The sequence below is a fragment of the Perognathus longimembris genome, chromosome 13 (assembly GCF_023159225.1).
Source record: "Perognathus longimembris pacificus isolate PPM17 chromosome 13, ASM2315922v1, whole genome shotgun sequence".
Taxonomy (NCBI): domain Eukaryota; kingdom Metazoa; phylum Chordata; class Mammalia; order Rodentia; family Heteromyidae; genus Perognathus; species Perognathus longimembris.
The window spans coordinates 4,754,838-4,899,016 of NC_063173.1; positions in this window are offsets into that span (position 1 = coordinate 4,754,838).

The following is a 144,179-nucleotide window of genomic DNA, read 5'->3' on the forward strand; positions in this document are numbered from 1 at the left end:
TATGAATTGAGCCACAAGAAAAGGAAACCTGATAATCTTTAGTTCCCATTGTTGCTGTTTTTGTTTTCTTTTCCTTTGTTCTTATTTGTTAGTTCACTTATATTTGGGAGCATACATAAAAGATGGAACAAGGATGAACAATACAACAGTGATACTCACTAGACACTATGTGGAAAATGAACTAGATATCTTGAAGAGTGGGGACAGGAAGGAAAGACTGGAATATAGCTACAGAAGGGGGGATGTGGTTCAACAGATAAGGTACTGATGGCACGTGATTCCATAACTGTGTATCTGTATATCTACTATACAAAAGCAATTCTAATAAAGATCTGATTGGAAGAAAGTTTTTGACCTTCATTACTTCTGGCTGGCACTCATGAGAGTTTCTTCTTCTGTTAGCCAAGTCAATCTTTCTAAGGAAGCAACACAGAAAATAATGATGTTTGCATTTGTATGAAAGCACTAAAGGAAAGAGAAAATGATTTAGAGAAGTAAAATAGAGGCAGAAAGGGAGATAGACACATTAGCAGACAATACAGTCTGAAAGTTGCTTTGGGGTTTTCATTCTTTATTTAGTGCCAATCCTGGGGCTTGAACTCAGCGTCTGGGAGCTGCTGTCTGCAAGCACAAGCATAGTGGTCTACCACTTCTGTGTTTTTTTTTTATGGTATTAAAAAGAATGATATGGACTTTCTTGACTGAGCTGGCTTCATGCCACAATTCTCAGATGTCAGCATCCAGAGTATCTAGGATTATAGGTGTGAGCCACCAGCAACTAGCCTGAAGTTTTTGACTATTATGTCCAAATGCACAGTGGTCAAGCTGACTTTAATAATCTGGAAGGAGGGCTGGGAATATGGCCTAGTGGTAGAGTGCTTGCCTCCCACACATGAAGCTCTGGATTTGATTCCTCAGCACCAAATATATAGTGGGGGAAAAAAATGTCAAAAGTAGCACTGTGGACCAAGTGATAGAGTGCTAGCCTTGAGCAAAAAGAAGACAGAGACAGTGCTCAGGCCCTGAGTTCAAGCCCCAGAAATGACAAGAATAAATAAATAATCTAGAAGGAATTCCGGTATAGTAGCAAGAACCCTTTGTTCAGGATTGAGTTAAATTATATACTTTCTCTGATGGTTTAGTTGATCACTGAGTTTTTCCAGGATCTTTCTTCCTATAGCTAATGAATTTCCTCCCTACCCTGGGCCTCATCCTAAGGTCAACTCTTTCTTTCCAGAGACTGGAAGCCTCATCTGATTACTTCTCCAGATCAGGTTGAAGAATTCTCTGATATTTAAAATTTGCTATGATAATGATGAACTCACACAAGTTTACTCCCTAAAATCAAAAGCAAGTTATTCAGAAATCTTTGTTAAGAGTTACTACTCAAATCTCGCCTTGAGATTCCTCTTATGAACTTTACTGTGTTTGATAATTAATCTACATACACATAAACTGCATGGGTTATCAAGGTTTGAAGAACCAGAAAGAAAAGATGAATTTGACCACACAGAAATTCTCCACAAAGATACTTCCCAAGATTTTCTTCATGGAAATGGCAATTCTTTATTATCATCTTTAAGGAGTTGTACAAAGGGGTTTCCATTCAGAATATCACTTCATGAGTACAATACATCATTGTCTTCCTTTCCATTGTTCTACTTCATCCATGATTAATATTTTGCTGGAATTTTTGGGGGGGCTATTGAAAGTATTTTTTAGAATGAGTAGCAATAAGTAAAAGGAAAATAGACAAGCTGCTTTTTCACAACATTTTCATACTTGGGATATGTAGTTTGGGGAGGAATTCATGAAAGAAAATACAAAAGAAAAGTGCAATCCTTGTGATTGTGAGCCTCATCAACTAAAGAAATGAAGAAAGAGAAGACATACTAATAAAAGAAATATTGATCTTCTGTGTTCACTAATCAATCTCATACACAGAACAGTGACTCACCACTGTAGGAGTTTCCAAAATATTGTTTGAAGAAATGAGGTATGAAAAAAAATAGAATGAATTCAACAAAACTACTTAACCAGTCTTCCATGAGCAAGTAGAAAAACAATGCCGACAACTGTTGAACTTAAATAAAAGGTCTGTCAAGGAGGGTTTCAAGGTTTTTTTGTATAATTTATAGTCTATCGTTGTAAATTTCATGTTATTTTATGATTATTTCATTAATTAGCCATATCCCTATATCCTATCAACTCCATGAAGAAAGGACTCATGGATTTCACAGCACAGGCCCAATACCTGCTAGCTGACATGATAAAAAAAATAAAAAACTTTCATTTTCTTATTATACTTACATTTCTTATTATCCTTATTGCAGTCATATCCTTATCTTATTCCCATTCCTATTCTTTTTCTCTTATTCTTATTCCTATTAATGGCTTTGCAATGTGAGATTCAGATGAGATAAATGAGTTGAATAATTTCAGAGCCACCAAGTTATTAAGTGGAGCCAATTCTCATAGCAGATATTCTGATCTTAAGCCATATTTTTCCATATCTTGTGGTGCTTCAGAAAAAAAGTAACACATTTTAATGCTATTATTGTGAATCTTTAGATCCTTATTCTTGCAGTTAGATTAGCATCACCGCAATGAATTTTTCTTCCATTGTAAAATCACAATGCTAATGCATCTATGCAGAGGAATTTCAATCAATATGATGCACAGGAAAAAAAATGTTAGGCTGTTCGATCTTCTAACTAAAGACCAATCAAGTGATCATCAGAAATATCACTATTATCATAAAAACAAAGCCGATTGTATTATATACCCTGAGTCAGCATTCTTTCTCTAGTTCATCCAACTTACTAACATCAAAAGGAGATAGCTACTGTCACATAGTAGTTACAGTTAAGAAAAATAGAGTTTCAAGCATTAAAACTACTTGCTTAAGATTCTAGACTGATGAGATTGGGGTGAGGCCAGACTCCCATCTTGATCTGTTGGACTTTAAATTCAAGTGCTTTGTGTTGATTGATATTTCCTGAAGGTGTTCACTCATCACCCACTGGAAGAACAGATTAGAATTTAATAGTGTATTCTCATAGTTTACAATTTTCATCAAATTACAGTAGTTTCATTGAACTAAGTTTGCAGATCTAAGACAAAAAGCATCCCTTTTCTGGTGGTAAAACACTGCACGTCATTATTTATTTATTTTAACCAAAAAGCCCTTGGAGTTTCACTATTTCTTTCTGTGAAAATATATTTTCATATCCTGTAGCTGAAAAAAAGGCAATTAGTAATTCATGAGGAATTCAAGAAACACTGGCTATAAAGTTATAGATATTTACATAGTTTCCATAAATTATAATCAAAACTGTAATTTATTCCATTGGAATTCTGCTAAAAGCTCACATTTACATAGAATATCCAAATGCCAAATGTTGACACATGTTTCTAAAACCAACATATTGGGGCTATTTCCTCACATAATTTAAATTAAATTCTGATTGCATACCAGAAGCAATAAGGTTTGTTTGCTTCTATCAAGGGGAAAAAGACAAATGCATTTATGCACAGTTAGAGGCAAGAATATGGAAATTACTGCCAACTTACCAAACATGGCAGAAGCAAAGGAGGCTCAGCAAACACAGTGTCTGACTAACATATATGATACCAATATTTATTACAAAAATGGAAATGTCTCTGAGAGAATTATCTGTTAGAACAAAATTATAAGCCGAAATGTAGAGTTAAAGAAAATGTGGGACAGTCAGAAAGCCAGTGCTCAAGGGTAAGAGTTAGATTTTTACTACAGAAATTGTAAGTATTTAAACTGAAATATGTAAAATTGATTATTAAAAGGACATCCTCGTAGCCTATTTCACTTCCCTGAACTAGCAGCCTTCAAACACATTCATTCATACATTTGCCCACTCAATGAAATTAGTAAGCCCGTGCATGTGAGACTATCCTGCTAAGTAATAGAGAAATAATAGCTTGTCATCAGTAAGTTCCATGATGGCAAGCAAGTCTGCCTACTTGCTTGCTTTTCCACCTCCCTTCTCTTCCTCTCCATTCATTCCCTCTCTTTCCTCCCTCCTCCCTCTTTTCCTTCCTCTCTTCATTCCTTCCTCCTTAGCCTCCTTCCTTTCCTATTTTGTTCAACAGTTCTTTCACTCTTTTGACAGTTACCTATGTGCAAAGCCATGGTCATGGCTGTGAAGGAAGACTTTCCCAAACAGACCAATTACTGCTCTTATGGAACTATTGGAATGCAGAGATAATTAAATAAGCAAATATTGGTTTGATCTAGGTAAAATGATCTTTGATTACAAAAGTGTACATCAACAAGTACATTTACTTAACCTAATTTGTCTCATAATTACCTCTGGGAACACAGAAAAGCAATGATAGCAATGATTTGCTTTAGAAGAAAGGAATGTTTACTTTAAAAAGGGACTTTTTTTTTTTTTTTTGCCAGTCCTGGGCCTTGGACTCAGGGCCTGAGCACTGTCCCTGGCTTCTTTTTGCTCAAGGCTAGCTCTCTTCCACTTGAGCCACAGCGCCACTTCTGGCCATTTTCTATATTTGTGGTGCTGAGGAATCGAACCCAGGGCTTCATGTATACGAGGCGAGCACTCTTGCCACTAGGCCATATTCCCAGCACCTAAAGAGGGACTCTTGAGGACCCCGAATATCCCATTAAATATCAGTGAGTAGAGAATTATCATGATGTAACTTTTTGTTTTCTAAAAGATGATTCTCTTTTTGCCATGTTGAGAATAGATCCTTCCATAGCTTAGAGGTGGAAATGGCCTGGGGAAGGAAATAGATAAACTTTATATTGCAGTAATTGCTTAGGTCAATGTTACTAGAAAAGTTTGTGAACAGTGTCAAATTTCAAATATATATATATATATTTATGGTAGCACTAATAAGCCAACATATCATAGAAAACAAATTAAGAAATGTGTGTAAGGCTTTTGTTAAGAGCAATAGAAGCCATTTCCAGAGTGGTAAACACAGCAGAAGAACGTTTGTGTTTAAAAAGTGAAGAATGATCTTTGAGAAATTTCAGCTGCATAAAGTGCCCCAAAATATATTCAATATGCCAACAGATAGAGGGTTTTGAAGATAGAAGGATGCTGAGATGTATTAATTACCATCTGATACAATTAACTCTCACCATTTTAAAGTATTGAAACCATTTAAAATGAGTGGGACAAGACCCACTGGGAATGATGTATTTAGAGATAATGATATGACTAATGATTAAGCCCTAGGTTTTCCCCAACATTTACATGCTGAATTAATAAAGAAAATAACAGCAAAACACAATGGAAAGGAATACCAAGTAAGGCAAGAAGTGAGACTGGTAAATGGTGTCCGGGTGTGGTGCGCTCCCAGTGTGTGTGTGTGTGTGTGTGTGTGTGTGTGTGTGTGTGTGTATGCGTGTGTGTGCGTGTGCGTGTGCGTGTGTGTGTCAGAGAGAGAGAGAGGAGGGGGCTATCTATCTAGAGAGTGGTGTCGTTCCATTATGCGAGAGCCTCATACAAGACAAGTAAGGGAGTCCAGTGCACTTAGCAGAAGTCATTGATGACCCTGAAAACAGCTGCATTGGGAGACACTGACACGAAAGCTTCCTAGGGATGGGTCCAAGGGGAACTCAGAATGCCAGCAAAGGGAAGGCTAAGGAGCTAAGCAACTTGGGATATAGGAGGTGAGGTCACAGCCAAAGTGACATGGGTTGGAGGAGTTTTTCGTTTTCCTGTTATTTTAAGCTATACAACAGAGTAACATTTTTCAGAGGAAATGTAATCAGATGAAGGAGGGAATGCTAACAATGCTGAAAAGAGGGGACTTTTGCTGAAAAGGAGTCTGAGAATCATCATTGGCTAGTTACAAGTCCTTATCCACTAGACTGGACACAAAACGCATGGCCTGATGTAATGAACAACTGTGATTATAAAGAGCTGTATTTGTTTTCAGTAGCTGATGGATCAAATTTTTGTAGACATCATGGCTTCTGGTCTCAAACTTACCCTCCTATGGTTCCAGAGATCAGAAATCCAAAGCCAATCATATCGAGGTATAATCCAGGCTGTTTACCTCTGGAAGTTCTCAGCTACCACAGGAGTTCATATTTACTAAAAATCAACCATAGGCTCACATCACTTCTAAGAATACTATGGGTAATAAACCACTCATTCTGCAATATGGTGATACATTTTCATTTATGTATGTATGGACGAATTGTGGTCCTTCAGAATAAACCCACTTTCTCTCATCCACAGCCTTTTTTATTGTTTGGTTATATAGCTATTAGTAAAAATAATTGTGTATTTACTTACTACATAATGTTAGTACAAACGTTAGCAAAGTAGAGATAAAAGTATGACCCTGAATAGAGTTGCATTGGGATACACTGGTATAAAAGCTTCCTGGGGATGAGTCCAAGAGAAACTCAGCATGCCAGCAAAGGGAAGGCTAAGGAGCCTGTGATTCAAGAAAAAAAAATACCAATGTGAATTTACTATGCTGTCTTGGTTTATTGCATTTCTGTAACTATATTCTCTCATAAAGCCTGTGTTCCCGGGGCTGGAGATATGGCCTAGTGGCAAGAGAGCCTGCCTCGTATACATGAGGCCCTGGGTTCGATTCCCCAGCACCACATATATAGAAAACGGCCAGAAGTGGCGCTGTGGCTCAAGTGGCAGAGTGCTAGCCTTGAGCAAAAGGAAGCCAGGGACAGTGCTCAGGCCCTGAGTCCAAGGCCCAGGACTGGCCAAAAAAAAAACAAACAAACACACACATAAAGCCTGTGTTCCCCATAAGGAAAACATGGGAAAATTCTCTTGGAGGAATTATGAAAAGTTAACAATAGGGATGGGCAAAATAGGTGATTTTATTGTTCTGTGTATGAGTGTGTGATAATACACACACGCACACCCATATATATCAAACAGTAGTGACATGCATGTATATATACATACATGTATACATAGTATCCCAGGTATCTTTGGCATATATACACATACATATCCATCTATACATCTATGCCATTGACACACTCAAACAAGAACTAATTTTCAATAAATCATTTGTATAATTGCTGTTTTCTGAGCCTAATCTCAACTATTTATAACCTTTCACACTAAGACCATTTTAGCCTGAGTCATAATTATTCTTTGTCTGATTTCTTAGAAACTCATAAAAATAATAATTTTAATAACCTAATATCCCATCCAATAAGATGAGCCAAATATGTAAGGTATATATGATGGCTGTAGAAACCAGACCCATAAATAATAAGGAACATGTTCTCATAATAAACTTTGATATGTATGGCTTTTATTCACAAGCGATATTCAACGGTTTTGAACCTGACTTAAATAAACTGAATTCAGAACCATCTAAATGTTACTTTCTTAATTTACATGATAAAGTTTTATTGGCAGCATGTAAAGTTGGATAATATATGCTCATAATATATGAATAGGTAATTGAGCAATTATACTATGGTGTGTTTAATATGATGACTAAAAAATTCCCATGCAGCAATGAGAACCAAGAGAAGTGTCCGATATTTTGTAAGAGAGAGCAGGATGCACAAAGACCTCTCTGCAGATGCTTTGTCAGGAGCTTACGAATATGATTTTATATCACGGTGAATTATGAAGAGGAGTAGTAGAAATGTTGTCCAGATGAAAAAGGAAAATGCAAAGAGAAGAGAAGCCTCAAGGGCACCAGATCAGAGGGTCTGAGGTTGCTGTAGGCCACAGAGCCAACTCCAAACCTCTGCTCATGTGCTAGGGCACTGCATAATCAATAACACAGAGTTAACACCATCTGTACCATGCTTGAAAATCCATGTGCAAGCCACGAATTAGCATTCATACTCCACCAACTTAGCATTGCATTACAAACCAGAAAATATGCTTACTAGTGAACCATAAAACCTGTTAGAAAAAAATTTCCCTTTTAATTGCGAAATAAATCTTATATCTCTATCAGTAGGTCTCTTTCAGACACACACAAAAAAATAATTTTGGTGGCTTCAGACATAATCTATTCTGTTTGACACACATTTTAACTGTTAAATGTTGTTTTTCTATTAAAATTCATAAAGTCAAGGAAAACTTTAATTCAATGCAAGTTAAATGCTTTACCTCCCACCTGTCATCTGCACAAAGCATATAATTTCCCTAAAATTATGCAAAAATTAGCTAATTAAGACTTAATTTGCTAATCTTTGCTCAGTTAAACTAGTGACATGTTCAAATTGGCTGCTGAGCCCTGTACATTTTTTGAAGCAAATGATAAACAAAATTTCTTTTGCATTAAAAAATGTAAAGAATATAATAATTGACTCAGCAGTGGTATATGGTTGGATAAATACTCACTAATAGACTTGCTAGAAGGAAAAAAATCAGTGTATTCAGAAGATGTGGTTAAAATGAATACACAGTCTTGTTAATCATAAATGTCAAGGCCCCTAACAACAGCAGTACAAGAGAAAATTAACAGTGGACCTTGAAAAGATAATGTATTCCAAACCTTATTTATAAAATTATCAGAAATTCTATAGCTTTTCTAAAGCACTCATTTAGTGCTTTTTTACCTGGGGCATACAATTCTATTCAATGAGACATGAAATATCTATACTTTTCAGGGAAATTACTTGGAATTACTTAGCATTGAATTTATTTAAGACAGGGTCAGCAAATGTCAACACAATTCCTTAAATCAATGTGGTTTGTGAATGCTTTTTTAACCTAAATTACTGTAGTTGTTTTATAGAATTATTGAGTATTAGGGGCTGTGCTAATATAGAAATGTATTCACCCAGAGGAAAGCTGTATTTTATATGTATGTACATGTACGGGTAAGCGCATATGTATGTGTGGGTAAAGAGATCGCATGTATGATAGCTGATTTTTCAAATTAACTTACAGTAAAATAAAAGAAACTACAAAAACTACATCCCAAAATGTTTTTTAGAAGATTTGTCGGGGCTGGGAATATGGCCTAGTGGTAGAGTGCTCGCCTTGTATACATGAAGCCCTGGGCTCAATTCCTCAGCACCACATTTGTAGAAAAGGCCAGAAGTAGCCCTGTGGCTCAAGTGGCAGAGGGCTAGCCTTGAGCAAAAAGAAGCCAGGGACAGTGCTCAGGCCCTGAGTTCAAGCTCCAGGACTGGCTAAAAAAAAATGATCAACCAACACTATTCTTATGGATTATAAATCTCAGCATTGTTTTACATAGCTGAATATTATATTTGGATGATCCCAAAATGGTACAAAACGTCTCACTTGTTTCATGTATTTGTAGGACACTCAGCTAGACCTTTTACATACATTGTTTAGAAATGCCTTTAGATTTCTAGTTTCTGGATACACAAAGTAATAAACTTATGTGATTTTTTTTTTAGAGCAGCATTGACAAGCCAATACAGCTATTTATTATTATCACCACTGTTACTATTTGTAGAGAACACAGTTATTTTATGGCTGTACTTTTTAAGTCCTATGCTTGTCTCTGAGGTTGACTTGATGTCAGATTTTGACTACTGGCCAAAACAACAGTGAATATGACTCATATTCTTACAAAAATCCAAATTCTGCTAGTGACAGTTTTCTAACCGTTGGCTTCATTTGGTACAATTGTTAGACAGCCCTACTTGACTACTAGTAAGTGGGGGTAAAGATCATCTAAACTTTCTACCTTGATGTCTCCTAAAACCAAGGTCCATGGGACTGTTCTCTGTGTCTGCAGACAAGGAGTTTGCATGACTAAACAAGGGACTTAGGGATTCGAAGCCTGGAGATCTAGTCATGGTGATTCCTGTCTGAATTTTCCCATTATGATGACCATCATTTGCCTTTAAATAAAAACCTTACATTTGCAAGTTTGGTAGAATATTACAAGTTATTTCAAATATCCAAATTAGATTAAAATAATTTAAACTATTATATCTCTGACTATTTCAACTAGAGATTATAGTAGTTGTATTACATGATCTCTCATTACAGGCGTTCTTGGATAGCTTGAGGAAACTTGTTATTCAAAATCCTTTCATTTATACCAATATAACACTCTTCACAAATCCTCCTCTTAAATGTTTACAACCCCCAAAAGATTTATCTGAAAGAACGGAGTGCTATCCTTCCTGTTGAGAAATTTACAAGAGAATTGATTGAATTAATCCTGTTATATGCACATAAATACATGTGTAATCTCACAAAACAAAGCTTTTCAACCACAATTGAGCCATTGGCGCATAGTTCACGTGGACATTATTTTTCTATTGAACACATTAGCATTCTTCAGAGGACTCACAAAACAAATGCCAATGTGGCAGATAAACAAGCATGCAAAGAGCCCACTTGCTATGAAGTACATTTCATGTTATAGCAGCCCAGGGTAATCAACCCGAAATTAATCCTTTTCATGTTGAGACCCATATAGCTGTGAAGTGAAATGCGATCTTGACATTGGGAATTAGACTTGCTTGCAATCAGCCAGGAGTAATGCGCTTCAAGTGATACCATTTTGTGAGGTTTCAATTAGTTGGCACAATAGGGGGCTTTAAGATGACAGGAGCAGAAGTCAAATCACTATCCAAGGGTGATCAAAACACAGTGGTTGCAAGGAATCAATCAACTGCACCCTCTGATAATCTTTCAGTTTGATGCTGCTCACAGAGTTGATTAATGTAGAGTCTGGTGGGGGCTTGGCTTGCGCATAGAGCACACAGGTGATCTTTCACTTTTTTAATGGTTCTTTCTGTAACCCAGGCTGTCCTTATTACACAATAATAATCAAGGTATAAAAGATCTCAGCAGGATTAATATCAGAAAGAAAATCGTTAGATATGAGTGTTCATGAACAATCCGTTCTTGAGAAATATGTCACAAGTCTTTTTACTTTTTTGAATTGAACGGATGTTAACATATACAAAAAAAAATCTCAAACTGAAATTTCCAATGTGTTTGACTATCAGTACATTGAGTTTATGGGTAAAAAAAAACACCTCTACTAGCATGTGAATCTATTTTTTCCTTTATTCAACATAAAAAAATTATGAATATTGTATGTCTGGCATTGTTTCAGACGGTGGTATTCCAAAACAAATAATTGTTTTAGCAATTATAAAGCTTTCATAAATGTTGAAGCTCAAGTATAGGATTTAGATTTTTTCTGGAAATCTAGAAGAACAATTTTATTTCATTTTCTTAACTGAAACAAAATCTATAATTATTTATTTTATATAGCATACTTGGAAACATACATTTGTAAAAGAGACAAATGTAGGCATAAGCTTTCAGTGGCCAGAAGAACAATAGAATCCTTTCTTAGACCAGAAATCTCAATAAAATTCAGTCAATATTATGGGGATGGAGGCAGGCATAAGTGAATATCCTTACCAGAGACAAACAAAGGCTGAACAAAGATTGGCAGCCTCAATAGGTTGAAAAAATCTCCCTGTGCTGATTAGAACCCTGACGTTCATGATTACTTGAAAGTAAGCCCTTCCTTAGCATGAATATAAGTATATGTCAGAATATCTATCTATCTATCTATATATGTGTGTATACATATTTACTGTATATATATATATATATGTATACACACAGAATGAGGCTTAGTAAAGGTCTTGACATGAAATCAAGCAGAATAGGGGAAAAATTCACTACTCAATATCCAAATTCTATTTGCTGAGAAAATTCTTAGTCATTCAAAATAAATATAAAATTATTTTTTCTCAGTGCACAAGATTAATATTTTGGTAGCAATTTCTTGAATAGAGTTTCAGAGTTTCAAAAACAGAAGAGACAACTGAAAAATATTACATCAAGTGAAAAGCTTCTGACCAGTAAAAGACAAAGAAAAGTGAAAAGGGAAAGCTACAAAGAAAGTTTTTCTAAGGTGAGACCTTTGTAAACATACCAAGGCATTAAAACATTTAAATCTAGTATTCAAACTGAAAATATAGATATACACTTAGATACTCATTATTATATGAATATTATATTTAAGTATTATATTAAGTATTGTATCCAAATATATTGGAACTGTATGTAGTAAAATGTTCTGCAGTAATAGTATCACACACAACTACAAGTATATTATACAATAAAGTGTGTGCATTAATAAATCCACACATTGAACACATATAAGGCAACATAACTATAGTGTAGCAACTTATACGAATTCCTTATAAGATATATCACATGTATTTCATAGTACAGATATCGCATGTAACAAGTATTGACTACGTTATTCAATCACTATTAAACATGCTGCAAATCAAGCCTGGATTCTGGGGTACTTTGAAGGAAATGATCATGGGACCACAGCTCATCCAATTCTTGGCCATAGTGCCCCACCTTAGATATACCCAATGGGAAACCCGAGGGCAGCTCAGGTCAGCCTGGGGAATAAAGCAATATCCTAACTCAAAAATAATCAAGAGAGCAGGGTGCCAGTAGCTTCTGTCTGTAATTGCAGCTACTCAGGAGTCTGAGATCTGAGGACTGTAGCTTGAAGCCAGCCCAGGCAGGAAAATCATGACACATGTGTAAATTAATCACCCAAAATCCAGAGATGAAGCTGTGGCACAAGTGCTATCCAGGAGCACAAGGATGTACACACATATCCCCCCCTCACACACACACATCAATAATAAGACACCAAGGGGCTGGAGATGGGGTTCAAGTAACAAAGGGCTTGCAGGAAAAAGACTTGAGTTCACTCTCCAGAACTGACACAACATGGACTTCATTAACAAAAGAATAAGTAAATAATTTATGAAAAAAGCTGACTAATATTTATAAGAATAAGAAAATTAAACTGATATGTTAACTATTTGGAGGGTAAGAAGGAATTAATAGGTATTTTACGTTGTAAAGATTAGAATTGTCGCCTAATTAAGAAATCATTTCTCTTTCTGAAGCCAAGTTATTCTGTATAATTGAATAACTTCCTTACTTTTGATTTTCATTGCAAATACTATGAAGTTTGCATGTCATTTTGGAACAAATAAGAAAATATAACATTCTTCATATTTTTAAATTTCACATGTTAGATTTAAGTAGTTCAGAATTTTTATGAGTTCAAAAAATAAACTATTTTTAAAGAAATCAAGAGCATTAATTTTAAACCAAATGCATTTAGATTTTGAAATGTAGTGAAAATAATTGGAAGAATTCAATTAACATTGAAAGTAAGACCAACACAAAATGGAACTGGATTTTTATGATATACTGCATTATAAATTTGTTAAATTTTGCCCAAAACAATTTCAAGCTTAATGAAAATTTTGTTTTCTAATTTACTACAAAAATTGCTAATAATATAGAAATTAACCTCTGAATGTTTATCTTCATTGGTCCCAAAATTAGTGTTAAAGTTATTAAACAGTTTATATTATCCACATATCAGGGGAGCAAGTAATAAATCTGAAACATATTACAATATTATAGTATAATTCTTCACTTCATCTAATTACATACTTCTATATTTTACCAATTTCTAATATCAACATGTATTTATTTATAAGTTAAATTATCAAAGATGCTTCTTTTCATGAGACTATAATTTGCTTTATCCCTACAACATTATAATTTCAAATATAAATTGTTTAATATAACCATAAACTAGATAATTTTTAATTAAATTATATTAAATATGTTTCTATTAAAATAATAGAATTGTGTGTTTGACTAAAATCCATAAAAGTAGGTCCTGATTGAAATATATGTGCATGTATTCATATAAAATATCAATCTATCATCCATCAATCTACTATCTACTTATCTCTCTATCTACTTATCTATGTGTCTACCTGATCTATCATGTATAAGAACATTTGTTCACAAAAGTAAGAATCTGAATGGATGTAGAAAGCCTAATTGATTTGAAGTGCATTTTTTTTTTCCTCACAGTATATTCCAGGTTGGCATTAACTGTGATTCTCCTAACTTCATCCTTCTGAGTAGCTCCCAAGCCACAAGATTCTTGTAAACATTTCCAATAAAGTTAAATATAGTATTTCAACTAAATTGCAAGCATATTGGATTTCCTTATACATTCCTCATGAAATGAACATATATCTTATCTACATGAAACTTAAAATTTAGAGAAACAGTGAAGTATACACATTAAGAAAATGAAGAAGATGCAAAGGAAAAGAACATGCATAAAATCAGCAGGATAAGAAAATGTGTAAAATTGGTTTACTTCTTTGTTATAATACCGTAGGACAAGAACTGTGGTAAATATTTGAAATCTAGCACTAGCTGAGACATATTGTGTGGCATGAAAACTCACTCTATAAATGATTGTGAACTGATCTGAAGTGTTATCTGCTGACACCTCAGAAGGTTTACAGAAAACTTCATGATGATGAGATTTCATAATTCTGAAGAGTGAGCCAAAGATTACTAAGCAGAAAGAGAAAACCTGCTAAGCCCAAAGTTAAAGAAAATTACAAAGGTGGAGATGTCAATTATCTGATCTATTTGGCTAGTACTATTTTGCAAAGGTTGATTTCAAGGAATTTGGCAATGCTTCAAAGTGAAAAATTCTAAGGAATAGAAAATCAATGTTGGATTAATTCTGTATACCTCAGTATCCTGATTTTCCATTACATGTTTGTTTATATATACATCACTGTGCTATTTATCCAATGATTAACTAAGCATCAGTATATTTAAAAGAGATACTGTGAAATTTGGATTGGCTTTCAGGCAAGTATTTTGCACTTTACATACTATCAACTGAAAAAAAATACGGAATTAAGACAGCTATTTTTTTTTTCGTCTGTCCTGGAGCTTGAACTCTGGGCCTGGGTACTGTCCCTGGGAAATTCAGCTCAAGGCTAGCACTCTACCACTTGATCCACAGGGCCACTTCTGGTTTTCTGGTGGTTTATTGAAGATAAGAGTCTCATGGACTTTCCTTCCTTGGCTGGCTTTGAACTTAGATCCTAAGATATCAGCCTCCTGAGTACATAGGATTACAGGCATGAGCCACCAGCACCTGGCTAAGACAACTGTTCTTCATAAACCACTATGACAACAATCAGAGATGACTGAACTATAGTCCTACACAACAAATTCACAGATAATAGTTTTCTTTCATAGTCCTTTCCTGATTGTTATCAGCAGCTTACAGTATAAGTAGAACAGTCTGAAAGTGTTTAGGACACACTGGATATCAATTAGAAGAAACTGAGCCATTGTTTTAGCAGGCGTATACTAGTTTTGATACTAAAACTTACTCATCTATTTATGTGAAGAAGAAAATTTCCTAAACTAACCTTTGGATAAAAGTCAAGCAACATTAGCTATTTTAAACTCTACTGCCAATAGCAGCAAGTTTAATTACTTTTGCATAATGAAATAATTATTTGTTAATATACAGACATACATTTCCCTTGGGAATATTTACAGAAGGGAAAAAAGCACACATTGTTTAAATAGTATTTAAAAGTGTGTTAGGAAGATTAAGCAGTGTCAAATAATAACTTCCCTTTAACGAAAATGATAGTTCTGAAGAAAAATCAGGATACAGAGTCTCAATACCATACGTATTAGCTTTGACAGGATATCTTTATTTGTTGTGGTTATATTCTTGTTTTCTATTTTCTTCAGATGTATAGTATGTAAACATTTATAATTTATACAGATTTCTAAGAAACTCCAAAAAATGCACCTGCTATCTGATTTATTGACTGTAACAGTTGGTAATACTGTTCCTTTCAACATAATTTTGTTTAGTAGAGAGTGAGTTTCTTATTTCCTTTCCAACTTTAGTAATTTGAGAGTTCTCTCATTTTGTCTTGGTCAGTCAAGGGAAAATATTTGAGATTTTCTTGATAAAGAAACAAATTCTTAGTTTGTTCTTATCTCTTCTCCAAGTCATTTGTCACCATGTGAACCTTTGTTCTTTGTTTCATTCTGCTTGCTGCCATTTTTGTTTCTATTTTGAGTATCTGAAGGCAAAAGACTTAAGTTATTGATTTTTCTACACCCACGCAAGTTAATTTACATCTAATTCTTAGCTTCAGCTGCATTTCCTATGTTTTGTTAGTTTGTGTATTAATATTCATTCATTTAAAAATATTTTCAAATTTCTCTGATTTTTTTGATTTTTGTTTTTCTTAAAGGGGGTACTTGCTTAACTCTTATGCAAGTTTTAAAAATACCAAGTGTTCTCCCTAAAGTGGAACAAAATAGATTGTTCATGGCTGCCTACATCTAAGATAAGATTCTAAAACAATTGAACAGATTGGGCATATTATTAAAGGTGTTCAAATCCTACTTGATTTGTATATCTACTTAAATCTCTTCATCGGTCTTTATTCAGCAGTACATATGCACCAAATTTCATTGTAGAAGTTTCCATATCATTTTCATAGAAAACAAAGTTTGAAAACAAGTTAACATTTAAACACAGCATGGTATTCTATCACAACTGAAACTTCCTTCTTCTTTTCACAGGACATAACAAAATCTAAAAATGAACTATGCTATAGATTTACCTCATGCAAAGATCTTCATGTTTCTGAAAATGAAAAAGATGGCCTTTTAAGCACATTTTTAGTGTTGTATACTATTATGGCAACTTGTGTGCTGCAACACAGTCTATTTTGAGGGAAATTTATGATTCTTTTCATGCAAAAATCTACACAAATTAGTTTTGATGATATATAAAGCTTTTCATAGCATGCAACATCCATCTGGTGCAAATAATAAATGTGACATAAATTAGTTTGTACAAAAAGAACTCTTTATAAGGTGGCTCATTGTAGGAAATCCTGTCCCTTCCCCTTTAGCACAAGTGTTGCATGAACAACAGTATGCTATGAGTAACATGCCAGGTTAGCCACCATTAGCATCTATATCTACTTTGTTTTTAAATATTAACTGGTAATTCTGAAACACTGTAGAGTAGATAAAACTTATTTGTGAGCATAACTCTTTGTTGAACTAGAGCATTTCTGCAGCATTCCTTGTCATCAGAAACTCGGTTCAAGTTTAAAATAGAAACAGCAGAAAACTAGCTTGTAAAATTTATCCAAGTAGATTACAGGCTAGGCTGTCTTGGGGAAATAAACATTAAAACGTAAAGCAAAAAAATAAATAAATAAAAGGGGGCACTTGCTATTAAACTTTTATCTCGTGATTGATTTTATTAATTTCTCTGTTATTGTTTCTCCTTTAATAAATTTTGCCCATAGAAGATATCTGGAATATTCTTCTTTATATTTTTATTAAGTTGTTGTTTTTCTTTAAGTTGTACAAGGAGTTGCCATTCACCAAGTAAGTTCATGAATACAGTGCCTCTTGATCAAGGTCAGCTCTTTCAACATTCTCAACTACCCATCCCAACCTACTCCTTCCCATACTTTTTAGGTTACGCACTTATTAATTTTTGGCCTTTTAACAAACCACTTATTGTGTACAGTGCATTTATATCTGGGTCATCACTTCAAAATTTTCACCCAATATTATACCCACCCTTTCCGTTATTATATTTCTCAGTACTATAGTGTATACAATGAATTCTTCCCTGTTTCATTCTTTCTCTTTCCTGGCCCCATTCTAAACTCCTTTAAAAAATATTGTAAAGGTGGTATACAGAGGAATTACAGTTACATAAGTCTGGTAATGAGTGCATTTCTTTTTGGACAGTGTCATCCCCTTCCTCATCTTCTCCCAGGTTTCCCCCTCCCCACCTCCTCCTCCTCCTAAGTTGTATAGGTCATTTCTAACACAGTGTCTACTGAGTATCACTGTTGAAATGGCTCGCCATCTGTCCCACTATTTCTGTGCTTCACCTGCCTCTCCCCAAATCAGAAAACCTTATATAAAAGACAAAGGGTACAGAAATGAAAAATAGTGACAAAAAGAATAAACCAAAGGGGGGAAAAAGAAAGAAAAAAGAAATAACTGTGAACAATACAATAAAAATCCTCTTGGCTCCATTTCTTGGAGTTCATTTCTATTAGCATTATTTTATATGATCATGTGTACATAGCTATTGAGCCCTTATGATACTCTTCTAAGAATATCCGGCATTGTTCTCACTGTGTGAATGTTTAGAGTGCGATTTAATTGTTTATCTTTTACTATCCATTGTGTTTACTTGTAGATTTATAAGCGTTTTCTAATTATTACAAATGAGGGAAACCATGCAGCCTCTGTTTTTTGTTGGTCTGGTTTATTTCACTTAATATAATTTTTCCAAGACTTTTCATTTCCTTACAAATGAGGCATTGTCATTCTTTCTGAGGGAAGCATAGAATTCCATTGTGTATACGTACCACCTTTGCTTGATCCATTCATCTACTGATAGACATCTGATTTGATTCCATATTTTAGCTAATGTAAACAATGCTACAATGAACATGGTTGTTCTGGTGGCTTTAGTGTGGGGTTTTTTGTGGTCATTTGGGTAAATACCCAGAAGTGAGATTGCCTAGTCATAGGAGAGTTCTATGTTTAGTCTTTTGAGGGACCTCCATATTGCTTTCCAGAGGGTTTCAACAAGTTTACATTCCCACCAAGAGTGTAGTATAGTTCCTCTTGGCCACATCCCTTCCCTCGTCTGTTATTACTAGTCTTCTTGATAATGGCCATACTAACTGTGGTGAGATGGAATCTCAGTGTTGTTTTGATTTGCATTTCTTTTATGGCCAAAGATGTTAAAAAATCTCTTCATGTTTTGATTGGCCATTCTTATTTCTTCTTCAGAGAAGTTTCTCTTTAAGTCATTATTAGCCCACTTATTAATGGGGTGGTGTTTCTGAGAGGATTTGTTTCACCCTACACTCTTGAGAGCAACTATTTCCTGGTACTTATTTTGTAACAATGGTAAACAACTTGGAAAAAAAATGTATGAAGTGAAGTAAGTTAAACCCAGAGAAATACAGGTTTCGTGATTTCCCTCACTTATGGAAGCTAGAAAGTACCTATAAAAATATAAACAAATCACAGGGGTTTAAACATGTTGCTACAAGTGAATTAATTGAAGTATCATAGACTATGTGGAGAAGCAAATAGTATAATTCTAAAACCAAACAAATGAACAGAAAAGTAATTCAATGCTCCACAAAACAAGAAATAAGTACTGCAATGGTTTTAATCCTTTTGCATGCATTAAGAATTTTATGACATCTTAATGGCCACTCTAACCTAGAAAGCATTCAGTGTGAACTTAAAACTAATGTATACCCGGCTATTCTTCAGTGATGAGCTCTATAGTTATCTAATAGGACTAGATCCTTTATCATATTTTTTCCAATTTCTGTAGCATTGTGTCTCTTATATCTCCTGAACACCTCTGTATTGCTTCTTAATGCATTATATGTTCTCATTGCTTGGAATATTCCCTTCCAGCTTCCATGCAGAAATAAACCTCTCCAATGCAATAAGGAACATAATGCCTTTTATTAACTCACTATAACTCTTTTATTTTTTCTTGTTACAAATACTAATTAATAATATATTTCTTTACAATATAAGGATTTCAATTAAAAAAAGAAACTAAATTTTTCTCTGATGAACTCTAGGTCTGCTGCTTGCAAATACTGAACATATTTCTACATTGTAAATGTATTCAACCAAGAGTTACAGAAAAACATTCAGAGCAAAGATTAAATAAAGTTTCTCTTTTTTGAATAATTACTTATTTACTGTCAAAGTGATGACAGAGAGGTTACAGTTTCATATGTAAGGCAATGGATACATTTCTTTTACAATTTGTTACCTGCTCCCTCATCCCCCCCCCTCCCCCCATGAGTTGTTCAGTTGGTTTACACCAAATCATTTTGCAAGTATTGATTTTGGAGTCCTTTGTCTTTTTACCCTTTGTCTTTCGATTTTGATGTTCCCTTTCCCTCCCCTAGTTTCTTTTCTTAATGATTACATAGCAAGACTGCAAAGGGAAACACAGGTCTAGGTTGGTAAATCAGAATGGGTGAGTCTTTTCCAGGTAACTGAATTAGAATGTTAAAGAGCATACAGAATTTGGTAAATAAGGGGGTGCAGTTATAAAGTTCAGTGCGTATCCTACAAAATTAAGAAAATTGAGGAAAGAGGAGGGTTGGTAGGGAGTATGATAAACGGGGTGACACTGGTCAAGATACATTGCATTAAGAACTGCTTTGTTGAATGGTGAATCCTTTATACAACTGCTTTATGATAATAAGCATACATTTATGTTTCCTAAATTATATATTCTGCAATTTATGCTGATCATGTATTTTAAAGTCAGTGTGATCTGCTCTCTCTGGTGCAGCTAGCTCTGTTGCATGCTCTAGAAACTCTGAGTTCTGTCTCAAAACTTTTCTCCTACAATTGTCAAATCTCTGTATCTTCAGGTGATCTCTATTAGGAATATCTTCCACCTCTTTTCTAAACATACCTCATTTCCCCTTGAAAATGTATACTTTGTTTAGAGCACAGTGGAAGACTACCATGAAAAGGCTCAGATCATAAAATGTCTGTAGGGAGGAGTCTGGGGAGGGAATTTAAATCTTCATTGTTGCCTGTATTTGTGCTTAAATCAGAAACACTCTATTGGTGAAAAAAAAGCTTGTGCAAACACATGTTAGCAAGTGCTTCTCCATAAATCTGCCATACAAATGTCACTGGTGAGATGGGGAAAGGTTGATGGGAAGTAAAATAAGGATAGGTTATTTCCTGGACATAAATTATGAGAGAATTTTCAAATAGTGTTTATGTTATAAAGTATTTAAAACAACCGATTCTAACTCCTAATTAATTTTGCTACTCTAATGGAATAGTAAACTAGTATTAACATGGAAAGTACAGATTCAATATGGTTCACGACACTCTGTGGTTGGATATTTAGGTATTCCAGTTTTTTGAATAAATGTTTCCTATGCTTTATTATTAGTAGTATTCTGAATACCTAAAATGTTAGAAGTTATAGGTAAAAGATGATATCGATGAATACAAAATAAAAAGACATTATCAAAACATATTTGATAAGAATCTTTGGTACAGAATATGTAAAGCACACTTGAAATTTAACAACATAAGTTCAAAAATCTAACTTAAAAATAAGTGCAGGACTTGACTAGACATGCCTTCATATAAAATATAGAAATGATTGCTAAGCTTATTAAAAATCAGTATCATTAGTGTATAGGTAAATTAAATCCTAACTATATGAATTCATTTGACTCCATTAGGATAGAATAGATATAGGTTTTCAAAGATGTTAGATATTATTACATGGATTGTAATAGAAAATTTCAAGCATGAAATGAGTTTGTAAGCAATAGATATTGAAATACTTTGTATTAATTTACAATAAATTTTGTCTAGAAGAAGGGTTGTGATGAACAATTAAAAAATGGCACAGATTTTATGTTTTTCAAACTCTTGTCATGTAAATGGAAAGAGAAAGAGCTTTGGAGTTAGACAGGCTTGAAAATATTTGCTGGCTACATTGTTTTAAAACTAAGACAATAATTTAACTTTCTCTGAATGTTGCTTCCTCCTCTATAAATGAAGTTAATAGCACTGACCTGACAGGACTCCTCCAGGGTCGAAGCCATGCTTGATGGAAAGTGTCTAGAAAACTGTCTGACATCACCATGGCTAACTAAACATTAATTTCTATTATTCAATTATCTCACTAAGATGGACTATTAACTAGGTCTTGGGAGATGGGAGGCCTGCAGTATAGAAACAGAATAATAGTTAAGACAAAAGCAAGAACCAACAAGAAGGTCAAGTTCTAAACCAATTGCAGCCTAACCATGTATCAAAAACCTGTCAGCCACAGCCTAGTTGTTAAAGGAAAGAGACAAGGATATTTCTCTTTGCATAAAGTGACCTTACCCCCCACATTTCTAGAAAAAAATATATATATACATATATATATATATCACACCCTTATGCAACACATAAATCTACATATACATATATATATGTGCATGGAAACAAATTTTAATACTATATTTAAATTAGGGTATTTGTACCTGGCATTAATAGCTAAATAATTTAATTACAACTAATTATAGCTGTCATTTCTACAATGTTAAAGTCCTTTTTTATTGTTTCTTTCACAGAGAAGTAATTACATTATTATTATATTATTATGATACACATTAAGGTATTACCTTTGTTGCTGTGAGAGTTCTGATGAACTACACACACACACACACACACACACAGTTTGAAAAAATCTACAAAAATGCTATTAGACTTTTGAAAACTTACCTATCACACTTCACACATTACACACTATCACATTTCCGCTTCCAACAATAAGCGAGGCATCTTTGACATTGTCTTTAATATTGTCAGCTATCAACTTCTTGATAAAAATAGATGTATACTGCTACTAATGTAAATGCCCAGGTAACCCGGGAGCTGAGGCATGGTGGTCCTCTGCCAAGGGAGTCATTGAGAGCAATCCTTGGTGCACGTTGTAGTGCTCAGCATGTGTGGATTTGACTTTCGCAAAGCCCTTGAAGAGAATGGGATGGGAGACCACAGGCTGTGTCTCCAAACCATTCAGGCTCTTCTGAGGAGGATGGATGGAGGAGTTCTTACAAGGAGGAGGAACTAACAAGTGTGTCAATTATTTTTTAGCTTTGTGATTAGCCTTTCTTTTTTGATCTGTGAAAACACACAACCTCTTTTAAAATAAAGCTGTATTATTATTATTAATATTATTATTATTACTATTAGTGTGTTATACGAAGGGTACTGTTTTGTAAGTCAGGTAATGAGTGTATTTGTTGTTTAACTTCGCTTTCCCCTAGTGTCCACCCTCCCATCCCTGCCCTCTAGTTACATCGTTCATTTTCCACATAATGTCTATTGAGTACCATGACTGCATTTGTTTGTGGATCTGCGAGGATGGTTCTTGCATTGCTTTAAGGGATGTCTGTACTGTTTGAATTGCAATATTTAGGAGAACTTAAATTTTAATGTCCATTAAGAGAGCACAAGTAAAAAGCACATACATTTCCCCTGGGCCAAACCTGGAATTAAAGTCACATGAAGGAGAAAGTTCCTAGATTGCATTTCTGAACCCCTTGAGCACAGGAGGAGAACAAAAGCATAACCCTCTCTGGAGGCATCTGAGGTATCTGAGATCTCTGTTTGTGAGTTTATCAGGTGGAGACTATTGTAGCTCCTTTGTCTACTAGTGATCATAGCCTGGTCAACCTGTCTTTCATTCCAACGCACCTTGGTAAGCCAAACATGATGGGACAGTGGGAAATCCTGTAAATAAGTAGTATATTTCTCCATGTAGTTTCCAAATTTGTTACTTAGAGACTGCACAAATTTTAAATTGTGCAATAGATTGAATTTCAGTTTCCTTTCCCTCCCTCCGTCTTTTCCTTCCTCCCTCCCTCTCTCCCTCCTTTCCTCCCTCCCTCTCTTCCTCTCTTCCTCCCCCTCCTTCCCCCCCTCCCTCCCTCCCTCCCTCCCTTCCTCCCTCCCTCCCTCCCTCCCTTCCTTCTTCCTTCCTTCCTTCCTTCCTTCCTTCCTTCCTTCCTTCCTTCCTTCCTTCCTTCCTTCTTTCCTTCCTTCCTTGTTGTTTTATGGCCATTTGGAAGTTTGAACTCAAATCTTCGCAATTTTTAGGCAGAGCTCTACCAATTGAGCCACACCACCAGCCCTTTTTGTTTTACTTTTCATATAAGGTCTTTCACTTTTTGCCCCAGTTGTCTTTGTCCTATGATTCTCCAATCTACAACCCTTATGTAATTGGAATTATGGGCTTTCAGCACCTTTATACCAGGATTGTTTTTTGAGATGATGTCTCTCTTACTTTGTCCCTAGGTTGGCCTTGAATGGTCTCTCCATCTTAAGCAGCCAAGATTACAGGTGAAAGCCACCACATCTGTCTGTTTATTCCTCCTTAAAATTATAACTATTGCCATATTGTCCACTAACTATTAGTAATAGATTAGACTCTTCATTCACAAATCAGTTTCCAAAAGACATACATCTATAATTTTGCATATATTACTTTTCTCCCTACTGAAGAAAAACATTACAAAAAGAAACTTAAGTTCTTTCTTAAAAAATAAAACAAAACTCGAAAAATCTAAGTACATGTAACCTCCACCTCAGGTTTAAGTTGTGCTAATAATTAAATTCTTAGTATAAAAGAATTAAGACTAAGAAGGGGAATTTCGGTAAAGAAATACCAGAATTGTATTCACCCATTGTAAAGAATTATATTTTACCATTTTTCAGGAAATGCAAAGACTTGGAAAATTTGTGGTAAATGAAGTAAGTTGGGTTCTGAGAGACAAAGGATGTATGTTTTCCCCTGGATAGGAAGCTAGATTTAACTTACAAAATTATAAAAAAAATACATTGTGTGGCATGCAAGTATATACAAATATATAAAAGTATATACAAATATATGCAAGTATATACAAATGTATTAACTGAAATACAGGAAATCCAAGAAAGATCTTAAACAATGCAATTCCTTAGGAAGCCTAAATCAAAGTTCAGCAAAATAAAATACAAAGAAGTAGTTATTGGCAGGGTTATTGGTCAAAGGGCAAAGAGCAGAGGAAGGAAGAGGAGAAGAAAGGGAGAATGCAGTCAAGAATCCAACGTGTAGCCTATAAAATTAAGAAGAGGAAGCCATGAGTAGGGGAAAGTGGGTGAGAAGTTTGAAGGGGTTGACATTGATCAAGATATATTGTATTCATCAGGTGCTTTGGCAACTCCTTTGTACAACTACTTAAAAATAATATAGTATTCCAATGAAAGTTGAATTATGGGCAAAGGCTGAAGAGGAAAAGAGGAGATCAAAGCTGAAACTGGGTTGAATGAAAGTCGTGACATTCAGTGTGCCTCTTATTTAAGCAGACAGAGAACAAGAGTCATGCTCACTCAGTGAACAATTGAACCCTGGCCAGAGCCAGGTCACCATCTGGACTCAGGCGCAAACATTGTGTATTTTTGTATAATACTTTGGAGTATATAGTCAAATCCTGGATTTTTTTTCTATTTGACATTCAAACGGCTTTTGATTTTTTATTTATTTATATGTGTAATGATAAAATGAGAAAAACATCCACAAACTTATATTGAAAAGCTCTTGGGAAATTGGGTGACTGCATCTATAAGGTGTGTCAAAATGGAGAGACGAATCATGAGCAAATAGTAATAATATTCAGTGCTCATATATGAGAATGGAACTGGGCTAAGTGAGAGGGAGGGTGAGTTGGGAGCGATGGGAGAGAATGGCGGAAGGGGTGACACTGATCGAGATGTAGTGTCCTCACAAAGTGACATGTTTAATTGAAGCTCTTTTGTACAACTACTTAAAACTACTACTACCACTACCACTACGAATAATAATAATCTTCTAAAGATCATGGTCAGGCCAGGCACCAAAGTCGGTGAGACTCTTATCTCCAATTAGCCAAGCAAAATGTCAAAAGTAGAGCTGTGAGCAAAAAAGCTCAGAGATGTTGCCCAGCCCCTGTGGTCAATACCCAGGAACTGGCACAAAAATACATACATACATAAAATGGAAAAAAGTAACACCTTTTAAGTGATGTCAATACCTTGCCAAACACCTATCAAGCACTAAAAATAGTGGCTGTGACTGTTTCTAATGTATAATTTGTGATATTCCTATTGAATTTTAAAATCTTTTAATTTGGGCTGGGTTTAGAAGAATCCTGGATTTTTCAGCACCAGTAGGTATGATGAGAAACCATGTTGGTGCACAGAAGAGAGTTTCTATTAGATAAATGTGTGGTGTAACAAGGACTGAACTGGTTACAAAGAGCCCCTCAGTATTCATCTCTGTCACCTCTCTAACCTTCGCACACTCAGCACTGAACTTGTGCTGAGTAGAGAGCATGTCTTTCTCACCTGTCTTCCTGCCTTTCACTGGGAGGTCTGTGAGCCAGTGGTCATGGGTGACCCGGCCTCTTACTTAATCTTCTGTGAAGGGCCTAACCCTGAGCGGCTTTTTAACTGAAGTTAATTTGATATATAATTTAAGTATGTTATGAGTAATTATGCTCTATTTTTAATAACACAATATTAAAAGCATTAAGAAGCATCTGGAATCCACTAATGTTAGTTTTACACACAATATTGTTGCAAGTAAGACATTTGTATAGTAGAACAGAAGCATCTTGGATGTATGTCTGTGTTAGAAAGCCTACTTTCATGTCCCAAGCATATTCTTCTTCACAACATCACCCCAATTCCTCTCATTGTACCAAATCTTCACTGAGAAAAGGAGGAATCAGACTAACATGATTGAACTAACATGATTGATTCTTCTCTTTTTATCATTTTTCAAGAAAATCTTTACAAATTAATTGAAAATCTCAAGATAACTTTCATTAGGTAAAGTACATTCTGGGAATCTTGAAGTTAATTAAATATATGAATATATTCCATTTAAATATTTTATCAGAATAATTATAAAAAGGAATTTTAGAGTGATATATCCATATATGTATATAATACTTGGATCATTGTTCACAGTCTGTATAACTTTTTCTTCTTTAGAATATTTTTCAGCAAACAGGTTGACCAAATATCTGACAACCAATGATTAAAGACAAGGGACAATTATTGTCCTTTTCTTTGTGGTTAGTTGTGTGTGTTGATAAATCTTGTACAAACAACTAGCTTTTTAAAAAATTTTGGACTTATACTATTTTATGGTGAATAGATATTAGAGAGTTTCATTGGTTAGTATAAAAATAATTGCATGGCTAATCTTAAAATATTTATTCAATTGAAGTATTATGATCTCTCAGTGTGCTAGTAGTGGATATAAATCATTATAAATCCAAGTTAATAAACTAGTATCTGACCAATGATAAGCATGACTGATAAATGTTAGCACATTCTTTTAAATTATCCTAAAATAAGTTAATATTATTAGAGCACTGATTAAATTCCATAAACCAAAGCTTGTTTCGTATATGACATTTGTAGGATGCACTTCTAATGTAGTGTTTAAGTTGTAATTTGGGACAATTCAGTGGATTTAAGTAATCATCCTCTTCCTTCTCTGAAAAAGTGAGTGATGATATCCACGAAATAGCTATAGAACATAAAGTGGAAAACGTATTGCTAAGGCATATCTTAAGATCTGGGTATGATTATCATTAGTAGTGTTATCCTAAATATTTAAATGGTTACCTCTAGTCAAAGAAATCTCTTCATGCAGTGTGATTTTATTTTATGTTTCCAGATGTACTTGCAGGCCTCTAAGTTATACTTTAAAAGTATATTGCTTAATTCAGGATGGTCTCTACACATGTTAGCATTTCTCCAAAATACTTGTGAGATTTCCTCAATCTGGAATATTCTCTCCTGGAGTGGACTGAAATATTCCTCAAAATGTTTTCTGCCCTCTAGTTTTCCTAGCTTTGGGCCAGACTCACAGACATGCATGCTCCAATGGGCATAGAGTGCTTCTGCCATTTGCATGACATCTCTAGAAGAAGCACATGGATTTCACTGGCTCTTTCTCCATCTGCCACAAAACTAGAAGTGCTCTAGGTAGAGACTGCTTTATCATATATGATCTCAAAGATACAATGATATAGAATGGAGAGTAGCTTGAACATGTGGGTGGTAGAAGCAATGATTTTGAAATAATCAATTATTTTACACCTGAGGTTGATATCACAGAATAACTTAATCCATGTTCTGCTTAAATATTTTACCCTTATCAGTGTCGATATCATCAAATTTTATAGCTCCAGGTCTTAGGCCTTGATTGCTCTCAAAACTTCACAAATCTCATTGCCTGATACTTCCAGACACACCCTACAACACCCAACTATGTCAGAGGGCTTTTGATTCTCACAAAGGTTCTTCCTGCCACATGCCAGTGGCTATACACCTTCCTCCTTGCCACTTCTGAAGGTTCCTTTTTATCCTGCAAAATCCAGTTCTATTCACAGTTTTCGCAGATCAGGACCAACCTATTGATCTGTAGATATAAAATTACTTATCCCCTGCAGCATTCTCCTCTGAGAGAATAGTTTGCCTAAGACAACACAAGTGTAGATTTTTAAATTCTTGATTTAGGTTCACAGGTACCACTCTGCTCCTGCTAGTGCTGGGCACATGAAGACAATAAATGTATTCTTTTATTTTAAAGGGAGAATCCTTAAAATACAAGCTAATGGTTGAATAGAAGGGATCATAATTTGTGGCCTGGGGAATCTTAATTTCTCCATCCTGAATGAATAGTTGATTTTATGTCTGAAAGGACTTTGGAATCACCAAGTCAAGCATTGAATGTAGGAGTTATTAATCATCTCTGCCATGATTTATAAACATATTTCATTAGCTCTGCTTAAATCCCATTGTGCTAGTATTAATGGGAGTTTTATTGACAGAAATCTTTAAAAGAGAGTTATCTTATTGGAAAGCCAAATCAATGTGTTAGAATGTAGTTGTAAATTTCTAACCTTTTCTATTTTATCTATTACAGTTCAGTAACAGGGTCTCAAACTTATCATAATTCCTGACCCCTGCACTTATAAAACAACTATTTAGAGTAACATGAAGCAAATAATTGGAGAAAACATAAACACTGAGCATGTCAAAGCCTGGTTGGAGCCATGCAAATAGAGTACTTCTCAGAGATCTTTGGGAATTATACCTTGACACAAAAGGACCAAAACACACCACTAAAATTTTCTTGGTAACTTTGGAATTATACTGCATATTTTACCTATGAAAACTAAGATACATTTGTTCTATCTAGATAATCAATAGGGCAGGTAAAAAGCTAGGCATGAGAGACTAAGAGAATGACAAGAACCTAGAATCTCTGCCCTCAGAAATTTTCACTGCAATGGCAAGATTGTCTAATAGAGTAAGAAAAAGTATTTTTGCTCAGTATTAAGTAAATGCTAAACATCAGGTAAGTAGGGAAGGAAGTAGCCAGGAACAGAAGAAGGGAGGGAGGGAGGGAGAGATAGAGAATTGGAAAGAGCAACTCCACAAGTGTTTTTGCTGTAGGAAAACGGATAGGAGCAAATGAGGTTAAGCTAGAAAGAAAAGTGGCACTGAATTGGACTTCTGATGTGAAGGATGACTAGAAATATATGACATGACAGAGGACAGAACATGAGCAAATGCATGAGATATAAAATGTCCAATAAAAACACTTGGGAAGAATGATGACATAGGTCCGAATCAAACAGAAGGATAGACTATACAAAAATGAGCCACAGTAGGAATGATCTCTTGTTCCATGTTGTCATCTGAATCCTTTATAGAATACCTTTGAAAAAAAAGTGTCACTAGAATAGATAGGTTTGAAACTTGAACATAAAGTGTAGGCTTGAAGGAAAGAGCAAACTCAACCTCTACAAAAAAAAAAAAGGAAAAAGGAACGAACACTGTAAAATTTTATAAAACCTCATGTGCATATTCAAATTACTTACCATTGCAACAGAAATGTTTGTTTCCCAGACTTCCTGGCAATACAAAGACCTGCACTCACACATACAAAAAACCTTCACTGTTACCAACTGAAACACCGTTCCGACGATCATATGAACATTCAAATTACATTCACACATACGTTAATATCATGAAAATATTTTCAGCATAACGTATTAATGAAAAGTTTAGAAATGAAAATGTAAAAAGTAAAAATGTAACCTATGAAATAAGACCTAGATATAAAGTCTTAAAAGTCAGAAGGAATTTTATTAAAACTACAATACCGGGGCTGGGGATATAGCCTAGTGGCAAGAGTGCCTGCCTCGGATACACGAGGCCCTAGGTTCGATTCCCCAGCACCACATATACAGAAAACGGCCAGAAGCGGCGCTGTGGCTCAAGTGGCAGAGTGCTAGCCTTGAGCGGGAAGAAGCCAGGGACAGTGCTCAGGCCCTGAGTCCAAGGCCCAGGACTGGCCAAAAAAAAAAAAAAAAAAAACTACAATACCAGTCTTTAAGTGGTGTGCCTCTCTGTGACATAACCTGAAATTTACTTCTTTCATAAACCAAACTCTGAGAGACAAACAGCACATGTTTTCTGTCCTGTGCCAAAGTTAGATCTAAAATACACTGGGACATGATAAATTATACAGGACTCTAGGTATTCACACACAGTAAGACCAAAGGAAGGTACGATTATGGGAGGAACACAAAAGCACGATACCCATGGGCCTCTACCACATAAAACAATATTTATCAAAATGTACTGCAGGAAAAGAAACAAAAGTCATATCTTATAGTCTTCTCTGCTCATCAGATTTTCTTGAATGAGCATGGTATTTTTGAATCACATACATAGCAAATATGCACTGCTTAAAAATAAGTCTACAACATTCTACAGAGAGTATCACAGCTTATCTAGGACAGGATTTCTGTTGCTTACACTGCATAAAAGCAGGCTACTGTGCAGACTTAAATATTGTCTTTGGAAATAATTGAATCTTAGTATCAACCCTGTTTCATAACACATTGCACTTTATGTTGTTCCACTGTTCAAATGTGTGTGATTCCACATTAGGGATTGCCTTAACACTTTCCACAATAGAGATTTGTCTGATCTTTTATATGGGATTAAAACATCTGATCACTTACTCTTACATATGACTGTTCAAAAAGCAATGTACTCTTCATCTAGCTTATGTAACTGTAACCCCAGTGAACATCTCCTTTATAATAACAATAAAAATGCATGGGGAAAAAAAACAACAGTGAAAACCTAAGTTGAAATGCCAACCCTTTGTTGGAAGACTCATTTCTCCTTTTGAATACTTAATGTCCAGGTTCAGTTTGCTTGTTGCTTCTAGAACATTTGATTCTGACTATAACAAGACTCGCTGCCTGGATCCAGGGAGCTTACCAGAGCAAAAACACTGAGGAACCCCAGAGCTGGGTAGCTGAAGGAGGAAGGCATGCTGACTAAGTTTCCTGGTTTGGTAAACTCCTCAGGAGTCTGTCTGTGGGCTCAGATGAATTTAAAATCAAATTTCAGCTCTACACATACTAGACACATAATGGTAGCCCTTTAACTAAGTATCTAAGTATCAGTTTGCCTTCTGTTTAAAAATAAGAATAATAAGAAGTGTGCCTCATAGGTTTATATAGGTTTATATACATATATATGTATATATATATACATATATATACCTTCAATTAATACAGAAAGCGTAAATCATACCAGCTCTAATTTTATTTTTTTTCAAATTTTTATTATCAAACTGATGTACAGAGAGGTTACAGTTTCATACGTTAGGCATTGGATACATTTCTTGTACTGTTTGTTACCTTGTCCCTCATACCCCCTTCCCCCCTCCCCCTTTCCCTTTCCCCCCTGAGGTTTTCAGTTCACTTACACCAAACAGTTTTGCAAGTATTGCTTTTGTAGTTGTTTGTCTTTTTTTTTTACCCTGTGTCTCTCAATTTTGGTATTCCCTTTCAAATTCCTACTTCTAATACCAGTATACATGGTTTCCAATATACTCAGATAAGATTACAGAGATAGTGTAGGTACAACCACAAGAAGGCGATACAAGAACATCATCAATAATAGAAGCTACAGATACACATGGGACGTTGCAAGTAGTCACAACTGTGATATAACAATTGTCTCCTTAACATGGAGCTCATTTTTCTTAGCATCATCTTATGTGTTCATAAGGGTATAGCTATTGGGCCTTGTGATGCTCTTCTATGACTTGCCTAAACCTGTACTAATACCAGCTCTAATTTTAATAGCACAGTTTGTTAATTCAAGGAAGAGTTTATCACATGTGAGTCATCCTTATGCCCCCAAATTTCATGCCACACCCTTGTCCTTGTCCATTCCTTTCTGACACTCCCTGAAGCACAGTCATGTGGAAGTACTCGCCATGTCTTGAACAGCCGACTATTTCATGCTTATAGGCAGAGCTATTGTTTTCCTTCAAACCCCATCTCCTCGTTCTCCAGGGTCATGTGATTTTCCTAGATCACATTGGACTCTCGAACCTGGATTGCTGATGGTTTCCCTGTCAGGAGCTGCATGGCAGTGATGGAGCAAATGAGAGGTCACAGAGTCACAAGAGACTTGCTGCAGCTGTTTTTAAGATGGACCCAGGGCATGCTGTTTTGCTCCTTGTTTTCCTGTTTTTGTTTGCTCTTTGTAAAGTTTCTGCCTATACAGACAGGACAGTTTAAGGAATAAACATCATGAATAGAGAAAACAACAGAGTTACTCAGAAAATAATTCTTGGGCTAGGCACATCACATCACACCTGACATCCAGTTCACAAGGAAGTAGAGACTGGGCAATAAACAAGGATGACAAGTGCAAGTTTGTAATCCTGGCTCATAGGAAGATCACAGCCCAAACAACACAACATAAAACAAAATACCCCGAACACACAAACAATCACCTCAAACACAAACTTTTGAGACTCTATCTGAAAAAAATATCTAACACAAAAAGACCTAAAGGCAATGGCTGTAGTGGTAGAGTGCTTTGACTTGCAAGACCAAGAGCCAGGCCTTTTAAACTCAAACCCTAATGCTAAAGAAGGAAGGTTAAAAAAAAAGGAAGGAATGAAGAAGGTAGGGAATAGAAGGAAAAAAATTCTGAAGGCTCTACTAGCCCTACAATTTTAGATGAGATAGAAATGTCTTTCTTGAGTAAAGTATTGTTGGTTTCTTTCTGATACTTAAAGCCAAACCTAATTCTACCTGAAGCAATGCTCAACTACGCAATGCTAATATCTTTGTCTAGAATGCTTCCTCCCCTATTCTTTTAATCAGAGTATTCTACTATAAAGTTGCAGGGTTTTTTTTGTTTTAGTTTTTGCCAGTCCTGGGCCTTGGACTCAGGGCCTGAGCACTGTCCCTGGCTTCTTTGTGCTCAAGGCTAGCACTCTGCCACTTGAGCCACAGAGCCACTTCTGTTTTATATATATATGTGTGTGTGTGTGTGTGTGTGTGTGTGTGTGTGTGTGTGTGTGTGTGTGCTGAGGAATCAAATCCAGGGCTTCATGAGTACGAGGCAAGCACTCTACCTCTAGGCCATTTTCCCAGCCAAAGATGCAGTTTAAATATTGCTTCCTCCAGGATTCCTTTCTGGGTTCCTCTAGAATATGGGAGGCTTGGCCAGCATATCTCCTTTATCAAGACACCCCGTGTTTTAATAATGGCCTTTAAAGATGATGAGAAGTGGGAAGCTAGGTCTTCTGCCTTGTTTGTTTTTAGTTATGTACATACTTAGAGAAAACAGGCCATGGTAGTTATGCAGTAAACTTTGAATGAGTGAAAAAGTTGCATAAACAAATAGACAAAAGGGGAAAATGCACACATGAGAACGTCCGTTATTATTATTCACCAAGGCATCCCACTTATCCCTATCTCCCTCCCTCCCATCAATGCCTTCTCCCACCCATTGGCAGGAGTTGCTTCAACACTGAGAAACAATCGCCTTTACAGTGCTTTAGTCACACCAGAGCACGCTTTGCCCATGTTTGCTGCGAATTCGTATTGATTTTTCTAACCAGAAATCTCAGCATCACCTATGTGACTGCAAAGAAAAGTAGGAGGAGGGGGTAAAGTGGGAAATCCATTCCTATCTAAATCTTCATTACTTTCTGCTGTTCTCTTTCCAAGACGAGTCAGTTATGGCAGGCTCTCAGATTTTTTTTTAATCTTCGGGTTGTTTTTGAAAATTTAAACTAGCTACATAAAAGAGATTATGTTGCTACTCTTCCAAACCTCAAAAAATAGGAGTCATCTGAAACTAGAACAGACCAATACAAGTTAGTTTGATTTGAACTTCAGATTAGTATATTGGTGGGCTCTTTATGTGCTAGTATAATACCACAACAATTGTTTCCTAAATTATCAATGCAAAAATGTAATTAGTAACATACTATAGAAATGATCCCTGAAAGTTATGGAAACGATTGTTATATCACAGTTGTTAATACTTTCAACGTGCCATATGTAACTGTAGCCTCTATTATTGATGATATTCCTGTATCACCTTCCTGTGGTTGTACCTACACTATCTCTGTATCTTATCTGAGTATATTGGAAACCGTGTATACTGGTATTAGAAGTAGGAATTTGAAAGGGAATACCAAAATCGAGAGACACAGGGTAAAAAAAAGACAAACAACTACAAAAGCAATACTTACAAACTGTTTGATGAAAATGAACTGAACAACTGAACAACTCGTGGTGGGGAGGGGGAAGAGAGAGAGGGAGGGGGAGGAATGAGGGACGAGGTAACAGTACAAGAAATGTATCCAATGCCTAATGTATGAAATTGTAACCTCTCTGTAATTCAGTTTGATAATAAAAATATATTTATAGACCAGGACCCAATCTATGCATATAATGCTTATGTTCTGGGAACACCTTAAGTTCAATTTACATTGTGTGTGTGTGTGTGTGTGTGTGTGTGTGTGTGTGTGTGTCTGTCCGTCTGTCCGTCTGTCTGTCCGTCTGTCTGTCTGTCTGTCTGTATGTATGTATGTATGTATGTACATATGTATGTGTGCTGATACTGAGGCTTAAACTCAGGACCTGCGTGCTATCTCTTCATTTTCCGGCTCAAAGCTTGCTTCAATATATACAGCATCCTCTGGAAGCTTACAAGGGACCCACATAGAAGTACTACAAAGTAGAATGTGATGAAACTTAAAGGATCAGGACAGCTAAGTGACCTACTCCCACTTCCCTTGTGTAGTGTTGGATGCAGGTCAGCTTGGATGTGTGCAGAGACGTGAACAGTCTAACTCTGAGGAAGAATTGATCACCATGTGCAGGCTGTCAGCCACTGGTATGCATTCCAGCTCTACTAGTTTAGTAATGCATTCATTCATTTATTGTTTAATCGGTGTCCATCTAGTAAACATTCCTGATATTATCCAGTTTGTTCAATAAATTGAGATTTGGCAGTAAATGAAAGTGATTACATTTTTTAGTGAACAAGCTTGCAGTCTAATGAAGTCATATAGACAGCACAGATAAGCACATTTTTTTTTTCTATTTTGGAGTAGAATGTGAATGGACTACAGGGGTGGGGAAAGTGTGGTATTATAATTTTGAGGAAAATGGACTTCTATGAGTGAAGATTAGAGGGAAGAAGTGAAAATAATGATACGTAGCTCGTACAGTGAAAATAGACCTGCTCTGGGTCCCGGAATACATTTGTTCTGCTTCTTTTCCTTTTTCTGTCTGATGAGAATGATAAGAATGAATTTTTAGAGCTGTGTGGTAATTACTATGATAAATATGATATAGAAATATACCATGTATATGGTCTAATATACAGTTATAGGATAGGTTGGGCATGGAGGAAGTACTCATATTACCACTTGTTGTTATTGTGACCTTCAGTCATTCAGGAAATCTCAAAACAAACCTCACCTTTCTTTCCTTATTTTACATTTGGAGCTAATACAGCAATAATATTATCATTCAGCTTCCAGTTTGAACATGGAGTTGCCTGGCCCTTTTATGTTGTAGACTGGCTTTAAACAGACTGTTGACAAATAGTTGGGCTTGACAGGGTTGTAAAGACTGGACTTAAACTTCATCTTAGAAAGGAATGGTGTCTTCTCAATTACTTAATTAACAAACAGGTTTGCTTCATCAACATTACAAGTTATCCAAAAGCTAAAATTAAAATATTCTTGAATAAGATGTAGCTTTTCTCTTGACTCTATTTAATATAAAGACATATGAATGTCTTTCAGAATATTTTCTTTTTTTTTCAAATTTTTATTATCAAACTGATGTATAGAGAGGTTACAGTTTCATACGTTAGGCATTGGATACATTACTTGTACTGTTTGTTACCTTGTCCCTCATACCCCCCTTTCCCTTTCCCCCCATGAGGTGTTCCATTCACTTAGGCCATACAGTTTTGCAAGTATTGCTTTTGTAGTTGTTTTTCTTTTTTTACCCTGTGTCTCTCAATTTTGGTATTCCCTTTCAATTTCCTAGTTCTAATATCAGTATACATGGTTTCCAATATACTCAGATAACGTTACAGAGATAGTGTAGGTACAACCACAGGAAGGTGATCAATGGGTCCAAAAAGCTTGATTTCAAACCCAGACGACTTATTTCAAATTTATGACAGATATAGTTTTGAATAAAACCCTCAGGATTTATGAAGATGTTATGAGAAATCATAAAGTCAGTTTGCATATAGCAAAGCCAAGCCTGCACTTTGTCAATATCCTCAAATTTATAATTAACAAGATCAAGTATTAAAACCAGAATTCAAAATAATTAACATAATAACAAAAAAGAAAAAGTACAAATAAATAGAATTAGGAAAATTAGAACTACGGGTTGTATTAAAATATTCATTTTTAGCTCTTTGGAATTATCACTGGAACTAGAAGCTAAAATTAAATTTTGACTTTGTTCCCTGTTAGCTATAACATAGAGTTAATAATGCATAGGGGAGGATTGTGTTGGCTTCACAAAAACAATTTTTTTCAAGATTAATTCTAGCAGATATCTGTCACCAAGAGAATTTGGCATAGTGCAGCTTAAATGAGGTAGTGGGTAATGCTCCTATAATCAGTGGCTAAAGTTCTATGAATGAATGATGATGGCAATGATAAAGACCACAAAAATTCAGATTCTAGTATATTCTTGTGAAATGCTTGATCGGGCCAAGCTGGATACTGTATGGAAAGCTTCTGGCCTTTCTCCAACATTCTCTCAAAGTCTTTCAACATTTTAAAAAACCAATGAATTATTCAAGTCATGCAATTAATAACATATTCAGTATGTTTGTGAGGCTAAAATTCATTCTTCATGATAATATCCATATAATACCTAAAGAATTAGTCATAAGAGTAATGTACAAGATTGAAGCAAAACTCATCAAGTGACTTCCTACTGGTATAAGCTGATAAATGAATAAAACTTAAATACCCTGTGGAGAATGCATACACAAAATTCCTTTGACTGCCCTTCTTATTTGCTCTCCTGAGCAGCTGAACAGACAGATAATTTATACTTAACCCCTGACCAGGGCTGTGCATAGTGTCTTATACCTATAACCCAGCAAGCACTCAGAAGGCCGAAGCGGGGGGGAATCTGGACTTGTTATGTAATCTGGGTCTATAGCAAAACCTTGTCTCAAAAACAGAAGCAAATAAACCAAACTCTGGCAAAAACATGAAATAAAAACATACAGACCCAAATTTAGTAACATGTAACAATCACTGTGCTACTTGCTTATATATACTTTAACATCAATATGAAAAGCCATTATTCTGTATTACCCTCATGCAGCAAATACTGTATTATTAGAATTTGACTAGGTGTGTATGCGCAAGATTATTCTACAAATGAAAGTGGGAGAGTCAATATTCATTACAGAATCAAATGTCTACCCAATCACTTGACCACCTGCACATCTCAATAACACAGGGCCATTAATTTCTATGGCAATCATATAATAGTGTTATTTTCACTTACAAATTCTTCCTTCAAAAGCACAGAAATTAATATATGAATGAATTTACAAAGAATGTACCCAAACCCCCATCACTGATACTTTCCACAGACCACTAAGCACTTTAATTGCCAAACTACAGCCAACAGATTCTATTTATTGTCAGGACAGGATATACAAAATCTACCATTCATTCAGATATGATGACTTGGATAAGATTTAATGCAATAATTAACACGCTTTCTAGAAATAAATGGATATACCGAGAGCATCAATAAATTTCCAGCTTACTCCTTTAGAAGCATCACATACTCATCTAAAACACCACCTCGACATTTTACAACCAGAAAAAAAAATCCCATAGGGCATGGAAACTGAACTTCAAACATCATCTACCCTAGAATATTGAGGTTTGTGGAAAATTGGCTTAGAGTTTTCACACTCTGGGTGTGAGAAAGGAAAATCTCATTATAATCAGTTGTAGAAATGCATTTACAATCATGGAATTCTGAAACTTATACTACAGGAGACTTTGGAACAGGTAAGACAAATCTGCAAATATAATTACCCAGTGTTAACAAGCATAATTATTGATAGTTTATACTTCCACTGACAAACTACAAAGGTAAGATGCACGCTACCTAAATTACACAGTTACTCCTGTGCTCCTGTCTTTTGTGAAGATGAAATATGGCTTTGGGATTTGTCTAATTGTTCTTAGTCGGGAGTAAATCATAAGTTTTTTTCAGGCAGGGAGTAACATTCAAAGATATAAATACCCAGCTTTGCACCGTCTCCACTCCAGTTCCTTCAGGAGAATGGTATGCTTGCTGTATTTTGGAATGGATTATTATTTTCATTTATTTATCCAAAGAGAGCTAGATGGGAATGGGTGGTCATTACACATAGATCATCACAAAGGTTATTTCATAAGAGATTTATTTTACACCATCAAAAACAGAGAATAGTCTAAATAAATTGAAATCAAACTTTATTGGTTTCTCTCTTCTAAGAAGAGGAAATTATTTTGCTGGGGTGGTGTAAGATCATAAAGACAGTGTTATTGCTCCTCTGGATGTTTTGTTTAGTAGTCAGAGAAAGGAATGAAATTAACATTTATTGAGTTTTCGGGATAGATGCTGGGAACTATATATTGCCATCGGTGTGGATGATATTTAATTGCATTTCTATAATAATCCAGAGATGTAGGTGTCATAATTCCTTTTTCCTCTACAATAAAATAAGAACAGCATTTCACATTTATTAAGTGTCTCACATGGGCAGGTCAGTGATGTGAATCAATACACTGGATTTTTCATACATATAACTCCATCTAATTCTAGAAACTACCATGTCTGCAAGGGTTTATGACAACAATGAAATGTCCCTAAAAATAATCTGTTGCTAAATGACATTACTGACCAGCCTAATTAGCAAATTCAATTGCTTTAAAAAAAATAATGAACATTCTATGTCAGGAAACAAGGAAGTGAAATCACATTTAACATCAACTAAAATAGAGTAGGAGTCACATCTAGGACATAGATGCCAATGTTAATTTAACAAACAGAATTGAAATCCAAAGTATTAGCCCATATAGTTAATACTCGTTGAGAGGTGAGAAATGTCCATCCTCCAGGCTACATGAAGCCTGAGAAACCACTTGGTACAGGATGAGCCAGACATCTATGCTCCTTGTGTGATTTTCACCAGCTTCCCACAGATATCGGCCTCTATTGATAACCATGTGATCCAGAATTAATGTGATAAATATCAAAATGGCCCTTGGTGCTTTAAGGAAAAAAAAAAGGCTCCCATACCCCTGAAGCCACCATAAAATGATGAACCTGAAGCAAAGTATATCTAATGTAGAAATGAAATATAAAGGTTTAGTATAATTTTAGTTCAGCAGAATATTCCATGGTGTTAGAAACCTCTGCTATTTACCCCAGTAGATAGTAAGTTTCCAAAAAAATTATAAAAAATAGATGAAATTGATATTTTGGGGGCTGGCTTTTAAAGAAACTTAAAAGAGCCAAAGACTGCCTGTTTGAGGAGTATCCCTGTAAGAATTTTTATTCTGGCTAAGTCTTGTCTTTGAAGGCTTGGTTAACTTCAAACCATAGGGCAAGAAACCAAGAAACCATCTTCATTATATACTGATTCCAAAGCTCTTCTAATTTAGCAAACAACACTCAGATACTAAAGTCAGGGGGTCATAATAATACCCAATTAAGGAAGCATTTTCACAGTCATTCTCTAATTGTGTGTCTCTTGTTCTCTTTCTGTATAAAACACATTATATAACATACATTCTTCATAGGCTTATGTCTGCTAGAGAGATGAACATACTATCAATGTGTCAATTTTCGTTCTTGGTCAACAGTAGCACCATAGCCAGACATCAGATGATGATGGATTCCCTACAAGTAAGCTCTCCCTTGGTTTTCGACCAAATAGACACTTTCATGCTGGCTAAAGGAACATTGAATCTGGTCCTGAGTGTGGACAGGCATTTCTCAAGCAGGGTGATAGGCTCTTCTCGGCCCTTCAGCGAGTATTTTGATTAGTGAAAAACATTTACCCAGATTGCATTTCTTCCCAGTGATTGAAGTATGGAATGGTGATAAAAACCTGGTTAATATCTTTCAACAGGAATGCTAGTAAAGGGGGTTGCTGTATTATTTCTTGAAATGGGGCACACTTAGTTTCTGCACTTGGAAGCCTGAGGGGAGTATGGATAAAATGACATGAAGTGTTTGCACCGAAAGACAGGAGGATAGTCCACGGGCAATCTCCCACTGAAACCTGAAGACAATGCCTTGTTCTACAGGCTAACAAGAATTAGATCAGTTAAGTCACCTTCGCCAAGCTATGGGCCCCCTGATGATGCTTCGGTAGCAAGAAGCTGATAGACCGATGTCACCTTGTCCTTTTCCACACATAGAATGCAGTCCGCATTTGAATTTGAATTTGTTTTTAGTTGGTTACATTGAAGAATAATGTACAAGGATGATGTTAACATTTACTAAGGCATAGAACTAACATTTTAAGGGATATGTCTGACACCAAAGCAGGACTTTTTTTTTCTTTTCTTTTCATTCCTTTTTTTTTTTTTTTCTTTACTAATATAGTAAGTGAAACTGGCTGTGGACTAGTTTTGGAGACTCGATCTAGTGATGTCATGAAATGTGTGAAAGGAATGTATTTTCTAAAATCAAATGACAGGAGCCTCTAGTGAGCAGGGGATTCTTGTGAATGAATCAGGAGTCTAGTGTGCAGGGGATTCTTGTGAATGAATCAGGAGTCTAGTGTGCAGGGGAGTCTTGTGAATGAATCAGGAGTCTAGTGTGCAGGGGAGTCTTGTGAATGAATCAGGAGTCTAGTGTGCAGGGGAGTCTTGTGAATGAGTCAGGAGTCTAGTGTGCAGGGGAGTCTTGTGAATGAGTCAGGAGCCTCTAGTGTGCAGGGGATTCTTGTGAATGAGTCAGAAGCCTCTAGTGTGCAGGGGATTTTTGGGAATGAGTCAGGAGCCTCTAGTGTGCAGGGGAGTCTTGTGAATGAACCAAGCCCTCGGAGACAGTCCTGATCGGGGATAACATCATCTTTCTCCCTTCACCTCCTGCTCTTGGAAAATCCTCAAGTCTTCCCCTTCTATCTCAAATATCATATACGTAAGATGGAAGGAACGTAAACTATTGAAATTTGTGAAAAGGCCAATTGGAGTATTCACCTCCTGGTAGTGACAAAATTCTTTTATACTCAGTCGAAGACAACTGTTTCTTTATAGTAGGGATTATACAATCAGAATATTTAAGATCTCACAACACACAAGGCAAGGATACAAAATGCACATGTGTAGCATTAAAATATGTTTTCCTTGATATTTTATTACCTAGTCTACCATACCAAATTAGCTCTCAAATTTATTTTATTCAAAAAGTATCATATGGATACCTTCATAAAAATTCTGTAGTAATATAATAAGCAGATAAAAAATAAGTAAAATCCAGAACAAACTAGAGAGTATTAGTGTTTAAAGATACTGATTAACGATGGCAAAGGAAACATCAGTTGTAATGACAAACTGGAAAGGACTGTCTGGGAAATCTCCACATTGAAGATAATTTTAGCTAACAAATTCTCCTAAGTGCTCCTTTACACAATCAGGTACACTAATTTTAAGTGTAGCATTCAATACATTTTACAGTCTGTACTCTACTACTTTCAGTACTAAAACGCCAATGGAGAATCTCTCCATGCATCCATGCAGGTAAGAATGGTGTGCAAATTATAAAAAGTTGATGTGTAAGTTGATGTGTTTTTTTCTCTTGGGTAATTATCTGTAAGAACAGTTTTTGAGGCACATAGTAGGTATTTGCTTAAACACACACACAATCCCCAAAATAAAAATAATAAAAAATAAACTACCCCAAATAGTTTCTGAAGTGGTCTCAACAATTAATGCTCCATCTAACAATGCACGTGGCTAGTACTACCTTCGCAGTGTCACCAGCATATGGCATAGTATTTTGTGATGCTATTAATTTTTGCTTCTCTGGAGAGGCAGTTAAACTTGGTTTTTGGTGCTCATTGATTATTTTATTCACACAGATACTGTTTATATACTTTGTGGTATTATCTGTAACTATTTTAATAGATTATCTCATATCTAACAAGTGACATATATGAACTCTTAATATGTCCTAGACATGAGTCCATTCTAATTATTTTGGGGGAGTACTTTCAGTGGGTAGACATACTTTTTATGTTCTTCCTCTTTATCTTTAATAGCATGAGTATCATAGTCTTTTCTAAGATCTTTATGTTTTAAATAATCTCCTATATTTAGTTACAAAGATATTCTTCTATTTTTGATAGACATTGGAGTATATTATCACTATAATTCAGCCTATAGTACTATGAGATTACCTACTTGGACAAATGCTTGTTTCATTTCTATTTGTTGAAAAGACTTTTTTCTCTTCCATTACCTAGTAAAATAACTTGATTTCTATATGGCTTAGTTTTCCACTCTATTTTTTTCTATTGCTTGTCTTATCTATCCTGGCATTAATAGCATATTATTACTACAGACTTAGAACAAATCCTGAAATCCAGCATTATGCACATTCCTATCTTATTTCCCTCCTCTGTATTATTGATTTATCACATATTTCAGGAGAAGTATGTCAACTGTATCAAAACTTAACTTTGAGGTTTGGATAAAATTTTGGTTTCTAATTATGAATTAATTTTATATAGAAATAAATTGAATTCTATTTAGTTTTGCTTTCTGTGGCCCTGCTATATTCATCCATTGATTCTAACAGTTTTTAAAAATAAATGTCCCCGTAGTGTATGCACCTAATTAAATTCTCTACAAATAAATACTAATCTGTCTCTTCATAGTTTCTCTACCTATTTATCTTTTAAAATGTTACATTGTTTTTGATATTAAGGGAAACCATTCATTCATCATTAACTGCAATTCTTGATGTAGAATTTTCCTGTGTATTCTTTATCCAATTCCCTTAGCTTCCATTATGATCAATGAGATGGGACTACTGTTACATTTTCCTCTTGAATGTATTACATGATGATTTTTTTCCTTTGATGTTATGCTGAATTTCAGGATCATGAGATAAATTTCACTTGGTGATTATTTCACCTTTAAAATTATTTATTATTGTACCTTTAATATTGCTGTGTTTGATTTATTGAATCTTTAAAGGAATTGGTCTAGAGATAAGAATTTGACCTTTTAAAATACATATTTATATAAGTATATACTATATATTTATCTATTTAACAAGTTTTTAAAAAATTTATATCTTGGGGCTGGGAATATGGCCTGGTGGCAAGAGTGCTTGCCTCGCATACATGAAGCCCTGGGTTCTATTCCTCAGCACCACATACATAGAAAAGGCCAGAGGTGGCGCTGTGGCTCAAGTGGCAGAGTGCTAGCCTTGAGCAAAAAGAAGCCAGGGACAGTGCTCAGGCCCTGAGTTCAAGCCCAGGACTGCACACACACAAAAAAAAATTATATCAGAGTAATACTACTTTTATCAAATTAATATAAAATGATTTTTTTTCTTTTCTGTTATGAGAGTCAATAGTACTGGTATCCCTTCTTTCTCTTTCCATCCACTTTTCTCTCTCCCCTCTCCTTTCCTTTTATCCTGGACTGGAGATAGGGTTCTGGTAGAATGCATGGTCCCTCTTAAAGTCAGTCTCAGGTCCAGGAACACAATGATTGGCTGCAGAGTTTGTAATATGTATTTATACATGAACAACACATTTACCTTTAAATATCACAATGCATTGTGTATGTGGTAATTCACGTAAAATATTTTACTTCTGTGCCCTATGTTTTGTCTGCCAAGATATTCCTAATTCGTCAGTACTATTTCTGCCGCTTCTGTTTCTACCCCAGGACTAATGTCCACCATTAACTTGAGCCATTCCTGCAGATTAACTTTTGGCCAGTTAATTAGAGAGAACTTGTCAGACTTTTGTCTTTAGGTTATCTGAACCACAAGCACCAGCTCATTAACATTCTTTGTGGTAATCTAACTTTCCTTTTTCTCGCACTATTTTTATTTTGCTCTAGTTTTTAGGATACATTTTTCTATATACATTCTAGGTGGAAATTTTCATTGCTTTAAAGATTCTCACTTACATGGCTTTAGGTGATAAGTTAACAGCAAGTATTTTCTTACATTCTGGGTTCATGAAGACTATTGGTTTTATTTTTTTTTTATTTGCCAGTAATGAAGCATAAAGTCAGGGTTTCTCAGGTAATGGATTTGCTTGGTAGGGAAGCAGTTTACCACTCCAGCCATACCTCTAGCTTGGCTTTATGCTAGTTACTTTGGAAACTCCTTGAATCTTCTGGCCCAATGTGCTTCAAATTTGTTTTGCCCAATCTCATACTTTGGCATAGCTAGGATTATACACATAAGCTACAAGGCCTGGCTCATAATGTCTATTATCTGGATAGTTTCATAACTAATTACTCCTTATTCCTGACATTCAGAAATTTGATTGCAATATGCTTTTTTCCTAACTATTTTTATTATTATTTTGTTTATGTTTCCTTGAGATCTTGTACTGTGCCTTTCTATATATTATGTTTTTTTTGCACCAGTCCTGGGGTTTGAACTCAGGTCCTAGGCTCTGTACTTGAACCTCTTTGTGCTCAAGGCTAGCACTCTGTCACTTGAACCACAGCACTACTACTGGCTTTTTCTCTCTATGTGGTACTGAGGAATCAAACCCAGGGCTTCATGCATGCTAGGCAAGCACTCTACCACGAAGCCATATTCCCAACCCATGGCTTTCTATTTGTGAAGTGTGTGTGTGTCTGTGTGTGTGTGTGCACCTGTGCATGTGTGTGCTCTTCTGTATAAATTTGTGAATTTTTTTATTTCATATGAGAAAATATATGGAGCCTTTGAGTTTATATTTTTTTCTTTTTTTCTTTCTTTTTTTTTTTTTTTGGCCAGTCCTGGGCCTTGGACTCAGGGCCTGAGCACTGTCCCTGGCTTCTTTTTGCTCAAGGCTAGCACTCTGCCACTTGAGCCACAGCGCCCCTTCTGGACGTTTTCCATATATGTGGTGCTGGGGAATCGAACCGAGAGCTTCAGGTGTAGGAGGCAAGCACTCTTGCCACTAGGCCATATTACCAGCCCGAGTTTATATTTTTTTCAAATTTTGAAAATATGTCAGCCACATTTTCTTTCAACATCTATAGAGCCCCAACTTCTAATTTTATTTTACTTGGTTACAATGTTAGAATTTTTTATATTGCCCCTGGGCCAATATATACATTGTTATGTTCATGCTAAAACCTGGAAAGTTTTCATTGTCGTGCCTTTGCAATGTTTAATTTTGTAGTGCTAAATGTGCTTTTTTTCTCCCTTCTGTTTCATGTCCTGTACTGTAGAACAAGGAATTCTATTTAGGTCTGTTATTACCGTTAGTAACCGCTCATTAAATATGTTTTTCTTAACTCACAAGTATGCTTCTAATAATTATTTTAGCATAGTTTTATGTAAAGCATTGTCTTTGCTTTTTATAAAAATTCCTAGGTTTCTTCTATGTTGGTACATATTTTCTCCTTTCTTCCTTCCTTGTTTCCTTGCTTCCTTCCTTCCTTCTTTCCTTCCTTTCTTCCTCCCTCCCTCCCTTTCTCCCTCCCTCTCTCTTTCTCTCTCTTTTTCTTTTTCTTTCTTTCTTTCTTCCTTTCCCTTCCTTCCTTCCTTCCTTCATTTCTTTCTTTTGTTCTTTCTTTCATTCTTTCTTTCGTCTTTTCTTTCGTTCTTTCCTCTTGTTTTGTTGCTAGTCCTGGGGCTTGAACTCACAGCCTGGGAATTATCTCTAAGCTGTTTTTGCTCATGTTCAACATTTTATCACTTGAGCCACAGCTCCACTTCTGGCTTTTTCTGTCTATGTGGTTCTGAGGAATTGAACCCAGGGCTTCATGCATGCTAGGGCAGCACCCTACCACTAAGCCACATTCCAAGTCCCGGTTTTCTCAATCTTTATATATCCAATTTTTGGTGCTTGTTGTTATTTTTTAAGTCTTTCCTTCAAGAATACTGGCATTTGTTAAGTAGGGAGGCAACTTGCTAAGAATAAGCTTAGCTATTTTAATGCGCATTAAATCTAAAGATTGTTTAGCACAAGACAGCACAGGGACCTTCTTGAATCTCTTATCAACCCTTAGGTACTTAATGAGGATGTCCCTTTGTGTTTTGTCAAAGTTGAAAGGCCAGCAAGACATGCTCCATGAATAATTTTTAAGTTTGAGCCTTGCCACAATTAGAGTTACATCTGCTTGTACCTGTTGTAAAACTGACCCAGACTGAGATGCTGTATGGTAGAGATCTGATGAGTCCTGGTATCTATTTCATTAGCTTGTTCAAACCATAGTGGGGTTTTTTTTTTTTTGGGGGGGGGGTTCTCTTTTTAAACTTGAATATAGAAAGCATAGTGGGCACAGAGGTAAGGAAATTACACAGCACACCATTATTTTTGTCCTTTTCTCCCAGGAATTATAGCCTTCTATCCATTGATAATTGATAATGTTGGGAAACCACTTTTAAAATATAGTCCACGTCTGGAAGTGTAGCTCAAATGGTAGTGTACCTGCCTGGCTAGAGTCAAGTTTCCTGTTCCGTCCCCTGTGTTGCCAAAATACACTATGTGTATACCTGCTATAACTTTCTATTTCTCAATTGGAGAAGAGAGTCTAGTCTCCTATATTACATGGTTATCTACACTGGAAGGCTAACAATGCTGACTTTTAAGGACAGACTTGGCGTAAATGAAAGAGTGAACAGTGTAGATGTCTGGAAAAAGAGATTCTTATGACGAGTAATTTCTACGTAAGCACAGAAGGCCTTTGTGTGCCTGAAGTATTTCAGAAACAAAGGAATGTTAGTATGGATGGGGCAAGAAAAGATTGCTGAGAGTTAAGCTTTCAGGTTACTCTATGAATCTCAGAAAAGTTTGGAGGGCTTTGTGCAGAAGAATGCCTCATACGAATTTGAACTGAAAATCATTATGCAGCTGTATAAATGTTAGAGTAAAAGGAAGTCAGAAAGGAGCAGGGATATCAGTCAAAAAACAACTGTAATAATCCAGGAAATCCAGGGGCAAGACCCTCATTGACTAAAGAGACCTCATGTTCGTAAGCACCAGTAGTTGATTCTACAATCATTTAACACTCAATTGAAGCCCCATTTGGTATGATAGGCACCCAAAATATTTCCCTGACCAAGTTCTATTTTGATTTCAAGATGTTCATTGTCAGTGTACCTGATAATTGTTTTTAAAAGCTAAATTTTTCACTTCCCTGTTCCTTTGAATCTATCTAATTAAATCACTATCCAAAGGATTCCTGTTGGAACCGGGGTTGTCAGGGACAGAATCATAACAAGTATTCTACCACAGACAGCAATAACTGCAGAGCAACATGAAGCAAGGCAAAGAGAGGGAGCTTACAGACGATTTCTCCCCGAGGTCCAAAAAGGAGTTGTTAGAAACCACACACAGAAGAGCATAGTTTCAGTGGACTCATGCATACTACTGGGATGTGTGTGTGTGTGTGTGCGTGCATGCGTGCACGCACATGTATTGGTATATCTGTAATTTTCCATAGCTAAATGTACCAGTAGCAAACTCATCTTTCTGTCAATTGATAGCACTGAATGCTTAGCTGTTAATATGTTAATCAGTATTTCAGTAGAATGCCCCACCCCCAAGGTGCAAAATCACAAACCATTTACAGTGTACAATGTGGTTAGTGGTGTTTTCACATTAGAATTACACATACCTAATACAGCACCCAGAATGAAAAACGCTGTAAATGGATAGCTCACTCATGCAGATATATAAAGCCGATTTTTTTGTTTATATAAAGCCAAAGTATGGGTGGGTGTTTGAATCCACCCCCTGCTGTTTTTTTATTCTGATTTCTTCCTAAGCTCATTAGATGCTCAGTACCTCCTCTAGGGGATCTCATCTTCAGACAATGTTAAACTCATTCTCTTGAGCAGAGGTGAAAAGCTATTTCCCCACTGGAGCCTTCAAAGACAAACATTTCCTGCAAGAAATCAAACAACTCTAGGACTTGACAAGGTAGCTAAGTATATTCAGTTCAGCAAATACCTGCCGGTGTAAACCACCCTATGCCTCTACATACAGCCTCGGGCTCCTCCTGGGGATGACAGAGCCATTTATTTTAAAAGGACAAGCACTATCATTGCAAAACATATCACTGCAAACTGGCATTGTCAAAACAAGAATGATGAACCATTTTTTGATGATGGGGATTCAAACACCAAGCTCATATAACGATCACCACGCATATAAACACATGCATTTTACCTTTTTCTGAAACGAACATGTGGTAAAAGAAGACTATAAAAGTTTGATTGTAAACGTTTGTAGGGAGCACATTTTAATGCCAGCTATCTTTTAGACAGTAGCTTAAATCGTAGGGACATCAGACACAGCTCTGGCCAAGCTGCCCTCACATCTTAGTGCTGAGGGTAGGTAATCAGTGAGTAAATGTATCACAACCAATGGTAACAGCCATGAATGAAATGAGGGAGGAGGGAAGGTGCACACAGCTGGTCGGTATACACCGTTTTCAAATATATGACTGTTGAAATGAAACTGCTTTTTATAATTTAATGTGCTCAAGGAAATCTGACTATTTTTTTAAACTAACATTATTTTTGCTTTTTTTTCCCCCCTGATGATGTCATGCCTGAGTTTCGATCTAGATCCTGAGAAGAGGCCAATCATTTGCAAAGTAAGGTAAGATTGCAACCCCTCACCCCCTCTGGATCAAGGGCAAATGTTTGAAGGACAGCAACTGATAGACAGTCCCTATGACAGAGAGCAAAGAAGAGCAAGACTGGACAGGAGGAAGATGCATGAAGCCGGGGCTTTCATTCACTGTGCACAATACCTGCACTTGTTTGGTCCAAGAATGAATATGGCTCTTGTTTCTTGACACATTGACCACACTCTTTTATATCTTCAGCTAAAATAGTCAAACTGCCCCTCAGTGGAGAAGTGGATCTAGCAAATGTGGTATATACACACAATGGAATTTTACTCGTCCATTAGGATGCAAAGAAATTGATAAACCTGGAAAAATCTATGATAAGTGAAGTAAATCTGGTCCTGAGAGGAGGAGGGTAAATGTTTTCTCCCATGTGTGAAAGATAGAACAAATTTATACATGTACAAGGAAACTCATAGGTGGTTGTATGCAACCCAAATGCACCCTCTCCATTCACTCTTCTCCTTTTGATTCCCACCCCCAACAGTGGCTGTTTGCCAGCTCATTCCTTTTTTACTATATGTTAATTATACCAAAGGGTTCACCACACTACTTTCATGTGCACATATATTTTAATCAAAATAACCTTCCCTACTGATCTCTCTTTATCTGTCCTCTTCCTAGTGTTATTTAACAGCGGTCACTGAGATTCTTTATCCCAACTTCACACAATGTCCAGTCTTTGGAAGAATTTTTTGTTAAGACGGTTAAAAATGAAAGTGACTAATTTGTAGTCCTCTATAAACAGCAATGATCTGTTGATAGATGGAATGGAATCATTGGGGGAGAATATCAGTAGGTGAATGTTTGCTGCTGCACTTCCTGTTCCCACTTCCTGCGTTGGCACAGGTGGCCCGCTCTGTGCTGCCTCTGGTCACATCTGCCTTTCACGTGTGTGTGTGTGTGTGCATGTGTGTTGTGTCTGCTGATCCTGAAGCTTTGACTCCGGGTCAGGGTGCTTGCTGTATCCTTGAGCTTTTTTTGCCTAATACCAGCAGTCTACCATTTGAGCCACAACTTTACTTGCATCTCTTCGCTGGTTAATTGGCAATCGCAATCTAGGATTTTCCTGCCAAGGCTAGCTTCAGACAGCATTCCCAGCTTCCTAAATCATTTGGATTATAAGTGTGACCCACTGCAGCCCGACTCTGGAAATCTTACATTTTAAGTCACTCCTTAAGTGAGTATTGACCAGATCTGTTTTTCTCAGGCTCATTTTAGTGTATGTGAATGGGACAGAGCTCAGACATTAAGTAGAATAAAGACTTGCTTCTATATTCTCCATTTATCAGCTATGTGCTATGCTTAAAATACTTAATGTCTCTGTCTTGTATATCAGTTTTTCCACATGTGTGTTCATTCTTACCATTGGGGGGTGATCTATTCAAAATATATATAAGAGTGCTTAGCATGGTGACTGACAAGGAATAGAATTTAATATCTACACATGTTTGTTCTGTAATGATCATCTTGTTTACCTCAATCCTTGATATAATAATACCTATCACTTGACATTAAGATTTGTAATGGTATCTATAGATACACATACATTTCTAACATTATCTGATACAATAAGTTGTTGGGTTAGGGAGGAAATGAATGAGTCCCCTGGTCACAGAAAACTATTTACATTTTGCAGCACAGATGAAGAATGATATGCACAGGACCCTTGAAATCCAGTTGCAAGATTCTCCAATAAAATATAAGCATCCAAATTAAACCTGAAGCCATAGTAAAAGGCAACATTAGCATTAAAAATGTCCTGTGAAATATTTGTGTTATTCATGTCCTAAAACATGGTTTATTTACCTGACATTCAAATATAATTGGAAGCTTTGAATTTTATCCAACAGCCTTTTCTCAAGCTACACTGATCCAAGGCCAGGGCCATTCCCCATGTTGAATGGGGAGTCAAACTCTGTGATATCCAATCAGGGTAATTACAAATATAAATTGGAATTAATATTTACAGTGCTCATGGACTTGGGATATGCTGAAGAAAACTCATTTAGTTTCCAGTGGGTATTGCAATTCAATTAACTCTTACTATGGCATCCCTTTCTTTATATTGAGGTAGTGACAAGGTGTAACAATACAAGTCCAAGAACAGAGGCAGCCCTAACACAGTGATAACTCAGCCCTCCCTTTGGATGTTTTCTTGGTTTTAGTGCAAGAGGATTCTGTGGAAGACTACCAGGCCTCCAAGTCACTGCATTGGGGAAGATGTCTAGCCATGGGGTATGCTTTTCATACTACTGCCGCCACTCAGACCTTCTTTAATATACCTTAGTGCAGGGATGATGTCAATATTAAACATCAAGTTTAGGCTATTGCTACATATAATATATAAGTCCTATATACAAGTTCTTTAGATTTTAGACCCTGAGTTTAAATCCTGTCACTTGTTTTCTATTACACTTCAAGTTAAATATTTTCTGAAGATGATAATTTTCATGTCTCCAAATTGGGGGTAAAATATATTAACAGAGGTACAGTCATGGTGATTAAATTTTACACTTAAGCTGCTTTATAGAGGGGCTGACATTGGCAAATGCTTTAAAGGCTAATTAATTAATTTATTTCGGGAAGCAGTTGTGGGCAGTGTCAACAGAATGTAATCTCTGCTACACAAGAATACAACCTTGAGGTGATTATCTAGCTTTATTCCCCCTGAACATCCTGATAAGGCCAAGCATGCCAATACAGTCGCAGGCCACAGCCAATGATAAAATGTACGTGGTAAATACACAGGCAATGGCAAAAGACAATGAATGAACTAAAATGGGTGGCTTTGTGAACTGCTTCTATCACTTCCGTAGAAAGGAAGGTTTGCACAGACCTGCCATCAGACTGTAGGTTGTTTGTCTCTTCTCGTAAAATTATCAGTATGGAGAATGAGGATCTCACAGCTCTCCTATGGTGGCTGTGAAGATAATTATTGGCACTCTAGTTTTCTCCTCTGAAGAAGGAATTACATTCATATTTTAAAGGCAAAAGTGAGAGTCTATCTCAACTCAGTAAGATTAGGCATCACGGGGAATATGAACAATAACAGATACTGGAGCGATATGGGGAAAAGCTAATCCTAACCCATTGTTTGTGGAAATGCAACCTGGGGCAACCACTGTGGAAGGCTCTTTGGAGATCCATCCACAACGAAACTCAGAGCTGTGAGAGGCACCAGGAATATTACTCAGGTATCTATCAAAAGTTTACAGAGCAGTATACAGAAAGCACACTTGTACTAACAAGTTCAATTTTGAACACCATAACGATGCCATACCAACAGCCCAGATGCCTTTCAATGGACAAAAGGATCAAGAATGTGTAACATGGTATATAATTATATATAAAATAGGATTTATAATAGAATATATTTATAAAATGGAAATCATTTGTATGTTGTGTAGAATTTATACATAATAGAATATATAATTATTTATATAATAAAATTTTACTTATCCATCAGGAAAAATGATATCTTTTGCAGAGACATGAATGGACTTGGAAAAAAAATTACATCATGTGGAATTGTCAGATACAAAGGAAAAAAGGATGGGAGTTAGATTAAATTATAAATACATATGTAAATATGTGTAGGATCATAAGCACATATGCATGAATATGTTAACTAAAGCATGGTATCTGCAGGGGAAGATTCCAATGGTGTAACTCCCTTGAACAATTAATTTATTGATTAATTTTTGTTGGTGATGGGCGGTGGTGGTGGTCGTGGGGCTTGAACTCTGGGCCTTGGCACTGTCCCTGCATTCTTCATCTCAAGGCTACTGCTCTGTTACATTGAGCCACAGTGCCACTTCCAACAATTAATTTATAATCTAGCAAAATGAATACCAGGAAGCTGGATCTTGTGGTATTAGAAAGGTGGGAGTGAAGGGGAGAGGAGTAGACAAATGAAGAAAGGAAGGGTGAGAAAATGCAGTCATAATAGTTCATGTATATTTGGGGGAAATGGAACTAGGTAAATTGGGGGCAATGTGTGGAATTGGGAGAGATGGAGGACAAGGACAAAAGGGGTAACATTGATAAAGATTCATTGTACTTAAAAACTGACATTTTGAATTGAAACCCCTTTGTATAACTGAAGCTATTGATTTGTTTCTTCAATTACCAAGTAAACGTACCATCTTGGTCTAGAAATTATTGCACATGCAGCCACCTTTGAAAACTCTCCCACTGTGGGAACTCCTTCAATATTTGCAAAAGCTAGCTGGCCCCTTTTCAAAAAGAGGAAAACGCTTTCTCCTTTAGGAGGGCAACATATTGCTACTCCATCCTTATCATTATGAAGACTTTATTCTGATCAGAAACGGGCCTACCTGAACCATGAGCTTTTCTCTGTGGTATCTTGAGAGACACAAGAAATTTACATTCTTCCTTTCACTAAGTTTAACATATATAAAAACAATTCCATGTCCCATTATTTGCTTCTCTTTATGAAAACAGTCCATATTGTTCAACAATACTGTACTGTTTTGCCACCTTTCTCCCCCTCTTCCTTAGTAAGACATCGCATTATGGTTTTAGAAGTTTGTAGAGCAGACAACTATAGCTTCACTTTAGAAAAAAAAGTTATTCTCACTTCACTAGGCATGTTTGACATTATAGGAACAATGCATCATTTTTTTCACACTTGAGATAGATGGAAAATATAGTATAGAAAACTAAAGTACTAAAGCATATGACAAAAATGCATGTTACATGATATGAAATGATAATCACATATGCCATCAATCAAATGCTATGCTGAACTATTCTTCACATGAATACCACCTGTGTTCAAATCTTGAACATCCCCAATTATCAGGCACATGACATGGATAATTTTGATTTTCAACTTGGTTAGAGTGAGAGGCAGCTAAGTGATTAGCAAAACACACTTCGGTGGTGTGTCTGTGAGGGTGTTGTCAGAGATGGTTAGATCATTAGGGATCTGGCCTGATGAATGTTTTTTATCAGTTCATGGATTCGGTTTTGAAGAGGCTATGAGGGACTGAGGGAGTTGTGGAAGTGAGAGCCTGGGTAGAGGAAGTCGGTCACCAGGGGCCTAATTTTGAAAGGCTGCTCACAGCCTGGATCTTTCCTGTCTTTCCTTCCTGCCAACCAGGAGTTAGACAGCTCTGACCGCCATGCTGTTCTGCTGGGATCGACTGCAACACTAAGGCTTCTTCCTTCTTGTATTTTGTCACTGCTCCGAAGAAGAGTCCCAACGTAGCCTGAATATCTGTGCATATTATTTATCTAAGTGCATTTTCTTATTTATAAATAATGATAACAAATATTATTGGTCACAATAGACCATTAGAAAATGCAAATGGATAATGCATATAAAATTTGCCATTTTCACCTGAGATTATAGAGTATGACAAATAATAATCAGGTAAAGATGCAACTTCTTATCTTGAATTAGGAAAGCTATTTAGCTACTGTCCAACTCCATTTTCTTAGCTGAAAAGCAGAGGTTTTAGCAGATGATCGCAAAAATATGTTCTGTCAGTCATTTCTTCTCTAGATTTGCCAATTCTGTATGGGAAATATGGAGATATGTCCCATTCTTTTCACCAGGAAGGCTTTTGTCACTCCCTATATAGTAGGACTAGAGAAAATACAGGAACTCCAAGGTGAATCTTAAAGCAGACATGGATCCCATCTCTCCCCTCTCCCTGTCCCTGTCTCTTCTCCTCTTCCCATTTATCTACTACCACTGCATTCATCTTTTAGGTGAATATATAATGATATATAAAAATATAAGGATTTCCAGGATAGCAAGACTATATAGAAATAGAGATATTTACATTAGCTTCCAAAGTTTTAAGGCTTTCTACCCTGGCTACATTTGTTTGTGTAAGCCCTGTAACAATTCTGGCCTTAACTGTCACTGGGTTACATTTCTATGAGAGACTCCAACTAAGAACATACCATAGGTTTACTTAGTCCTTAGAATCATGAACAACAGCGACAAAATGATGGTTGTTGTCTAAAGTCAGTGTGTTTAGGAATGACTAAGGCACATATAAATAACTAATGCAGAGATAGTGTGGAATTGACTCATATGCTTATGTCCATTAAAATTGTGTGTGGGGGGGGGTGTTTGTGTTCAAAATACATAAGAAAAAGGAGTAGTCCTTATAGGTTAATGCCAATGCTCATCATATTTTCAGTGTTTTACAAGGGTATCCTGGAACTGAGGAAGGAATGACATAAAATCCCTATGGAAGGGAGCTTTGCACGAGAAGGCAAAAGCATTATGAAGTATCTTCTGTGCATTCATTCGAGCTTCCAATAAAGTAACATCATAGAGGCTCAATGATAAATACCAACGTATCATAACTAGTTAGTTTCTGCTTCTGCAGAGTTTATTAGAAGGATAAAGATAAAAACCTACATGAATAAATACAAAATTACCACTATATTGTGTTGTAAAAGACTTAGAACTTTGCGATTCCAACATGGGGAAAGCCTGTATGCTTTATGAGTAGAGGCATCTAAGAACAGCTACACTTTGGGAGTTTGTGTCAGTGGAGAGAAGGTTTCAACAACACCACCCCATGCATGAGCAGGAGCCGTTTCATATTTGAGAAATGGAGGATACTCACAATGTATTCCAGAGGCTTTCTCATGGAAGAATAATGCGAAGAAATGAACAATGTCATCCTAAAGGAAAATCTGAGCTATTTCTAGGAAATATGAATTTTGGCTTCCAATGAAACATCAATATGGGCTTCTCCATTGTCTGTTCCTCTCGTGAATTACCGAAATTTGGCTCCATGCTTATGATTATCATTGAAGCTGCACATACTGGAGTCATTGCTCATTAGAAATTTACTTCAAGGTAATCCATAGACTAGCTTATATTAATTTCCTAAATAAAGAAGGGAAGGTTTTTCCCCCCAGAAAACTGGGACTTATAAGGAGGCTAAACATACTAGTGGTAGATTTGAAATCAAAATCCTTCCTTGCGTGCTATATAAGTTTGGGTAGACAACATATTCTGTAAGCTTGCGTTTATCTGTAAACTATTACAAAGGGTAAATAAGGAAATGCATATGAAGTGCTATGCACATATTTAATGCCCTGACCTTGCATTCCCCTTCCATCCATACACAATCCCATTTGTGTGCATTGCTTTCAATCTTCTGACAAAGTACCATCTCACTTTGCCTTTCCAGGATTTTTTGTTTTGAATCTTTCTTGTTTATTCTCAATAATAAATCAGAGAAGACTTGACTTTATTACTTGCATGGTATATCAAATCCCAAAGAGTATTATTCTATTATAAGCCAGTGATAATCTCTTCTAAATTATTATTTTTTTCTTTATATAAATGATACTCTATACTATCTCATAAAATTGCATTGCTTTTTACAATTCAGAAAGAGAACAGGTAGACAATTGACATTATTGTCCAATTTCAAAAACAGAGAATCCCATAATATTATATTGACTCTGTGATGCTCACTAGTGCTATTTGTTTCATTGAGTGCAGTCACTTACAATGACAGTATGGTGAAGAGTACAAGTAATCGGTGTATATACATTTGAGTCTGCCACACAAGTCACATATTTTTAGTAATAATTTCTCAGGGACATGATTTCTCCCTCACATGTAGCCATTGTTTCATCAGTACCATCAATTAGACCTTTTCTTGCCTTCATTTACCCATTATTAGGAGCATAACCATGAAGTCTATCCGACTTAGGCTGCCTGGTTCTTTTAAGGTTCATGTTTGAAGATCGCAGCTAATTTGCAATTTGTCTTGACTTACCTGTAGTATTAGAGCTGAGAATTTCATCTGGTGTTCTTGAAATAAGACTTGTACTTATACTTAACACTGACTTTATATTAACCAAAGCGTACAACTTAGACCCCACTTGAACGTAATTATTTCAGAGAAACATCTATTTCCATTTCATTCTCCTTAAATGTACATACACAGCTCAACTCATTGTTTTCCCATCTAAAATATCTCATAAGTAAGTAAGCCATTTGAATCTTGAGAGTTTATCATATACACAATTCTTTATCTAGTACACAGATGTGGCCCATAAATAGGAGTTTGATTAAAAGAGTATTGTTCCTGACCTCTCCATATCTAGGCTTGATTTGCTGTGAATCTTAAAGACTTTATGGTGAATACCTTCTTCTAGTTTTTATCAAAGGAAAAAGCAGAGAAAGGTTAACACATTTTTGGTTTGTGATAAACTCTAGTGTCTGTGTTTCTTCATACATGATCCTACAATTTTGAAACTTTCTACGTATTTTTTTAGAAAATAAAAGTGTGGCTCACATTTGAGAGATCTTGCCAATGCTAAATGAATGCTTCAAAACAGGTTTTTAAGCCAGGCACTGGTGTATCACACCTGTAGTCACACACCTGTAATCCTAGCTACTCAGGCAACTGATATCTGAGCCCAGGCTGACAAGTCTGTGAGACTCTTATGTTCAATTAGCCAGAAAAAAAGACAAAGGTACATTTAAAGTGGCAGAGCACTAATCCTGAGCAAAATAGGCAAGTGAGAATCCACAGTTTTAAAACCTAGATCTGGCACACACACATAAAGACACGATAAAGATGGGAAAATGGGAGTTGTTTCTGGGAAGAGAAAGACAAAAATCAATCACAAGAATTATCTTACAAAGAAATCATGGTATTGAATTATGTACTTCTTAGATACCAATCTACTAGAAGAATGTCTCCATAGCAATTTGAAATTAAAAATTAAAATCTCTAAGTATGCTTTTGGCTATCATTATATCTACTTTAAAATAGAATGCATTTTTTAACAAGAGCAATCCATAGCAAAACCAATAATAAGAATTCATTTAAGAAATAGGTATTTATCAATAAATTCATTTATTCTACTATTAAATTATACATCTACAATTGCTTTGTCTGATTTTGCAACCCAATTGGCTTAGCACAAAGGGCATGGTCTCCCTCTGGAGGTCATTTTTAGCAGCAGCAATCAGGCAGGGAGACAATTACAACACCTGCAAAGATGACTGTACCCTTCTTTCCCCGCTCTCTACACAGAGCATGAAGTGGACATCATGGTTCAGGGTGTTTACTTGGCTATGCTCTTGGGAGTAACACCTGTGGAAAGAAAAGGTGGAAAGCAGAATTTGGCAGGGGGAGCAAGCACATACAAAACCTGACTACAAAATGAAATGCTCAGGAGCAAGTATGATTGTTGTAAGCGGGTGGGGATCATCAGGCCATTCTAGGGCGCAATGGAGTAGTCCTTGCCATTGGAATAAGTCAAGAAAAGACTTGACCTTGTAGGGGGACAGCTCCTGATTGCAGAAGCAATGCTCATGGGGTTGGACTGCTGAAGGCTATCCCTGACAGCACACTGGACATTTAGGCAGGGAGCTTTTCCTGAAACGCTTACTACATCACACAGCACCCACCACAGTGCAAAGGGCACAGTAGTGCCCATACCCTCTCCTCAGAAGACAGAGACACGGTAGCCAGGCGCCAGTGGCCCACGCCTGTAATCCTAGCTACTCAGGAGGTAGGGATCTGGGTATCACGGTTCAAAGCCAGACCCATGCAGGAAAGTCCTTGAGATTCTTAAATCCAGTTAACCACCAGAAAAGAGGAAGTGGCACAGCAAGGGGGGAGCTGGCCAGAGAGAAGGGCCATGAGGTCTGAAGCTAGAAAGGCCACTAGAGTGGAGATGACCTCATGTGGCCCTGGGCCCTGGAGACTATACATGGTGCTACAGGATTCTGTGCTAGATTTGCTGGCTTTCATTCTTGCTTTGATCTGTTCCTTCCTTACTATTCTCATAGCCCTCCCTCTTGAATTGGAAATGCTTACTCTGTGCCATTTTATCTTGGAAGTACGTGACTTGCTTTAAATCTCCATGGAGCTCACAACTAAATATGTGGTTTAAGACTCAGGAGGCACTGAATTTAGACTCCTTTTTAAAAAACTTTTTATGTTATTGTTGTTGTAAAGGTGATGTACAGAGGGGTTACAGTTACACAATTCAGATAATGAGTACGTTTCTCTTTGAACAGTGGATTCTGGAACAATGCATGATTTCCCTTATTTGTAATAACAAGAATATGTCTATAAATCAACATATAAATCCAATGGATTGTAAAAGACAAATAATTACATTTGGACATGATTAATTAAACAGCACTCTAAGTGTTCACATAGTAAGAACAAGGGGGCATATTCTAAGGAGAGGCCCACAATGGCTCAATAGCTATTCACATACAATCATATAAAATGATGCTTATTGAAATGAACTCCAAGAAATGGAAACAAGAGGGTTTTCATTGCACTGTTTTCAGTTATTCTTCCTTTCTTTTTTTTCCCTTCAGCTTATTCCCTATTGTTATTTTTAAATTTCTGTACAGTTTGTCTTATCTATACATTTCTCTTTCTGAGGGAGGGGAAGGGGAAGCACAGAAATGGTGGAAGAAAGGATGAACCAATTCAGCACTGACATTCACCAGATACCATGTTGGAAATGAACTATACAGCTTGTAGGGCTAGGGAGTCAGGAGGTGAAAACCTGGAAGAAAATTAAAGAGGGGTGGCCCTGCCCCCAAAAGACATGTATATACTCATTACCTGACTTACAGAGCTATCACCCCTCTGTACATCATCTTTACCATAAAATTAGAAAGAAAGATTTTACAGGCTACCGAAAGTGAACTGGATGAACGCCTTGCCCACGATGAGGTGGCCATGACCTACTGGGGACTAAAGGTTGAATGTTGTGTTTAGAATGTGAGTTCCCTCAAAGGGAGCACGGGAAGGGTTTGGGACACGTGCCTATATGGGGGCGGAAAGTCATTGGCCGTATGGCTTTGAAGCGGATCCCTGGTCCCCAGTCCTTTTCTTACTTAGCATCTTGGATGTAATAAGGTAAAGAGCATCCCTGATGGCACAGGTCTCAGCTCCCACCTGTACGATACCAGGGGTCATGAGCGCAGAGACAGAGTCCCCTAAAACCAGAACCCCAAATCAATATTTCAGTTGTTCTCGCACATTTTGCTCTGAGCTACACAAGGGTGACAAGTACGTGCCTCAAAGTAGGAAACGTTTATAATAATGACATAATTACTGGCAGTTTTCTTTATGAAATTGTAGCTCATGTAACTTTGAAGGCAATTTGATAATCTCTTGTAACAACAAGTAGCAATCTTAATATTATTTTTATTCAATCATCTATTATTTTCACAGGATTACAGAGGATGGCAGTCTATTATTATAGCAGTAAATTTTTTCAACAACAAATCATTTTCAGAAATACTGTGCAAGCATAATTTCAGAGACTATTTTAAAACTCCCCTGTGACACAGAAGCCCATCAAATCATGATTAATTCAATTATAATTCTCAGTTGTGTCACTAGCCAAATTAATAAACCTGAATTAGTACTAAAAAATAATAGTTCAATATGTTTTTCAAGAAGGTCTGTTTTTGTGAAGACATATAGATTATTTTCTCAGTAAATAATATATATCCAATCTTTTATACAAGGCAATACACATTTTACATTAACATTTAAAGAAACAGATTTATCTACCCAGTTTTTAAATTTATACAATACATTTTTATATTCTAAGAAGAGATCTCATAAGATTTTTCTCAAAACTACTTCAAGAAAGTGAAATTCTCTCTTTTTTTTTCCTGGATGTGATAGATTCATGAAAGGAGGTGCAATTGATACAAATATTTACAGAAAAGCAGTTTTAGGCTAGGAATCCATCTAAATGCTCAGAAGAAGAAAAAATAGTATGGGTTTAGGTGAATCCTAGAAATATCATTTATAGATGACTTTTTCATCATGAGTGTGATAAATGGATACCTGAAGACTCTGAAGCTGAAGGTGTGCAAACAGCTACCTATTTACTGTTCACAGCGGATGAGTCTTGGCAAAGCACAGCAGAGCAATTACCCATTTTTTTCTTTTGTTTTTGTTTTATGCCAGTCCTGGGGCTTGAACTCGGAGCTTGGGAGTACTCCTTGTGCTTTTATGCTCAAGGCTCATACTCTACCATTTAAACCAAACTCCTATTTCCATCATTTTGGTGCTTAATTGGAGACTTTTCTGCCTGGGTTGACTTCAGACCGGGATCCCCTGCTTTCAGCCTGAGTAACAGGATTACAGGGGTGAACCACTGGTGCCCATTTTTATTAGTGATCTCGTTACAAACGCTCAAGACAGAGCAAAGTTACAACTGTTTGCTACATATGGAAAAATTACACTTGCTTGATTGGCCTTTGACCTCTGCAATTCTGGAAGTCAATTTAGAATCTAAGTGCTCCTAATTGAAATTTGTTCACTCATTATGTAACTGTTCTTGTGCTGAGATATATGGAATTTTAACCTCAAAAATCTTATCAGAAACTAGTAGTGTAGTCAATGGGTAATTCTGTCTCTGAAGACACCAGAATAAATTTACTGGAAATCTGGTATTATGTTGTGATAACCAAAGGAGATTAATTTATTCTGTATCTGACTGTTCTGTAGTCTAATGCTAACATATTCTCTAGTGTACATTGGGTCTTGCTATAAAATGTCCTTATGATGTATATTCACTAATGCAGTTAGGTAGAAATCTTGAAATAGTAAATTTTAAAACATCCTCTCAAATGTGCATACCATATATCCATCTACAATATTTATTTAGTAAACATTTATTATACATTTATTATACAATGTACAAAAAGAAGACTATTTAATATGATACACTTCAACAGATGACATCCCCTAAAAATAAAGTTATATTTCAAAAGAAATTAGGCTACCTATAGGCAGCCAACCATTGGAAACCAGTCCCTGTATTTACACATAAATGACAGATTCAAAGTGTGATTCTCAGAAACTTTAATACTCACTACCCTGACATGTTGAGACTTCTTTTCACCTCAATGACACCATTCAGCATTTTGAATTGTCCCAGTTGTAATAAATAGCATGGTACTCTTTGGTAAAGGGCAATGATGAATTTAAATAAAAAAGGAGTGACAACTGCTATGATCAAGGAAAATTGGGGTCCTGATCTGGAGAATCTCTTTACAAAGGTCTTTCTATTAATAAGTAGAAAGCTTTCATATACTCCTACAAATCTTGCTTCTAAAGAAATTGTCCCAATTTTCAATATCGTTTTTGAAACAGATAATATCCAATCTGGAGAACAAATTTTTTTAATGTTTATTTACATGATAGCATGGAAAGATGAAGTAAACATCTTTTTAATTCTAGAAATAATTAATGAATAAGGGTGAAGAATAGACCCTTTTTTTTTTTTTTTTTTTTTGCCAGTCCTGGATCTTGGACTCAAGCACTGTCCTTGGCTTCTTTTTGCTCAAGTCTAGCACTCTGCACTTGAGCCACAGCTCCACTTCTGGCCATTTTCTGTATATGTGATGCTGGAGAATTGAACCTAAGGCTTCATGTATAGGAGGCAAGCACTTTTGCCACTAGGCCATATTCCTAGACCCTAGACCCTTCATTTTTAAACAAGGTAGTTTTGAAGGAATCTAATTATTTCAAAGCACTCTTCTCGCCAATTATTATATATGCACAAATAAAGCAAACTTATATTTTAATAAAGTAACCAACTAAAAAAAATAACAATAAATAAAAATTACAACAGTAAAATGTATTCACTTATACCATACAAACTGAGCATCTCTGGTGTGTCAGGAATAATAATGAGTGGCCTGGATTATCATTGTACAACGCTGATAGGGCCCACACTTAGAACACATGCCACTTAATTCCATGAAGAAAATAGTACAAAATGAGCTGGAACTTAGATATCCATTTTTAAAAAAAGTGAAAAGAGATCCTGGTGATTGTTTTTTGCTAAACATCCAGAAGGAGAGAATGAAATATGAAGATTTGGGCGAAGAGCATTCTAGGCTTGAGGAAAGGCAAGGGTTAAAGCTTTGAGATAGACAAGGGCATGGTTATCTCTAGGAATAACAAGAGAACTTTGCTGAACACAGTAGGCCGAAAGTGAGAGGAACAAGATGAGATTAACAGAGAGAGCTTGCAACTGAGTCTAGATGTTTAATCCAAGGGTTGAGGGAAAATATTAACCAGCTTGATGCTGGTGAGAGAAATCAGCAAATCGACGTTTTCAAAGCTTTACTTTCAGTTGTATATGGTGACTGAGTGCATTAATGATTTAGGAAGGTCTGGCTGTAGACAAGAAAGAAGTGGATAGCACAGAAGAGAACACCATTGGGGAGACATGGATTAGGCTGCAATATAGCTTGAAAATTTTTGAACCGTAATCCCCCAAGAAGCAATCATGGGGGCTGGGGATATAGCCTAGCGGCAAGAGTGCCTGCCTCGGATACACGAGGCCCTAGGTTCGATTCCCCAGCACCACATATACAGAAAACGGCCAGAAGCGGTGCTGTGGCTCAAGTGGCAGAGTGCTAGCCTTGAGCAAAAGGAAGCCAGGGACAGTGCTCAGGCCCTGAGTCCAAGGCCCAGGACTGGCAAAAAAAAAAAAAAGAAGCAATCATGATTGTCAAAAACCTTAAAGGTTAAAAAATGGAAAATATAATTCTGAGGGAGATACTTGTTTAAATTGTTAGAAGGACATATATTTGAGATATGAAACAACAAAAAATTCATAGAACATTTTACAAAGCAAAGACAAGAGTAACATTTTACAAGTATGAAAACACTCAGGTATGCTAACAAAAGGCATGGGTATAAAGTTTCTTAGTAGACAATCCATTTCCATAATGAAATAGATGAAACAGTGAAATGTCACTATGATTTGTAGTTTTGTGCAATAATCTTTATAATGATGGTCTCCAAAATACCATGACAGACAACCTACGTATTTTGAAGTGATTTATAAGAGCAGGCTACCAATGAATATAGAGTTGCTCAAAGAGCTGAAATCTTGAGAACGTTTACCTTTCACAAAGGCAGATGTTAGCAAGAATATCTCCTTCATTTATTGAAGAACTTTCACCACTTTTACATATAAATACAATTCGTATTCTCCAGTCAACATTGTATTAACGTACATTTTTGAAACAAAAATGCTAGAACACCTTAACTTTGTAACCATTTTTTTTATTTTTACATTGAGCGTGGGAAATGACTTGAAGACAAACACACAGCATAAGGAACTGCAAAATAAGTTTTGATCATTTAAATTAGTGGAGAAGTCTTGGAAACACCCTTGAAGACATGCTTCACAAGGTTTCTAGAAGTTCTTTCTGCCTAACAGAATGCTTCCCCCTCCCTTTTACCCAATGAATTGTAACATTCCTGGATTTTAGAACCTTCAGATTTTTTAATTTTATAGCTTTGGACCTCAGACACTTGAGACACCCAGAATTTTGATCTCTGGGATTTCAGTGTTCGAGATTATGGCCTAGGGCATGGCGACTGAAGCGTACGGTATGGTGTCACTGTGAAATTACAAGATAAAAGCATTTGCTAGTGGATTCAGGTAGGTGGTTTGGAAAACAAAGGTGCCACGATGCCATCTAAATTCGTAGCCTAAGCAGCGAGGTAAACCACCAAGCCACCTAGAGAAGCGGTGCATGCAAGTAAAGCGGGCTGTGGATCGCACGGCGGGAAGCTGAGTTTATCTGTGCCCTTGTTAAATTAAAGATGCCTCTTCTATAAATATGGCAACCCTTGACAGCCAGATGAAATTCAGAACCTCAAAACCAGGGACGAGCATAACAACAGAAGTTAGAGGAAGCAAAGCCCCAGTCAGACATTGACTTTAGGATTCCAATGTCTAGAAGGCCCTGAAAGGCTTTGTGGAGATCTGAATCAAGTGTCTGCTGCTTTGGAGGGCAGGGTGAGGGCTCACGGGGGAGGAACTATGGCCCAGGGGACTGTGGGAAGAGTTCCTCTAAGGCAGCAATACAGGATCTATGAGAAGGAGGCCAGGATTGACCTTCTAAAGGGAAATACAATTGCAGAAGAAAGCTGTATCAATGAAAACAAGCACTCCTGGGGCTCTGCTTCAACATGGTGGCAGCAGCAATGCAAGACAATGAGAAGCAGAGAAGTCTGCCTCTGGTAAGAGCACCAAATTGAATAATGGCTTATTTTGGTAGTAAAGAGAGTTGAGTCAAAGAGGAAGCTTGGATCTTACCTTGATTAATGAGTTATTATCCATCCTACCATATTGCCTTTAGAGCATTCTAGAGAAACAATTACTTATAACACCAATTAGCTTAACAGAAATACACTCTTTTCACAGTGACACATCAGATTTGCCTAAATTTGCAGTGTAGCATTGTCAATACATACATATCTTTGATCATGTGTTCCTGTGTCTCCACAAATCATGAACATTTCTAGCTGCTTAATGAATCTATAATGATCATTTAAATAGAAACATATTATTTAATAGGCCAGAAGTAATAATGCAATTTACTACCCTATTCTTGAGTCTTCTTATTACTTCCAGATTCAAACCATTGAACCTAACCACAAATGTTCATGAACACAAACAGTTCCTATATTTTTGCATTACCGTCATAGAATATATTTGAAGATGCACAGATTACTGATTTCCAAGGTATTTTACCAACAGAAGAATTTCTCGAGAGTATAACAAGGCCTCAGTTTCATAACAATCTCAAGAGCATTGAACATTTCTTGTAAATTTGTCTTGATATGTGTCCATTTCAATTTTATGGTCTTTTGAATTAGTAAAAAATTCATTTACTCCAGCCAATTACATTGATGGTTTATGTAATAAAGTTGTTAATCATAAAGAACTTCTTTGAAAAGTTCTCATGACATTTAAAATAAAATGTATATTATATTTTTAAAAAATAGAAAACTAAGATCTAGGGATCACTGTGCTCCAGAGGTCTGTGCTTGTTTTTAAGTTGGCAATGCTGCTATTATTACTGTAGTTTTGTTACATGATTTGAAATGAGTTATAATATTGTTAGCGTGTCTGTCTTTGCTCAGATTCACTTTGGCTCTTCTTAGTGCTATGTGTTCCATATACTTATTTTCCCATTCTCGTGAAGAAAATTGTTGGTATTTTAATGGAAATTGCCTTGGATTTGAAGATCATTTTAGGAAGTATGGACATTATAACAATCTGAATTCTTTCATCCATGAACATGGGATATCTTTACATCTGAGGGAGTTTCTGTTGTAATTTATTTAATCATTCTTTCCATAATTTTAATGTTAGAGTTATTTCTAAATATTAGAGCTTTTGTTTGTTTTTATTGTTACTGTAAAGGTGATATATAGAGGGGCTACAAGATATAAGACAGATAATGAGTATATTTCTCTTGGACAGTGTAACCCACTCTTAAGTTTTTCATATTATAATTTTGGAAGGTTTTATGAATGGATTTCTTTCTTAATTTATTTTTTTCTTTATTTTTTTCAAGTTTATTATTGACATATAAAAATGCTACTGGTTTTCCTATAGCCAGCTGCTTTTCTAACATTAAGAACATACTGTGGAGAATTAATAAGCTAAGAGACTAAGAATTAATACAAGTCCCTGGAGGAAGACGATGCTGACATGCAAACAAAATCAACTCAAAGTGGATTAGTGCCTAAATCCAAAGTACTAAAACTATGACATTATTGCAAGAAAAAGTAAGGAAAACATTTTAAGATATCGCTGTGGACCGTAAATTTGTCTTTAGAATTTGTAAGTAGGTTTTATGAATGTAAAAGTGTACATTTAGATATTAGAAAGTGTTTCAATGTCTAGGAAGGCTCTCAAGCTCTGACAGGTTTAGGCCTACTATAAAACCACTGTTTACTAAGGAGGCTAAAATCTGGGGATCCATATTGAAAGTCAGTCTACACAGACAAATCCCAAGACTCTTATCTATAATTAACCAATAAAAAGCAGAACTAGAGGCGTGGCTCAAGTGGATTGACCTTTTATTTATTATTCATAAATAGTATAAGCACTGAGTTAAATAAAACCAAATGAGAACATGACGCCTTGAGTTCAAGCTCAAGTATGTGTTTGTGAACACGTGCACACACACACACACCACACACACACACACACACAGATGTACAGAGCAAGAGAAGCAATTATGAGGGAGGTGACAATTTGGATAAGAAATGTACTCACTGCCTTATGTATAAAATGGTAACCCCTCTGTACATCACTGTAACAATAAAGAAATCAAACAAAGAATCAATTATGAGAACCATGAAAAAACTTATATAAAGAAGAAAATCTTCCTCATCATTTTAATATAGAAAGCATTAATATCCAGAAGACACAAGAGCTAAAATTTCAACAATAAAAAGAACAAAAATATCAATTAATGAGTGGAAAAATGAATGAAAAGAAATACAAATAGCTAATAAGTTCATGAAGAATTTTCCAGCATTCTTATCCATAAAGAAAATCATGTCAGAATGGCAATCATCAAGAAAACAGAAGAGGGGCTGGGGATATAGCCTAGTGGCAAGAGTGCCTGCCTCGGATACACGAGGCCCTAGGTTCGATTCCCCAGCACCACATATACAGAAAACGGCCAGAAGCCGCGCTGTGGCTCAAGTGGCAGAGTGCTAGCCTTGAGAGGGAAGAAGCCAGGGACAGTGCTCAGGCCCTGAGTCCAAGGCCCAGGACTGGCCAAAAAAAAAAAAAAAAAAAGAAAACAGAAGAAAATGCTGGCAAGGATTCAGGGAAAGAGGAACCCTCCTACATTGCTAGTGGGAATATAAACTAGTGCAAACCTTATTGAAATCAACAGGGAGGTGACTGAAAAACTAAAAATTTATCTACCTTTTGATCTTGTCATACACAATGAAGTCTTCTGACAGGATATTATATATTTGCATGAGAATGGATGAAACTGGGATCAACATGATAAGCTAAACAATCCGGATTCACAAAGATGGTGTTTTCTTTCATATGAATGATATAGAATTCAAATAAATAAGAAAAGACATCAATATAAAAAGAAAACCATTGGAAAATGGACTAGAGGACTAGACAGAGTGCTGGAAGGTGAAAGGAGAGAGTGATTGGAATTGAATATGGTTGAAGTACACTATATGCATATATGAAAACAGGATAATAATTCCTACCAACATTATCAAAATGTATAGGGTCACATTCTTATATACACAGATTTATTAAAGTATGTTATCCTCAGAAGAGGTTTCCAATGGTGTTACTCTTCTGAACAACTAATTAATAGTTTACCCAAATGAATACCAGAAAGCAGATACATGTTTTGTCAGTGGATTCCCAGGGGAGAGGGACAGATTATTGGAGAGAGGAGGAGTGGGTGATTATATTCATTATATCAAATATAAATATGGGACAAAAAGTAACTTAAGAGCATTAATGGGGTTAGAAAAGAGAATGGAGAAGGATAAGAGTGACCAAGACGTATTTATAAATGGATTTGTTGAAGCCTCTTCATAGAACTACTTAAGGATAATATGTTTAGAGATGAAATACTTATAAAGACAAATTATGTATATATTCACATCACAGAGACTTGAAAGTGTATATAAAGTCATTGCTTTCTATGGAACCTTCCATAACTCAACCAAATTAAAGCAGAGATCCATCAGCTTAGCCAAAATTACTAACTAATAAGCTAATAGAGACTATATATTCTTGGTTGTAGCATATTCATTGTCAGCCTAGAAATCATTCACTTTTCATATCCAAATCCCATGTAACTACATTCTTTTGTTTGTCTAGTTGGGGTTCTTTTTGGTACTGGGACTCGAACCCAGGACGCTGCACTTGCTAGGCAACTGCTTTGCCACTGAGCTACATCCCAGCCCCCATGTAACTACATTCTTTTATAAATTTTTGTTTTATTTTCTTATGAAAATGATACACAGAGTGGTTGTAGTTATATAAGAAAGGGAAAGCGTATCTTTCTTCTTGAATTTCAAACAAACTATATGTGAGAATATAAAACAGTGTCCTCTTATGTATGCATTCTAGTTTGTTACAAGACATGAAAACAACTTTTTGTAGTTTTAAAACTATGCTAATATTTAATTAGTGAATCACTTTTAAAGGATATTCCTTTGATTTATTTTGAAATATGCCTAAAACTAATGAAATCCCACTGAGCCAAAAGGTGTAGAGTTGAAAATGAATGGTTAAAAACAAACTAGATTTTTAGATTAAGACATAATCTGTGCATATATATGTATCTGTCAGCACAGTTGGAACCATGTTTGTTTTCCCTCCTATACAATTTATGACTGTCAGCTGTAGTTCATCTTTATTAAAGGCCAGAGAAATTGTGAAATATGCATTGAGAATCCTGAAAAGCTACATCTTCCTTAGTCATCCAAATTGGCACAATATTTTCCCATGGATATTCTATCATTGTATCATAAGTAAGGTATGAAGTAGCCTGTTCCTGACAATATAGACAGTGAGTTATCATCAGCACCCAATTCCAGATACTCTTTTCCCACCAAATTCTTCATTTATTGCACCAGAAAAATTACAAATAAGATTACATCATGGCAAGAGGCTTCTGTACAGTCATGGAAATACTGCCGGGATGAAGAGAGAACCTGCAACATGAGACATTATACACTATCGATCCGACAAGGAACTCATACATGTAGAATTTATAAGATCCTTCCTGTCCCACAAACATGACATCAGACACTTGTTTGTTATAAGCACACTTGTATCCTGGATTCCTCCTCTTTCCCCTCTCCCCCTCCCTCTCACACACACACATCATGTAAGGACAGAGTAGGAGATACATATGATTTCAGGAAGCCCGGAAAATGCCCCTTACTAGACTCCAACCATTCTGACCCCCCAAAATCAGCCCTCCAGCTTCCAGGCTTGTGAGAATGTGAAAAAGTTCAGTGGAGTAAGTTCTATATATTATTTTCCCTTGCTTACCTCGTGGTTTAAATGAAGACTACTCTATGGCAAATGTTCAGTAAAAAAAATGCCTCTTACCTATAAAATCAAATGATTTTTTTTGGTGTCCAGTACAGGGGTTGTATAAGTCGCCCTCAGTACATGTATCCATTGGCTTAGGGCATGATTTAAATTGTCACTGTCTTATCCAATGAGGAACAGTGCGCATGCACACAACCCCTCCTCTCCCCCCCCTCCCCCCGTGCCAGGGTGCACCCACGGGGAATGTCTGCAGGGCACATCCCAACCCGCAGAACACACAGGTTTGTGAGCAAGTGCATCACCGGCTTGAGCAGAGACCCCGCCAGACATGTGCTCTGTTTATTCGTGTGGTTTCTACTCATCCCTCCTGTATGAATATTCCATTTTTCCTTGCCAACATTTGGCTGTCGTATTTTAAATGTTTGCAGGCATTATGATTGTGAAATGATTTCGTTCTTTTAATTTGCATTTCCTAATTACCCAGTGCGCTTGATATTTTCATATGCTTTCATTCATTCGGATGGCTGCCTCTGTGTATTTTATGTTCTTATGTTTGACCATTTTCTTTTCTTTTTTACATTTTTTTTTACATTGGCAAAATAGAGACCACAAATATAATTATCTGGCCAGTTAATTTTTGTACTATTTTAGTGTGGCTTTTTTTTTCTATAATTATCTGGCCGGTTCATTTCTGTAATATGTTCAGTGTGGCTTTTTTTTCTATTTTAAGTATTACTCTCCCAACCCCGTTTGTTTTTTGCCAGTCCAGAGGCTTGAACTCAGGCCCTGGGCTACTTCCCTGAGCCTTTTTGTGCCCAAGGCTAGTGTTCTACCACTTGAACCGCAGTGCCATTTTTGTTTTTTTTTCTAAGTAATTCATTGGAGATAAGGATCTCACAGACTTTACTACCTGGGCTGTTTTGGTTCCATGATCCTGAGATCCCAGCATCTCAAGTAGCTAGGGTTACAGGCAAATATTACCCTTTGAGAATACAAAGGCACAAAGTCTCTGTGCTTCTACTCATATAAAATAATATCTATGAGCTACAGGAAATGGAAATCAGAGGGTTTTGTTTTTTCTTTTTTTGTTGTTTTGTTTTTCCTTTTTGTCTTGTTTGTTCATTGATCTGTTTTGGGGCGGGCAAAGGGGGCACAGAAATGGAGGGAAACTGTGAATAAATGTTGCAGTGGTGCTCCCTACATACTATGCTGAAAATGAACGATTCAGCTGATGTGTGCAAACTGGAGGGAAAAACTGGGAGAGAACAAAGGAAAGGGTGACATTGCCTCAAAGGAAATGTACTTATTACCTGATTTACTTTAACTGTAATCCCTCTGTATATCACCTTTAGAATCACAATTTAAGAAAAATTTTAAAAAGTTATCCTTGGATCTATGTTCAATCTTATCCTTTGCTGAGAGTCATTTTTTCTTTCTTGTCTTCATATGTTCTGTTTAAGCTGCCAGTCTCACTTGTTAGCGTGGCTGGCTTGTTGCTGGTTGTTTTGAAGATGAGTGTAATGACTATTTTTGCCTGAACGAACCTCAGCCTGTGACCTTACACATCTCAGACTCATGAGTCGCTAGTATGACAGGTATGAAACACAAATGCTCGGTGACAATATGTTGCTGTGGTTGTTTAATTGCCTGCACATTTCACTTCTGTGCGTCCAAGTTTATGACCAGCAGCTTTCCATAAAATGTTAGGAATTTTATGAAAAAGCAAAATAAAATATTTATGAAATAAAAATGAAAATTCTCAACAGACTTTATGGAATGATTCAATCTTTATCATCTATTTGTAATACGACCAAGTCATATATCAAGTTTATACAGGCAGGAGCCCATTGTTACACACATCCAGCTTTGGTTTCTTTCCCTGTCCCTGTGACTGGTTCATTTTGTCATTTTGTTACTGTAACTTTATAATCACAATTAGTTCCTGATGAAGTAAGTTAAAAACTATTTATAATACTTATTTATTATGTACTTTAAAAATATATTTAAAATTTATAATAATAAAAGGAAGCCCAAAGTTTTTGTCAGGAAGTTGAATACTGTGTATCTTTCTCCATAGGTAAAACTTCTCTTCATGGTGATATCTATGTATTTATGTGTGTATATATATGCACATATATACATATATAGGTAAATATCTATGTATCTTTATTATTATCTATTATCTATAAATATATTTATTATCTATAGATATATTTTATTATCTATAGATATTATCTATATCTATAGATTATATTTATTATCTATAGATATATTTTTGTTGGTACATACAGACTGATGCTGCTATATATTGGTATATATGGGTATATATGGATCTACCTATATACACATATCTATATGCATATATTTGGCATATATGTTCACTTACATATGCATTTATATCTACCTAACTCTTTTTATATACTGTACACATATTACATATAAAATGTGCATATGTGTATATATGTGCATAATATGTATATATAATATGTGTACAGTATATATGTATCTATAGAAACAGATACTAACATGTATTAGATAAACCATCTAGAAAATGAGTTGTTGTCTTTTAAGAGTTTGCCATATCCAGCTTGCCTAATGTTGAAATTCTGGCATATTGAATATTAGTAGAAATAACCTTCTCATCTTCCACTAGGTGTTGATGTGCCCTCTTTCTTTTATCCTATGGGCTTGGAATACAAATAAATGCTTTGGTTTGTAACAGTCTCTTTATCTCTCTGTTTTCTCATTACTCAAGGAGTACTATTAAAATCTATAGCACAGTTAGGTTCATTTCTCAGTTTCATCAGTTATTAATAGATGGATGTAAATGTTTGCTAGATATGTATATCATTTTGCAATTATTATACAATTATGGAATGACATTTCAGTCAGCTAAATGCTAGTCAAAAGTTAATGTGATTGCATTTAACATCATAAAAAACTTCTTTATATCTGGTAATAGTTCTTCTACTGAGGTGCATTTTTTGGTTTGTTATTCACATAACTGTGCTTCCTTTCATATGCTTAGTATCTACAAAGCATACCATGGCCATCTTTTTATTTTTTACTTTCAGCTTCTGTGTATCTTCATATTTAAAGTCCACCTTTTGTAAGCATCATATAGTGTTGTATACAATGATACTACATCTGTTAATTCAAGAAAATTATTATTTTAATTAGATGTTATTTCATAATGTATTTCTCCTTTTCTATTTTTTTAAATTTTCTCCTTTCCTATTATATCTTTTTGTCCATAAACTACATATGTTATACAATTTGTTATACATTTTTTATCTCACATTTTTCTATTCTCTTTGATTTTTAGCATTATGTTTCTGTCTTCATCCCTCCCTTTCTTTCTATGGATGTGGGAAAAAGATGGAACATTTCTCAGCTTGACTGGGACATGCTGCTTTCCCAAGAAGCATCTATGTCATAATCAGGACGGACACAGGATCTTAATGTTTTATGACCTTACAGTTTTTCACACAGCATCATGGAGGACATTTTATAGCGTGGTTTATAGGTGTCATACATTACTTTCCCCGTGTCCCATTACCGAGGACAAGTCACACAATGCAAGTCACTATGAAGCTAAGAACGGCTAAATGGAATACTAATGAGGTGGAAAAGAAAGAAAATAGGTAGAGAAGGGGCTGGGAATATGGCCTAGTAGCAAGAGTGCCTGCCTCATATACATGAGGCCCTGGGTTCGATTCCCCAGCACCACATATACAGAAAAATAGCCAGAAGTGGCGCTGTGGCTCAAGTGGCAGAGTGCTAGCCTTGAGCAAAAAGACGCCGAGAAAACAGCATGGACAAAGACCAGTGAGTAACTGTGTTGTGGGCTGATTAATTTTCCTTTTTTTTTTTTTCATTTAATACAGTAATGGTAACTATAGTTGAGGTAAGAGACTAGCTAGATTATAAGCCTTTCAAAATTCATCCAGAAATACTGGGACTTAGCTGTGCCTTTGCAAATTTGGTAGATTTCCTGGCTCACAGCTTTCCTCTTTATCACCAGAACCAGAAGTTTTGCACACACTGTCAATTGTGATATGCCTTGTACAGTACACGTCCTTGCCATCCTATTCTTTATGCCCAGGTAATTGTCTTGGGTGAATGTAAAAGGAAGTAACACATTCGATGAATGAATTAACTATCTTGAAATTTTAATTTCTATTACGAGCAAATCATGACCCCAAGTAATCTTTGCTTCTTAATTCTGGGTCCTGGAATAAGAAGCCAGTATTACAAAATGGAAAGAATCCAGAATGGAGTTCCAATCAAAATTTAAAGCATACCTAATGATAGTGAGGATCACATGCTAATACTTTAAGTAAAAGTCTATGGACATAATCACCAAAATATAGTTTCTACTTGAGGGGAGCTGGTGTTATATTTAACAGGATTAAACTAGGAGTGTAGTATAATGAATTAGTTATGTGGTCTTCAGAACAGATCTATTTGCATACAACCATTCAGTTCCCTTACATGTAGCTAAAACACAGTTTTTGTCTCTCTCTCGCTCTCTCTCTCACATATATATATACAAGCTCTATATACATATATATATATATATATACAAAAAAGAGTAAAAATCTATGTGCCTTAAATCTTTGGTAAATTATAAAATTAGTGTATCCACAGTGCCTAGTACTTAAATTGCACTCAAAGGCTGTTGCTCCCAAACCACCAGTATTATTGATGATGTGTTTGTGTTTGTCACCTTTACATACTCCAATTAAATACCTGAGAAAGCAAAATTCTCAAGTCAGCTTGTCTCTTTAGCTTAAAGTTTAGACGTTCAAAGTCGGGGAACTACACTCGTCTATCCTCTTGTGACAGCAATCCACAGTGATACATCCTGGTATGAGTGTACACCAGGACCCAACAGTCACATCCTGCAAAGAGTAGAGAAAGAGAGAGAATCTACCATCCTATCCCAAGCTCTATTAACTAAACCTTCTCCAAAGGAGCCACCCAATGACCTAAAGAACTCCCATCTCTTCCAGTAGCACAACCCTGAGGAGCAAGTCTGTAACACCGGAGCCGGTGGCGGAGGGGGGAAGGCAGGACATTCACCATCCAAACCACAACAGGGTTAAAATGGAATCCGGCACTGTAAGACCCAAATAAGAACGTACAAATCACCTGTTAAATTCAGGACATGAACGATCATAGGACTCCAAAGCACATGTGCCCTTATGAAGAAAGCTGCATACAAGCCAAGTGCAGAAATGGAAACCCCTGATGAGAGTCATTTAATCACCTTGGGATGCAGCTTTTCACCTGGAAAATTGAGATGCTATTTCATGAGTATTTTATGTGTTGACTAATTTAAGATCAGGAGGCACTTTAAAACACCAAGCAGCTCGCTTCATAATAGCATATTAATAGCAATAAAACTAGCATGCCTTGCAAATTCTAAATCTAAACCCCATTTTGCGTAAGCTCCCTTGGCAGATTCATTTGGTCCTAATAGAACCATTCATTTTCCATCATAAGATGCAGCTCCGTGTAACGCTGGGTTATCACATAGCTATTATATTCCACTCCAGGGAGGACACAGGAGTCAAATAAAAGGATTCATCTGTGAGGTTACTATATGTGCTTTGGTTAAATTGCTTGGCATGGAGAGGTCTAATAAGAAAGCAAAGCATTTTTTTTTAAGATCTTCAGGTAGAAATCTCTAGGAATGTTATTTTGTAGTATGTTCTGTATTAGCATGGTTAGTGATGCAAGGGAGTTATTTAATTTGTCCATATAACTCACAGAATATATCTTGATCATCTAGACTCATCCCCTGTCATCACCCTCTCCCCCTTCTTTCCTTTCCAAACCAATAATCAACAAGCCTCACTTTTTTTCCAGATACATGTATATATATATATATATATATATATATATATATATATATATATATATATAAAGTATTTCTTTTGTATTTGTCCTTCATGTCTTCATTTGTGCTCAGGGCTAGAAATCTACTACTTTACCAATACTTTAATTTTTAACATTTATTTGGTTGATAGGAGCTAATATTTCATGGACTTTCCTGCCTGGGATAGCTTTGACTTGTGACACTCACTCACCCAGCCTGCTCAGTAGCTGAGGAGCTTACGGGTATAGATGTGAGACGCTCTGGCATTTGCTCAACAGCTCCACTTCCAGATTTTTTTGTTTTTTTGGTAATTTACTGGAGATAAGATTTTCCTAGACTTTCCTGCCTGGGCTGGCTTTGAACTGTGATCTCAGATCTCAGCTTCGTGAATAGCTGTGATGACAAGGCATAAGTTATTGGCATCTGAAAATAATACTCACTAAAAAAAAATGTTAACTATTGTAAAGGACTTCACCATGGTATCCAAACAGTATATATTATACTTTTATTATATTGAATATATGTATGTTTTACATGTATTTTCATGTGTTTATGTACATGTTCTTTTTTAAATGTGTCTTACACTTCTGAGAGAAAATATGTGACCATTGTCTTTTGAATCTGACTTGCTAAACTTTAATATAATAGTCTCAGGATCTATCATGATCCCAGGTCCCTGCCAACAACATAATCTCATTCTTCTTTGTGGATAAATAACGTGTGTGCGCCAGGGGTATGTTTGGTAGCTTAGCTATTTTGAATAGTGCTACATTGAGCATGGGTGCCTCTATTATTTCTTGATTTATATCCTTTTGTCTAATTATATTACTGTCTAATTATTGTCTAATTACATTCAATTGTATTATTGGATAGCATAGTATTGTCATTTTTACCTTTTTACATCTTTAACCCTGATTTCCATAGTGATTGCATTCCTTTACATTTACACCAATAGACTATAAGGATTCCATTTTTTCCCATATTTTCTGCAGCATTTTAAAAGTCTATATATTTAATAATTAAATATATAACACTTTTGGGATTATTATTTGTATTTCTGACATTATTATTTGAACATGCGTGTTTTTATACCCAAGGCATGGCAATGTTACACTAAAGCGCGTGAGTTTACTCGAGTGAAGCCTAGGTGGGGAAGAATGAGGGAGGAGGTGACAAGTTGGATAAGGAATGTACTCACTGCCTTACCTATGAAACTGTAACCTCACTGTACTTCACCTTGACAATAAAGAACAACAATGAAACAAAGAGTGAAGACTAGTGTGAAATCATACACACCTGATGGCTAACAAAAGGTACAGAAATTGGGAGTGGGAACTTGTTAGGTAGAGAGGAGGGAGTGTGGGAAATTGGAGACAACAATAAAAACAAAGCCAACATTTACGAAATGATAAATATGGCACATGAGGAGGGAAAATATGTTTATATACATCTCTACAGTATACAAAAATACTTGCATGTATATGAATACATTTGTGCAGATGACACATTAAGATTCAAAACAATGGAGTAAAATGTGGAGAGTATGACTTAATTTTTGTCAAAACAAATAGTAATACCTTCTCTACGCTAATACATACGATTGTATATATCTGCTTTCATGAGAAAATTCATGTACGATATCCTGCTCCAACTAGTTCAAACAGGACGTGAGGGCATAAAATAGAGATCAAAGAGAAGGGAGTTACTGTATTCCCACTAATGAGAAAATGAGGCCTTAGAAGGAGTCTGTAAGTTATACAAGGTCAGAACCCACATTCTTTATTATAATTCCATCACCCATCTCTCTTCAATAATCTTCCCCTACAGCAAGGAAAAATTCCAAACTCATCAACTTGAACAGATGCTGCCTAACTGGGCCCTTCTATGTCTTTCTTGCTGGGTCTTCCAACAGCACTACATCCTAGGCCCCGTAGAAGCAATTCGGCTTTTTGAAAACTCCAGAAGTTGACATTCTAAGGCCTCTGATACATGATTTTCCGTGCCTTGAACGTTTGTTCTCTGGTTTTCATCTGGCTATCTTCAGTACATTCTTTATATTTGAACTTCAATAACATGCTAAGCCAGACTGTGTTTCACACTTACTTATCTCTTATGCCTTATACAACTGTACTTTGTTTTTTTAATGTAGGACGTAATTTATACATTTTCTTATCTGTTTCATTTTGAATACAACCATAAAAAATGAACAGAAAATCTTTGGTTTCTCATTGTTTTTTCATTCTCAAGATCACAGTTCTTGGCTGGATAGCCCATAATTGATCATAGATAAAACTGTTTGTATATTCTGAAGATATCTAAGAATAGCCTGTTGGAGACAAGGTCTCAGTTTGTATCCTAGGCTAACCTGCAGCTTGTCATCCAAATACTGTACCTCCCATGGGCTAAGACTACAAATGCCACCTCGTCTAACCTACCAAGGCAGAATTCTGCTAAAATTAGCCTTTCCCTATGATGAAATGAACTGTATACTCGTGTTAAATTTCACTCACAGAAAATGAAATAGTTCTGTCTTGTTCATGGTTTTACTTTCTTCAGTTCCAATTGCCTATAGTAAAGCATAATCAGACAATATTAAGCAGGAAGTTATATAAATCAAAAATTTTTAACCTGTATCCTGGTCAGAATCATCTGCTTAAACCTCATGATATGTTGAGCCATTTTGTGAATAATTTTGTCTTGTAACATTGCCCAGAATGTCTATGACACGACCTTGTGTCCTTTTGTGGTTACCTTGAAGAACACATAGATTGATTACATGAACCCTTGTTCGTGTAGCCCTTGTTACATGGTTTAGTAATGGTTCCCAAAGGTGAGAGAAGTCATGTTACTAATTTGACTAGACGAAAGGGAAATCCCAAAGGGTTTCCTTTAAGGGCAAATGTGAAGGAACAAGAAAAAAGAAACAATAATATGGTGACACTGATAAGTATGCTAAGGACAAGTCTTCTGACCATGAAATGGTGAAGAAGAAAACTACAAATGAGCACTAGTGCTTGTGTCTCACACATCAAACTGAAAACTTAGGGCCATGATGTGCCACAAGGGCTTACTAGAGATGGAAGGTTCTTGCATTCTTAGGTAGAAGACATGCACAGAAGCAGGTCATCACTGTTGGCAGTGTATAGCTCTGGGAGTCTTGGGATTGCAGAAAATCATTAACTTCCCCTACACAGTGGTTATATAACCAATTTACCAAAAGTAAGGAGGAGCCACACGGATTAAGAAATGCATTTGTATTTTTAATAAGTCATTACACGAACAGCTGTTACTACATTTCTGACCGAGCTGAATGCACTGGCTAGAGAATCAGGGTTCCTTCCAAAGTTGACTTTTCATTGTGAAGAAACCAGACTTTGGTGGAAGGAGAAAACCAATAGCATGAGCATACAATCATACAACGGTGCCTGATGGAAAATGCAGAGCAAAGACCTCACATGCTCTCCCAAAACAATATTATATCTTCACTTGTTCTGAAACAACAATCAGAAATCGTGATTGGCAGTCAATTTGTTATGGAATAGTTCTATCAATGTTTAACACTCAGGGTGAAAATCTGTCCATAGAAGAGGAAGAGTTTAACATTATATTCCTAGTAATAATAGATTATATACCTGGTTATTCAGAATCTTTCCCCATGAAGACAAATATAAATTATTATAAATGATAAATGGTTATAAATGATTTTAAAGATTTCCCAGGAATTGATGGAGAAGAAGGGAAAGTGTACACACTGTAAAATAACGTGATAGAAAGGACTTGTTGACATGCCTAATGAAGAAGTACAAAGACATAACAATGGCTACTGAGTTGTGTGAATGCATGTTGAACTGGAAGAACTTGTTGAGGAATTCAGAAGGAGATGAAGATGAACCAAAGCAGAACCAGCAACTTGCATATGATCAAAATGGCGGATGTATATTGACTTTCACAGATATTGGAGAGAAACCTTGCTACATATCATCTTCACATGGAAGGCACTGTGAAGTTTCCCACTGAAGTATTATATTTCTGACATGACACTTTGATGAGTAGAAAAGAGGCAACGTCTGGTTAAAACATTTTGACATTTTATAAAATCTTGAACAATTAAGAATGTTCAATAATCAGCATCATCTGCTCTTGTTTATTTGTTTTGTTTTTGTTGCCAGTCCTGGGCCTTGGACTCAGGGCCTGAGCACTGTCCCTGGTTTCTTTTTGCTCAAGGCTAGCACTCTACCTCGTGAGCCACAGCGCCACTTCCGGCTTTTTTCTATATATGTGTGCTGAGGTATCGAACCCAGGCCTTCATGTATACGAAGCTAGCACTTTACCATTAGACCATATTCCCAGCCCCATCATTTGCTCTTGACACACATCCATCCACATTATTGTGGTCACTAAAAGCATCAGGAATTCATATATATATATGTATGTATATATATATATATATACATATATATATATATATGGTTACACCAGCAGTAGCCTGGCATTCCTCAGAATGCCTACATCATTCAGTTCACTTCATCATGGAGACTTATGAAAAGTTCACATCATGATAAAAAGAATGATTACAATGAGAAAATTTGAGAGACAAAATATGCATTTAAGTAAGTCTTAGCTTACTATTACAAGTTTTATTACATTAATAAAATTTTGTACTATCCATAGTTTGATATATCCACTCAAATCTGGAAACAAAACAACTGTGAATAAAAATAAAATATTTTATATAAGGGTATTTTTTTTTTGCCAAGCAAGCTTAAAATTTCGCTAGGTTTCTGTGGATAGTTTCCCATAAAACAGGATTTTCAAGATTATATATATTTAATCTGAAATGCTTGAGACTGGAAGTTTTTCAAGTTAGAGACTTAAAAAAGAATTTTTGCATTATAATTTCCCATTAAACATCCTAATTTAAAAATTCAACATCCAGAAATGTCCAAAATTCAAAGCATTTAATGTGTTATGTTAGTAACTTCAAAAAGCTTTGGAAATTTGAACATCTTGCATTTCCTGATAACGACCTTTAACCTACATTGATTATCAAATACAACTAGTGAAACAGGTGAAGAAGCTACATTTGTAGATCTCATGTCTCATCATTGTAATTTGGGAAGTTTATCCACTATTGCCAAAGTCCTGGATATATTGATTCATGAACTAGTTGAAGGACAAGTGGCTTTCATTATTATCAGATGTGCAGTCTTAGATAATGCACCCCCCTTTCTGAGCCTCTGTTTATCCTTTCTGTAAAATATCTGTCAGGATCACCTGACACTCCAAGCTTAAGGATCGATCAGGTGACATCCTGTATGTCAAAGTGCTTCAAAATAACCAGAAGGTAGCTGATGTTTGCATTTACTAATATTTACCCTTAATTAAACAACAATGAAGTAATTAACAGTAAAGTACATAAATACACCAGGCATGGTGGTATACTCTTACACTCCTAGCACTCAGAAGACTGCACAATAGCGAGTTCAAGGCCAGGCTGAAATATTTAATGAGTTTCATGATAGCCTCAATTACATGTGAAGACACTGCCTCTAAATAAATAAATAGATAGATAAGTAAATAAATATGCATATATGTACATATGTAAGCACTGAAGCCTAAGAAATAATTTTGTAAATAATTATATTTTGGTAAGTATTCATTTTCTTTCTAAACAATAGTTCAAAGCAGCTGTTAACATAGAATTTTGACACTAAGCCACTAAATTAAATCTGCATCAACAATAATTTTGATAAAGTGCTTAGGATATGTCCTTAAATTCTGCAGCTGCCAAAATGGACAGGGAAAGCATTGGCACCGATCTTACAGGTTGTGTGTTTTCATGGGGAGGCAAATTTTAATAAGTGAGCTAAAGACTTAGAGATATGTCTCTGAAGAGGAAATAAGAATGGCCAATAAAAACATGAAGAAATGCCCAACATCTCTGGCCCTAAAAGAAATGCACATCAAAACAACATTGAGATTCCACCTCACCAAATTTAGAATGGCCATTATTAAGAAAACGAATAACAATAGATGCTCATGGAGATGTGGACAAAAGGGAAATCTGCCACATTGTTGTTGGGAGTGTAAACTTGTTCGACCACTCTGGAACAAAGTATGGAGGTTCCTCAAATGACTAAATATAGAACTCCCCTATGACCCAGCAACCCCACTTCTGGGAATTTACCCAAAGAATCACAAACAAGACCATACTAAAGCTACCAGCACAACTATATTCATTGCAGAATTATTTACCATAGCTAAAATATGAAACCAACTCAGATGCCCCTCAGGAGATGAATGGATCAGGAAAATTTGGTACATATACACCATGGCATTCTATGCTTCCATCAGAAAGGATGACATCGCCCCATTCTTAAGGAAATGGAAAGACTTGGAAAAAAATCATATTAAGTGAAGGGAGCCAGACCAAAGAAACATAGATTCCATGGTTTCCTTCATTGGTGGTAATTAGTGCATGTCTAGGATAGTCCAGAGGATCACAATAGCTCAATAGCTATGTATGTATGATTATATAAGATGATGCTAAGTGAAAGGAACTCCAAGATATGGAAATAAGAACATTTTTTGTTTTATTTTATTTTATTTTATTTATTTATTTATTTATTTATTTATTTTTGTTTTTGTTTTTGTTATTGGTCATGGGGATTGAACTGCCCATGACCGTAGCCAAACTTTTGATAAGGAATCCTCTAATTTCTTCACAATTGCAATTAAATAATACTTCTATTTTTTTTTTAGTTCCCAAAGGATATAGTCTAAGCGCCAATAAAGGTTGAGATGAAGAAGGACATTGGTGAAATGCAAGCAACCTCCTCTTTCAGGAAGTGATATTGAAGGTTAAGAGAAACGTGAATGGCAGTTCTGCCTGGGAAGGTTCTCATGAAAAGCTAAAATGAGAATCTGAGAACCTGAAATTACACCTTGTATTACCTGTCAGTGAACTTTAGCATTTTATTATAGGAATTAGAGACAGTTGGGGACGCACAAATCCTTGAAATTTTACCAGATTATTCTATCTTATCAGGGTATATGAAACATTTGGCATTAACATAAAAACAGAGGGTAAAAAGGTAGTAGTCAACCTTATACAATCTGATATGGATTGTCATGAAAATTTTCTACTATGTAATTGAACTTTGGCTTTTAAAATTCGAAAGTCAACTTATCCTATCTAAAAGTTTAGGCTAGCGATGATCGGTTTCTCTAGGTTGACTTCGGCATCAAAATGATGACGGCTTGAGTAAATGTTAACTGCCTTCAAAATGCAAGGTATTGGTTTTATATATGCATACAATGTATAGATGTAAAAATGTATAGAATCTAAACAAGTTTCTGTCAATAGGTGCCTAAAACTCTCATTAGACCACTTCACCAACATTTTCACTTGTTCTATTCTTTCACATCCTCATGAAAATAGATTATTTTCTCTTCATATTGAAGAATGCTGAGTATCACATAGATTGAAGCAGCATCCCTTCGTTTGTAGCACATGCTCAAAATTTACTTTATAAATCTAAACCCTTCACCACTCCTCTTTGCCCCATGTATTTATTGTGAGCATAGAACAAGCAAAGGACACATTTTGTACCATTGTACCTTTATTACAGATCTAAAAATGTAAACGGCTACAAATATCATTGTGTTTACAAAACAGATAGAGGAGGATTGAGAATTGTTCTATGTATCACCAGTAGAGAATTGAGCCTCTGATGTCTTTAACAGAGTTTATCTCTAGCAAAAAAAAAATCCATTTACACATGCATACATAAGGATTTATATATCAGTATGCATTTATACCTAGTATATTTTATACATTTGTTCACTAAATTATTCATTCCTTCAACAACTTTACAAAGGATCTTCCTCTATTTCAGGGACAGTGATATAGTCTAGAGATTTGAAGACACATTTGCTGCCCTGACAATGTGGAATTTCCTATAAACATCTTGAAAGTTTGAGCACAGTTATAGTTTGCCTTGGATTTTTATTCTGAAATAAATCTTTTGATTTGTGTATAGGAGAGGGTGGTGATTAATGTCTGAGTGACTTCTGTTTAGAAGAAATAAATGATGTATATAAGCATCCCATGTCCTTCTACTGACAATATAAGCAAACCATTTTTTCACTCTTTTCAAGTCTGTTCTGGAGTGTAACTCTTGTACACCGAGCACCACTCTCCATAATCACCTTGCGCTGCAAAGATTAGGCTTCAATGACTCCTTGTGATCCTTAACACAGGTAGACTAGGCTGAGCTGAAAACAAGAACAGATAAAACTCAGGGCTTCAGCTCCAAGAACATGGTGCCATCTGATATAAACTCGCTGGAGAGTGAAAATGGAAGACACGCATTTCCTGGGACTCAGGACTGTAATCTTTTCCTCACTCAGCTGCTCAAAGTTAACTGAAAAATTCCAGGCAGTGTCTGGGATTGGAGACTGCAGCGATTCCAAGGACTACCTACGGACATGTTAAGACTGGGAGAAGTAGTGAAGGGCTAAGATTATGGAAACCAAGACAGCAAGCCAAGGCAGAGTTCTTGCAGTAGATCCAGAGAGCTGCAAGAGGTTAATGGCAAAGCATCCTGAATTAAAAGCCTGAAGAGCCGTAACACTAGCTGCTAAAAGCTGAGTATCTCAATACCCAAAGATCAGGAGTTCAAAACCTATTTGTGAGGTACCAGGGGCATTGGTTTACAAGTCCCTAAGGCTGGCTCTGACCTCAGAACCTAGAACTGTAATCTCTGGTTAGGAAAGTTCTCAATTCCTAGAGCTATAATCCCCGAGGTTTAAAAGCCTGACCCACACACCTGGTACCTATGAGCTCAAGGACACGAACACTGAGAAAATTAATCATTGCTTATATGTGACTCCTTTTCATACAGAGCAAATGGGCTCTTAGTCAGAAATTGGTGGCATTAGTATTGTCTCTATGGAAGTAGAAATGATTCTGAATTACGTTGAAGATTGTATAGGATCAAGTTCCTAAGATCCAAGTCACCCCACACATCATGCAGCCATTTCCTGGTGAACCCTCCCCAGTCCCCAATATACTGCTCAGACTGAGGTTAACACCACCGCTCAGGCCACGCTTTTCTAGAATCATCAGAATACCACTGCCGTTTCCTTCCCCATGATTGCTAGAAGGAGATAGAATGCAATAAATTCTCCTCCAGGAGTCTGTTTTAACAGTAAAGCCAATGGATGTTGCCAAGTTTAAAAAGTGGAATTGAGAGAAAACAAAACCCGAAATATAGATTAAAGGAAATATAATGAGAATTACCTACAACTTCTATGAAGGGTCTAGGCAGAGTTTTATTTAGTTGTCAGTTGCAGCAATAAATGAAGTGATGCTTCTGTCAACAAAGAGTTTATATTTTGAAGAGAATAAAATTAATGAGAATATTAATTTGTTCCATTAATGGTAAGTACTTTGAAGAAAACTAATGTAGAATACAGGAAGGATAAGTGGTGGAAGTGAAATGCACACGGCAATATCAGTGAAAGTCTGAAGAAGCAGCTCTACATGGAGATCTTAATAAAACTATGAAGCATAGATAAACATGCACAAGGCAAAATCCATGATAGGCCAAGGGGAAAATCAAATGGTAAGTTGCTGGGCTAAGTGAACCATGAGATCTGCTCAGAAATCAGAGTGTGCAGTGTGTGTTTAACATAAATCAGAGCTTGTTTCCTGGCCTGATCACTCAAAAGTGACTTCAAGTCATCTAAAATCTTTGAATGTATTCTGCTATGGAAAGTCATTGGAGAATTTCACTCTAGGCGTTTTGTGTGTGCATCAAGTTTCATTTTGGCAAGACTGGTAATTTCTGGAGGTGCACTGTATAATGTGGTACCTGTAGTTAAGGGGATGGTATTATGTACTTTAAAATATCTTAAAAGGAGATAGTCCATGAGAACTATCCTTACCATGAATTAAACAAATGAAAAAAAATTAAATTATAAACTAAATGTAAGAAAATTGTTGGAGATATTAGATATATTTGCTACTTGGATTATAGTGATGATATTGTGGATATATGCAGATGGCTATACACATCAAAATATGTACATTAAGCATATGAAATTGTGTATATCCACTACACTTCAGTAAAGCTTAAAAATAAAATAAATAAAGATCTCTAGGTTAAGTACCAACCTTGATAAATGTATATAATGTACAAAAATAAATTAAAATGTTGAACACTGTTGTATATATGCAGATATGATGCAAGGTAGTTCAGAAGTAAAGTTAAGAGGAGGTGCATTTTAGCTTAAATAATGTAGTTTGTAGTTTGAAATATCAAGAGGAAACAATGTGATGTTTATTTTATAAGGTGGATTTTTAAAACAGTTCTCTTCCTGGATATTTAGTGGCTTCTTTGAAACAAAAAGTATCTCCCCTGACATTTTAAAAAGCATTCTATTAAAATTCCTTTTTCAATATTTATTTTAAAAATCTTTTATTTTTTGTGGGGGATGTTGATTTTGAAACTTTTTACTTTGATGCTGGACCTCTTATAACTGTCTTCCAATTTCTGTATTTTTAGCTTACATGTATTTTCTTTACATTTTCTTTTTTGTTCCACTACCATGAAGATTTCCACAAATTTATGTTTAGACTAATTTTGCTGATTTTTGATCCCTTCTATCATATTGCATCTCTATCTTGAGGTATTAGCATTATTTGAAACAAAGTATATATGGGTATATAAATTACATTAAATGCTTACACACAATTACTAACAGCTTTCCTTATTTTCTTGTCTTTTTTTTTTTAGTGATCTAATGAGTTTTTTTTCTCTCTTCTTTATTGTCAAAGTGAAGTACAGAGGGGTTGCAGTTTCATATGTAAGACAAGTACATTTCTTATCCAACTTCTTACCTCCTCCCTTCTTTTCCCCTCAACTCCCCCCTCCCCAGTTTCCTCCTCCCACCATGAGTTGTTAGGCTGGTTTACACCAGTTGGTTTTCTAAGTACTGCTATTGCAATTGTTTGTCTTTTTATCATTTTTCTCTCAATTTTGGTGTTCCCTTTCCCTTCCCTAATTCCAAGACACATCTATACAGTATCCAGAGTACTAAGATCAGTTACAGTAATAGCAGGAGTGAAACCACAGGAAAGGAATATGAGAGAGGAAAAAAAGGTATGGTTTCATATGATATGTTGAAATTAATTCCAATAACTATATGCCACTTATTTCCATAACATGGAGTTCATTGCATTCTGCTGTTTAATATAATCACTTGGTGCTCTGAGGCTGTAAAATAACTTTTGAAAGTTTTTCTCATATAGTTTTGATTTATTCCGAATTGCTTTATTTTTCTTGGACTTTTTCTTACATGTTTCTGTTGACTATGACTTTTGGCTTTCTATATAAACTTAAGAATTTGGGATTTTAAAGCTATTTGAAGTGTGAGCCAAGGTATGAAGCTTGTAAAATATGAGTGTAACTCTAAGTATAGTTGTTTTATATCTTTGGGGGCAGGAATTAGTCAGAGTCCTTAGGAGAGAATTTCCATACACCAGCAATATAAAAGTTATTTGAGGAAAGAAAATGTGGACTTCTATACTCTGTGTGTATGCAAACATTTTAACCTTCACTTTTCAGCTTTTGAGCCTTCAAGAACAGCCTTATCTACAGAAATTCCCCATTTAAGGAGTCTTATATTGGGATAGAATTGCTATCAATATTCACTTTCAATTCTGGTATTAACTACATTCTGGGAACTGAAGGTACTGGATACCAAACTCCAGTTTGGGGCACTTTGTTTTGTTTGTTCTTGCTGAGATGGTTTACAAGTTATCCTTTGTCCGGTGGACTTTCACAGCCTATTGGGGTCTCTGCCCCTTTGAGTATCCTCTTTCTCTTTGGCTATCAAAGTCTTGCCACCTCATATCTATTGTGGTTTCCTGTGCATTTCTCCTCTTTTCCCTTGTAATTTTGTGTCATTTAAAACATTCTTTATTTTCATTTTTGAAAGAAAAGTAAAGTTTTTTTCCCTTACTATAACTATCAAGAGTTGGTTAAAATAGGTTAATATTAGGCAGGGGATGTATACGTTGTTTGCTCTCCTCGCAGTTATTTGACAGTGGAGGATCCTCGTCATATGGGGAGGCGTCGCATCTGTGACTCCTGACCACACCTTCCCCAGGGAACCCCGCTGTAGAGTGGACCAGACACACTCCTGTTGCTGATGTGCCAAGGAGACTTACCGGCTTATCAGTCACACAGGTGCTCCAAGAAGCCCATCGACTCTATCTTCTCAGCCTTGCATTCAGACCAGTCTGCAAAGCTCTCCTTTCCAATTAGCCAAGTTAATGAGGACCCTTGAAGAAATCCCTAAAGCCTGCCTCTATGGCCCTAACATTTGGTAATTTCTGAATAATGGTATCCAGGGCCCTTCTCCATTGTAATATTGCATTGGGGGTGTTTGGAATGTGAACTCTGAAACAGTTTTAAATGGAAGGAGAAGGGTACCCCTTTTCGTTTCTCAAACCCTAAGAGAAGCACAGAAATGACATTTGCCATGGTCATGACAACAAAAAGGCCACCCTTCCTGGACTGCATTGCATGGGGGAAATCCACAGCCATGGTGTTTGGGAGATTATGCCCAGAGTTGTTTTATGATAGCCAAAAGGATGTCTGCAATAGAAAGACAATCCAATACTATAAAAAGGAACCGGACTCCTCAAAGCTCAGAGAAGTATAGCCTCTTATGGCCTCAAGTTTCCCTTAGGGACACAGGCCTCATAAAGGACTGTTCTTCATTCAGTATCATGGTTGGATTCTGGTGTGAGGTAAAGCAGGAAGATTCTATGCATAGGAAAGAATAAGACTAAAAATTGACACAGCAGTGTTCACACTCATCTTGGATTCTACTGACAAGTGCAATGTATCTCATATTTTCTATGTTTCTCCACAGTTTGAATCCATGATCCTTTTTCTTCAACCAACAGCCCTCAGTGTCACATAAGCTGTCTGAAATGAAATGAACATCTTTCTCAAACTACACTTGGTTTTTGACTTGTGCCAATACTGGGGCTTGAACTCCAGGCCCTGGTGCTGCCTTTTAGATTCTTTTCTTCAAAACTGGTGCTCTACCACTTCAGACACACTTCCACTTCAGCTTTTTGCTAATTAATTGGGTATCAGTGTCACAAATTTGTCTGTCCAGGCTTGTTTAGAACCATGATCCTGAGATCTCAGTCTTCTGGGTATCTTATAAGTGTAAGCCATCTGCTCCCAACTTGAGTTTCATTTTAATCACCCATTTCTGTCACTTAGCATATTTATTTATTTGGATTGCACTATAGCTGTCTAACGCTAAATAAATAGTATATTATTTAGAGATCTTAGGCATATATATGCATACATTTATGCATGTGCATATATATGTAGTTTTTCTCTTGTTTTAAGTAAAGCTACAAGTCAGTTAATATGTTGTGTTCCAGTTAATATCTATACAGATGCTACCCACTTTCATTCATTACTTTGTCTTAATAAGTAATGGTCCCTCATATTCATCTACACATGTTTAATGTGTTATCAGAAGGAAGACAACATGATTAGTATTAATCAGAAAAAAAGACCCTTCAGTTTCTTCTGTATTCCATGACATGTGGGTTAAACCAACCGTAAATTAGAAATAAAAACCGCTATCCACCTCCAGTGATGATTTCCTCCCTAGAGCAGAAGCCAATCTATAGTATCGTAGCATTCCTGGCTAGAGTTTGGAAGTCGGTTGTCTTTAGAGGCTGATAGGCCCTAGAAGGGGCTTCTGAGTGCTGCTAGGCTCAAGTGGGCTTGAGCTGTGCTAAGCAGCAGGCACACGGTGGAACACTGACATCTAGTCAATGCTCCTTGCAGACTACAGCTGCTATCAAACCCTTGTACCATTACTCACGTGACAGTTAAGTCGATCTCCTCAGCCCTTAAAGAATTACTGCATCACCATCTGCAGGCTTCAGAAATCTACTTTCAGAAGTTAGTTTTTATTATCTCTTGGCCCTAGCATGGTAGAGACATGATGTGGTAGAATTCAAGTTATAATTATCTTTCTTCCTGTATTCCAAATGTCCTTTATATGACAGGTATAAGTATTTCCTTTGGAGAGGAAAGCAGGTAAGTACCACAGGATTCTGAGTCTGCATCTAATGTGGAGATGGTCGAGTAAGGGAGGCAATGATTCTTAACAAATGAAATAAAAAAGTAAGGGACAATGTATGCCAATCGCTTAGTTGTGGGGTGTGTGTGTGTGTGTGTGTGTGTGTGTGTGTGTGTGTGTGCTTACACGCACATGCATATGCATACAAGTGCCAACCTTGAGGCTTGAACTGAGAACCTGTGTGCGCTTCCTGAGCTCCTTTGCTCCAGGTTGGTGCTGAACCACTTCAGGCAAAGCTTTGCTTCTGATCTTCAGTAGTTAATTGGAGGTAAGAGTTACACAAACCTTAGTGCCTGGGCTAGCTTCAAACTCCTAGCAGCAGATCTCAGCCTCCTGAGTAGCTAGTATTACAGGCATGAGCCACCGCTGCCTATTTCAATAGTTTTTAACAGAGGAGGTCAGAGAAGGTACACTTATTAAGGAGACTGAGTTATTCAATATCATAGTCGTAAGACTTCAGTGATTTAACCAAAAAAAATCTGTTTTGCCTTTTGGAGCAAGCTAAGATGAATTCCAGAATTTTCAACAGATTTCAATTATAAATATGATCCTGTTTTGTCTAAGGTTAAAAGACACCAAAGGATAACCGCTTCTCATTTTTCAATCTGTTTATCTTTTGTGTGTCTTTTTCTTTAATTTAATTTCATTGTCATGGTGATGTACAGAGGGGTTAGTTACACAGGTAAAGTGGTGAGTACATTTCTTGTCCAACTTGTTACCCCTCCCTCATTTTCCTCCCACTTTCCCTCCCTGCCACCCCAACTCCAAGCTGTACAGTCGATTTCCAACATATTCTATTGTGAGTATCGCTGTTGCGTTGGTTCGTTCTTTGCCCTTTGTTTCACCGTCTTAATGTTCCCCTTTACTTCCCTAGTTCAGATAAATGTATATAAAATACCTAGGGTACCAAAATCAAATACAGTGACAAGAGGGGATAGCCATAAGGGGGAAAAGAAAGAAAAAAGAAACAACTTCACATAACACAGTACGTTAAAAACAAAAACAACTTCTTGTTTCTGTATCTTGAAGTGCATTTCTCTTAGCATCATCTTGTGTGATCATATGTACATTAGCTATTGAGCTATTGTGATCCTCTGCTAATTATTACCAATGAGGGAAACCATGGGATCTGTGTTTCAATATGTCTAGTAAGGTTTCCCTGTCCATTGTCCTCCTGCCATGGTATGCATTGTAACTCTCTCATGCGAGTTGAGTGATGAGCATCATGTACTCTATTCCAGGAACCAACTTTGATATTTATGATGTTAGAGTTTTAAATATAGCCCACGGAGCAATACCCACACAAGCACTGTAGATGAAAAGTGTCCAGTGTCTTACATGTGCATCACAGGTGACCCCCATCACGGCCCTCTTAGGCAATGTGCTATATCCATCCTTCAGATAACAAAACTGAGATTCAATAGTGTTTATCACATTATTAAAATACATCACACATGAAAGAGAATTTATACTTTTATCTGAAAGTCTTTGTAGCTAACAGTCTCTGTCATATAATGCTTTTAGCTTCACGGTAAAAATGTGCTTAGGTAAATTTAACTACTCAAGTTCTTCTACCCTCCAGATCTCAACCGATTTTCAGAATCTAGCTATATTTTTTTACTGCCTCAAAGCAAATGAACTATGGTTTTTATATTCAAGTGGTAATTCTAGATATGATTAAAAATACATGCATGACTGTGCACACTTGTGGGTATAGAGGCACACACACAAGTGTTTTGCGGTGTTTATATGAGCTTCCATCTTAATGTTTTACATTTAATCTCTGCTTCAGTAGATGAATTACTTTATGGTCTAATTGTTTCCATTTTTTACCTAAATATTAAAAAAATATGCTAGTGTACAGAGTGAAAGTCTATTTACTATTCTATTCATTAAATATTCAGACCTGACTTCCAGTGCGTCATTTCAAAGCCAGCCTCTACTACTCTTAGCACACTCATTGTGGGCTGAAGCTACACCAGCTGTCAATTCTGATGACCAGTGTGGGTCCCAACAATGCCATGGTTTTCATTGCTGTTATAATGAGAATCTTACATTGTATCTTTGTAAGATACATTTGTATCTTACATTTTACCACTGCAGTATTATTTGCATATTCAGACACACATCGAGTAGAAATATTCTTTGTGATCCTCTAAAATACTTAGTTGGTAAATGTCAACGCTAGTATGGACATATACTGAATTTCTAATACTTTCTGAATAAGTGTCATCGCCCATTGCTTGAATTAGTGGGTACTAGTTTGAGGTGATTTCCTCAAGTGTGAACCTTCTATCACTAGTGTGCTTAAGTGATATTTTTGGAAACCTAAACACATGGAATGCTACCTGATTGGTATATGAGATTCAGGAATGAAAATGTGGTTAGGATTTAAAGTTCTCTTAAAATCAATTAAACATGGATTCAAGATTTGAAAAAAAGCACAATGATAATTAATCGACATTAAAGCATTGTGGATTTTAATTATTTTTATTATTGATATTATTCTTCTTTCTACTACTTGAATACAATATTGTATACAATATTAATGTACCTAAATTTTGTATTCAACGGAGTGAAATATATTTTATTTTTAAGTGAGTGTCATTGTGAAATTAACAATAGAATAATTTAAAAATATGGAAAACACAGCAGTAAAATAAAATATCATTCCCTGTAATATTATCTGGAAATTAATAATTATTGGTGACATTTGGTTCTAATTTTGGACTAAGCAAATGGGTGATTCACTGTTCTATAAAATCACTAAGTTCATATAATTATGTAACTAGCTTATTCAGTTTAACAATGTATTATAATGTTAAAGCTATTTACAATATTTTATTGGCTAAAGGAATACTATTTTATATAATAATAAAGTAAAATAAAACAAATTCATTTTGCTATTATGCTATTTGGGCTCATCTAATTACTATATTGTCCTTGTAAATTTTAGTTACTCAGAACATCTGATTTTACTTCCCTCTACCACCTGAATTATAGCTGTACTTCAAGCTTTTTGTTTATTAATTGTAGATAAGACTCTTGTGGACCTTTCTGCGCTGGCTGTCTTTGAATTGCAATTTTCAGACCTCAGACACTACAGTTAGGATTACAATTGTGAGTCTCTGGTGCCCAGCTTGAGAAATAATTTTCTTGTAGTGTCCACACCATATAGTCAACTACATATTTAGCAAAATATTAATAATAAATCAATGCATTCTTCACAATATTACAAACTATATCCCAAATTTTGTAAGATCCCAAGTAGAAAATAAGTCATCTTGAGGAAAAAGATCAAAGCAGATAGCATTACATTACACTACTTCATTTCAAAGTACGCTTCAAGGTATGAAATCAACTCAGATGTCCCTTCGTGGATGAATGGATCAAGAAAATGTAGTATATATACAAAATGGAATTCCATACCTCCTTCAGAAAGAATAACATTGTCCTATTCATAAGAAAATGGAAAGACTTGAAAAAAATTATATTAAGTGAAGTAAGCCAGACCCAAAGAATTATCAAGGCTGTGTGGTTTCTCTCATTTAAGTCTCTAAATCTACAAGTTAATGCAAAAGACAAATTATACTTGGACATGATTCATTAGACAGCACTCTAAGCATTCGCACAGTGAGAACAAAGGAGGATACTCTTAGTAGAGGATCACAAAGTCTTGATAGCTATGTGCATATGATCGTATAAAATGATGCTTATTGAAATCAACTTCAAGAAATGGAAACAAGAAGAGTTTCTATTGTACTGTTTTCTCTTTCTTCCTTTTTATTTTAGTTTATTACCTTTTGCCATTTTTTTATTTCTGTACACTTTGTCTTATATATAAATTTATCTGATTTGGGGAGGGTAAGAGGAATAACAGAAACAGTGGGTCAAAGGGTGAATCAGTTCAGCAGTAACACTCACTAGACATTATGCTGGAAATGAACTTTACAACTTGGAGCAGGGGGAAGTTGGTAGGGGAAAAAGTGGAAGAAAATGATGGAGGGGGTAACACTGTTCAAAACGAAATATACTCATTACCTGACTAATGTAACTGTAACGCCTCTTTGCATCATCTTTACAATATTTTTTTTCAAAAAAGACCTTCAAATTGTCTACCAATACATGAAAACATGTTTAACCAACATCACTACCAGGAAAATGCAAATCAAAGCAACAAGGAGATTCTTCTCACCACACTCCGGTGTGAACAGCTATTGCTCCAATGGATATAGACAATAGGTAAAGATGTGAGGAGAAAACATTTGCACTGTTGTGAATGGGAATGGAAGTTAGTGATGCTATTATGAAAAAGTATGTAGGGGCCTCACACGTAGTATAAAACTACTATGTGTTATGAACTAACAATTCCAGTACCAAGTATGTTTGGAAAGAAAACGAGATTAGGATAATGAAAAATGTATCTGTCACCCGTTGCAACAATATTCATAACAGCCACAATGACATCAGAGTACAATTGGGACATAGATCAAGAACATGTGCCATATACGCTCAGTGGAAAAGTAACCAATCAAATTCTGCCCATCGATAATAATATGCATAGGACGGGAGATCATTACATGGAATGAAATGAGCCAGACCGAAAAACCTAGCAGCCAAATCTATCACTCATGAACCCTACAAACCTCAGTCACAAAGGTTGAGAGTAGAAAGGTGGCAGTCAGTGACGGAGAAGAGCAGGGAGAAGAAAAGGGTGGAGAAAGGCTGGGCACTGGGTACAAGTTCGAGTTCCAGAGCAGTAATCGAGTTCCATTATTCAAGTCGGTGACTATAGATCACAAAAAGGTTATACATATATTTTTTAAAAAGGTAGATGGAGTTTGAATATTGTCCCTGCAATACTAGTTCCTCAGGAGCTGTGATCTGGAGATTGCAGTTCAGAGACAATCCAGGCTGAAGAGTCCATGAGACGCTTATCTTCAAAGAAGCACCAAGGAAAGAAAAAGTCAGGAGATGGGCATGTCTCACTGCCAGAAGACTTGGCTTGCAAGCACAGATCCTAAGTTCATGTCCCAGTATTGAAAAAAAAAAACAAAAAGAAAAAGAAAACAAGAAAAAGAAGAAGTGGAATTGTTGCTGAAGTGATAGACTGCTAGCCTCGGGCAAAAGGCTCAAAGGAAGGAAGGCCCCAGAGCTCAAGCCCAAGAACTGGTACAAAAAGAGAGAAAAGAAATGATAAATGTTTGAGGTAAATACGTCCACATCAACTTGAACATACAATGCATACACGTACCAAAACACCATTATTACACAGTAATATATAAAACATGTTTGCTTTTATGGTCACAAAATAAAATTTAAAATTAATTAAATGATTAAAATGGAAATAATAATAAGTCAGAAGACTTAGAATTAAATGAGATAATACATCAAAATACAGAGGCCTGTTACTATTATCTATTGTTTAAACTACCTTGTGCTAAATTTTATTTTAAGTGGTTTTATCATGTAATTTCCATGTATTCATATAATGTAGAGTTTGACTACATTCACTGACTCTCTTTTCTTCCATCAAGTTTTCCGTTCCCCTTTCACTCATAAATAATATCATTTTTACATTTTTATACATTCTGGCAACTTTGAAATTTGTACATTAATATGGCTTGTATATAATAAAAATTCACACACTAGAAATACTAAATAATATACCACTATTCATACCAATCCCAGTCTGTGACTATATCATTTTCTCTGTATAGTCACTGCTTTGGACTTATAATTATTTAATTTTTTTCAGGAAAATAATATAAAACCTTATGCCTCTGCTACTTTAATTCACATTCTGTTATGGATGAACACATTTGTGATGGTTTATTGATCATTTCTAAGTCTTCATTTTGAATACCCAGTTATTGCCTTTTACTCAGTTTTATGAAGAGAGTTACACCATTGATTTTGTTGTGTTGCCAGATACTTTCATGTATTCAAAGTAACAACCTGCTATTTCTATGGATGTATTGAAATGTTATTGTTCAATTTTGATCATACATATATATATACATGCAGATGTTGCAAATTTTTATGCAATTATATTCACAAATCTCATACTCTTTCGAATCATTTGTAACACTCAACACTGGAAGGCAACATAAATGTTTAGTAACAAATTTTTCTCTAGAATTTATGTTAATTCACCTTCCATTTAGCTGGCCAGTTTATAGTATGGCATAGAGGTACGGCTATTTCATTTTACAAATAGGAAGTTAATGTATTTATTATACTGTAACATTATCCTTATTTCAAATGACATCATTTTCTTGTGGAGGAAAGTGGCAATTTCTAGCATCTTACTCTTTCAATAGAGTACATAAGTAGATAAATATAGATAGCATATTGAGCATGCTGACAAGGAGTTTTCTTAGCCACACAGTTATTATGTACTTCAGTAGCGAGATTTGATCTCAGGCCGTGTGCTTATTCAGCTGTCACACTCAGTATGTTTAACCAGCACCCTCCCACTTGAGTCATACTTTAAAACCACGTTTCATTGTTAAATTTCATAGATGAAGTATTGTGGAAGATTCTGCCCAGGCTGGTTTCAAGTGGAAATCCTCAGCCTCTTGAGTTATATTCCTGGATTTTAGTCACAAGTGACAGGTACTGAGAACTCACTGATAGTTTGAAAGTTCAAATGATGTTAGTATTCTTATGCTACATTAAAATTTAAAATTGATTCAGTAAGCCAAACTTTCAAAGAACAGTCCTACCTCCAGAACTATTAGATCGATGAATACTTTCAGCAATGTAGGAGGATATAAAAATCAACATACAAAACTCACAGCAGGGGCTGGGAATATGGCCTAGTGGCAAGAGTGCTCGCCTCATATACATGGAGCCCTAGGTTCGATTCCTCAGCACCACATATATAGAAAAGGCCAGAAGGGGCGCTGTGGTTAAGTTGGCAGAGTGCTCGCCTTGAGCAAAACGATGTCAGGAACAATGCTCAGGCCCTGAGTTCAAGCCCCAGAACTGGGGGGAAAAAAAAAATCACAGCAACAATTGAACAGTTTGAGAAAGAAATTAGGAACACAAATGCATTCACAATTGCATGCCTATTACAACATATATGACGTCATTACCAGAATATTTATATTGTCTTGACATGAATTTCATGAGATATATGTATATGCATCACTAATTACATTCAATAATATGGCTGACTCTTTTCCAGTGGCACAGTTGTACTATAATTCAACATGAGGCACAACCATCTGTTGAAGGCACTGTGATCAAGTGAGTAACATTTTCAGCTATCACACTTGGTATATTATACAACTTCTGACCATTCTACTTCATATGTGCTGTCAACTATACATATACAAGTGCTTGGGCACATGAAGGGTATGTTTGTAACTTTGCCTAGTTGGGATGCTGAGGTGGGAGGATCTTATGAAATCAGAAGTTCATGGCCCGTAAAAATACAGCAATTTCACATGGCATGTTGAAAATAACAATAATGATATACCACTTGTTTCCATAAAGGTGTTCATTTCGCTTAGCTTCATCTTATGTGTTTGTATGGACATAGCTATTGTGATATCGCTGTTGTTGTTATTTTCAACATTCCATGTGAAATTATACTCTTTTTCTTTTGCATTTCATTGCCATGTTTTTACCCCTGGTATCACTGTAACTGATTTTAGTACCCTGGATACTGTATATATTTGTATTGGAACTAGGGAAGGGAAAGGGAATACCAACATCGAGACACAGAGGGTTAAAAAAAAAAGACAAACCAATGCAACAGCAATACTTGGAAAACTATTTTGTGTAAAACAACTGTACAACTTATGGGGGTGGGAATTAGGAAGGCAGGGGGAAAATGACGGAGGAGGTAACAAGTTGCATAAGAAATCCACTCACTACCTTACTTGTGAATCTGTTACCCCTCTGTACATCACTTTGAAAATAAAGAAATGGGAAAAATAATCCACAAGACTCTCATCTCAAAAATATGTGCATGGGATGTGGCCATAAGGAGAGTATTTGGAAAAGGAAACCAAAAAACAGTAAGCTCTGTATCAAGGGGAGAAAAATACCAAGATTCCTAACTTATTCAGGGACGTTTAAAGACTAGGTCAAAGTTTTTCAAGTCCAATAAATAGCAATTCTAAGTTAAGAAAATTTATTTTTTCTCAATGTACTTGGCAATGTCTTTACTAACATTTTTCTAATACTCAATTTTTCTGGGCTCAATTTTCTTCTTTCCTTTATATTTTATTTTATTTTTTTTAAATTTTATTGTCAAGATGATGTACATTTTGTTTTGTTGTTCCCCTTCCCTTCCCTAATTCAGACAAACACACACACACACACACACACACACACTCACATACACACACACACACAATACAAAATACCCAGGGTACCAAAATCAGTTACAATGACAACAGGGGCTAAACCACGAGAACATAAAAAAAAGAAAGAAATTCACATAGTATCTTAAAAATAACAATGATAAACCACTCTTTTCATACCTTGGAGTTCATTTCACTTAGGATCACCTTATGTGATAATTTGTACATAGCTATTGAGCTATTGTGATCATCTGCTAGGACTATCCTAGACATATATTAATTATTAACAATGAGGGAAACCATAGAGTCTATGTGTCTTTGTGTCTTCACTTAGTATGATTTTTTTCCAAGTCTTTCCATTTCCTTATGAATAGAGCAATGTCATTCTTTCTGATAGAAGCATAGACTTTCATTGTGTTTATATGCTACAATTTCTTGATCCATTCATCTACTGAGGGGCATCTGGGTTGGTTCCTTATTTTAGCTGTAGTAAATAAGGCTGCAATGAACATGGCTGTGCTGGTAGTTTCAGTATGTTCTTGTTTGTGACCCTTTGGGTAAATGTACAAAAGTGGGATTGCTAGGTCATAGGAGATGTCTATATTTAGTCATTTGAGCAACCTTCATTCTGCTTTCCAGTGTTTAAACAAGTTTATACTCCCAACAACAGTGTAGTAGGTTCTCCCTTTGGCCACATCCCTACCAGAATCTGTTGTTATTAGTTTTCCTGATTCAAGCCATTCTTACTGGGGTGAAGCGGAATCTCAATGTTGTTTTTAGTTGCATTTCTTTTATGGTCAGAGATGTTGAGCACTTCTTCATGTGTGTCTTGGACATTCTCATTTCCCCTTCAGAGAATTCTCTCTTTAAGTCTTTAGCCCACTTATTAATGGGACAGTTGTTTCTTTGAGGATTTGTTTTTGGAGAATTTAAGGTTTTAGTTCTACATATATTCTAGATATGAGGTCTTTGTCTGTTATATGGCCAGTAAAGATCTTCTCCAATCTGAGGGCTTTCTATTTCTATTGCATGCTATGTCCTTTGCCATGGAGAAGCTCTGAAGTTTCATGTAATCCCATTTGTCCAACTTTTCATTGACTTGTTGTATTTCTGGGTCTTTATTAAGAATGTTTTGACTTGTGTCATTAAGTCCTCATGTTTCTCCTATTCCTTCCTGCAATGTTTTCAAGTTATCTGCTTAATTGATTTGGTGCAGGGTGATAAATAGTTTTAGTTTTAGTTTTTTTGTTTTTTTACAAATGTTTAACCACTTTTGCTAGCACCATGTGTTAAAGAGCCTGTCTTTCTCCCATCCTATTTTTCATTTTTTTTTTTTTTGCTCTTTTATCAAAGATTAGGTGTCCATAGGTCAGCGGATTCATTTCTGGGTCTTCAGTTCTAGTTCATTGATCCTCAGGCCTATTCTTGTGCCAATACTAAGCTGCTTTTATTATTATAGCTTTGTAATAGAGTTTGAATTTTGGTGTTGACATTCCTCCAGCACTGTTCTTTCTGCTAAGGTTTGTTTTTGCAATTCAGAGTCTTTTTTTTTCCATATAAGTGTTTTGGATTGCTTCCTCTATTTGATTAAAGAATGGTGTTGAGGTATTAATGGATATTGCATTGAATTTGTAGATAGCCTTTGGCAGCATTGCCATTTTCAAGATATTAGTCTTTCCAATTCAGGCACATAGGAGGGTTTTCTACTTTCTTAGTTCTGCCTTAATTTGTTTTTTCAGGTTTTGAAATTTTCATCATGGAGGTCTTTCAATTATTTGGTTAAGATTATTCCTAAGATTGTTTTGTGAGGTTATTGTGAAAGTAGTTGCTTTCCTGATTTCAGCCTCATTCATTCTTCACATTGTTGGCATAAGGAAAAGCCATGTACTTTTTAGAATTAATTTTATATAGTGCTACTTTGTCAAAGTTTTGGATCAGCTCAAGCCTAGGGTGTTTAAATACAGGATCATATAATCTCCAAATTCCTTTGCTCAAGCCAAACTAACTACTCCTAGACAATACTGGTCACATCCCTGCAGTTGCTTCTACATTCATTTGCTCATCTGCAACTCAGAAATTCACAGCTGAAGCTCATGGACACCCTGTCGTTGTCTCCACAATCTCTTCCTTTATTCACAAAGCTCAGGTTTTTGTCTCAGTTCTGTGGCACAACATGTCTTTATTGTCTGTACAGTGGTGCTTTATTCTCATTCTTACATGAAAAACCTTGGTGGAGACAAGAATTTTTGTCTTTATTTTCAGTCATTGATTCAGAGCTCCCAATGTGACACATGAACGTGAGTTGTCTGAGTCACCCACTGAACCATGACTTTTCATGTCCAAGTAGAAACAGAGCATTGTTTTCACTACATTTTGCTGCGGGGGGGGGGGGGGGGTGGCTCATTGTATTTTTCAGACCTGACAGCAATCCCAAAGATGTCACTTGTGACCTCATTGTAGGATATGAGGGAACCTATTCAACTGTCAGAAGTTACTTTATGAGGAAGCCTCGCTTTGACTACAGTCAGGAATGTACTCCTCATGGGTACCTGGAGTTGACAATTCCACCTAAGTGTGAGGAAGTAAGTTCTTTCCCTTTGAAGGTCCTCAACCCCGGATTACAGAGACACATAGGCTAGTGCAAATGTTCCCTTGGCACTCAGCTTTGATTCTGCTGCTGAACTTTGTGATTAATAGTAAATTAGGGGTCCTCCTTCATTTTTCTCCCACTTTCACTCCTCTCCACTCCTCCCCTCCCAGAGTTGTACAGTTTGTTTACAGCATGTTGTCTTGTAAGTATTGTTGTTGCATTGATTCGCCTTTTACCCAATGTCTCACCATTTTGATGTTCCCCTTCCTTTCCTGATTCAGACACACATATATACAATACCCAGGGTAGCAAAATCAAAACCAGTGACAACAAGGGCTAAACCATAGGGAAGATAAACAAATTTTTTTTAAAAGACATAATTTCACATAGTGCATTAGAAATAGCAACAATAATGACAAACCACTTGTTCCCATAACATATATACCACAAAACAAAGAAAAATAAGAGAGGTGGTGGGTCAGAATTGAAAATGTTGAAGGGATGTGGCCTATCAAGATGTCTTATATATAAACTGCTTTGTTAACTAGCAAGAAAAATTCAACACATATGCTAAAATATTAAATGAAGGAAGAGATGGGTTGGAAGGGTGGGGTGAGAATGTTGAAAAGGGTGTCATTGAGTAAAAAGACTGTATTAATAAACTGCTTTATTGAATGACAATTCCTTTATACAACTACTTATAGAGAGTAAAAATACTAAAAAAATTAATCATAATAATATTGTTGATCCCGAAATCTGACAAGAAATTCAAATTTTGGTGTTCATTTCTGAAGTTTGACTGAACCATGGAATGTTCACTCATTTTTGTCTCTTTTATTGTTCTTTTAATGTCACAGTGAGAGAGCTGAGTGACGAGAACATCTTGTGATGCATAGCATAAAATAATTACCATCCCGCACACCGTAGGAAAAGCTCAATGATCATTGGCCTATAAAAACTAAGTGAATAAAATAATATGAACTTTCTCATAAATCTTGAATTTCCATGATGAACAACGATGGTTAGAGTTCAGCCAGATTAACAGGACAAAAACAAGTTTACATAACATTGTGCTGTGGAAAATGGCAAACATGGAGAGGATGAGTCATATTTGATTATTCATTAAAACATACATATTATTTTAGTGTAAAATAAAAATATAAAATGGCACATAACGAAAGTAAAAACAATTGCAAAACTGTTGCATAACATGTGGAAGTTCATCTATTTTTCTATTAAGCATTTTTGTCGATACTAGTCAGATTATTTCAGTTACCCTAAGGGACAGGACAGATATAGCAGCTTCATTTAGTTCACAGTCCTAGTGATTTCAGTCTATAGCCAACTGGCCCCATTGCTTTGGAGGTGTTGTATAGGAGCACACATGGTGGAGAAAGATGCTCAACTCATGGCAACCATGAAAAGACAGAATGAACAGCAGACCAGTGCCCAGTCTCGTCTGAAATCTCCCATTAAGTTCCACTTCAAGGTTTCTACCATTTTAGTATGCCAAGCGGAGAATACTGACATCTTAACTTCTGGAGAGCAATGCATACTAGAACTATAGCAATAATGGGTGCTGGTGGCTCATTCCTGTAATCCCACATACTCAGGAGGCTGAAATCTGAAGATCATGGTGCAGCTTGAAGCCAGTTTGGGCAGGAAAGTTGATGAAACTCTTATTTCCAATTAACTACCCAAAAGCTGGATATGGATTTATGGACTAAATGATAGAGAGATAGCCTTGAACAAAGAAAACACAGACCCTTAGTTTATACCCTAGGACTGGCATACACAGACACACATGAACAGACATACACACACACACACACACACACACATACACACACACACACACCTGTAGCAATATGAGCACAAATTATGAATCACAAAGAAATGGGATTAATACCAGGGGAAACTCCAGAAAATTTGCTATGCAAACTATTAATGTTGTAAATCTTAACACTTTGTGCAGGGCAAAATGTTGAAAAGTTTTACTGCAAAAAATGAAATTGAATAAAAATGCAGCAAAAATAGGAGCAAAATCATACTGTAAGAAAGCAAACAAATTTCAGTAAATGATAATAAAGCTTTCCTTTCCTAAGAGCCAGGTAATTTTAATATATTAAGGAGACTGCAGTACCAGAAAACAACTGATTACAGGAAAACATTAATCAAGTTAAAGATGAATAAATATTGATATATTGTTAGTAGGAAAACTTTAATAATGTCATATAACAGCATTCCTAAATATGGTTGGAATGATAACACATTTTTTTGAAAAGAAGAAAGGTCTGTAATTGGTAAGATTTTCTCCAGAATTGTTTCCTATCTAAAAATCTGAAGACTTCAACTAACTTAAAGCAATTTTCTAGTTTTAAAAGATGTTTTCACAAATAATTTTTGAACATGTAAGCACTAGTAAAGGGTTTGTTTTTAATAGACATGCTGGAAAAAATTTCTTCTTTGATACATATATAGGAAAACTATACAGTGAGCAACTTGTAGTAGATTGGATCCATAGTGTCTACCTGATTGATTGGAGTGAGAGATCTTCAGGGAGTGATAATTACATTATAAATATTGCACTGTCATTTACATGGATTATTTATTATTGACAAGATACTGGCAAGTGACTGTTTTATCCCTAAGAAACTCAAGTATCACAGAAAACAAGTTGTTGCCTTGTTTTCCCGCTCTGAGAAAGTGATAAAAATGTGTTGGGGTTCAGCTTTGGCCTTGAGGTGGAAGGGCAGAGGAGAGCACTCCCGAGACGCCGGCCCTTCAAACAGCACTGGCGGAATGTGGAAGCAGGCCACAATTCTCTGGGTCTGGAACCAGAAGAACTGGCTTTGCGACCAGCCCCCCAACTTTCTCGCCAGCCCATGTGCTCCCCATTTTCGCGGGCTTTGCCCATGGGGTGGCACTATGCAGGTGACGTTAGCTCATGAGGGTGTCCTATGACAAGCTCGCCAGCCTATCGCCAGCTCTTGGTCAATCACCTCTTTTCTGGTCACCCCCTACTATATCAACTGTTAGCCACTCCCTTATTAAATCAGATTTGCTCTTGAAGCGTCTCCGAGATCCGTCTGTGCCTGGCTTCCTTCGTGGGTAAGGAGGGAGGACAAGGGATCTCCTGCAGCTGCGTGCACCTGAGGTCTTTCCTGAGCCCCCCCCACTCCACTCTGGCCTTACCTGCGGGTCGGGTGACCAGGGGAGAGGGTGAGAAAGGGAGTGATTAGATTAGAGTAGAGCCTGACCCCCCTGTGCCAGGGGAGGCGACCTGAGCCCGGCAAAGATGGGCTCAGAGCTCTTTGTTTTTAATAAAAACACAGTCCACACTTGGTGCGCTGCTTTGTTTATGTTGGCAGAGGATTGTCCTAAGACAGGACATAGATTTTTCAATGAAGCTTGAAAGACAAAAGGGAAAGACTTTGATCTCACATCCACCATGATTTGGTGTTTAAGCATGATAATATTAAAATCTAGCTGAGAATGTATTAAATTTCAATATCTTTATCTGGGAAATGAGTAAATATTTCCTACTCAACAAATATTTATCAAGACTAAACAATGAACATATGACAGGTAGTGTGGTCTTTAGCACTTGCATAGTATTTATTTCTACCAATATCATGGTCAGCTCTGTCGAAATAACCACGATGTCTTTGAAACTCCTCAGGTTTCTTCAGGTTGACTGACTCCCTTCACTTGACAAATCTTCCAACTCCTCATAGTCACTTTTAGCATCTACAAGGACCATAAAATATCCACTTCTCTCAAATATTGAAAGTCATTACTAAAACAGTAACAGAAGCTATTTCAACTACTATTATTTTGTTGATTACCGGATTCAGGAACAGATAAGTGACAGTTCTTTTCTTCATGAATCACAAGACAACCCAAAATGAGAAAGTGATAAGCAATTTCAATTAGTTATATTTTCTAATGAAAACGAAAGAGCTTTGATAAAGGAAAGAAAGATCTTATAAAGAGGCCTTCAAGGCTTGATTTGCTGAAGGGACCATTGAGAAAAGAAAAGCAAACACTGATGGCAATAGGTGGAGAACACAATAAATCTAAAGCCCAGGGGGCTGGGAAAGTGGCTTAGTGGTAGAGTGATTGGCTCACATACATGAAGCCCTGGATTAGATTCCCCAGCACCACATAGATAGAAAAATCCAGAAGTGGCGCTGTGGCTCAAGAGGTCGTAGAGTGCTGGCCTTGAGCAAAAATAAGCCAGGGACAGTGCTCAGGCCCTGAGTTCCAAGCCCCAGAACTGGCCACAAAATAAAAAACCTTGGGTGGCCTAGGAGGTCAGTAGGCAAGATGCAGACAGTAGATGCACAAGATGCAGCACATGCAGACAGCTGAATGTTATGGAATGCACTGGAAGGTTTTCGAACGTGAGGCACATGCTAGATCTACCGGAAAGATGTACCTGGATGATCTTGAAATGGGGGGAAAAATAAGAAAGGTCATGGAACTCCATTGCTATTAGTTAGAACCGATGGACATGGGATTTCCACTAGAGACAATAAAGCCATGAAGAATACATTGGTTTGGAATGTATTTCAGATTTACTCTGTGTTTCCTTGCAGAAAGAGATATCGATTCCACTGTTTGTACAGCAGCCCACAAGACACTTATTAACATGACACAGTACAAACTATGATAAAGAAAATGTGATTAAGAAAATATTTTTGTTAACTCCTCATCTTGTGGAAGATGCAGAAAGATAGTCACTTCTGATAAAACACTTTAATGTTTCCTTAAGTTAAAGGTACTAATAATTGCAAGTTAGTTTCCAGGAGACTTTGGGAAGATGCATTAGGATTTATCTGATCACCCTCCTCTACCTCCACTTAAATATCAGAAATATTAAGATATGCACAGTGGCAAAGCACCTATATAATCAAACTTCACGTTCATGAATACTGTTTGTCATGTACATATTAAATCTTGTGCTTAAGTTAAATAACTATCTTTTAAAAATCAATGTTTCTGTTTTTCTTTCCCTTTTACACTGCTCTTGTTTTGGTCATTCTATAGCAGAAATAGAAGCTGAGCCACGCCAACTTTTTCCATGAGATAGTAGTATGCTACTTTCCTTCCCATTTTGTCTTTAAAATCTGTGGGTGGTGCCATAGCTTGAATTCAGAGCCTAATACTCTTACTCGTGACTGTACTCTGCTATTTGAATCCCACAATCCAATTTAGCTTTCTTAATGGCTAGAGATAGAACCTCTCAGCCTTTTCTGTTGCCACCATTCAGACTTACCATTGAAACCCATACTGTACTTTCTTTCTCTCTCTCCCTCCCTCCCCTAATGCATCGAAACATCACCAAATGAGCTTAGGCTGTATAATTAAACGTTTTGTCTAGTAATAATAGTAATGACCACTAAAGCTGACAGTGCAGTAGATTGTGATTCATTAAAGAGACCACATCATTCAAGGGGAAGGCATGGGAGTCAGATTGTGGGTGACAGTACCAAGGGCCCTGGCTTCTTTTCTTTTTCTTTTTTCTGTCTTTTGTCTGTTGTGGTGCTTGTACTCAGGGCCTAGGTACTGTCCTTGAGGTCTTTGTGCTCAAGGCTAGTGCTCTACCACTGGAGTTACAGCTCTACTTCTGGTTTTCTGGTAGTTAATTTCAGATAAGTGTCTTATGGACTTTGCTGTTCAGGATGGCTTTGAACCACAATCCTCAGATCTCAGCTTCTTGAGTAGCTACAATTACAGGTGTGAGTCACCAGCTCCTGACTGTGTTTGTATCAAGTCAAAAACTTTTCATTCTGCTCCCTTCAATTTCTCTATCCTCACACCCTGCTTCAGAAAATGTCCATGCATATTACTTGAAATCAGTTTCTCCTTTATCTTCTTGGAAAAATCCAGTTTAAAAAAAATGTCTCCTCCTATGAAATATCTATGGACAATCCCTTACTCAGCATGGTCTCTACCACATGTTTCCTACACATTCCAGTTATTACTAGCTGGCTGGGTGATGTGTTTGCATTTGTTGTTTTACTACCAGCTGTGAATCCAATGCAAATATGAATGGATGTTGCTTTTTAATTTTGCATTCTTCATGAGAGGGTGAGTACATATTTGTCTAAACTAATTAATCACCTTATGTCTTAAGGAGTTAGTGAAGGATAACTCTAGAACCCAAACTGAAGTCTCAGCCCTGATTCATTGAGGAACAATTAACATGAGTTCAAGTATCAGGAAGACAAAAGCAATTCACCATTGAAGGAGGTCATAATATTGGCTCACTCCATGCAAATGTTAGGAAAATAAATTTGGAAGTTGACCTTCAATTTACTTCAACATTGAGCTGAATAAACATGAGGACCCAGGAAAGCAAAGCCGAACCTGTTAAGCAAATGAGCGAGTTTGCTCAGCAAGGAATCATAAGAGTTCATACCCCAATAAGCTATTTGTGATAAAGAAAAAGAACCATGCTCCATATGAACAAAAGCATAGAATTCTGGGTGCTTTAGAAATGAAGAAATAAAGTATGAATCCAAATTTGTGAAGGCTATTAACTGGAATAAGTAACATAAGTATAGTCCTCAAGGAGTATTTATGCTCATACTCTATAATATATTCAAAGATATGGTTAATCTGTAAAATTATCTTCATTTTTCCACTGAAAAAGGATGAAGTCTGCTTTGCTAAAATCATATAGCTAGGGTAATTCAAAGTAAATTTTCTGTTTTCTGGCAGTTGGTGCTCTCAAAAGACTATTTTGTCATCAAACATCTGTAAATGGAGCTTTGGTAGACTAAGTATAAAAAACAAGGCTCTGTCTTTCAAACCTGGTCATTTTATTGATATATGCCTACTGTACATGCCCTTGAAAATCATTACATTAGGCGTTAGCTAGAACTTTTACAGAAATTACATGAATATAATATTATAGTATATTACATTTTACAATGTAAAGAATACTCAACACATAACCTTCTGCACTATAAAATATGTATGTTCAACAGACAAGGGCCTCATATCTAAAATATACTTAGAACTCAAAAAATTAAGTTCCTTCAAAATAAATCCTCCAAGAAGCAACTGTCCCATTCATAAGTGGGCTAAAGATCTGAAAGAGAGACTTCTCTGAAGAGGAAATGAGAAGGGCCAAGAAACACATGAAGAAGCGCTCAACATCTCTGCCATAAAAAAATGCAAATCAAAAACAACATTGACATTCCAACCTAACCCCAGGCAGAATGGCCATTATCAAGAAAACTAATGAAAACTGTTGCTGGCAGGGATGTAGCCAAAAGGGACCACTACTACACTGCTAGTGGAAGTGCAAACTTGTTTAACCACACTGAGAGCAGTGGAGAGGTTTCTCAAAAAGCTAAACCTAGAGCTCCCCTATGACCCAGCAATCCCACTTCTGGGCATTTACCCAAAGGATAACAAACAAGGCCAAACTAGTGCTACCAGCACAACCATGTTGTAGCAGCATTATGTACCATAGCTAAGAGATGGAATTAACCCAGATGCCCTTCAGTAGATAAATACATCAAGAAATTATGGTATATACACAATGGGATTCCATAAGGAAAATGGCATTCCTTCATTTGTAAGAAAATGGAAAGAGGAAAAAAACATACTAAATGAAGTAAGCCAAACCCAAAAAAACATAAACTAGATGCTCTCCCTTATTGGTAATAATTAACATGCCCCTAGGATAGTCCTAGCAGATGCTCACAATAGCTCAAAAGCTATGTACATACACATGGATGGTGCTAAGAGAAATGACCTCCAAACTATGGAAGCAAGTGGTTTATCATTGAGGTTATTATTTTCAGTGTGTTATGTGAAATTATTTCTTTTTTCCTCTGTTCTTCCCTATGGTTTAGCTCCTGTTGTCACTGCATTCGATTCTGATACTTTGGGTATTTTATATATGCCTGTCTGAATTAGGGAAGAGAAGGGAAGGGAAGGGAAAGAAAGGGAAGGAAAGGGAAGGGAAGGGGAACATTAACACGATGAGACACAGAGTAAAAGGCAAACCAATCAAGAGCAATACTTGACAACCATACAAATGGGGGAAACGGGGGAGGAGGGAAGGTGAGAGAAAAACGAGGGAGGGAGTAGGTATCAGGTTGGACGATAAATGTACTCATTACTACATGTATGTAACCGGAACCCCTCTGTACTTCACCTTGACAATAAATAAATAAATAAAAATTTTAAAATGTATGTTTTTCCTGATTCAATATTGTAATACAGGAATCTTGTCATTTGTACAGGTTAAGAAAAAACACAACAAAAGAACCTTTGAATCGTGTTGTTTCCATAAAATTCTCTCTCTAGCTGGATGTTGAGAGATGCTCCCGTCTGAATCCCCCTAGATACTCAAGAGGCTGAGATTTGATGATCATTGTTCTAAGTTAGTATGCACAAGAAGCATGAGTGATTTTTTTCACCCAATTAACTAGCAAAAAATCCTGGAAATGCAAGTTTAGGTTAAGTAGTATCATTCTCGTCTCGAGCAAAAAGCTAAGTAACAACATGGAGCACTGAGTTCAAACCCTGGTACTGAAAAAGAAAAAAAAATACTTTTTTTCTGGGCCTGAGATATAACTCAGTGGCAACGTGCTTACACAGAAAGTGCAATATCCTAGGTTTGATCCCCAGTACCAAAAAAGAAAAGGCAGAAAACAATTCTCTGGTATCCTACCATTCAAGAGATCCTTGTTTTAGTCTCCCTCTGTGAGCATTTCCTTGTAATTTCATGTTTTTGCTTTTCTTTTCTAATTGTTCTGGATTTTCCAGGCTCAGAGACCCACATAACGACTTGTCATTAACATCCATTGCAATATCTTCCTCTTTTCTCTGGATTAAAAACTCTTTGGTAATCCAAAAAAGAAGTGGGATGTCGTAGTGTCCATCTTTTGCTCCAACATCGGATAGACACTACAGAGCTGCCACGTCCAGTGCCCATGTTGACAAGTGACATGACCTTGAGAAAAACGCAGTCATGCTGTGTACATCTTTGTGGGTGGCTTTCTTAACTTTCGAGAGCTTAGGCTGCTTGAGAGGTTGATATAAATAACCTGGGATCAGGAGGCATTTTGATGATTGATGTCCCAACAGCCAATCTCCTGTCCTCGACAGGAAAATTTTTGGTACTCAGCTCAAGTGATGAACAGGAGACAACAAAGTTGTCATTGCTTTGGATTTCTATCTCCACACCTAATCTTCTCTGAACCATGTCAGCACCGCTGACCTGGAGATTTGCTGCTCATCAGAGACTATGATTCGCGGTGGCAGCTGTCAGAGGACCCTCTGTAAACATCCAGGCTTTAGACGGCAGGGCTGGAGACCAGACTTCCCATTTCTTGTTTGCTCCATGCTTTATTGCATTCATTCATTCATTCATTCGTTTTTCTAATTTCAATTTGAAAATACAAAAATTAAATCGTTATTCATGCTTCAGAGAAGGTAAAAGCAGCACTTAATCATTCATGGTTTATTTACCATTTGCACCAATGGGATAAATGACACAACTATTGCTCTAAGCAGTGGCGTTAGCATAGTCTGCAGTGCTTAGCAGATTATGGTGGAACAAATTAATATTAAGTCAGAAGACTATGTTGCTTTAAGTATAGCCTGTTATTTCTTTAACTACCTTATTACATGACAAGGCTTCAGTCCTATTCATGTATCTGACTGAAAGTTGCTATTAGACATATAAGAGAATATAATAGCTAGGGAAAACTCCACAGTGGTGTCTCAGTATAAGAAATAAATAGCACATGAATCATCGTAATCTAGGAAGTGAGTTACCAACAAATATATACAGTCATATAGAAATTTCACACAGAACTAACTGACCCAAAGAAAACTACCCAGTGTTAAGTGAAAGAAATTTCCAAAATCTAATGTAAATTAGAATTTTGGAGAAGACATTTCTATTAGACAGTCTAATTCAAGATGAGTAGCTAAATGTGTAGCTTGAAAAGCTTAAGGTTGTGCCCTGTTTTAGATAAGGAACAAATGCTGAAAAGGATTTAAAAAGTAGAACTAGTAAAACATTACAAGATTTCACAATCAATATAAGATCTCTCCCTGATGCTCAAATTCAATGTTGCTTCTAAGGTCTGTGTAGGTTTCACTTCAAGAGTACAATAATATTTTTGGTGTGTAAGTCTGATACAACTAAAACTTCTAGCATTCAATCAAATATTAAGCTAAATATCTTTGTGAAGATATTTTGCAGATATGAATCAAGTCCATTATCGGTTGACTTTACATAAAGGGGATTATCCTGATTTTCTGAGAATGATTCACTTAAAAATACTTTCAAAGCAGAGATGATTTGGAATTAAAAAGTTTTTACCACCTGTTAACCACAGCGTTAGCTCATGCCTGAGGGTCCAGACTCACCCTTTCTAAGAGGGGATTCTATGGATATCGATTTTGCCTGACCAGTCTTTAAAATTATGTAAGCCAGCTCCTTGCCATTAACACTTTAATAATCCTCTTCCTAGTCTTTGCTAGTTAGGCTGACTGATTCAAATAGTCATGTTCGTATGTGATGGATGTAAGGATATGTAGATAATTTTGCAGAGGTATAAGTGAGATATTCTGGGAAAATGAGCTGGAGTAAATATCTAACTGTTTAAAGAAGAATTGAAATATATGTGCATATTTGTGTATGTGTGTGCACGTGTGTGTGCACACCTGTTTACTTCTTCAAAGGGAATCCTCTAAACGTCCATGGCACAGCCACAGGAATTAAGGAAACAATGGAAATACCTTTCCTTCTCGGCCTTGGGAAAGGACATTCATCTAAAACTCAGACGTGGCTTTAGGTTGCAGGCCTGCTATTTTCTAGTCTGTCATGTCAGACAGAATGCACATCTTTCTCCCATCTTGATTTTTCTCAAGGCAAATGAAGCTTCCCAATTTCTGTCTTACCTAACCCAGGCTTGCTGGGAGCATGAACAGAGAGGTAGACGTGGAAGCATTTCCCTTAACATTAATGCTTTTGACAAAATAAGGAGAGCAGCAAGCATCCGATTCTGATTCCGCCATGTGCTGTGTCTGCCGTTCAGCCCCAGCAGCCCCGCGCAGCAAGGGGCAGAGAACCTTTCTTCCGATTATGATTTACATGAATGCAAATTGCAGGCAACGGAATGATGTTGGTATTACACGTCAAAGCCCAATAGGAGGCAGAACAAAAGGCTATCATCAAGCTGCACAGTTCTGTAACACGTCAAACACTCTTTGCTGGAACTTGAGGCCCTTGATGATTAACAGTATCAGAAAGTACATCACTACCAAGTATCACTTAGGAAACTTTAGTGGAAACAAGCAAGTCATGTGCCGGAACAAATGCATACCGCTCTGTGGTTATGAAAACATGCTGCACGTTTCTAATTATCTTAATTGTACCAGGTATATAAATAGTATTTTAAAATCTACTTGCTAGGATGGAAAAACTGTTTGTATTATATTTTTATTATCTGGTCATTTAAAACAAAAGAGTGGAGAGTCAACCAAGTATTTCAATCCCAAGGATACCCCCCTCATCCCCCTCTGGGTCCTTGGGATATTTCTAAGATTAGTCAAAGAAATAAAAATAACGATATACAGATCTTACACATAATTTTCAGAAATAGTTGGCATCAAGTTAGTAACAGAAGCTTTGAAAAGTTCTTCAAAACATATAAAAACAGAAGAAAATAAAATGTTCCCATGTCATGCTTTTTATTGAGATAATGTTCTGATTCTCGTTTTCCTCAGTATTCACATATATACATAAACCAAAAGCTGACAGGTAAGTGCGTGCTAATGAATACAAGAGAGGAAGAAAAAGCAAGTGCCACATTCCCACATTCATTACTTTATTCAACTTTTAAAATTAATTCTAAGGACCAAAGATTAAAATTGAGGTATTATTAGCCAAGATCAATCTTACCAATGTGTTTCCTATTCTAAACCCAAAGTTATTATAGACTATGAACACATTATTCAAAAATTATCAATGATTCTACAGCGGAAGATAATGTAAACTACTTGAAGATGGAAAGACAATCTGACAAACTCAGGGATACAAAGAAAAAATCTGTGTCAAACAATGTTTTATCTAACATTTTAACTATCTTCTAGGGAAAATATTTAAGAGTAAATTATATGTGCATTCAACTGTTCAGTATAAAATATCCACAATTTTTACATGGGTTTGTTACAATATTTGTATTTATTTTCATATTAACCTATACATAAAAAGCAATATGGATGTGTTCAAAATCCTGGAGCTTAAAATGGGTCTCTTAATCCTGGAGCTTACCATACTGGTCTCTTAAAGCTAAGAAAAAGATAAAACTGCCTGTTATCCAGACTATTTTCCAAGAATCTTATATATAATACACAATAAAATATTATGTCTTAACATAGATGTTAATCCATGATAAAATAATTATTTGAAGTTAAATAAAATGGCAAATTTTTATGTGGATCTCAGGATAATCTTCAAACCTCAGTGACATACATATTGATTGATAAATACAAATTGAAAAATTGAAAAAAAGAATAGCTAAACTAGAAAGTTTCTGCCAACTAAATTAACAAACCCTTTTGAAGATTTCAGGAAATATTGAAGAATTAATAGAAAATAATATGAAAATTAAACACTGATTATAACTAGGTTTGACAAGGATTTCAGTTTCTTCCAGATTAGTGAATAATTTCAAAACACTTAATAAAATGTTAATATTTCTTCAAAATCAATAGGTTAATTATATAATTTATATGAGATAAAATGATGTTCTATTTGCTATGATAAAAAATATAAATGTCAGAGGTAATTCTATTATCAATTACTATGACAATTTGAAGTCACAGTGAAATAAAGTGTCATGCAATTCTTTCTTAAGTACAGTTTGAAATCAATTTATCACAAAAGTGACACTGCAAATCAGTATATCAATGTGGAATTGAAGAGTTATCTTGTAAATTGTTAGATATATTGGTCAAGAGGTTTGCAATGTGCCAGGCAATGTCTCCATATTAAACTTAATAATCCTTTCAAGTCAGTAATTTTATAATGTAGACACTGTCTCTGGATTTTGTAAATGAGGAAACAGGCAGAAAGAGTGAAAGACTCAATTGCATGATGTGATACCAAGTTATGGGAGACTGATTTCAAAACCAATGTACACAGTCTTAATTATACTTCATTACTCTTCCAAAGGAGAATTTAATTAAATCCCAACCTCTTGCCATAAACAACCGAATGTCAAAAAAGAAAAAAAAAGAAACAATTTAACAATACTAAATGTAGAGGGAGATATCAGGCAACTCAGTAGAAATTTTAGTTACTTAGAAAGCTAAGATCTGAAGGATTGTGAATAAAAACCATCTCAGGCAAAAAATAAAAAAAGTCCCCAAGAGTCTATCTCCTATATAATCACTGAAAGCATGAGGCATGGCTAAAATAACTCTAACATTTTCCCACACTCAGAATTACTAGAATTAGTTATTTGCAAAATTGTAACCAACTGTTATTTCTTATTTTGTTCCAGTCCTTTTCTGGCTGTTATCTTTATTTACTCATTACTGGGTTTCAAATAAAATAGTGTGTCTAGGTAGTAAGTTTGAACCTCAAAACATGGCTTGTTACGGTCAGTTCTAAATCTCTTCCTTTTATACCTGGCAGATTCCTCACACCTACCCCTAATACACTGTGTAACACTCAAAAGGAGGAAGCTATTCATATGTCTTTGACCTTGTGGATTTGATTATAACAAGAACACTAATGCACATGAATCACATAATGACAGGATGGTATAAAGAAAGATACATTACATAATTCTAGCACTGAGGAGGTAGGTGTACTGTAGCCATCCTGGGCTACATAGTGGGGGGGGGGGGCTCTAGAAAAAGTGCTATATGTAATGTTCATAGGACTCTTACAGAGTTCATATGTTAATTTAAACATGTATTTCTCAAGTATGCTAAAGTTTGAACCTGAATATTTAACAAACCACTGTAATATTGAAAGCACAAAGTATCTTTACTCTGATTTTTGAACTTGGCTTTGAGAGTCAAAATGGTTAACAAATTATAATACCTGAATTAGAGAAGAGTCACTAAAAATCTGAACATAGATTAGCAGTTACTGGATAGGTGAGATGAAAACACGGAAGAGCTCTGTGAGGTGAGTGATCAAACTCCAAGTCAAATGCAATGACTGTAGAAATATTTGGTGATTTCAGGGAAATTTATCTCCATGAGTCCAAAATGGCACCTGAAATTAAAAGTTAACTGTACTTCACATTTCTTCCTTGTATTTCCAAATGGCCATTTATGGGATTTAGTTGAGTACTTTAATTTTTAAAACTCTCTTTAGAATCCAGGGTCTGAAAGTGATAATAAAAATAAACATACTTCTTTACTTGACTCTTGAAAGACTTCATATTATTACAGGGTACTTGCCCCAGATACTTGTATCATGCTTCCCACATAATATAAATTTCCTAAGCACGCACTCTAGAAGCCTCTCTGGTAAATGCACCTGATCTCGAATACTTTGTCATAAAATTTGGAGGCTTTTCTTTTATAGCGTGCATTTTTCAAAGTCTCTATGTTGAATGCACAGAGCAAAAGTTAAGTGGAGTAACATCTCTGATTCCAGCAGTGCACGAAAAATTGACAGAGGGCAAGACAAAGACCACCTGACACAGCTTTTTCTTTCATTTCAATGGAAATTAGATTTTATTATCTGCCTAAAGTCCTGTCTGTGAACATGTGTAATCACATCACCACTCTACCCATTTCTACATGGAGTCTTAGCAAAAAGTAGTGTTCAATCAGGGTGTAATCCAAGAGAAAATTGTATAATGTAGACAGGTGACCCACTTTATCTGTGGGCTCTGCATCCTAGAAGCAAGTCAACTGCAGATTGAGCAGATTCAGAAAAAATAATGTGTGTGTATTTCTTAGCGTGATTTCATCAATTGTGTAGTACAATTCTTTATACAACATTCATTTCATATTTGGTGGATGAAGTAGTTCATGAGAGAATTGGTGTGAGTGATTTGCAAGTGCTACAGCATTTTACAGAGGCAAAGAATGGTGGTATATTAAAAAAGAACCGTTGTATGAAATATTTGAAGGATCGCTAACTCCTTCAAAAATAATTTCATTTCTCTGTCAAGGTTCTGTGACCTTTGTCACCTTCACAGTCCCCCAGGCACAAATCACTATATAAGCCCTGCCGGATTCTTGCTAGCTGCATCTCCTCGAGAAGAAAGTGGAGCCTCCTGTCTGACGTCAGAGGTCTGTATATGCCTTCCCTGTATGGAACCGTACATAAAATTCTGACACTACATGCCCATATCTTTTCCAGAAGTAATGCCAGTCTGAAGTGGATACGTTTCAGTGACTTGAAATTTAAAAGGACTGTAGAAGAACGCGGGAAACACTGGAATACATTGGTATAGGAAGGAACTACCTGAAGAGAATGCTAATAGCTCAGAAAACAAGAGCAAGCAATGAAAAATAAGATGGCATCCAATGAAGAAAGTTCCACATAGGGAGTAGTCATTAGACTAAAGAGATAGACAGTGCACAGAAGAGGAGAAAACTCTTTGCCAGCTCTACATCTGACAAGGGACTAACAGCCAGAAAATGTAAGAAGCTAAACTAAAAACAAAACAACAACAAAACCCCCTAAACTCTAACTGTATTACTACCCCATTAGTAAGCAATAAGCTAATAAACTGAACCGACAAGATTTTTTAAAGTAGCTCAAATGACCAATAAATACACAAAGAAATGCTCACATTCCCAGCCATGAAGGAGATGTGAACCAAAACATCATTATGATTTCATTTCACATGAGTCAGAATGGCCGTTATCAAGAACATAAATTACAACAAATGTTGAAGAGGACATGGTAAAAGGAGCCTTTATTCACCATGTGGTGGGGATGCATGTTAGCACAGCCACCCAAGAAATCAGCGTGGAGATTCCTAAACAAAACAAAACAAATGAGCAAACCAAACAAATACAAGGCGCATATGATCCAGCAACGCCACCCTTGGGCATATAGCCAAATGAATGCAAACAGCACACATTAGAGTCGCTTCCATTCTCAAGTTCCCTGCAGCACTAGTCACAGTATGGCAACAGCCCAAATACCCTGCAACTGATTATGGACCAAGGGAAACCATATTATCTGCAGAGAAATACGCGGCACTGAAGATGATCATATTAGAGAAGTGAACTGAGTCCAGAAGGGCAAAGTTGCACAATGTCTCATATGTAGATGCTACCCAGAAAAGATAGCAAGTACATCAACACACAAAGAGGCTGTACCAAAAAATACTTGTCATTGTAGGACTGTTTGAAGCGATGGAGAGGAAAGAGAATGTGAGACAGGGCGAGATACAGCAATACATTGCAACGCTGAAGGAAGACCATAGAAAGAAACTAAGTCACACCACTGAAAAGCAAGAGATTGATAGGCAATAGGGAAGAGATAGCAAGGGAATTAAAGTTCTGAATTTGGGAAGGTAAAAATGTCACTGTAAAACTCCTTTGAACAATTAAATTCAAAAGGAACTGTCAGCAATGTAAAAGAAATGTTTCTCTGGGAGTGGGTACTAATGGGAGAGGAGATGGTCCAGAGATTTGTTTGCACACGTGGGAAACTGGAATGGAAATCTGCTGAAGTTTGTCTGGAATGGGAAGCAGAAAGAATGATGGAGGGGTGAATCTGATTCAGGTACCTTGTACACAGATTGGGGCATGGCAAAGAAAATCTTAGTTGTACAACTAATTGATGCTTCTGAAAATGTGGGAGAAAGGTTTGGGGATTTAGCTCAGCACAAGAGCAAGTGTGAGGCCTTGAGTTCAGGCCTCAGCTCAGGGAAAAACCAAAAAGTCACAAAAGACCAAAAAAAAAAAAAAAAAAAAAGGCAACTAGCAAAAATGTGGAGAAAGATAGGTGGATGAAACTAGAGGTTATTGGTAATTTCTTAAAGTGGGTTTTGGTTTGCTTATTATTGTCACTAATTTGGACAAAATGAAAATTTTTATTTATAAAAAATGTTAGTTATACTGCCAACAACACATAGTATTACGTGCTAATTGATGTTTTTCATGTAAAACATGATTGTTTTATAGGAATATATCCAGGTAAGAACATCTTCATTGTATGTGTTAGGATAACAGCTTTTAATATGTTCTTAATCAAGATCAAACACACAAAAAAGGACAGAATCTAACCTACAATGTAAATATTAGTTCCTAACCTAGTTCTCATCCTGCTTTATTTTATCATCCCTATTGTTTTCCATAAAACTTTTAGACACAAAAATAAAATGAGAGAAAATAGATACTTTACTTCGTAAATCAAAGATATGACTTCAACCATAATACCTGGGAAGAAATTTTAGTCCCACAGTATTTCCTGCATTCATCACATGCTAAACTAAATTGCGAGGTGGTTCATAAACTTAGCTCTCCTTGGAGCTTACAGCTTTGGTGCAGATCCCTTGCTCTTCACCATACCTCCAGGCAAAGAAGAATTCCTCAAAATCCAGGCTATCCATGCATCAGTACATTCTGGCTCACAAAATACTTTCCTAAGAACTAGACAGGCAGCACAAGAAAGCATATTGGAATTCTTAGAAAGCCAACTGACTTTAGAAATTGCAAGTCACATAAACAATGCATAAGCATTCTTCTCGACAGATGAACGGCAAGCAACAGGGACAATTGGACCTAGTTAATTGTTTGTGAGGACTCACAAAACTAAGTGGAAGCAAAACACAAGCCCGCTTTACTGTATGCCATGCAGTAGGTAGAGGTAGGGTAGTAAAGATTTGCGGATTATATTCCAAGGTGCAGCACATTAATCAACAAGCTATCTTTAATTTTTACTTTAGATAGTTTGATAGTACTTAGATGTTAAGCCTACGAGAACATTCACTCTATTGTGTGTGTGTGTGTGTGCATGTGTGTGTGTGTGTGTGCATCTGTGTGTGTCGTCTGGGGCTTGAATTCTGGGCCTAGGCCCTGTCTCTGAGGGATTCAGCTGAAGGCTAGTGCTCTACCACGTGAGCCACAGCACTGCTTCTGGTTTGGGGGTGGTTAATTGGAGCTAAGCTCTCACTAACCTTCTTGCCCATGCTGGCTTGAACCAGGATCCTGGCTCTCAGCCTTCTGAGTAGCTAGGATTACAGGCGTGAGCCACTGACACCTGGCTAACGTTTACTCTTATACTTAAATTTCATTCGTCATTCATTCTTATTTTAATTCTCAGTTCTATGCACTAATTTCTATGTCAGTGTAGAATGCTTACATCTATTTATTTGTTTGTTTATTTGTTGTTGTTTTCGTAACCTAGCAATTAAGAAAGTGAACTTTGGATTAGAAAACTTTGTTTCAGCCTAGCCTGTATTAATTATTAACTGTGTGATTTGGTATACATAATTTAACATTTCAGTGCATCGGAGCTTTACCTTTCCAGAATGCCTGTAATAAAAGCGCTCAGTGCTGCTGTGAATATACAATGGAAGAATGTATATCAAATCACCACCCCTCCTATATGGTGGGGGACCAATAAAGTTTGGCTACCTCCAGGAGAACCATCTATGTCCTCATTATCATTATCTTAATTAAAATCATCTTATTCGTGCTAGGAAGTTGTTAAGATGAAGTCTCATCCACTTATTCATGCCAAAAGTACCTGTTAATTGTGTCAACATAACTATTGCATGTCATTCATAAGTCTACCCATTTGTTCTTGGCTGTTAAACAAATGAAGTCAGTTAAGCAGGGAAAGGGTGACATATTACTTGAAATTGGGACCTTGTGCTTGCTTGGCTTAAGCTGCGCCACTAGCCTAACATTTTGCTAGTTATGTAGAGATAGAATTGCATGTAGTTTTCTGTCTTGGGCTAACTTCTAGCCACAATCCTCTAGACTTTCAGGCTCCCGAGTAACTACAAATTGCAAATATGAGCTACTTGCACTCACAGTATTAGATGGTCTGAAAGTCTTTTTAATGAGGATATTTAAGCAACACTTACATGACACAGAGAGCTAGCTACGTAAACGTATGGATACTACTCACTACAGGCTAATAGATGTCATAAAGGTCCTTTTCTCTGGCATGATAATAAGAGTAAAAGAAGAAGCAATAATTATATCTAGCATGGATTAAGTCATTATTCTGTGCCCAGTACCTTGAAATCACTTAATTCTTGCAACAAATCATGTAACATTAGAACTATAATTTTATGAATGGAGATATTGAAAACACAAGAGGTTAACTATATTGCTCAAAATCACAAATATTTTATTGTCTAGTCATCTTCTATCCACTAGTCTAAAGAAATACAAAGAAAGTTTGTGTATTAGACTAGCCAAGGCTGGGAAGAAAATGGTATGCAATTAGATAAGAGTTGTTACAACTCATCCTTGTTCTTTCTCTTTTAATGTTGCTTGCTTTTTAATTTATCTTAAAGATGATTTTCTTTTCATTTATATAATAAATCGATGTGCTTTTTATAACGAGTAGCTTCTATAACTTAAAAAAAATAGTAAGCATAGTTAAAAATCACTTAGTAGCTTTTCACATTAATATTTCCTTTTCATGAGGGTAGATAGCATTAAGCTAGCAGCCAGGCTGATCAAGTTACTACAAGGCAGACTTTTAGGGGTACGTTCTGGGCTTTGAACTCAGGCTCTCAAATTAGCTAAGCAGTTACTATACCCCTTGAACCACATCTTCAGACTTCAAAAGGGATGTTGTTACATGTTTGATTTCTTGGCAGGAATGAATAGAAGGCTGTCCCCGCTGGGGCACTCATAATGAATGTCCGGAATTGGCTTCATGCACATGTGGCCGAACGATAATTAGACATGCAGATGATAGGCCACAGCTGGAAGCAAGTTTTCTGTGAACAAGCCAGCAATGCCTGGTTGGTATGACCTCATCCAGGAAGTCACTTGGTCTCAGTGTGTGTTAATACAGTTTATTGGTCAAAGCATTCAAGAGCCTGCTCAGATTTAAGAGGCAGCAGGACAGAGCCCTACCCTGTAATGACAGGAATAACAAATAAAGTGTGGCCATATTTAAAGCCGATGCAGAGATCCACTAGAGACAGAAATGACCTTTGGATGGCAACCAGAAAGGATGTGTTCAGAATCTCTGTTGTCTACTTCTATCACCAGTAATCTAGCCGACCAAGAGCACTCCTCTCTTTCTGCTAAACTACCATGAAATAAAGTGAATGCTTTAAACTGCAGATTTCAGCTCCACGTAAATGAATGCTCCGAATAGGTACCCAATGAATATGATTTCCATGAATATGATTGAAATGATCAAGACGGTCTGAGCACACACAAGTCTGTATTGTCATCTGGGACATGGTTTGGTAAATGCCTTTGAAGGCTTCAAAATTCATATGACTGTGCTGAAACTGTGGTCCATCTGTCTGTCAAATACTCTAGGCGACTTCTGGCAACAAGAACAATCTCAGCTAAAATAAACCTGGTATAAAATCTTTTTCGCATGATTACATCAACTAGTCACTTTCGGGAAACATTCCTTTGATCTTATAACCAAAATGGCTTACTTTTTTCCAGTGTTCGAAAAAAAAAAAAAAAAGCCCAGGTATTTCTACATCAACTCAGTGTAGAACACACGACAGATGGGGTACAATATATATGTTAGGTTTCAAAATTAGACCAGGGCTGGGGATATGGCCTAGTGGCAAGAGCGCTTACCTCGTATGCTTGCCACAAAATTAGACCATTTGGGGCGCCCAAGTATTGAGGTTTGTTTTTGTTTTGTTTTGTTTTGTTTTTAATCGAATAGAATCAACCACAAACCAAAGGTCAATGATATTAAGAAACCCTGGGAAAAGATGGTTAGAAGGGAAAATACTCTTAATGAAAATATCTGAAAAGACAAGGACAATGATGTAATAGAAAGGAGCTATTTCATATTTATGAATGTATTGCATTCCAACACCCCTGCTAAGTTTTCCTTGTGGGTATTGTTCTGGCAGTATGGAATTTGAACCCAGGGTTTTGAGCTCTAACATTGCTTTTTTCCCCTCAATGTTGCCAATCTACCACTTGAATCCTATTTTCAGCATTTTGCTAATTAATTGGAGATGGTGTGTCATAGAACTTTTCTATCCTGGCTGACTGTGAATGTGTGTGCTTGTGGATATATATATATATATATATATATATATCCTAATCTGAACATACTGCTATTAATATATAGGCAGAAATACCATGATACAATCTCATGTTTGATTCCTTAACCACTCTATCTACTTCAAAAGTCCTTCACTTTTTCAACTCTTCAAAGACTAGCACAACAAACAACATGAACTGGAGAAATGGTTCAAGTGGTAAAACACCAGTTTAGCAAATTTGAGAGCCAGAGTTCAAACTCCAACACTCGCTTCCTTCTGCTTTGTAGGAGGTGGCAGTGGAACTATTCTTCAAGGAATGTGTAATATGTTTTCCAGTGGGCAAAAGCCAATCTGAGCACGTAGAACAGAGTGATCAGGACATATCAGAGGTACATTCAGTATCTTGTACCATATGGACTATACCTAATAATAAAATAACCAGGGATCTGGGTCCTGGTGGCTCTTGCCTGTTATCTTACTTATTTGAGAGTCTGAGATGAGAAGAATTACAAGTTGAGGCTAGTCAGGGCACAGTGGTACACACCTGTCATTCTGGTTTGTGAAAACATAAACAGGTGCATTATGCCCCAGGGACATACCTGAGCAGGAAGCAGGATTATCATGAGTAACAAGTACAAAATAAAGATGGAAGCATGGGTCAGTGGTAGAGCATCTGCTAATAAAATGTGACACCCAGTACTGTGACCAATAGAATCTGGAAAAGACTTTGAGAAATTCAAAGGCTTTGGAAACAAATGAAATGCGTTAGAAATCTTAATCCTATGTGGTAATGGATATTTTACTCAGTGTTACATTTCCCCATTTTATTCATGTATTCATTGATTACTTTATTATTTCGGAAAATATTTAGTTGGATGTTCATCATATATACACCTGTACTGGGTGGCTTTTGTGCATGTGTGAATAATAGACACAGTTTCTCTTTGTGTCAAGCTTACCATCAGCTGGGACAGATAATGTTTATTGAAATCATCATACAATGTTTGTTTCATTTAATGAAAATAGTTAAGACAATAAATGAATATATCAAAGGATATAACATGGAGAGTTGCTTTTTGAAATTTAAATTTAATATATAATACAATGCCTAATCAATATTTTATTAGATGAAAGAGAAATGGAACTATAAAAATAAATCATTTTAGAAGCAGTCAAAGAAGGACACTGAAGAGGACATAGGATATATATATATATATATATGTGTGTGTGTGTGTGTGTGTGTGTGTGTGTATGTGTGTGTGTGTGCTCTTTGTCCTTTAAAAAGACCATATGGTTAAGATGCAAAGATACTTAACGTAAAGAAAAGCATCTGTGAAACTCGAGTATTGACTCAGGGAATAAAGTCACATGTTGGATTGGAAAGTTATTCTGGAGAAGTCCAAATGAGCATGCATACAGAGAGGTAACTGAGACCCAGGAGAGAAGCCATCAGACATTCTAAATCTTTTGAGTTCCTTGTTAAGAAAGTGAGCGTGATAGTGACTCTACACTCTCTCTCAAGCTGGAGTTGACAAGCTAACTGCATCTCCAAAGACAATATACCAACCAGGTTCTTCCATTAAGCCACATTTACATGAGGTGTAGAAAGAATTCCAACCCAAACTCTTGCTGCTGCATTCATGGTCACAGGACTTCCACATGCAGAAGAAGCTCCTGGGGCCTGGCAGCCTGGGTCTGAGTCCCAGGGTTAACTGCGAGCATGCGTGTTGGAGAGGAAGTTAAGAAAGATGTTACAGGAGCTTCTGAAACACAGGGACGGTGGGGGATTTTGAAGCCCAAGGGCCTGTGGTTTGGCTTCTGATTTCTGCTGTCCATTCTCATTCAGTGACTTGGTAAGATCTTCTGAAGTGCCTCAATAGCCAAAGCCAACACAAAACTTTAATTTGGACAACTCCAGGGACTGTAGTGCCCCCAAAGAGTTCCTGAAGGTGTTGTTAGGAAACACTAGGGATGACAGCATGAGGGTATTAGTGAGGCCGAGGAAGGACTGAGTCTCTGCCCCGCATCACATTTTATTCGAATCACAAAGCCCCAAACCAGGAACTCCATGAACTGTTATTTCCATAGCCAGAAAAGTATAACATAATCCTAAATCCCCTTCCCTCTGTGCAATTTAAATCATTTTCTTATAAGAATGCGCTTTTTAATTGTCACCGTTTCCTAAGATGCGTTCTTTCCAAAGGCATATCATGAATCTTAACTTGATTCTTACAAGGATGAATGCCAAATGCATTGGTATGATGGGAGAAAATCATTTAGCTACTTGGGGACTTGCAGTTTCTAATCAAATTAGGATAAATTTAAGATGTCTTCTGTGTGAACGATGGAGCACAGGTGTGAGGGAGTTAACTGTTAGAAAGTTTGGCAAGAGATATCTGTGGTTTAACTTTTCATTATGAAACAAGCTCCCTGTTCTCATCACCAGCTTATTATTTAAACCTGAGAAAATGAGCTTCTCAAACTCAGGGACAATTTATATCTTTATAACAAGATGGGAAAACTGGGAGCCATAAGCTATGTGAGTATTTTTCAGGCATCATCATTTTTTTGAGAAATTGTGAAGAATAGTCCACATGACGATTGCCCTCATTCTCTACCCTTAATTATAAACAAATAATTCATGGGTATAAATTAATGTTCAATAGAAACTTCTAGAAACAGTTTTAAATCACATGTACTAAAAGTAATCAGAAACTTAAACATTTTCTTTCTAAATTATACCTCTAAAGTAAAAGGGTACTCTTCTCTTACTGTCCGTTGATGTGCATGCATCAGAATTCTTGAAACCAGTGTAGCATTTGCTGAGATAGAACAAAGATCTAGGAGCGTGGCACAGGAGCACGCCAGAGGCGCCAGAAGTACCGTCAAGTAAGAGAAAGACAAAGGTCATTTTACTGTCCTCTACACATTATCTTGAAAGGAAACAAGTGACTTTATGATTAGTTAACATGTCAAGGTAACATATATGCTATGATTTTTTTTCTAAAGTATAAGACTGGTCACCACATTCAGTTTAGATCATAGTTCTACATTATAAATTTTGGTTTTGCCTATTTTTGTTTGTTTTGAAACTAGGTTATATTTTACTGTGCTTTAATATCAGCAGAGGGGAGAGGGCTCCTTAGAAACAGGTTTAATATCTGATCCATGACTAAATTCTAGCAAAATGCTGGGAAATTTTATAAAATTAAATATATTTAGACTAAACTATCTCGAAATACACACACAAACATTTAAAAAACCTGAAAATTCAGTAAGCCCTGATCATGACCTTGTTTCTCATGCAGGGAATGAGTAAGAAATCAAAGATGTCTAAGAATAATATCATTTCAAAAGAAAAGTTGAGCGGGACTGTAGTCCAATGCACAACACATACATCGACTGCAAATTCCTGGATCTGTGCTCAGCACCACAAAAGAAAAGAAGGAGAAAGAAAAGAAGGAAAAGGAGGAGGAGATAGAGGAAGAAGTGGAAGAAAAAGAGAAGGAAGAAGAGGAGAAGGAGAACTTGCAATGGAGATGGCTTTAAAGAATAGAATGAAATTTTGTTTAGGATGCCTTTTTAGAGCAAAAGAGTAAACATAACATTGCTACATATTTTAGGATACTAAAGTTGGAGTTGGATTTAAAGGCACAAAGCAATTTATAAAGTTCTGATCAAAGTTGTCATCCTACAGATAGTGTTTCCTCTAGATATCAAATTAGATGGAAAATAGAAACCAGTGGTTTGTTTAAAAGCAAGGTGAGTTGGAGTTAATGCGTTTGACAAGAAATGTACTATCTTATATATATAACTGTAACCACTCTGTACATCACCTTGATAATAAAATTAAATTTAAAACACTTTATAGGATGAGATTGACACTTTCAACCAGTTGAATTTAAGGAGAATTACCCAACATAATGAGGATGATCCCTATTCTAAAATCAGGTGGAAGTCTTGTAAGATTTCTCTTTTTGAAAAGAGTTCTGCCTCTACCGTATAACATACAATTTCTAGCTGAGATTTTTGACCTTTAGACACAACATTGCAACATCCACTCTTACCTTATGTCCCAGCTGCCATATTGCCCCAATAACCTCCACAAACCTGTAATCTGGTTCCCTAATAAATCTACTTTCACCTCCATCTGTCTCTCTGTCTCTTTCTCTCTGCCTCTGTCTCTCTGTCTCTGTCTCTCCTTTCTTTCTTTCTCTCTCTCTCTCTCTCTCTCTCTCTCTCTCTCTCTCTCTCGCTCCCTCTTCCTCCTTTCTATCATCCCTATTCTTTTACTTCTCTTTGTTATGAGAATCCTGACATACATTTGATGATAGAATTCAGGAGTGGAGAGACACAGGAAAGGCCAAAGTAGCTCACAAACCTAAAAGTACCTTCTAAATCTCAAAGAATATCAATCTACTTCACTGACAATGCAAGTAATAAACATATTGGAGGGAACTTCTAACACCTTTCTCCTCTAATATCTGAGGCACATCCTTTTGTCATTAAAGACTAATGTTTAGAGCAATTTTACTACCACAGAGAATTTGAAAAGAGGTTTCCAAATTGCCGTTGTACTTGCTGCTCTTGTACTTGAGAGTCCTCCGTTCTTGATATCCCTTAACAGAATGGGTGTTTGGTATCCCTGTTCAATTTACCTTGACATAGCATAATAATCCAAAGTCTACAGTTAATATTAGAGTTCTTCTTGGTATGAGGCATTCTGTGGGTTTGGACACATAGAATAACATATGTCCATTACAAAATCATACAGAATATTTTTTCTTCCTTTATTTTCTGTCAGCTCCTGATTCTTTTCACTCCCGTGACTCCCAAACACCAGAAACGAGTGGATTTTACTATCTTAAGGAAGTGGTCTTTTCCAGAAAGTCATGTTCTTAGAATCCTAAACTACATTGACTTTTAGAATTGGCTTGTTAGTTTTATGCATTCAAAGTTAATCCTACTCTTTTTGACAATTAATAAGTGCATCATTTTTAAACTTTGTATTAGGTTATCTTACTTGCACAGGGGTGTCATTACTATATCTTTATACATGTTCGCATTGAATGTTTTGATGACATCTTTCTTTTTGTGTGTGTATGTTGGTCCTTCTGCCTGAACTTGAGGCCTAGGTGCTGTCCCTGAGGATTTTTGTTTATTTGATTGCTTGCTTGCTTTTTCTCTTTTTGGTCAAGTCTAGCTCTCTACCTCTTGAGCCACAGCTCAACTTCCAGCTTTTTGGATGGTTGATTTCTTGCCAGGACTGGCTTTGAATTGCAATTCTCAGATCTCAGCATCCTGAATAGCAACAATAAAGGTGTGAACCATCTCTTATGGCATCTTTTTTCAGCCCCGAACAAAATACAGTTACCTCAATGACAGCAAATAGATTTATCCACCCATCTAGTGAAGCACATCTTGACTTCTTCCTTGTTCTGACAATTAGGAATACACACACACACACACACACACACACACACACGTATAATAAATATCTGTGCACATTTGTATATGTAGAGGTAAGCTTCACACACTTTTGAGTTAATAACAATGTCCGCATGATTATGCTTAGTTTTGAAGGAAACCATTAACCTGTCTTCAAGAACAGTTGTATTATTTTGCAACTTTGTACACAGCATGGCAGCTACTTCTGGTCCACAGACTTATCATCACTTAGTATTGTCATTCTACTAGATGAGGGAAAGTAAAACAAAAGTGTGCAATAATAAGTCACTGGCTTGATTTTGATTATCCCAATTACAATGATTTGGGTCATCATGCTATTATTTGCTATCTATATACGTTCTTCGTTGAATTATCTCTGTATGTCTTTTTCTTATGTCCTAATTGGTCTGCTTTCTTCCTGCTGAGTTTAAAGAGAATTCCTTAAGAGATGTGTTTTGCAAATATTTTCTCTGAGTTTGTGGCTTATATCCCTTCCTGTGACTTGAGATTTAACAAAGCAGTTTCAAGGAATCTACTTTATAAATTCCTTCTTTCATAAATCTTGTCTTTCCTGTTGTTCAAATATACCATCTTTATGGCCAAAGTTAGTTCATTGTAAACTTTTTTGTCTTCTATAACTTTTATAATTATATGCTTTACAGTTTGAATAAACTACAATTCATATTGTGTGAATTTGTGCAAATGATGTAAGCACAGTATTTTTGTATGATTGTGCATGTGTCATAGAGTTTTTCAGCTGTTTGAATGGGTTTATATTTCTGTATTGTCATTGCACAGATATTATTTATATGTACATATCTGAACACACATAATTTATATGTGGAAATTTATATGATCTTTGCCTAGGTCTATTTGTAGGTACTAATGTATTTTGCTGATAATTTTTATTTTCCACAATACCACAGTACTTTGATTATTTTATTATTGTCATAAGTTTGAAAGTTGAGTAATGTCAATCTCCTACTTTGTTCAGATTCAATACTGTTTTGAATATTTTGGGTCTTTTGCCTCTCTCTTAAAATACTTGAGTTATTTTACTGATATTCAGAAAATAACTTACCAGCACTTTATCTGGGGTTGCATTCAGTATATAAATTACATTTAGATGATGTCTTGAGAGTATTGAGACTTCTGTTTATGAACACAAACATCTCCATTTAACCAAATTCTTTCATTGGAATTTTATATTTTCTTTATATGCATCATGTATTTATTTCATTAGATTAATACCTGAGAATTTCAATTGTAGATTCTAATAAATGGTATGATATTTTGCACTTCAAATTTCAATCATTTGTTGCTGGCATATAAGAAAGTAAAATTACTTTTGCATATTAATCTGTAGCCTGAAACATTTTCATGATCATTTTTGAGTTCTCAGAGTACCTTTATTATTTGAAATTTTCTGCAGAGGAAATTATGGCATCAGTGAACAAATACAGTTGTACTTACTCCTTAAGAGAAGGTATAAGAAGGAAGAATTATTTTGGTTCATGTTTGCCTGGCTAGCTGGGTTGCTTGTAGACCTAATAAGGAAGATTATCTTGTCAGGAACACTGTGTGACGAGAACCCATTTAACTTATGGACACTGGGATACAAAGAAAAAGAGCATGCATTATAACACAGCTCTTCCCCCAAAACCCACTAAACTATGAACTCATAAATGAGTTCATCCATTGATGAGATAGGAGTCCTTTTTATCCACTTATCTGCTAAAGGATAACTTCTTGTAAGTATTTTGTCATAGCAATGAAAATTTTACTGATGGTTTGCCTTATCTGGGACACCTATGGCAATGTTGCGAGGACACAAGCCACCCTGATCAAGATGCATTGTATTCATAGGCTGCTTTGTTAAATGAAAACACCTTTGGACAAATACTTAAAAGTAATGATAATAAAAAAAGGACACACACACACACACACACACAATGGAAGATGTTGCTAGGGTTGGAAGTGTAGCTTAATTAGGAGAGCACTAGCCAATGAGCAAAAGTAGAGCACTAGTAGGGCACTAGCCAATGAGCAAAAGCCCAGCTACCAAATTCAGGTACTGAGGTACCCCAGCTACCGAGTTCAGGTCTCAGATCATGTATTTTTTTTAATGATGTTCCTGTAGATATTTGTAGATACTGTTTATCTCTTGATGAAGTCCCTCAAAAAAACCTTCTGGGTTTTATCACAAATAAAGGATGATTTGTTTTCAAATGCTTTTCTTGCATATTTTAAATAAGCAGGGTTTTTTTTGCAATGTTAGATTGTTCATATAATGGGTCACATTAATATTTAAATATTGAGTCAACTTTCGATACCAAAACTTGGGATACTTTGGGATACTTTGTAAAGACCATAGTCAGTTTTCTTTATCATACATATCATTTTATGTAATATCATATTGGTATAGTATTATTTTATTGAAGATCATATCTAAATTCACGAGGGGTCTTGATATGAACTTCTTTAATATCTTTTTCTTTGATCTAATAGTATGGTAATGCTGGTCTCATAGAATGATTCAGAAAGTATTTTTTATTGTTTCTATATTCTGCTGGTGATTGCAAGGAATTGCTATAATTTCTTCCTTAACTGTTGGTAGAATTCAAATTTGAATCCACCTTGAGCTGTTGCTTTGTTTTAAAAAATACTAATTATTGAGTTAATGTGTGCTGTAAATCTATTTACTTTATCTCTTATTGTGCAAGTTGGACAGATCAAGAGTTTCAATGAATTAGTTTGTTTCTTCTAGGTTTTTAAGTGTGTGGGAGTATCATTACTCATACTCTTTCATTACAATATTTTAAACTGCATGAAATTTCTATCAATATTCCACTTCACTTGTAATATTACTAATATGTATACTGTCCCTTTTTGAATTATTCTAACTGGAATCTTGTTGATTTTATTTATCTGTTCAGAAAAAGAGCTTTTGTATTATTGATTTTATCTATTAGTTCCTTTTTCAATTTCATTTATTTCTGGTCTACTTTTCATTATTTCATCTCATCTTCCTGATGTGTACTTAATTTGCTCTTTTTATCTAATTCATGATAGTGAAAAAATTAAATTATTGATTTCAGATCTTCTTTTCCAATATATGCATCCAACACTGTAAATTTCTCTCTAATTTATGCTTTTATTATATCACATAAATGTTGATATACTGTGCTGTAATAGTTACTTATAAATATTTAAAACATTTTCTTGAGATTTTTCCCCTTTAGCTTTTGTTTAGAATGTTATTCAGAATGGTGTTGCTTATTTCTCATTTTGTGACTTTTTTTTCCAATTATTTTTCTTTTGTTCACCCTAGCTTAAGTCTATTGCAGTCTTGGAGCAGAAATCGTATGTCTCCTTTCTGTTTAAATTTGTTGAGCTACAGAATAGGTCCCAGAATGGGACCTATCTTAATGAATGTTCCATGTGAACTTGGAAATGTACATTCTGATTTGGGTAGTGTAATAGTCTACAAGTATCAGTTATTTCCAGTTGATTAATGGTGTTGTCAGTTCAACCATCCTTTTGCTGACTTTCTGCTCCTATGGTATGTCTTTCTTTTTTTTTCTTCTTCTTTTTTTTTTTTTTTTTTGGCCAGTCCTGGGCCTTGGACTCAGGTGCTGAGCACTGTCCCTGGCTTCCTTTTGCTCAAGGCTAGCACTCTGCCACTTGAGCCACAGTGCCACTTCTGGCCATTTTCTGTATATGTGGTGCTGGGGAATCGAACCCAGGGCTTCATGTATACGAGGCAAGCACTCTTGCCACTAGGCCATATCCCCAGCCCTGGTATGTCTTTCTTGATGAAGGGTAATTGAACCCTCCAACTAAAATATGAAAATCTCCAAGTATAATATGGATTCATTTTTTCCTAGAAGTTCTATTATTTTTTCCTCAAATAGTTGAATATCCTGTACATATACATTAATAATTATTAATTCCTCTTTGAAAAATAATCTTCTGGTTACATATTCCCTTTTTGGTCTTAGTAACTGTACATTGATATCTTCTCTACTTGAGGATTATGTTGCCACTTCTGCTTTCCTTTGGTATGTGTTAGCATATCAGATGTCCTTTATTTACTCATTTTCAAAGTAGCCATATAGGAAAAATACAGCTCTCCTTGAGTTTTTATTGGCTGTGGCAGTCTATGTCTTTTGTTTAATGCCTTTATGGTATGGGTAGTCTGATGATTGTTACTTAAAATTTTAAAAATTAGAGTGGATAAATTATAATACATATATAAGAAATAACAAAAGATTAGAAGGGATTTTTATGAGTAGTTATATGCCAACATATAATTGAAAGAACATGAATCTTCAGAAAAATACAGCCCACATGATTGAGCAAAGAAGAAATAGATAGACTGAGAAGTAAAAAAAAAAAAAAAAAAAGAAGAACAAGAACAAAAAAAAAAAACAAAAAAAAAACAAAAAACCACACACAACAAGCTTGTCTTCCCACATAGGAAAACTCAGGATCAGACAAGTTTCACTGCACATTCTCAGAGAAATTATTGAATAACTGCCTAGGAACTTGTGAGAACATTCATGAAGCCAACATCTGCTAGACAAAGATATTACAAGAAAAAAGAATCAGAGGCCAATTCCTGAGATGTCTATTGGTGTGAAAAATGCGATGGAATATTAGCAAACTGAATCCAATCACATCATGATCAAATGGGTCTTGTCCCTGGAATACAGAGCCATTTGTATCAATTTGGTACATTGGCCAAGTAAAAGAAAAAATCAAAGGATGTTCTCAATTGATATTCATCAGCTTCCACCACCTATTCCTGGTAAAGAATTTGAAGCCATAAGGTATAGAAGAATTTTTTAATAAAGGTCGTTTATGATACACACACTGCTAACATTATACTCAGTGGAGAGCAACTTAAAGCTTTGCCACCAAGATTCCAATACAAAACAAAGATGCCCCACTTCAAACATTGATAGGCAGGGTAGAACTGGAAGTCCTAGCAAGAACAATTAGACAAGACAAAAAATTATACAAATAGAAGGAAAGTAGTAAAATGATTTCTATTTACAGATTACCTAATGCTGCATACCCAGAGTACTAGAATTTTCTTTTCTGGTTTTGTTTCCATTTCTTACCTCTTTGAATTTCAGTTTTACATGCTTGGATTGACGTGTCCTCAAGTATTTCTACCATATGTAGTGTACTACATTGATTGATCTAGTCCTACAACTTGTGAAGTGTGCCTTGCATGTTTTCATTTTCTTTTCCCTGATGGTCAGACATGCTATACCAGGGCAGACAAATTGCATTAATTGGACTTCAGTAATGAGATGGTGCTGTGTAAGGGAAAATAGTATAATGTATTCCTAAAATTAGGACTCAGTTGTACAGTGAAAATAGACCTCTTGACTGTGAACTTCACAATTTCTCAGTTTTCCTTTCCAACTGTATATGGAACAAAATGTGTAGTATAGGTTAGATTTGTTTATTTCCTGTTCCTTTCTTTTATCTGGAAAGATAATTTTTCTGAAGCTGAGTGTCTTTCTTTTGCTCTGGGAGTAGCTAAGCTGAGAAGTGTTGGGTGTTTTCATTCAAGTCAACTAGACACAGCAGGGGAGGACCTGGTGGACTCATTTCTTAGGAGAACAGATCTTATTAGGAGGAACAGGATGTTCTGGCACTTTTTGAAAGAAGGGCTTTCCTCCTCGTGACCTCACAAAACAAGAAGATTTCTATCTGACATTTTCTGTGAGAACCTCAATCAGATCCAAGAGTTAAATTCACAAGTGTCAAGGAACACTATGGCTTGGTACCCATGGAGTTTTTAATTATCAGACTTGTCAGCACTGAGTTGCCAGCAATTTGTCAATTACAGTTCAAGAGTCTTAACCTAGCAACTAATCCCAGTGGCAGTTTGTATATGGATCTGACTTGTAAACTGTAACTTCTCATATCTAACTGTTATTTCCAGTATTTTGTATTTTTTAAGTAATTTATTTATGTATTATCAAAGTGATGTACAGAGGGGTTACAGTTTCATATGTAAGGCAGTGAGTTCATTTCTTAAAAAAAAAAAAACTTGTTACCTCCTCCCTCAATTTTCTCCCACCTTCCTTGCTCCCAAAATCCCTCCCCCATATTGAGTTGTACATTTGGTTTACAGCATATTGTCTTGTAAGTATTGTTGCTGCATTAGTTTACCTTTAAACCTTTGTCTCTTCATTTCAATGTCTCCCTTCCCTTTCCTAGTTCTGATAAACATAAACAATACCTGGGGTACCAGAATCTGTTACAGTGACATCAATAGAAAAACTATGGGGAAGAAAGACAAAAAAAAAAGGCATAATTTCACATGCTACATTGAAAATAACTACAACAATGAAAAACCACTTATTTCCATAACTTGGATTTCATTTTGCTTAGCATCATCTTATGTGTTCATATGTACTAACTATTGAGCTATTGTGATCTTCTGCCAGGACTATTCTGGAAATATACTAATTATTACCAGTGAGGGAAACCATAGAGTCTATATTTCTTTGAATCTGGCTCACTTCACTTAATATGAATTTTTCCAAGTCTTTTCATTCTCTTATGAATGGGACAATATCATTCTTTCTGATGGAAGCATAGAATTCCATTGGTATATGTACCACATTTTCTTAATCCATTTATCTACTGAGGGGCATCTGGGCTGGTTCCATATTTTAGCAATGGTAAATTGTGCTGCAATGAACATAGTTGTGCTGGTAGCTTTAGTGTGGTCTTGCTTGTAATCTTCTGGGTAAATGTCCAAAAGCAGAGATGCAGAGTCATAGGTGAACTATAATTTAGCTTTTTTAGGAACCGCCACACTGCTTTCTAGAGTGGTTGAACAAGGTTACACTCCCACCAACAGTGTAGTAGGGTTTGCTTTTGGCCACATCCCCTCCAGCATCTGTTCTTATTCGTTTTCTTGGTAATGGACATTCTTACTGGGGTGAGGTGGAATCTCAATGTTGTTTTGATTTGAATTTCTTTTATGGCCAAAGATGTTGATCACTTCTTCATGTGCCTCATGGTCATTCTCTTTTCCTCTGGCGACAAGTATCATTTTAGGTTTTTAAGTTTTATTAAGGGAGCAGTTGTTTCTTTGAAGATTTGTTTTGAAGGAACTTAATTTTTTTAGTTCTAAGTATATTTTAGATATGAGGCTCATGCTTGTTGTATGGCCAGTGAAGATCTTCTCCCAATTTGTGGACTTTCCATTTATCTTAGTAGCTATGTCCTTTGCCATGCAGAAGCTCTGCAGTTTGATATAATCCCATTTGTCCAAACTTTCTTTTGTTTGTTGTGTTTCTGGGCCTTTATGAAGAAAGTTTCTACCAGTAACAAGGAGCCCAAGTATTTCTCCTATTCATTCGTGCAAAGTTTGATCAGGGTACAATATATAAAATTTTATAAATGCAGTTTTATTAACAACTATTAGTTATACAAAGAGGGATTTTATTATGATGTTTTCATACATATACAAAATACTCCACTTAAACTCGCTCTCAGTCCCACTTCTTAAACTATTTTCAACTGGTTCACATTATTATCTTTGTGAACAGGCCTAAAAATTATAGTACTCATGTTCACCTTCTTTCTCCTTTCTCCAGGTTCTTGCATTGATACTTTCTCCTCTACACTATAGAAAGTAGCTTTTGTGGGTGTTCAGGCAATAAAAGTTCTTTCCAGCCTTCATTTGTTTATAGATGCTAAGCAGAACCACTTCTCCTGCCCGCTTTCCTTTCTGAAGCTGTATCATGGTATGGCTTCACCGTCTCCAGACAAAGGACTCAGCCATATATAATAACCCTTCCTCCTTTAAAACCACCCTTACAGACAAGCCTTAGAGGACAGACATAATGATTTTTCTGACAAGAAATTGATTTAATTATAGACTATTTAACATCTCAAAATTTGCCTAACTTTTTCTTTTTCTTTCTCTTTTCTTTTTCAGCCATGAGAAACAACTTGGCCTGGGTGGTATCTGAGCTTTTTAGTTAAAGGCTAAGTTCTCTACCACTTTGAGCCACAGCACCACTAGTTTTCTGGTGATTAATTGGAAATAAGAGCCTCATGGATTATCCTGCCGGGGCTGACTTCCAACCTTGATCCTCAGGCCTCAGCTTCCTGAGTAGCTAGGATTATCAGTGTGGGCCTCTGAAGCCTGGCTGTGCTGAGTTTTATCTATGAGAAGGTTAAGGAGCTTCCATAATACCACCATCCACTCTGACCAGGACTTATTTATCTCTTCTGATTTGTCACTGTAGGTGCTCTCTGATCAGACCTCAATGGTCTCATTTGGTTCTGCTCTGCATTCTCACTCACTTTGCCTTTGGTACTGAAATGCTCCAACATCCCAGATTGTTTAATGTCACTCACTCTAAGATTGAGAATCAATGCTCCCCAGAATGTAGGACTTTCCTCCTCAAATCAAAACACAGATACCTTCTCCCTCTTCTTTTAAAAAGTATTCCACCTTCAATACTAAGTGTCAGACAAATAGGATTTGGGGTTTCCTTTTCCTTCTTGTAGGGACATTGCACCCTTGTCTATAATTGTGTTTGAAGATTGCAGCCTAGACCATTATACATCAGTGGCATTCATTGAATTATGCTTGGGAGAACAATAATACAAATTTAAAGGGTTTTACTAGTAATTGGCTTCCATGTAATTCAGTCTTATTTCTTTAGTAATTTCTTCACAGGCCAAGACCATTTGCTTTATTTCCATTTTCCAATATGGACTTTGAAAAGCTAACAACAAGTTTGCCGCTCAATAGCTGAACTGCATCAATTTGGTGAACTTACAATGAGTTTGTTTTATTCATCACCTGCTTTATTCACAATCTTCAATTGTAAATTCTTTTCATGGGGTTTCTATGGTTTAATGATAACCAGAAAAGACTCAAGCAGTTAAAGAATTCACTTCATTAGTGCAGTCTGTGCTCATTTACATCACAAAACAATTCATTTAAATACGGAAATCTGTTCTGCATGTTTCTTCTTCAAGCCTAGTATAATCATACCTTTATTAATGCAAACTCTCAAGGTACACCCATCTTAACTTTCTTGTTCTCTACCAGTCAAGTATGATAAAGACCAATATTTTCATTGATGCTTTAGTGAAAAGAGGCCAAAGATTTAAAATTTTAAGAAATGATGGTATTGAGATATTCAACATTTACTATTGTATTACAAGTATATTAAACTAAAAGTTTTGCATTGATGACTTCTCTTGTTAAAGTGGTCAGACCATTTGAGGGACTTGAATTTAAATCATGTATCTGAAATTTCATGGTAATTTTCAAGTTCGCATGTATTATCATACTCATCTCTTTTGCTCCCCCTTTCCTCTCCTCTTATATAATCTTTTCAGAATGAAAAATGCATTGTCAACGAGGTATAAGCAATGATTACTGAACCAATTATTTTGATTTTATAGAAAAAGTATATGCCTTCAAATCCATGTATCTAGAAGAAAGTCTGTCTCTACCTTGTGCTATGTACGTATTTTAAAGTGGCTCTTTACTGGCTATGAGAGTTAAATGAGATAATAAATACTGTTAGGACTGAATGTTCATTACCCAAGCTCTAAGCTTCATATGTTAAAATTTTAATTCTCTCCAGGAAAGGATTAGGAGATCAAAGTTGGGCAAGTAGTTGGGATCTGAAGATTGAGCCCTCAAAACTGAGATTAGGCTTCCTTTCAAAGGAAGAAGGGAGCTGGCTTTCTCTCTCTGTCTGCCTCCTGCCATGGGAGGGTGGAAAATGGCCAACTATAGTCTCGGTATGTGTCCTCACCCAACAACAGACCCACAGCCTCTTCATCTTGGCCTTCCTGCCCTTCGTGACTCTAAGAAATAAATTCAAATTGCTGAGAAGCCACGTAGCATAGAGCGTTTTTGTTTTACTAGGATAGATCACAACTGTCAAATAACTTCTACAGTCAAAAGCATTATTAGGGACATCCTCTTCTCTTCAGAATGAGCTAATATTTGCTAACGTATAACACTGCTTTTTCCCGGGAGGAAAGTATATGCTGTGATCATTTACACATTGATTGGGTAGTCGCTTATAGTAAACACAGCTCTGCTCTGTGGTCTGCGTGCCTCTGATAAAGGCATCTCAGAGGAGCAAAAACATGGCAGGCCACTGCAAGAAAGGCGGGAGCCAGAGCCAGTAGCTGACATTTCCCGGTCACTGACAGTATTTTCAGGGCCACAGTAAGGACGCATCCCATTTTATGACTCAGAAATGTGAAAACAAGACTCCAGGAAAGAAGTTGTATGATAAAGACACAAAATTAGAAAAATACTAAAATAAAACAAAAAAAAACCATAAAAATTCCTAATTCTACATTTTTCCAACTTGTTCTAAATTCAGAGTAGAAAAAAAATAATCATACTTGTTTGTCACTTAAAGTTAGCCAATGGAGAGGGGATAAGCTGGTCATTTTAGCAAAACTGAAAGTGGCTGCCTGGTGTCATGGATCCACTGCTTTCAAGGTTTCTGCAAACGTTTGAAGCATCGTTGGTTTTACGAGGTCTTCTTCTTGCCCCTCACACCCCACAACTCCTTCCACATTTATGCAGTCCTACAGTCCTATCTGGGGAAAGAGACTAATAGAAGGCAGCATATCATATCTCTTGCGTTTGTGGAAATGATTCATTAAACTGATTCGGTGAGAGGTATGTTATTTTCTAACTTGACAAAAAGAGGAACATAGAATCTTTGTGCCTCCTGAATTCTGAGCTGAATTTGTTTGAGAAGAGCTCCTTCTCCTAAATGTTAGTCTCCAGGCCTAAATCCACACCTTCCTCTCTCCAAGGCTGAGGGATCTTCAGACCTCTTTCTACATAGTCAGACACTCTCATTCTCATCCGTGGTGATCCTGTGCCCACTTGGGTCTGGGATACATTCAACAAAGGAATTACACATTCTGCCCAAAAGCCTGGGAGGAAAAACATCTCAGGGATTTACTAAGTGGATTCTGAGATCCCAAACACCCACAACACACCAGTGGAAATAAGGGACATGAATGGATTCCAGTTATCTTAATTTCCTTTGTCCCAAGGATACTTAACCCCATGAGGACTCTCTTGAAAGGAAGGACAAAAAAATCTAATGTTAGCTCTGATTTTCACTCCCAAACATTTAAGTATTCAGAGTCCATTTTTATTACAGTATTTGTGGTCTATAAGCCCCCATCATTATCGGAAGCCAAATCACAGAGATAACAAGGATGGGAGTTGATGGATAAAGCTGAATAGGAATAGCAAAAGTGACAGGGACCTCTGAGTTGTAAATGTTGGTCAAGTTGCTGAGTATGTCTTGTAGGTCTGCTGAGGTGGGCCTGGAATGTAAGCCAGTCTTTCTTCTGCAGTTATCTCCTCAGTTCAGGCATAAAGTTCATAAAATATCTTGTTTCATGCCCATAGTATCTCTATGAAGAGGCAGGGAAAAGAAAGGGCAGAAAGCCACTGAAGAAAACAAGTCCACAAAAACATACCTAAGAGCCCCATGGTATGAACTACCTAAAATATGCAATGCCAACTTCATTGTGTAGCAATCAAGCATCCTGTATTGAGGCCCCTCCACCTTTCCTCTTATCCCTCTTTGTGCTAAGTGCTTTCTAAGACACAGGTGCTACAGAAATTTTGGCACCAAATAGTTAAGACAGTTGCCAGAAAGTCGTACTACACAGCAAGACTTCCGACTTCAATCAAGATATAATCTTGATTTTTAGAAGTCTCTTCAATGTGGGGGTTGGTTTTCAACTCATCTTCAAAATAGAAATCTAGGAATAAAATTCAACTTCCTTGAATAAACACAATGGCCAGATTTTCTAAAGCTCCTTTCTGATACTTTGGTTATATTTTCATTTATCTTTGTAGAACTTTCAAAATAATCTACAATGTGTAATGCCATTACTATGTAATTAAAAACTTGCTAAGTGACTTAAATATATATCTCATCTACTACCAAATTCCATGTTTAGATAATCTTTATTTCAAACTTCATCTAGCAAATAAGCTAAAACTTAGAAATATAATAATAACCTCTGCTTACTAAATGTAAACACACAGTGGCAAATATTTTATTTTTTTTAAATTTTACTATCTTATTTTTTTTTACTCTTAATCCTGTCACTTATATTGAAGAGGTAGACAGAACTCTTAAACGTTTACCTCAACACTGAATCTGAGGGCATCCTTGGTATACAGAATAAAGAAAGGAAAATGAGAAGGAAGTAATAAAGAAAGGAAGGAGTTTATTGGTGTTTTACTCAGCTTTCTATCATCATGATAAAATATTGAAAGTAAACAACTTAGAGCAGGAAAAGTTTGTTTTGGTTTAGAAATTTCAGTTTCCTGTGGCATAGCCTACACACAGTATATAACAGAATAACAGAACTGTGTTCATTTCATGATATCTTGGACCCAAGGAGTAAAGGAGTCAAGGATCCATATATCCTGCTAAAGGACACACACCCAATGACTTAACCTCCTTCCACTGTGCTTCACCTCTACAGAATTGTATCCCTCCAATAGAGCCACAACATGGTAGCTTTTCATACATGGTTTTGGGAGGAACATGTAACAGGTGAACAATAACAGTAAATAAAGGAGGATAGAAGGAAATCCATAACATGCCAGTGGGACATAGTAGGTAAAATAATATGAAAAGCCTGGTGTGGTCAGTTATAAACAGAAGCAAGCTCCATAAAGTATATAGCACAACATTATTAGTATTGGTAAAAGATTGCTGGAGCTCCTCTCTTTTGTCTTTACTAAATCCTGTCTAGAAAAGAAAAGTTTTCTAGACAACAGAGATGGAAGAAGTCATGTCACAGAGAGCTGAACAAAAGCATAAACCTTAAAAAGTATTTGTTAGTGTGTTTGCTGGCCAGATTTTTGGTTGATGGCACACCTTTCTGCAGAAGTAAATTTTGTTTTGCTGAGACAAAAAAAAACAACAAAAAAAAAAACAAAGGAAGCTTAGTTGTCTTAAATGTGTATCGTCTCCCATTCTGTGAAAATACTCGGGAACTGAATATTTTTTCACATTTAAAGACACTTCTGTTTGGCTAGCATTGTATATTCTGCATTATAGGCCCGATGAGCTACAATGGAAAGAAGCACACAACTACTGCTCAAGGAACACTTTCTGTTTTGCACGCATCTACCTATATGCATTTCTCTTCATGGGCCTATTGGAAATTCAAAGTGTGCATCTTATGTTCCAAACCAATGGAGTTACAAGTTATAAGGCGTTGTATTCTCAAATGGGAGCACTTTGGAAGTAGTGAACATTTCACCTGCTATAAATATTCTCTCTTCATTCTAATTACTTTATTGTACTTTTTAAAAATATTTTGTTAGCATAATATGTCTTAACTTTGTTCCATCATGGTTCAGCCCTGTTTTTGTGCTAGTGCCATGCTCTTTGTGTTACTATGGCTCTGTTGCATAATTAGATATGTACCTCTAGTGTTGTTGTTTTTACTCAGGATTATTTTTGCTACTTGGAGACTTTTTGTTTTCACATGAATTTTAAGATTGATGTTTTTTTCTATTTCTATAAAGTATAATATTGGAACTTTAATGAAGATCGATGCAAAAATTCTCAATAAAATACTTTCAAGCCAAATTTAACAACAACAACAAAAAGTAGTACTGACTTGAGTCTTTCAATCCATATTTTGAAGGACATTTCCCCTTATTTTTGTATTTTCTAATATCTTCATTCTTATAGCTTTCTGTATACAAAGCTTTATATATTTAGTTATATTTACAACTAAACACTTGTTCTATTTCTGACGTTATTATAGATAATGCTGCTTATTAGCATTTAAACATGAGCTTTTATTGCAAGTATATAGGAAAACTGTTGATTTTTATATGGACTTTAAATCTGTATTATACTTGCTCATTGCAGAAGATTTTGAATATATTCTTTAGATTTTTTTCTATGTAGATAATAAAAGGTTACTATTATTAAAGTTATTTTTTCTTTTAATTAATATACCTTCAATTAAAAAAAAAGTATTAGGTTTGAGAGAATCTCCAAATCATGTCTGTATTTCACATGAATACATTTTACATGCCTTTAACTAACTCCCTAATCTCAGTAACCTGGTGACCAGTACTGAATGACAAAGCACATTCAGGAAGAGTCCTCAGGTACACGTGTTAGCAGAAAAGCCCAGAAAAGGTGAGGTTCCCCCAAATCTGAGCTCTTAGCACTTAATTCCTTTATCTTTTTAATATCTATCTTTATAAACTGAAATGTGCAATGTGATGCATAGCTTTGTCCTCATCGCAGATTGGCTCATGTGGATACAGTGGGGAACAGGAAATAGTATGCAAATACTTCTGAGAATCAGCAGGAACTTCACACCATTTAATAATGTATTGGGGATTTTATGAAGAGATTTAATTCCTTTGGAAAACAAGCTCTTTGAGGTTATAGCCATAATGAAAAGATCCCATTCTCCTTGGCCTATCATTCATTGTCAAGTCCTGGATTACTTTACACCAAATGAAAGTTGATTAATCTTTCCAATCAGTTTTCTAAAAGGATAATGTCTGCTTTCATACACTGAATATAATACATCATATAGATTGTTGAAAGCAAAAAAAAAAGGGGAAGTCACCAGTTAAAACTGAATAGTGAGAAAAGTCATGGAGCCTGTCCTCTAGTGAAAATGTTAATATAGTATGTTAACCAAAAAATGTGAACAAGTAGAATGAGTGCTAGGCTTTAGAAATCAATCTAAAGGGGAAAAAATGAAACAAAGAAAGTCACTCCATTGGAATAATCAAATAATTCCAATGTTATCTGAACATTGAAACACTGTGAGAGTCACTGACTCCTATCCAGTGGTTGTATTATACATTTAGGAAAGAACAAGTGACAAGATTCACATGGGAGCCTTAAGAAAAATGCAATGGATCAAAATTTAATTTAGCAATTCAGCAAACATTATTTATATATCAGCTGTGGTCCAAGAGTTGTGCTAGGTTGTAAAACTACAAAGATGAATGGGACAAAGACAAATACGCTCATGGCTTACTGGGGTGAAATGACATGCATTACAGCTGTTCATTAGCAGTGGCATGAGCTGTTGTAATAGCAATGTGTGGGCAATGCTTTGCAACCAAAGAAAGAACATTTTATGTGGGAGAAATCTAGGGAAAAGGAAAAGAAAACCTAAAAAGGTAATGATTTTATACTAGGTTCTCTAGGTTTTCGAAAGGACAATAGAGAACGAGAAGCAGACTAGACTACAGTCAGGAACATTAACAAACCAGTGAAGCAGTCATAGTTTTTGTCTATTGGGAAAACTATCTGTAAAAATTTTACATGAGGCCCAGGTATTTGCTACCCATAATGTAAAGATAAAAAGTAAGCAGTAACTCAATTTGAAAGACTCCAAAAATGAAAGGAATTTTCTCTAGTCAAAATATTAAACACTTTCTGAGAAGATACGGTTAGAATGTGCTTTAGAAAAAGATTCTGGTAATACAATAAAAACTAAATACAATTTTAGGGTTTTAAGGAAATTGATCAAGGCAGGTCAATCATGGCATTTTTCAATTTATGTATTTCTTTATTTAGCCAATTTATACTGATGACTCTGTAGAAATGAAGACATCCATAGAAGCACTTAAAGCAAACATCCTCCAGGCCTTTCTAGTCCCTTCTTTTGTGGTATTAGGACTATATGAATGTCAGACAAGGTCAGTCACTTGCCTAATAAGTGGAAACCATGGATTTAAATCCCCATTCAGCACCCCACAAATATGACCTATTTGTCAAATCATATAGATATTTAAAGATAGTTTCATATGAACATTTTCACTGCAATCATTATAAATATATGTAATTGGCTTGCTTAATAAAATGGTTGTAATTTTATTTTCAGCTGGCACATAGATAGCTAGTAGTTGGTGATTGTGTAAGTGAATAACAGTGTCTAATGTGAAATTATCCTTGGATATTTTGTTCTGTTAGCTGTGATATTGCATATAAAAGCAGATCATTTAGGAACATTTGTGTCAGTTGGAAGAATTGAGCATATAGGATTCCATTTATAACCAAGGTACCTGATTTTTGTCATACTTTGGGTATGACAATTAATTTTCACACAGTTAAAAAAACAGAGTGATAATTTTGATATATGAATGGTGCCAGATATTGATAAACATTTTTCTTAATCTGGACATAGAAAATATCTAAGAGCTTTCTGAAGAGGCTATCTTATGAATCTTCCATTATTTGCCATTCTATTATATGTGTATATTTCATGTTCATCTTCCACTACTTCATCTCTTCCCTTATCATTGATTTTGGAAGCAATGTTCTGAAGTTCAAAAATTATTGCAGTGTTGTCCTTTCCCCATAGACTATGCATTAATGGAGGCTTTCTTTACACCATGACATTATATTGGCCAATATAAGGCTATTTCTCCATCTCACACGTTTGCTCTGTGAAGTCACCTTGACCATTCTCACAACATCTAAGTAAAAATGTGGTCAGCTAGAGAAAAATATAAAGGTATCTGGGTTTGTACAGCTTCAAACAGAATATCACAGATTTGGTCTTCTCATCTTGTTTATACATTGGCGAGAAAAAAATATCTATTTATTAAACAGTTCATGTAAGTATATTCAAGTTCCACCAGGCTAGAAACTTGGAACCTTTCCATATGATGGCTGTGTTCTCAAATCCCACAGCTTGGATTAATTGCCTGTGTGCTGTCCTGAGTTTTTGGGCTCAAGGCTGGTGCTCTACCAATTAAGTCATAGCTCCATTTCTTGCATTTTGGTTGTTAATTAGAGAGAAGAATC